The following is a 123,582-nucleotide window of genomic DNA, read 5'->3' on the forward strand; positions in this document are numbered from 1 at the left end:
CCCCGAGCTGGGATTTAACCCTCCCAGGCCTGGCCCAGGGATGCTTTGGGGTGGGAGTCACCAGGAGCAGCTCCGGGCCACCAGCTCCTCGTCCTGTCCCCACCAGGGCCACCGCGGCTCAGCTGCTGTCACTCGGGGCCACCACAGGGGAGGCTGGGCTGTCCACGGGGAATGAAAACCTCGGACCAAACCCTTCCATCAGGCAGGGTCCGGGTGTGGCTGGAGGTGGCACCTCACCCCAGCAGCCACAGCCAGCAGTTGTCCCCGGGGAGAAGCTCCCAGAGGGACCCCTGAGCATCCCAGACTCCACAGCAGCCACCTGGGCTGTGCCAGGGGCTGCCAGCTCCAACCCCTGGGGCACCCAAGGAGGGTTGCCTAGGATTCTCCACACCTTAGAGTTGAGTAAAGTGACCCCAGGCTTTCCTGTCCCCCAGGAATATTTCTCAGCTTCTCTCTGAAGCCCAGAGTCCCTCCCTTGGGCACCCCATGGGGATTCCAGACCCTGCTTGGCTCCAGCCTGGCAGGACGGGCTGCCAGGGCTCCTGTCCCAGCTCCTGGGCATGCACAGGGCATCTGTGCCCTGCAGGGCTCCTGTCAGGCACAGCTCTGCACAGCAGAGATGTGCCACCAGCCAGCAGATCAGTCACTCTGGAGACAAGGAAAATGGCCTTGCCATTTCCTGCTGCAAAATGGGACAGCAGAGAAGGCAAAACCTGCTCAAAAGAAGCTCTTCCCAGAAAAGGCATTGGCTGCTCTCTGCCAGCCGTTCCTGGAAGAAGAGTGCAGACACCTCTGGTGACATTCCAGAGGGTGTTTCTTGTTAGATCACTGAATTTTTGATAAAAGCATCTGTAAGGATGACACAGGGAAGTGTAAAGCCTGCCCAGGCAGCTGAGTGGGATGTGACCCAGGGTGCTGGAGTGTCCCAGGGCTGGCCCCACCCTCCTCTGCACCTCATCTTTGTCCCCTGCCAACAGCCACAGGGACAGAAATCAGCCCCTCAGCAGGGGACAGCTCCAGCCCCACCCCTGTCCCCGTGGTGCCTCATTTTGGGACGCCCACCCCTGCCGTGGGCTGGGTGGTGACAGTGGGGACAGAGGCTGGGTGACAGTGGGGACAGTGGGGACAGAGGCACTGGGGTGACAGTGGGGACAGAGGCTGAGCCCCCCAGGCACTGCCAAAGCTGCGGGCACAGAAACCCCCCTGTTCTGCAATGCCAGGAGAGGAGCCTGCCCAGGGCCATGGACTGGGCAGGGGAGAGGGTAGGCAGTGGAGGGGGGAGATCTTGGCTGCATACCCCAGGGATGGGGACAGCCAGGTCAGTGTCACCTCCTGTCCATGTCCCCTGCTGGCCCAGCCCATCTCCAGCCCATCCCCTGCCCAGACCCAGCCCAGCCTAGCCCCACCTCCCGCTCAGTCCCATCCCATCCCATCCCATCCCATCCCATCCCATCCCATCCCATCCCCTTCTCCCCCGGCTCTCCGGGCTGGCTGCAGGGCTGGAGCTCAGAGGAGCCTGCTGTTCAATAATTCATGGCCAGCTCTGGCTGATGGAGCTGGGGCTCTCTGGGGCCGCTCCCTAATGGAGCCTGCAGCCCTGCCTGCCCAGCCAGCACTCCTGGGCTGCACAATTCCCACTCCTGCCATCCCCGTGCCATCAAAGTGCCACCTCCTGATGCTAATGATGCATGACGCAGCCTTTGCTGGGGCTCGCAGCCTGCTGCCATCCTGCAGAGAGCAGGGCAGGGCCGTGGCACACGCTGGCACCTGCCGGGAGGGTGATGGAGCAGCCACAGCCCAGCTGAGATCAGCCCGGGAGGAGCAGGGCACAGCTGGCACAGCTGTGGCACAGCTGGGGCACAGCTGGGGCACAGCACGGGCTGCACAGAGCCCAGCTCCAGGCAGAGGAGGGGCAGGAGGTGGCAGGGGACACCTGGGGACGTCCCAGCCCCAGTTGGAGCCCCAGCCCAGGGAGCAGGGTGAGCTCTCTGCCTGCAGGGAGTGTTCCTGCCCCTGCCAGTGCCATTAGCTGAGATCTGTGTGCACAGCCCTGGCCTTCCCCAGCTGCAGCAGAGTGCTGGCTCCCTCCCCACACTCACATTAGGCAATAATCGACAATAATTGACAGGCAATAATTGCCCTAATGGGCTCTGCGGGTCACCTGGCCATGCACACACTGGTCACAGCCTTGGGTGACCCCTGGCTGCTGCTGACCGAGCCTGGACACTGGGCAGGGACAGGGACAGGGACAGGGCCCCTGTGACACAGGGGATGGCACACCCCAGCCCCTTCCAGCCTGGGAGGGGAGAGGGGAGCAGGGCTGGGCCAGCTCAGCACAGAGGGGACTCTGATGGGAGGCACAGGGAGGGCTGGCAGCCAAGGGGACATTTGGGATGCAGTGACACAGAGAGGCACGGTGGGGCCAGGGCCCCCAGGCACCCAGGGCCCCCAGGACACCCAGGGCACCCAGGCCAGGGGCCTCCAGCAGCTCCAGGTGAAATGCAAGCAGAGCTGTGTGTGCAGAGCCTGGGCTGCACAGAAGCAGGGGTCAGTCAGATGTGAGGATGAAATCCTGCCCTGGCAGGGTGGGGCCCTGGCACAGGTGCCCAGAGCAGCTGTGGCTGCCCCTGGATCCCTGGAATGTCCCAGGCCAGGCTGGACAGGGCTTGGAGCAGCCTGGGACAGTGGGAGGTGTCCCAGGGGTGGCACTGGATGGGGTTCAAGGTCCCTCCCAGCCCAACCCATTCTGGGATTATTCCATGGATTCCCTGTCCCAGAGCTGCAGGCCTGAGCTGTCCTTGGGTGCCCATGGCAAGCCAGGCAGTGAGACCCCCAGCACTGAGCTGGAAATGGCCCCAGAGCCCCCTGGGGGAGCTGGGCAGCACTGGGGGCTGGGGACCCAAACATCCCTCAGGGACATCAGCACCAAAGGCTCAGAAAGGCCTGGCTCTGCTCTAGCAGCTCCCCAGCAGGTGCAGGGCAGCTTTTCCATCTGCCCAGGAAGGATCTGGGAGCAGCTCCCCCACATCCAGGCGGATTCCAGCCTCAAAGAGCCGGAACAGCCCTGGGGAGCGCTGACCGTGAGCCACAGGGCTGGGGACAGCGAGGACACGGGGACAGCCAGGGTGTGGGGACAGCGAGGAGAGGACATGGGGACAGCGAGGATATGGGGACAGCAAGGACATGGGGACAGCGAGGACATGGGGACAGCGAGGATGTGGGGACAGCAAGGATGTGGGGACAGCGAGGACGTGGGGACAGCAAGGACGTGGGGACAGCAAGGATGTGGGGACAGCGAGGACATGGGGACAGTGAGGACATGGGGACAGCGAGGGCACAGGCACAGTGTCCCTGGGCACCAGGCAGCACTGCACAGCACAGCAGCTGCCGCAGGCACAGGAGCTGCCATCCCTGCATGCCTGGCACAGCATTTCCCGGGTTCTCCAGCTCCTGTTCCCTCGCCCACCAGGGCAGGGGCTGGGGGCTCTGCGCTGCCTCTGCCAGCCCTGCCCGCCATCCCTGGCCAAGCAGTGCCACCCTGTGGAAAACAGCCTCCTGTCCTCCCTGCGTGTCCCCCTCCCCTGTGCCTGTGCCTGGCCCTGGCTGCCCCTCCCGGAGCTCCACTGCAGCTCTCCCCATTCCCACTGCCCTCCCAAACATCTCCAGGGCTGCAGCCACCCTGTGCCACCTCCCCCATCGGGGGCTGCTGCCCTGGCACCCTGCACTGATTGCCAGACACATTAATAACAGGGTTTATTGTTGAGTAACGAGGCAGGGACACGTCACAACCAGGTCACCTTTTCTGATGAAACAGGGTTTCCATTCCAGTGCGGTGTCTCAGGCACTTCTCACACGGGGTCGGGGTCGTGGCACCCCAGGTTTGGGTGGGGACACTGGGACAGGGCTGGGGCAGTGCAGGAACATCACAGGGAGCAGCAGGCCAGCAGGGCAGTGTCCCCAGCTGTGACCCCAGGGATGGCAGGGGACACCATCAGGACTCCCCTGCCCCACACTGCTCTCCCTCCCCAGCCCCATGTTGTCCTGATTTGTTACCCTGAAAAGTCCTGTCCGGTCCCAAAGCCACCCTGGTGGCACTGCTGGCCATGTTTGTCCCTCCCTCAGGAGCATGGGAACCCTGGGCCAGCCCTGTGCCCCACTGCCACCTCCCGTGGGGGACAGCAGGGACATCCTGCTCATGTTGGGGGGACAGTGAGGGACATCCTGCTCACCCTGGGGTGCCCACAAAGTGACACATTCCCAGAGTGAGGGCAGCACCCACGGGGCCAGGGACTGGGTCAGGAGGACAAAGGTGCCAAAGGTGCAGACTGGGCTGGGGACAAGTGCCATGAGTGGCCCCAGCACCAGCAGGGGTGTCCAGCAATGCCCTTCTCCCTCCCCTGAGAGCAGGCTCGGAGCTTCCCAAACCCCAGCTGTGCCCCCCTGCTGCCCACTGCCCTCCCCCGGCTGGGGGCTGACACTGGGGTCCCCTCAGGTGACACCAGTCCCAAAGAGGGCAAAGCCAGGAGGATTTTGGGGCTGAGCAGTGCCCAGACTGTTTGCACAGGTGAAAATGAGCCCCTGGTTGTGAGACCTCAGCAGTGGGGTACAGGGGCAGGGAAATGTCACTCTGCCACAGGGCTCTAGCAAGGAGAGCAGGGTGGGATCCCAGATCTGCCCCGCTGTGATGGCCAGAACTTGGGTTTACCCCCAAACCCTGTACCTGTGTCCCCCTGTTTGGAGGGAAGCTGTGACAACGGGAGGATGGGCATGACCCTGTGGAGCTCAGAGAGGGAGGGCACGGCTGGGCCTGCCTGTGGGGTGAGCTGGGCTCCCCTGCCACCCCACGGCCCTGCAGGGAGGCTGGCAGAGGGGAAGGTGAGCTCACAGGGCCAGCATTCTCTCTCCGTCTTCTGGTATCCCTGCCCTCATGCCTGCCAGCTGCAGCTCTGGTTTCTCCATCCCGGACTGGAAGCTGTGAGTTTCTGCTCCAGAGAAGCTTCTGCTTCTGTGTTGCTGCTCCAGGCTGGCTGCATCACGGTGATCCCGATGTCCTGGGGACCTGCAGAGCCCCACAGCCTGGCAGGCCTGACCCCCTGAGCCCTCGGCTGTGCCCGGTGCCACGGTGCCAGCCCGCCCAGGGCTGGGCAGGAGCAGCACAGCCCCCCCAGCCCTCACACCCCCCAGGTGCTGCCAGAGGGTGCAGGGGGATGCCCTCCACAGACCCTGCAGGAAGCCACAGCAGGCTTTCCCTGCCATATCTTAACCAGAAGGGACAGAAAATGCCAGCAGTGACACTGTGAGCAGCTGGAGCTCTGCAGGAAGGTCTGAGACTCCGCTCAGTCCCTGGCCAGGTGAGAGAGCTTCACCCGGAGCCGCTGCTGGGCTTCCTCTCAGAGAGAGGCTCCAGCCCGGCCGTGTCCCCAGTGACACCACCGCGGTGTCCCAGCCGTGCTACAAGTCCCTCCTGACCAGCAGCAGCCACGGCAGCACGGCGGCCAGCATGGCCACGGTCAGCACGAGCATCACGGCCAGCGCCATGGGCGACTGGCAGCACTGCAGCCCCAGCGCCGGGCCGGACGACACCGACAGCGACACCGAGCTCCTCCTGGGCGAGCCGCAGTCCTGCGCGGCCACCAGCGGCACGCCGTGCTCGCTGATGACAAAGATGTGAGCCTCCCGTGCCAGCCCCGCCGGGCAGCGCTCCGGGCTCCGCTCGGGCAGCACGAAGTGGCTGGGCACCACCAGCGTGTTGCTGGCCTCGCTCTTGGCCAGCTGCGACAGCGAGGATGGCGACAGGGGCACCTCCAGCGAGCGGGGGTCGGTGGCCCTGGGCGGCCACAGAGCCTTCTTCCTGCTGAGGAAGGTGACGAAGCGGCACACGGGGCACACGATGCTGCTCTGGACGTGCCCGTCCAGCTTGGCAGACAGCAGGCACTTCACCAGGCAGTCGTGGCAGAAGGTGTGGCCGCAGCTGAGCCGCCGGTGCGTGGCCTCCAGGGGATGGAACCTCTCGTAGCACACCGGGCACTCGGCCGGGGCAGCATCCTTGCTCGGGGGGGTCTCGGACATCCCTGCTGCGGTAAATGTTAGTGTGAATTCGTGCTCATAGAGAGATATATATGTAAAATAAATCATACTTGTAGAATATCTGTTATGAAAAGCACCAAGGTTTAGAAATCTTACACAGGGGTCGGGAAAGAGATTACCTCACTGGGTTGCAGAAACACAGGTGGTCACTGAATAGGGGTCCTAGTTTGCAAGTGAAGGAGCTAGCTCCTGCAGAAACCCAAACAACCATCGGCCAGTAACGACCCCAGATAACCAAGGACAGTCCTGGACTCATATTTGAACAACTAGTTCCCATAACTTGGAATTTACATGTATCTGCTCCCGGGTTGTTTTTCCAAAGACAGCTTTGTCCGATTGGAGACAGGATTCTTCCAATACCGGACAGGAGATAGAAAACTACATGAATATTCAGGAAAAAGAATAAAACAAAAGAAACTTCGCTCCGGGCAAGAAAAGCAGTATATAGCCAAGGCTCAGACTGTGCCATCCCAGGCTCACACTGTGCCAATCCAGGCTCACACTGTGCCATCCCAGGCTCACACTGTGTCACCAGTGCCTCTGTGCTCAGCTGCTGGGCATTCCCATCCCAGGATGGAACCTGCCAAGGACAGGGAGCTGCTCCCATCCCAGAGATCTCCAAGGGGCCCAGGGGAGTCTTGAGCAGCCAGGCTGGTGGAGCAGGGAGGTGACACGGCCAGGGAGGTGACACGGCCAGGGCAGGCAGCAGACAACCACACTGGGCTCCTTCCAGGCTGCTGGGGGATGGCCTGGGCTGGTGGCCAGTCCGTGCTGGTGGCCAGACCATGGCATCTCCAGGCCATGGCATCTCCAGGCTGTGGGCACGCTTAGGCTGGAGCTGGGTGCAGCAAGCCCGTGCCAGGGTTAGTCAGAGAGGAGGGAAGGCAGAGCCAGCCCAGCCCAGCCCCAGAGCAGTGTGGGGTGCTCTGAGCCCCCGATGGAGCTGAAGATCTGCCCTGCCTCTCCCCGGGCACAAAGGGAGAGGGCAGAGAGGAGAAGGGAGAGGGGAGAAGCTCAGCTCAGCCCTCCCAGACCAGCTCAGCAGCCTGACCTTCCCAAAGCTGCAGGTTTTTCCAGACCTGGTGGCATTTTCAGCCCCCGCCCAGCCTGCTCCCCTTTTCTCACACAACACCCTCCCAGCCGGCCTGGCCTTTTGCCACCCCCGGCCGGGCTGCCCTCCTCCTGCAGGGCTGTCACCCCCGGCCACAGGGACAGCAGGACCCCCTCCCGGGCACGGAACAGATCCAGGCTCCCGCCCCGTTCAGGAGGGATCAGGGATGGCCGCTCCCTCCCTCACCCCGTGCCCCAAAGTCCCCTTACCTGCTGTAGGGCCCCAGGGCAGCGGCCCCTCCATGCACGGCTGTCCCCAGACACGGGGGACAGCTCCGGGACACCTTGGGGACACCGCGACACCCTTGGGACAGCGGGTGCCGGCTGCGTCTGAGGAGGGCGCGTTGCGCAAAGGCTGGAGCGGGGACAGGGCAGGGACAGGGCAGGGACAGGCAGGGACAGGCAGGGGCAGCTCCCAGAGAGTGAATGCGGAGGAACCCGTTCGCCTTTAAAGGGCTCCGCTGGCCCGCTTGGCCAGGGAGTGGGCGAGGAGCCGGCGTCAGGCGCGGGGACAGGGACAGGAGGCGGTGCTGCCCGCCGCCGTGTCCCGAGTGATGCTCCGGGGTCACTGCAAGGAATCCGGCACTGGAGGGGTGCCCGGAGCCTCCGGGGCTGCAGGGCAGGGTGAGCTGCACAGCCTGCAGCGGCTCCTGCAGCGGGGCTGGGCTCTCACACCTGCTGCCCGTCCCTCACCCTGCCTTCATCATCCTCACCCACTCTGTCCGTCCCTCACCCTGCCTTCATCATCCTCACCCACTCTGCCCGTCCCTCACCCTGCCTTCATCATCCTCACCCCAGTGCCCGTCCCTCACCCTGCCTTCATCCTCCTCCATCCTCACCCCCTCTGCCCATCTCTCACCCTGCCTTCATCCTCCTCCATCCTCATCCTCTCTGCCCGTCCCTCACTCTGCCCTCGTCATCCTCACCCCAGTACCCATCCCTCACCCTGCCTTCATTCCCTCACCCTGCCTTCATCATCCTCACCCCAGTGCCCGTCCCTCACCATGCCTTCACCTTCCTCCATCCTCTCCCTCTCTGCCCATCCCACACCCTGCCCTCATCATCCTCCCCTCCTCACCCCAGTGCCCGTCCCTCACCCTGCCCTCATCCTCCTCCCTGTCCAGGGCCAGGAGTGCTCCATGAAAGGGTGGCTTGGTGTCCCTGTCCCAGCGTGTCCCCAGCAGGGCAGGGCTGCCTGCAGAGGGGAAGGGAGGCTGCCCCTCCTCTCTCTCCTCCATCCTCCCCCGCTGGATCCAGCACACCTTTCCACCCCTCTGGGGGTGCCCCATCCGTCCCAGCTCACACCCAGCCCTCCCAAACCCCCTCAGCTTTCCCCAGCCGTGTTCAGCCTGCACACTTGAGTTTTTATAGGAGTTTCTGCCTAGCTCATTCTCCTCACACCCTTCCCAGCCCCAGCTGAAACACAGCATTGCTGGGAATGAGGTGAAGGCAGGAAAGAGTAAATCCATGTCTGATCCCAGCCCAGGGGGATATTTCCAGCTGAAGAAGAAGCTCTGTAAAGCAAAATTAATTTTCCAGGGCTGCACAGGTGGAGGGTCCAAGAGTCCTGGGCCCTGGGTAATATCCATTTCCATGTTGTCAAAATAAACTCAAACAGCTGGAAAAGTTGGACAGCTTCAAGGGAATCCAAGCTTTTAAAAGGAGCACAAGCTCATCCACTTTCCCCATGCTTGCTTTGAATTAGAGCGGGAAAATCAGCGTTTTTTCGTTCTGGGGTGTCCATTCTGCTCCTCAGGCACCTGGCAGGATGGACCCCACCACGAGGACACCACTTCAGCCAAGGCAGCCCAAAATGCACAAGGAAAGCTCCTCGTTCAGCTTCTCCCCGATGGTTTCCGTGGTGCCCAGGAGATGGTGCTCTCGGATGTGCTTCGGCAGCAGAAAAACCCTGCCGGCAGCTCTGAAGGCAAGCTCGGGGTGCCAGGGTGAGGGGGTGACAGTCCCCACCAGCTGGGGTGCTGCCCCTTCCCACGGGATTGAGCTCTTCCCCCTGCCATTCCATGGGTGGACGCTTGTCCCACACAAGGATGTGAGCCCAAGCCTGCTCTGGTCTCTGCTCCCCTGCCAGAGGCTGCAGAGGGACCTGTGTGCTGGCACAGCCCTGCCCTGGCCCTGCCTCCCTCTGCTGCCACCAAATCCCCCGGGGAATGACCCCGAGCCTTATTCGGACACCAGATGCGGGGGATTGGTCCCTTCCCTCCTGTGCAGAGCCACCCAGCCCCTCTCCATGCCTGGGAGGGCAGCTCCAGGCTCCAGGGGCTCCTTCACCAGTTACTCCTCACCAAAGGTGTTTTCTTCCCTCACCAAAGGTGTTCCCTCACCAAAGTCACCCCAGAGTGAGTCTGGGGGCAGCCCAAGCGCAGCCCCCTGGCAGGCTGAGGGGCTCCACGGTCCCCTGGATGTGACAGTGGCACTATGTGTCCCCCTCCCCTGACCCCAGGCTGTCCCCCCGGTGCTCCCCCAGCTCTCCAGCTCCCATCCCTCCAGGATCCCAGCAGGATGGAGCAGCCAAGGTGGGAATCCCATGGTGGGAATCCTGCAGTGGGAATCCTGCGGTGGGAATCCCACGGTGGGAATCCCACAGTGGGGATCCTGTGGTGGGAATCCCACAGTGGGAATCCTGTGGTGGGAATCCCATGGTGGGAATCCCACAGTGGGAATCCCGTGGTGGGAATCCCGTGGTGAGAATCCTGTGGTGGGAGTCCTGTGGTGGGAATCCCATGGTGGGAATCCCATGGTGGGAATTCTGTGGTGGGAATCCCACGGTGGGAATCCCGTGAGCCTCACACCTCCCCTGGCCCCAGGCTGTCCCCCCGGTGCTCCCCCAGCTCTCCAGCTGCCATCCCTCCAGGATCCCAGCAGGATGGAGCAGCCAAGGTGGGAATCCCGCAGTGGGAATCCTGCAGTGGGAATCCCGCGGTGGGAATCCCGCGGTGGGAATCCCACAGTGGGGATCCTGTGGTGGGAATCCCACAGTGGGAATCCTGTGGTGGGAATCCCATGGTGGGAATCCCGTGGTGGGAATTCTGCAGTGGGAATCCCGCGGTGGGAATCCCGTGAGCCTCACGGGGAACAATGCAGCTTTGAGGGCCACGGGCAGATGCTCGGGGACAAGAAGGGACTGTTCAGCAGTGGCAGCTGGGGCTGGCAGCTCCCCCTTGTCGCCTTGACTTTTTAAGATTTTTTTAAGCCTTCTGATGTTTATATTTTTCTAACCAACTTTTTCACACGCTTTATGTAAATAACTTGGATTTGATGGCCTTGGACAACCCTCCAAGACAGGGATTAGCAAGGAAATCCCTGCTCTTCTCCAAAGACCAGCCCAGTTCTCCCTGCTGAACCTTCCCTGCTGCCTTCCCAAGGTAATTCCCAGGTGTGCCTGCACCTTGAAGGGCCCCAGCTCTGGATCCACAATTCCCAGCCCATAACCGATCCCCCAGGGCCCCACACCCCCCTGTCTCCCCTTGGGTCTCCCTGCACCAGGACAAAGCCCCCCTGCCCTGCAAACCCTCCCACCTTTACAAGGGCACCTCAAGGGTCTTGCATGTGGGGTGGGATCCTCACAGTAAGGTTGCCAGCAATTTGTCTATTGCTATAATTAATTTCTCTGTGGCTATTATTAATTTCAGAATTTAACACAGCTGTACAGATCATCTCCATCCCTATAGGCCAGCCTACCTTTGCTATGACTCTGGGGGCTCATGAATGAGGCCATAGATTATCATCATCATCATCATCATCATCATCATCATCATCATCATCAATCAATGTTTTGGAAGGTAAGAGCAACAGTATCTCTGTGAATAAAAACTTTCCAAACATTTTTATCACCTCATTGTACCCAAAGGGACACAACTCCTTTTCCCTTCAACAAGTCAGCGGCTTTGTGGGGTGAATGTCCTGGCTGAGGGACGGTGGAGATGATTTGAAGGTGTGGGACCCCCCAGCTCATCCCCCAGCCCGTTTTGCTGCAGTCCGTGTCTGTGCCCGTTCCGGGAGGGGTTGGTGGGGCGGCGGGTGCAGCATTGTGTGCCCGCTAATGCTGAGTGACTGCTCCTTTGTGCTGCCCGCACATGGGAACAGCCCCGCACAATGCGGGACAGCGGGGCCCCTCTCGTAGCAAACAGCCCCTTAAAGCCGCGCTTAACCAGGCGGGCACCCCTGGGAACGCAGCCCCGCCAGCGCCCAGCCTTTGTCACCAGCCGGCTCCGGAAGGTGGCCTTGGTGGCACTGCTGGCATCCGTGCCTGCTGCTGGGAAAGAGGCACGAGGAGCACAGGCTGGGGTTAAAGGATCCCGCTGGAGAGAAACCAGGGGTGAGCTGCTCCATGGCTCGGTGGCAGATTAATTCCCTGGGGAATTCATTTAGGGTTGAATAGACACAGCCTTGGCTTTTCTGTAAAGGAGAGCCCCTCGCTCACAGAGCTCGTTCCCAGCCGCCTCCCAAGCCAGGATCTGTGTTCTGATTGCAGATCCAGCGTGGGGCATTATCCAGCACAGCGAGGCACCCCAAAGCTCCTGGTGTGGAGCAGCACTGACCCCTTGTTCCCACGGACAGATAGCCAGGGGTGCAGACAGATGTGCAGAGAGAGCCCTCTGACCCCCACAGCTCCCCAGTGACACCTCAGCTTGGCTCATTCCCCCCACGGGGACACTTCTGTCCCCTCGGAGGGGCTGCTGTGCCATTGAAGAGTGAGGAAAAGGCTACACCAAGAATATGTGGGACACTCCCTGCAGACAGTGCATGACATTTCCTTCTGGTTTTTGAAGTGCAGTGGGAAAACCGGGCAGCCAGCCTGCTCCAGGCTGCAGTGTGGCCACCTCGGAGCACCAGCACGGCTGCCCAGCCTGCCCCAGGGCTCAGCACCTCCAGCTCGGGCTCTTCCCACCTCGGAGCAGCTCAGGATCCTGGGAAAGGAGGTATTCTCCCAGATGGGCCTCCAGGTTCTGCACAGCCACCTCGATGTCCCTCCCTGCCCTCCAGAGAAGGTGTCAGCGAGCCAAGGGCATGGTCAGTGGAAGGGAGAAGGTGACAGCCAGGTGGGTTGGTCCAGGCTGTGGCAGCACCAGCATCAGCTCTGGGAGCAGAGAGCCCAGGGAAGGTGCCCTGGGAACAAGGCTGTGCTCCCAGGAGGGATGAGGTGGCTCCAAGGGCAGTTTGTCACCAAGGGATGACAGCTCCCAGGACGCTGTGGCTTCCCCTCCTGGCACAGCTCTGATTCAGGTGTCCCGGGGCATGCTGTGCTGCACGTCCTGCCCGGCGCTCTGACGTGGCTCAGCAGCATTTGTGGCCTTGTGCAACACCCAGGTGACACGGGGTGACCCAGAAAGGCCAGTGCAGGGGTCAGGGGACAGCCAGGCTGGCTGGACACTCGGCTGGGGAGAGGTGTGTGCTCTCCATCCTCAGGCTGTCTGCAGCAATCCGTGGGAAATGCAGGAACAGCGTGGATAACCCCATGTACGAATGGATGGGACGCGGCTGTGGGGACAGAGGTGGCCGTGGTGGCAGCGTGCCCACGGAGGGCACCGGCTGTCCCAGAGCGCTTTGGGACACGGCCTCTGCCGGCAGCACCGGCCCGCGGCATCCCGGCTGCCCCGCCCGCCGCTAATGACAGCCCGGCAGCTAATTACAGGGCAGGAAATTAAACAGCAAAGGCAGCTGGAGTATCGGGGCAGTGCCAGGGAGCTGCGGGGCACGGCCCGCCCGGGGAGCCCTGCAGAGGAACCCGAGCAGCCCGGGGACGGCGGGACACACCGGGCACCGGGGCAGCCCCGCCGCAGGGCACGCCGTGCCCAGAAAACGGGAGTGAGACAGGAACGGTCGTGGAGAATGTCAGCCCTCCTCAGCTCAGCTCAGCTCAGCTCGGGGCCAGCGGGGGTCCCTGTGGAGTTCCAGAAACCTCTGTTCACGGAGTTCCCTGCTCCGGGGGCAGAGAGGCTGCGCGGGGAGCGAGGCAGCGAGAGCAGCGTGCGGAGGAAGGAGGAGGAACTGCCCCTGCTCCGGAGCTCCCCCGGAGGGAAGGAGGGCCTGGGCCCCGAGGGATGGATGTCCAGGGATCCCGAGGGATGGATGTCCAGGGATCCCGAGGGATGGATGTTCTGAACCCTGAGGGATGGATGTCCTGAGCCCCGAGGGATGGATGTCCAGGGATCCCGAGGGATGGATGTCCTTGACCCCGAGGGATGGATGTCCAGGGATCCCGAGGGATGGATGTCCAGGGATCCCGAGGGATGGATGTCCAGGGATCTCGAGGGATGGATGTCCTGCACCCCGAGGCAGGGACCGTGTCCGTGCCCGTGCCTGGGTGAGCCCCTGCCGGGGTCACCGGCACGGAGCGGCGGAGGGCGGGCAGGGAGCGGCTCCCGAAGGACGCAAAGGGAGAAGGGCGGGACCACCTCACCCCGGGGACTGCGGTGGGCTGGGGGCGAGCGGGGAGGGATCCCCTCTCCGTGCGGGACGGGGGCTGGGGGCGAACGGGACACGAACCAGCGGCGGCACCGGGGACAGACACCGGGGAGCGGCACCGGGGACAGACACCGGAGACAGGCAGCGGGGAGCGACACCGGGGACAGGCACCGGGGACAGACACCGGGGAGAGGCCGGGAGCGGGGCCGGCCCGGCCGCACCGGGGCTCGGAGCTGCCCCGGGCGCTGCCGCCGCTCTGCCGGCCTCGGCCCCCGGCGGGGGCGTTTTCTTGTCACTGGTAGCGAGCTGGACTCGTGGTTTGCCTCTGTTGTCGTAAAATCCCCGATCGATCGTACGCCCGGGGCAGCGTCATATGCCCAGCGTCTTTTTCGGAAGAAATTCCTCCGGGAATTGGTGCTTGGATGCTGGAGGGGGCAGGGAGGAGGCGGTGGAGTCATCACCCCTGGGGTGCTGAGGGACGGGCCGGTGGAGCTCGGTGCCCTGCTGGGCTCGGGTCCTTCCCTGTCATTCTGCGCTCCCCGCTGGCTGTTTGTCCGTCGTTCCGTCCGTAATTCCGCGAGGGTTTCTCTCCGGGGGTGTTGCCCTCCCTGAGAGCCCCGTGGGCTGTGTCTGAACGTGCCCTCACGGGTGATGAGCGTGACCCGAATTGCAGCAGACGTGCTGGAAGGATGCGCTGGGAGGAGAGCAGCGACATCCCCGAGCCAGCCCCGTGCTCCCACCGGCACATCCCTGTCCTTCCCGGGGACTCTGCTCCCACCGGCACATCCCTGCCCTTCCCGGGGACTCTGCTCCCACCGGCACATCCCTGCCCTTCCCGGGACCTCTGCTCCCACCGGCACATCCCTGCCCTTCCCGGGGAGTCTGCTCCCACTGGCACATCCCTGTCCTTCCCAGGAGCAGAGCCCTGCTCTCCCCCGGCACATTTCCACCCCTGTCCTTCCCAGGAGCAGAGCTGAGCTCTCCCACCCACAGCCTGCTCTGAGCTGAGTGACTCAGGGCTTCTCTCTTCCCCCTGCCTTGACTCGCTCACGAGTGCAGGGGTTTGGGTGCCTGTGGCGTTTGTTGCCTGAGAGGTGGTTAAATACAAGAAACTGCTGTTGAAGGGTTCCCTGGATACTTCAGAATTTTTTTTTTATTCCTTTACATTTTTTTCCAACCCTCTCACCCTCCCCCAGAAACAATTCCTTGCTCAGGAAGGAATTGTTCCTGCTAAGAGCTGGTGGCCTTTCCAAGGTCAGTGTTTTGTTAGAGATATCAGCAACTGTAAGAGGAAGAAGCTATCCCAAGGCAGAAAAGGGACTGGGAAGATTTTAGATATTTTGGAAGAGGCTGCCCAGGAAGGTGGTGTGTAGCTATGATATTTTATGAAAAATCCTGTGCTAGGATTTTCTCCTGAGGAGCTGAGAAGCCTCAGAAAAGAAATGCAAACAATAACTGTCTGATGGCCGTGGAATGTGCTCTGGACATTGTTTACCAACAGGTGCATCTGTGGTTGGTCCATGTGAGTTATTTCTGCTTAATAACCAATCAAAGATCCAGCTGTGTGGACTCTGAGAGTCACAAGTTTTTGTTATCATTGCTTTTTTGTTCTTTTTAGCTTTCTGATGGATTTTTCTCTCTATTCTTTTAGTATAGTTTTAATATAGCATTATAATATAATATAATTAATATAATATAATACAATATAATATATCAGCCTTCTGAAACATGGAGTCAAGACTCTCATCTCTTCTCTCATCCTGGCACCCTGGAACACCACCATGGTGCTGGAGTCCCCATCCATCCCTGGAGGTGTTCAAGGAGCTCCTGGATGGGGCACTCAGTGCTCTCCTCTGGTTGACAAGGTGGTGATTAGTCAGAGGTTGACTTGATGATCTCAGAGGTCTTTTCCAACCTGAATGATTCTGTGCTTCTACATTTGTCTCTTTAAATGTCAGTTTGATGTGTTTGCAGTGTGGCTGCACAGACAGGCTGGTTGGTGGTGCCAGTTGACTGTGGCTGCCCGGGATGTGGCAGAGGTGGGCAACGAGTGTGGATCTGGGATAAACAGTGGCAGGTCTGCCCTGGAGGAGATGCCCTGGCCTGTTTCCTGGCTGGGTTTGCATTTCTGTGTTGTTGTATATGTAGAGGCAGAGCCCTGGTGGGAAGATTCAATAATTTAATTAAACTTGTCACTGGGAGTCCCAGAAGTGAAGGAAGAGTTCAGAGGCAGTGTTTGAGTCAGTGTTTGAGTCACCTTCCTTGCTCTTCAGGGGAAAACCCTCCCTTTTTTCTCTGACTCTTTAGTGTTGCAGATACGTAAGATAATTCCTCATTTGGTGGAGAAGGACAGAGAAGAGAAAGGAAAACAAGAAAGTGGAGAGAAAGCACGAGACTGACCTTGGTGTCACAAGGAATCTTGTCTCTGGAGACGCTGCTGGCAGCAGACTGCCGAGAAGTGCAGCAACAAAGCACAGTTTATGCCCTCAGTCCATTACATTGGTTTTTTGAGGTGCCAGGAAAGTCAGACTGCAGGAAGGAAATGGTATTTTTGCAGCCCTTGATGTTTGTGACACCGCAAACCTAATCAAGATAAACGGGGGGCTGTGTTCACAAGCTGCCTGCACTGCTGTGCTGCCCTGACCCCGGGCAAACCAGACCCATCAGAGCAGATTTTTCATGGTGTGCACCCATCAGAGCAGATTTTTCATGGTGTGCTTTTGTCCCTCCAGGGCTCTTCTGTCCCCACAGCTCAGTGGAAGGTTGTGCTGGTTCCTTCTCCTGATCAACACAGAGTTTGGGGGGTTACTTTTAATATTCTGTTTAATTTTCTGTTAATATTCTGTTCAGAGTCCCTCTCTGCTGGGGGCTGCTCTGGGACCCATTTTAGGGGGCATTTTTCAAATCCATTTTACCTCCCCAGCACTGGTAGAACTTCAGAGCTGTAAAAGCAACAGAATTCAGTCCTTTTGGCAGAAATCCTGCCGAGTGCTTTTCCCCTGGAATTCCTTGGTCACTGTGTCATGTCACCCTCTGGCCACCGCCCTCCCAGGAGGTGTCATCGGGGTGGTTTGGCTTGCTGGGGTGGCAGGGAGGCCCAGGGGACACGGAGCTGTCCCTGGTGCAGGCTGTGTGCCACAACCTCCCAGGTAAGCCATTGCTGCTGCCTGGGGTGCCCTGGCATTCCTCAAGGCTTAACCTGAGAGCAGCAGAGCTGGGGAAGGTGGAGGTGGCTGGGTGGTCTCCAGAGGGGTGTGGAGAAGGTGGACGTGGGCTGGGTGGTCTCCAGAGGGGTGTGGAGAAGGGGGAGGTGGCTGGGTGGTCTCCAGAGGGGTGTGGAGAATAGGGAGGTGGCTGGGTGGTCTCCAGAGGGGTGTGGAGAAGGGGGAGGTGGCTGGGTGGTCTCCAGAGGGGTGCAGGTCCTCCCAGCCCGGTGTGGGTGAGGATCAGAGCTCCTGCTGCCCACCACACCTCAGCAGCCTGCCCAGGAGGGAGCAGAGGCTGGGGCAGGGACAAGCAAATCCTTCCCACAGGCTGAATTTCCTTCTCAGTTTGCTGTTTGCTCCTGCCCGTGTGGATTCATCCCTCTGGAGTTCCTGGGTGCAGAGCTGGGAGCAAATTGTCCCCGTGCTCAGGCCAGGGTGTTCTGGGACATCTCCAGGAGCCTTTCCTGAACCTCTGCAGGTGCTGAACCTGCAGCAGGAGCACCAGCCTCTCCTTTTTTAGTCATTTCAGTGAGGTTACCTGGGAAGGAGCAGAGGTCAAATGTCTGAAACTTCCCATGTTTGTGAAAGCAAGAAATCTTTTTAAATAGAAAATTCTGATACTTTTGGTAGTCATAGGTTGATTTCTGAGAAGAGATGTTTTGCATCAGTGCCTTTCTTCTGGTTTCAAGGCTTCTAACCCAGTGCTGGCTCACTCTTCAAGGGTTTTCCTGTGACTGGATATCAAATATTCAGCAGACAGATGAGTCTTGTGGTGTAGAGCAGACATGTTTTTCAAGGGTTTTCCTGTGACTGGATATCAAATATTCAGCAGACAGATGAGTCTTGGCCATGTGGTGTAGAGCAGACATGTTCTATTTGATTAATGAGGCTGTTGAGATAACAAGGCTTTGCTGTGTGATGTTTGGTTTATCTTAAAGGCTTTCCTGAATTTGGCACCAAGTTCTGCAGGTAGGATTGGTTATCTCCTGCCTCCTGTGCTGCCCAAATTGGAAATGCAGGATTTATTATTGCAGCAGAGCGAGGAGCATTGTGCTGACGCTGTGCTCGGTGACTTTCTCCTTTTCCTGAAAGCTCCCGTGCTGCTGTTGTGAGAGAGAAGGAGGCATTTGTTGTGGTTCACTCGAGAACATTCAGTTCAAAAATAGAACTGCAGGAGAAGGTTCACTTCCCAGAGGTTCAGTTTCATCCCAGCAATGGATGCAGGCACACGTCCAAGCGCGGATGGAAATCCGCCGGCTCCTGTTCCAGCACGGGCAGAACAAGCCCAAATTGATTGGTGAAATCTGATCTGGGGCTTCTGCTTGTTTGTTTTCCATCTTCCAATAAGACAGTGCACGTTTGCTCTGAGTTTTGGCTGAAGTGCTGGGGTTACCTTGCTGTGAGTCTTGGTTGGGTTTGCGAGGAGAAAATCAAGAGCTTCAGGAGCTGGAAGTTACCTGTTGGTCCTCGTGCTTTGAGAAGGTGAAAAATGATGGAAACAAGATTTCTTCTGCTTTTCTGCCCATGAATCAGCAAAAAGGGGGAAGAGGAAGAAGAGCTGGCTGTGGACAGTCCTTGCTGCTGTGCTGGCAGCTCTGGATGGTGCCAGCATTGGTGACGGTGTCATTGCCTCCGAGAAGGGGGGACTGGCAGCCAGCAGGCACTTGGACATTTTGTGATAGCCAGAGTGGCTGTTATCTCGAGAGCTGAAGGCCAGATGTGAGCTTGGCAGAGCTTCTTGATCAAGTCCGTGTGATGTTTGGTTTATCTTAAAGGCTTTCCTGAATTTGGCACCAAGTTCTGCAGGTAGGATTGGTTATCTCCTGCCTCCTGTGCTGCCCAAATTGGAAATGCAGGATTTATTATTGCAGCAGAGCGAGGAGCGTTGTGCTGACGCCGTGCTCGGTGACTTTCTCCTCTTCCTGAAAGCTCCCGTGCTGCTGTTGTGAGAGAGAAGGAGGCATTTGTTGTGGTTCACTCGAGAACATTCAGTTCAAAAATAGAACTGCAGGAGAAGGTTCACTTCCCAGAGGTTCAGTTTCATCCCAGCAATGGATGCAGGCACACGTCCAAGCGCGGATGGAAATCCGCCGGCTCCTGTTCCAGCACGGGCAGAACAAGCCCAAATTGATTGGTGAAATCTGATCTGGGGCTTCTGCTTGTTTGTTTTCCATCTTCCAATAAGACAGTGCACGTTTGCTCTGAGTTTTGGCTGAAGTGCTGGGGTTACCTTGCTGTGAGTCTTGGTTGGGTTTGCGAGGAGAAAATCAAGAGCTTCAGGAGCTGGAAGTTACCTGTTGGTCCTCGTGCTTTGAGAAGGTTTGAATGATGGAAAGAAGATTTCTTCTGCTTTTGTGCCCATGAATCAGCAAAAAGGGGGAAGAGGAAGAAGAGCTGGCTGTGGACAGTCCTTGCTGCTGTGCTGGCAGCTCTGGATGGTGCCAGCATTGGTGACGGTGTCATTGCCTCCGAGAAGGGGGGACTGGCAGCCAGCAGGCACTTGGACATTTTGTGATAGCCAGAGTGGCTGTTATCTCGAGAGCTGAAGGCCAGATGTGAGCTTGGCAGAGCTTCTTGATCAAGTCCTGTTTTGAGCTGGTTGCTTGTTAATTCCAAAGGTCAGTGGGCATTTGTGGTGCCTTGAAGGGAGGGGGATCAGCCAAGCGTGGCTGGGGGAGGTCAGCCCTGTGGTTGGTCCTGTTTGAGTGGCCTTGCTTTGCTTCTGCTTAATTTTTCATGTTTGGTGTCTGAAAATCTTGGACAAATAGGGTTGCGAGGAAGAAAGCAGAAAAATTTACAGAAAAACAACCTGTTCACGAAGATCAAATAATACTCTTTATATGGCAGTATTTATGAGCTGGTTTTAAATGGGGGAGTGAGAGGCGATTAAAATGAGGAGGAATTCTTTCTGCAGCCACTTGAGATGCTGCAGGTACATCTGGGGTGAATTGCAGTGCTCAGAGTCATCCCTGCCGTGACGTGTGAGGGACTGAGTGACTCTGAGAGCAGGGAGGAGTGGATTCCCCACTGTGGGAAGGGGTGGGTCCCAGCTGAGAGTCGTGCTGGATTTCAGGCTGTGTTTTGGTCTTAGATTTCACCCCAAACTTTGCTGCAGTCTCCCGTCACATGGAGAGCCTGGGGAGCTTGTTTAAGGTACTGTGTTACACTTCAAGCTGTGGTTGTGTTTTCATGGCTTAGCTGGAGGGTGGCTCCAGAGAGGTTTGGGGTTGGCCTTGAATGCAGGTTGCTTAAATTGCTTGAAAAATCCTGTCTGCGTGTTACTTTGGTTGTTTCTGGTGCATTCTTGAGCCTCTGGCTCTCGTGATCTCTGCAGGATACTGCTCCTCTTGTTTTAAGGATGCTTTTGAGGTGGGAAAACAGATTTGTCCTGTACAAACCCCCCTGGATTTAGACAAGTTCTTAACCTCCACAGTGTGTTTTTTTAGAGTCATTGCAGCGTGGAGAAGTTCTTTCCTTTTCACAGTGGAGAGTTGCTGGGTCCTGCTGGCTTTGTCGGGGGGGCTTGAAAGGAGCCCCGGTGTTTTGAAGGTAGTCCTTGTCTGGGAGCAGCTTTGGAGCTGGAGCTGTGCCCACGGAGCTGTGTTTTCCCAGGGCACTGTGTGAATGCTAAGCTGTGTTGGAATGAATTTGAGTGGGCAGCAGCATAAGCCTGCTCTCATTTTCCCTGGAAGACGCTGCTGCATTGTCTTGTCTGCTCCCTGAAAGCCTCAGTGTTGTTTGTCAAAGGCTGGATTCTGCAAGTGCCACGTATGCAAAGAAGCCCTGAATAGGAAGGACTGGCCGTGCTGGTTCTCAGCTCCTGACAGAATTCCTGGGGCCAGGACAACAGGCAGCAGGCTGAGGCAAAGCAGGTTTTGTTAAACTCTTGGTATTCCGTGGGCATCCGCTCTCCCACACATGAGATGTGTGGAGTTGTCTGGCTGTGCTCTGATAACTCCTGGGATTTGCTCTCAGCTTGCACAGTCCATGTTTTTGTGGATCATTCTGAGGGAATGGGCAGAGCTTGGCAGAGTGAAGGATTTTCCCATGGCCACGTGTGTGCTGGGAGCAGGTCTGGAAGTGTCAGCATCTCCCCGCTCCCAGGTTGAGATTTTGGCCGTGTTTGCAGGGTGGCTGTGTGCTCTGGTCCCTTTGTCCTGCCCCTCGTGGGAATACAAGTGACAAAAAGCAGGATGTGGGTGCTGGAGCTCAGCAGTGCACGCTGGCACTGGCATCTGCAGCAGGGCTTTGTGCAGAGCAGTCAGCAGATCCCAAATCCCTGCTGATGCCATTAGGGATGGTGGGACACATGGAGCAGGGGCAATCATGACCTAGCACCCCCTCACCAAGCAGGAGGAGAGAGCTGGGGAAGATCTGGGTGGGTTGGGAAGGAAGAATTCCTGCCCAGAATTCCTGAGGCAGCGCTGGGCTGAATCTCCTCCCTCCAGTGTGTGTAAGGAAAAGGTGCTGGACAAGGAGTGGGGGGCAAACACACCTCCTGTCCTTGGGAGCCCCAGGCAGCCCTTCCTGTCTTGCACAGGCTGCTGTGCTTGCAGGGATCCCTCAGATGTTGATGTCCAAGGGTGTGCCCCGTGTGAGCAGACAGGAAGGAGTCTTGTGCCTTATCTCAGCTACTTCTAGGAAATGATGTAAGACACTTCCCTGTACGAGCTTTTTCCTAGCCACATCCTGAATTTTACTGACAGCCCGCTTGGCTGCTCACCTTTTGAGCCCAGCTCCTGTGGGGCTGTGGGAGCTGAGCCTTGTGCTTTATCTGGTTTATTCTGGGGTGGATGTGCTCCCTGCTGCTCTGAGCCTCTCCGGTGTGCCAGTTTAGAGCTGGTCAGGGATTTGTGGAAGGGCTGGTTCAGTGCTTGACAAGTGCAAGGGACAGCACCAGCCCTGCTTTGTCCTGGCAGTGGGAATCACTGTCCAGGAGCTGCTGGGCACACCTGAGCTGTGTCAGGTGTCTGCTCCGTGCTCCCACCGTGGAACTGCAGCAGTTGAGGCAGCAATACTGAGCTCCACATCCACAGGTTCTGCACAGAGCTTGGGATTTGTCCCTGTGGAGTGACTGAGCTGCCTTGGTAACGGCTGATGCAAGTACTCCCAAAGAAAACCCTGCCTGAAATTTGTGATGGGAACGGCTCCACAGGTACTTGTCATTTTCTCAGTGCAGGAGAGGAAACACCGTCGTTCTCCTGAGCCGTGACGTGTTTGCTTCTGCAGTAAAGCTGTGCAGTTAAATAAACACAGAGATTTGAGGTGGTTTCGAGGTGCTTGGCTGTCTCTGGATCAGTTTGCTCTTGGCTTGTGGCAGCTGCAGGCTCAGCTGGAGAGCCAATGTGCCAGTTCTGCCTCGCTGTGTTTGGCCTGGCTGCCCTCTGACGAAAGCATGGGACTGTTCTGGCCCACTTTGAGGTGTCAAAAATGTGGGTCACTGAGATATAGAACACATCAACGTGACAATTTTAGCCTGAAGGGACAGAGTTGGCTGGGAACTGATGGCTGTTAGAGCCAGGACTTGTAGGTCAGCTCTTCTGATCAATGGGCGTGGTGCAGGCGTTGTTCACAGCCTCTGCTTGGAGCTCGGGTTCACCCCCTTCTTTTTTGGGGTGGAAAGGATAGAATTTGAGGCTTGACTTTTTTGAGGAAAGAAAAAAAAAAAAACCTTAAGGAGCTGTGGGATTGCCTGGGGAGGGCTCAGCAATGGTGTATCTCCTGGCTGGGGTCTGAGCATTCTCCTGGTCCTGCTGTGCATTTTATCTCCTTTATCACCCTTGAGACCTGGCCTGTGCTGAGGCCCCTAATGTCTTGTGTCCCTCAGATCATATAAAACCATACCAAAGGTGTGTTGGGTTGTGTTTCTGGTGCTGGCTGATAGCCTGGGGAGGTCCAAGAAAGCAGGATCCTGATGGAGAGGAGATCTCCAGTGCCTTGGTATGGGAAACTTCTCTGAACACCTCCAGGCTGAGAACCCTCCTCTGTGAGGTGACCATGTCATTTCTGGGAGAGGCTGATCTTCCTTCTGCCTGTCTGAGGCAGCAGGGCTGCGTGGGTAATTCCTGTGACCTGCATGGGACACAAGTGGGAATTAGCCAGGACTTGCTGCAGGAGGAACAAGTTGAGTTTTGATGTGCACACAGAGCTGTTTGTGGTTATCTCACTTGGAGTGTCCATCTCGCCTTTGCAGCTCGGAAAGCAGCTGTAGTGCAGTCCTGTGTGGTGGCAGGAGGCAAAATCTCTTCAAAACACTTCACAAAGTAAAGTGGACACTGACAGCTGTAAATTTGAGTGTGTGACCAGCTGTGGGCCTGAGAGGGCTTGTGGCACTGCTGGAGTTTTGGTGGCAGCTACAAAATACAACCAGAGCTTCTGCTCTCGTTTCAGGCTGCTCCACAAGCCCTTGCAGAGGCTGGGTAAAATCCTGGGGCTGGCTGGGGCAGGTCTGTGTGCTGGATGAGCCCTGGGAGGGACTCCTGGCATCCTGGGCGTGGGTGCCAAGTCCTGGTGCCTGAAAAGCCCAGGATTGAGCAGAGGTTTTGGGGTGGTCTGCCCAGGTTTGTGCTGAGTGTATCCCTGTGCTTGTGTCCTGCAGGTCGTGTTGATCATGGACAGTGAAGAAATCCCTACTTTTTCGAGTCCAAAGGAGGAAACTGCCTACTGGAAAGAGCTTTCCTTGAAGTACAAGCAAAGGTATTGTGGATTTGCAAGCTGAATGTGGTTCTTAATGAGCAGGATTTGGATCTTAATGATGGCTGTTTAATCTGTTCCTCTACAAGGCCACACCAAGATGGTTATTAGATACTTTAGAGAAAACCTGTGAGAAGAGAATTCTCTGGAAAGGATTTCCAGCTTTAAAATTTCCATCTCTGTGGGAGCTGAGTGTTTCTTGCCCAGTGTCACCATGCCAAGAACTGCAGGCTATGTTTTGAGCATGTTTGAGCAAGAGCAGAGCTTTTTATGATCATGTGCACCTTTGTGTAATTAAAGTGCTGCCTTGAGTGGTATCTTGATGTTTTATCATCAGAAGGCGCCTTTGGGCTTGCCTTGTATCATTCCTGTTCCCTCAAGCTTCTTCTAGTGGAGTGACTGGTATGAAAAGTGCCTGATTTGGTGTCTGCTGCACTTTATTCAGGTGTTTCACAGCTCCTGGTCCTGCCTGTACTCATGGTTTGCATCTCTTAGGGGACACAGGGCTTTGGCACCAAGAGAAGCTGCAGCTGCTGTCTGGAGCAATGCTGTGCATCTGGGGGGTGGGCTGAGGTTTTTTTGGAGTTAAATCCCTCTCAAGCCCAAAGAGCCCAAGGTGCTGGTGGCTTTTTTTGTTTGGTTTGGGGTTTTTTTTTTGGGAGTGACGTGTTGGGAATGTGGAGGGGCCTGTCCTTGTGGAGAACCCTAAGCTGTTCCTGCGTGTCAGAAATTCCATCTGAGGCACCACTGGATGTGTTGTTGCCCAAAGCCTCAGTGGTTTTCTCTGCTGCTTGCTCAGGGCTCAGCTATTACGTGTGGTAAAGATGCAAATTTAATAAGCAAAGTATGTGGGGTGGCTACTTCTGGTATTTAATAACTCACAGTGGTATGAGGTAGGCATGTCCTGCCTTCCTGACTCTGCATGATTTTTACAAACTTGAATTTTCCAGCTAGTGCAGAGATGCAGAAACTCTTGTTCTCTCTTCAGCTGCTGACCAAAATCTGGTTAAATGTTTGCTTAATTCATTGTCTGTTCCATCAAGTCTGCCAGCAGTGAAAGCTAATGGAGCACAAAGTGCTTCTCAGGCTCCCTTGAATCCTGTAAATAGCTTTGGTTCCACACAGGCATTCAAGGTGGCTGCTGGGTTTGATGTAAGAGAATTAATTTCCTTCAATCGCTTCGCTTAATGCAATTTCTCTATTTTCCCATTTTTCTTTTTCCCCTTAGAGGTCTATGGATGACACTAAAGTGCTTTAAAACTCCCGTTTTTCAGCTTTTTCCTTTAGGAGAGCTGCAGGTTTTGTTTTAACTTGGTTTTCCCACTGATGCAATCCTCTCCTTGCAGCTTCCAGGAGGCTCGTGAAGAGCTGGCTGAATTCCAGGAGGGAAGCAGGGAATTAGAAGCTGAGTTGGAGGCACAGCTAGTGCAAGCTGAGCAGAGGAACAGAGATTTGCAAGCAGATAACCAAAGACTGAAATATGAAGTGGAAACATTAAAGGTAGGTTTTTTTCTGTGGCAGTGCTGCTTTTCCTTTCAGCTGCGTCTGGGATCTCTTCTTGGATTGTCTGGGCTGCTCTTGAGCACTGAATATCCAAATAAAAAAAGGAGTTGTCTGGTTAAGATCCACACTGAAGCATGGCATGTACCCCAAATAAGGCCAGAGACGTTTCTGGCAGAATTTTTCTTGTTCACGTCATGAAACTTGGTCCTGGAGTTTGTGCTGCTTTGAATTCCCCAGGCTGTGCCAAGGAGGAGCTTTATTTGTTCCACAGGCAACATCAGCATAGCAACAGGGCACCTCACAAGGGCTTTTGTCAGGCCACTGCCTTGTCACCTTCCTTTGCAAACCAGTCTTGTTGCCCTCAGGGTCTCCCTGCTTTCATGAGACCCCAAAGAAAGCAGAAAATTGATGATTTGTGCACATCTCCCAGGGAGCCTCCAGGTCCATTCACAGCTGCATCTGTGGAGCCAGGAACTGCTGGAGGATCTGCATGTGCACAAGGTGGCTCTCAGTCGATCCCTCTGTGCTAACAATCTTGAACAAGCATCATCTTGGGCAGCCTTGGCTTATTTAGTGAAGCCAGAGGTTAGAAATTCACTCAGTGCAAGGAGGGTTTATGGGATTGCTCTGTGTCTCCAGTCCCAGCTGTACTTGCAGGGTCAGGATGTGTTTTATGAGCTCAGTGGTTTTTGTGTTTAATGAGCTCGGTGGTTTTTCCACAGCCCCTCAGAGGGTTTTTGGCAGTGGTTTCCTCAGTCTGTTGAGGGTGACTCTGTGGGCCTGGAGCTTTTGTGACGGATTTCAGCGGTCCATGTTTGCCAGTCAGAATTTCTGCTCTCGGGTGGGTGCTGTCAGGGCAGGAGCACAGAGGGGAGGGTTGCAGTTGGGTTTCTCCCTGCCTTCCTGGAGCAGCTGTCGGTGCAGGCTGGGGGCAGCAGATGCAGGGGTGCATCCCTGAGAGGCAGCTGTGCCACGGGGACACGGCTGGCTGCCACTCTGGGCTGTGGCTCAGCGTGTTCCTTCTCCCTCTCCACTTTCTGCTCTCGATTACCAGCAGTCCCAAACCAGCATTCTGCACACAGAGTGACACTTTTTGTCCCCTTCTCGTGCCGATGGCTTGGCCAGTGCCAGCGGCTGATGTTTATCTCCCTGTCCTTTGTTTCAGGAGAAACTGGAGCACCAGTATGCCCAGAGTTACAAGCAGGTGTCGTTGTTGGAGGATGACCTGAGCCAGACAAGGGCCATCAAAGATCAGCTGCACAAATATGTGAGGGAGCTGGAGCAGGCCAACGATGACCTGGAACGTGCCAAGAGGTGAAGGCTGCAAACCTCCTCTTCCCTTCAAGATTGCACCACAAAGATTTTTTTCTTTGCTACTCAGCTCGAGCATTTCATTGTTCCTTAAGGGGAAAATATCAGAAAAGCCCCAAACACCCCCAAGGCTTTGGATTGCTTGAGCAGTGCAGTTGCCCCTCATCAGCAGCTGGTTCCTGTTGCAGCAGGAGGGGCAGTGTGGTTTGTGCTCCTGTGAGGAGCAAGCCCAGAGCCAGCCAGGCCACTGCACTGCCCGTGGGGTCCCCAGCCAAGTGATTGATACTTGTGGTCCTGCTGCCTCAGAGCCCCTTTGAAGTCAGAGTCTCCTGCTTTCCACAGTCCTGTTCAATCAGCCAGGCCACAGGAGTGTCCTGGTGCCTTGCAGAGCAGCTGGAGGGAGCAGCCCTGCCCTTTCCAAGTGCTGGAATGAGCAGGCTGCTGCTGGGAACACCCAGTCTGGGAGGAGGTCATGCTTCCCTTCTGCTGAGTGGGAATTCTGCCATTGATTCAGGGAGAGCAGGAATGAGCCTCTGGCCATCTGGAAAAAAGGTCTGAGAGCTGAGCCCTGTTTGCACAAGGCTCTTAAGCTCATGGCTAACTGTTACTCTGGTTTTGGGAGGAATTGGGTGTTAGGTCATGTCCCAGTGCTCTGCTGCCCACCTTGCAGAGCCTGAGAGCTGAGCTGGGGCACTGATTAATGCTCAGCTTGGGAGCAGGGCTGGGGGAAAGAGGAGCTGGCTCTTTCCCACATCCTTGGTACATCTGAGAGCCAGGTGCTGTCGTGTTCTTCTCATCTTTTTCTCCTGTTTCTTTGATGACTCCTTTCTAAGAAGCATTTCCATGGCTTTCAGGTGCTTACCTTGAACATAGCCCTGCTAACATTTTCCTTCTGTTATGCTTTTGAATAAGCTTTTATGCTGGCTGAGCTGAAGAACCTAATATTCTGGATTTTGTTTCTAGGGCAACAATAGTTTCATTGGAAGACTTTGAACAAAGGCTGAACCAAGCTATTGAGAGAAATGCATTTTTAGAAAGTGAACTGGATGACAAGGAGTCATTGCTGGTCTCTGTACAGAGATTAAAGGATGAAGCAAGAGGTATGGCTGGTCTGGTTGGTTCTGGCTCCTGGTGCAGGGTTGGTTTGCTAAAAGAGATGTGCAGCAAGCCAAGCTCATGTTTCTGGAAAGGCTCACATGATGAGACTTGAACTACATGCTTTAGGTTTTACTAACAGTGTGTTGTTCTTTGTGTGTCCAGTGTAGCCAAAAAGAAAAACTTCCTCATTTAGGGCAGAATTAATAATTGATGGATTCAGGATTTTTAATACAAAAACACTCTGTTCCACAGATATCAGAGAATGGAGGAAGTTGCTTCACAAGTTCCTCTTGCTGTGGGTTTATAGGAAGGGAAAGCACAGGGAATGACAGGGAAATACAGGAAAAATTATCAAGTAACTCTTAAAAGAAATCTCCTGTGCTCCTTCTAAGCCCCTTGCAAATTGCCTTAAATATATTATTTAATATGTTGTGGCAAAGGCTGTGTTTAGACCTGTGGGAGGTGTTTGGGGTGGTGTTCTGGGATGAGATCAGGAGCTGGACATTCCCCAGGGCAATCACACTGAGGATGCTGGGGAAGCTTTTTTAATGGTGCTAGAAACTGATTCCTCTAACAGTGGAGCTGATCTGCTCATAGCCTGTGCCAGCCAATAATGGCTGTAGAGACTGGTGCTTTGCAGCTTTGTTCCCTAAATGAAGCTTTCTAAAATATTTCCTCATTTAAGGCCTGCAGCTCAGTGTAAGAACACACCTGACAGCAGGCTGAGATTTTTTGTTGTTTTTCTCCTTTGTGAACCTTTTTGAAGCAAGTTTGTGCCCCAGAAATTGAGAGCTTTATTGGAAGCACAGGGATTTTGAAATAAATATGAAGAAAGACATTTTCTGAGGAAGTATATGTATTGTAGTGTGAGATTAGGGCAATAAAACTGGGAAAACCAGCAAAAGCCAGGGGACTGTTTTCCAGAACACTGGAACAATCAGCAAAACAGGTATCTTGTTTCTTAGATGAGTCATTTGGACATTTTTAGCATTTGTGAGTTATTCCCCCTGGCAGCAAGCAGGAGCAGTAGCCTCTAAAAGAACTGGTACTGTCCAACTCAAATCTGACATTTCTGACTGAGCAGCCTCAGATCCTCTTCTGGGAGCCCAGACACATTTTCACTTCAGCTCTGCTGTTTTACCTAAAATCAGCTCTAAGCATTTGCTACAGCTGAAAAGCTGTGATGTGCAGGTAATTTTGCTTTTGTACCAGATTGGGGCAAGGAATAGGAGGTCTGTGAAAGTGAAGCTGCTCTGCCCAAAAAGGAACAATTCACTTGTAATGTTTGTTTGCGTCTTTCTGAGGGTTTGAGAGATCCCTTGCTGGGCTGTGCTGGGTGTTCTTTGTAGCAAAAAGCTGTGCAAAGGGAAGGGATAAGCTGCAATCTGGGGAGCAGATGGGAATAAAGCCAGGCTTTTCTAAGGCCCAGTCCTTTGGACTGCCCTCCAGTCTGCCCTGTTACTTGTCAGGGCATCAAGGAGCTGGGTGCAACCCTTGGACTGCCTTTGGCTTGTGTGATTATTAACTGGGGGGGATGTAGGGAATGGGAAGCACAGGAGCAGGGCACTGCTGTGTTTGAGCAGGAGCTGGGCTCAGCAGCAGCAGCAGCTCTTTGTGTCCAGCTGCAGTTCTGGTAATGTGGAGCTCACACTGCAAATGGGGAGAAATCCTGAGGCAAATCAGCTGCCCCATCCCAGGGACAGGGAGCTGTGTGGGGCAGGCAGGGCTGTTTGCTCTGGGATGGTGGAGCAAAACAGGTATCTTGTTTCTTAGATGAGTCATTTGGACATTTTTAGCATTTGTGAGTTATTCCCCCTGGCAGCAAGCAGGAGCAGTAGCCTCTAAAAGAACTGGTACTGTCCAACTCAAATCTGACATTTCTGACTGAGCAGCCTCAGATCCTCTTCTGGGAGCCCAGACACATTTTCACTTCAGCTCTGCTGTTTTACCTAAAATCAGCTCTAAACATTTGTTACAGCTGAAAAGCTGTGATGTGCAGGTAATTTTGCTTTTGTACCAGATTGGGGCAAGGAATAGGAGGTCTGTGACAGTGAAGCTGCTCTGCCCAAAAAGGAACAATTCAACAATTCACTTGTTTACAATTTATTGTAAAAATTACAATTCACTTGTAATGTTTGTTTGCATCTTTCTGAGGGTTTGAGAGATCCCTTGCTGGGCTGTGCTGGGTGTTCTTTGTAGCAAAAAGCTGTGCAAAGGGAAGGGATAAGCTGCAATCTGGGGAGCAGATGGGAATAAAGCCAGGCTTTTCTAAGGCCCAGTCCTTTGGACTGCCCTCCAGTCTGCCCTGTTACTTGTCAGGGCATCAAGGAGCTGGGTGCAACCCTTGGACTGCCTTTGGCTTGTGTGATTATTAACTGGGGGGGATGTAGGGAATGGGAAGCACAGGAGCAGGGCACTGCTGTGTTTGAGCAGGAGCTGGGCTCAGCAGCAGCAGCAGCTCTTTGTGTCCAGCTGCAGTTCTGGTAATGTGGAGCTCACACTGCAAATGGGGAGAAATCCTGAGGCAAATCAGCTGCCCCATCCCAGGGACAGGGAGCTGTGTGGGGCAGGCAGGGCTGTTTGCTCTGGGATGGTGGGGTGGGATCATGGGATGGGAAAATGGGGTGGGATAATGGGGTGGGATAATGGGATGGGAAAATGGGATGGGATAATGGGGTGGGATAATGGGATGGGAAAATGGGGTGGGATCATGGGATGGAAAATGGGGTGGGATCATGGGATGGGGCTGCTCTGAGGGCTGTCCCCACTGCTGGAGGAGGCACTAACCCAGGATTGGTGGGAAGTGTCTGCTGCTGCCCCTCCCAAATGAACAGAGACAGTGTTTGTGAGAGAATCAGTCACTAATAGGGGATTTTATGGGTTTTTTTCCTGCTCTCCACCCTCAGACCTGCGGCAGGAGCTGGCTGTGAGGGAAAGGCAGCAGGAGGTGACAAGGAAATCAGCACCCAGCTCCCCCACTCTGGACTGTGAGAAGATGGATTCAGCTGTCCAGGCCTCTCTCTCCTTGCCAGCTACACCCGTTGGAAAAGGATCAGAAAATAGTTTTCCTTCCCCAAAAGGTACCACCCATAGGAACGGGGTCTGGCTGTGCTCCTCGAGGAGCCAGAGGTGGATGGGGTGTGGATCTCCCACACTTCCAGCTGTGTGCTTGAATCCAGGGCAGCAGCAGCTGCATTTCAGGAGTGAGAGCATGGCAGAGGACAGTGAAGCTTAGGCACTGCCTTTGGGGGCAGGCAGGGTTTGCACTCTGCACCGGGGCCCTGAAGTTATTTGGGAATGCAGGGGAGTGCAGGGACTGGGAATTGTGCTCAAATGTGCAGCAGCAGTGGTGGGTGAGCACGGTCAGGAGCGTGGAGTCTGTCACCACACTGCCTTCTCGGGGGTCCTGTGGGATCTCAGTGCAGCCCCTCTGCCCATCTGGAGGGCTCTGGGCAGTCACAGGGATTAGCAGTGGATGTTTCAGAGGAGGAAGGGGGATTGCAGAGGGAGCTCTGCCTGCTGGGATGGATTGCAGTCAGTAGCCTTGCAGATGGAGAGTGCATGAACTCTGCCTGGGGGGGCTGATTGCAGCCAGGGCAGTGAGCAGGAATTAAGCTTTATCATTCTCCCTGCCTGGTGATCCTGCAGTTACTGTGGGTAATTGTATGAAATGTCTGCAGCAAGATTCTAGATATGTTTGGGGTTTTTTTTTTTTTCATCTAGAAGCTGATTTATTTAAATTTTTGAAAAACCTGAGCTGTGGAGGAGTGAAGTAATGAGAGGTGTCTGTGTTTGCAGCTATACCAAATGGGTTTGGTACCAGCCCACTCACTCCCTCAGCTCGAATATCTGCACTCAACATCGTGGGAGATCTGCTACGCAAAGTGGGGGTGAGTGCTCTGAGCTCTGGCTCTCCCTGGGGCTCCTGGCCCTGTGCTCCATCCCAGACAGCCTGGGCTGTGCTGGGTGCTTCTGGAGCTGCCAAATCATCCACTCGCTGCTCAGTATTTGATAATGCTTCATTTTTTGAAATTATTTTGATTTTTAAAGCCTGATCCTATGGTTCTGAGTCCAGTCTGTGGTGACAAAATTCATGTTTGGAAGAAAAATTTTTCAAGTGTTGGGTTAGACACTGCCAACTTGTTTCTTACCTTAACTGGGCCTGCAGCTTCCTCTGCCTGGGCTGCAGGGCTGGAGCTCAGGCCCTGGGTGAGGAGGAGCTGGGGTCACCCTGCCAGGGTGGGACAGCTCCTCTCCCACTGAGATCTGCCACAGAAAGAAAAACCAGCCTGGAAGCCTTTGGTAAGAAAGTGAGAAAATAAATGAGGAGAAAGCCAAATAAATGAGGAGAAAGCCAAATGCTCCCATCTGTGGCTGGTGGGGAAGTGAAGTGCATGAGCCTTTAAAGGGATTACACTGTCAGCAGAGAAAACTGCTCTGAACATCTGCTGCAGTGCTGTTCAGGACCCAGGCTCTCCCCTTGGAAGAAGAAATGAGTTTTGAGCTGCCAGGAGCTTCTCTGAGCCGTGGAGGTTGAGTGTGAGTGGAGCTCAGGGCAGCTGGGGCTGGCTCTGCCCTGTGCCAGCCTGTGCAGCCACGCTGAGCCTCCAGGAGCTGCACTGCAGACTGTTGTTTTAGCAGGCTTGGGCATGAAAAATGCCTGGCTGCTCTCCTTTGGGCTCAGCCCTGCTTTGAAAGGGCAGCAGGACAGCTCGGGGTTAGCAGTGCCACGTTTCAAAGGGGATCATTGTGAGGAAGAGGCTGCAGGGGATTTGGGGAGCTTAGTGCCAATCCCGTGTGATTGCTGTGCCAGGACAGGAAATGCCAAATAAGCAAGCAGCTCTCCAGGCTGCCCTGAGCCAGGGCTCCAGCTCAGGCACTGCTCTGGGAGCAGTCAGAGGGTGCTCAGCTTCTTTGGGGTTTGGCTGTGCCCCATCCCAAGCTTTGCACTCCCTGTCTCTGCAGGATTTCCCTCTGCTCTCCTGCCTGCAGCTGAGGCAGGGCTCAGGTCACACTGCCCATGGCCAGGGGACAGCCTGTGACATCCAGTTACCTACAGCTGCCTGCATAGTCCATAACCCCTAAATAAACTTCCATGGGTTCCTAGGGCTCACCTGTGGCAGCATGTCAGTGCCCTCTTGATGGAATATTCTGTGCAGAAAGGACCAAACCCCACACTGGGGAGATGAATTTCAGTCTTCAGAATGCACAGAGGGCTGTAACGAGTGAGGACTGTCTGTTACACCACGTGGATCTTCAGGATAAGGTGGATATTCAGCCTCTGATGGGGGCAGAAAGGGCAGGTGATGCTCTGGACTAAAGGGAGAATCAGGATGTTGCTCTTCCTTCCTTCACTGGCACTTTACATGGGGGAAAAGCCTCACCAGGCCTGTTTGGAAGGGTGGCAGTGAAACTTCAGAAATTTACTTTATTTTGCAAGCCAAGATTAAGAAAGAAATTCCAGGAGGCATTGTCCTGGTGAAAAAAAAAACAACTTTCCACGTGCATAGTCCCTCTCAAAGCTTAGGATTCTGCTTTAGGCTCTCAGTGTTCTGATCAGCTCAGGGCAGCTGCTGAAGCAAGAAATTTGGGTAACTTCTGCTGGGATTTGGCTTCCTTGTCTTGGGTAATTATTTCAGAGTTCATCTGTTCTAGAATCTGAGCCCTCGTGGAGCTGAGTAATGTCTGGCAGTCTGCATCAGCATCTGTGTGTTTCCTTTGTGGTGGGGTGACGAGGAAATGACAGCTTTGTTCCCATTTTCTTGCCAAGGGTGATCACACTGCAGTCCTGACCGTGGCAGTCTCAGGCTCACGAGCAGCAAAATACTTCCTCCTCATGGTATCACTTTTTTAACACTGTTCTTTCCTCCCCTTTCACAGGCCTTAGAATCCAAACTAGCTGCTTGCAGGAATTTTGCGAAGGACCAGGCATCACGGAAATCCTACATTTCAGGGAACGTCGGCAGCGCCGTGCTGAGCAGCAACGGCACAAAGTACCCAGGGCACACGTCCTTCTTTGACAAGGGGTGAGTGGGGCACGGCTGTGCCCTCGGGCAGGGCTCTGGAGCCCTGCTCGTGCCTGCTCCTCACTGCTCTGCTGTGGGAGAAGCAGCTCGTGGAGCAAGGGCTGGTGCGGGGGTTTGGGTGAAGCAGAGAGAAAAGCGGTGTGGGGATGGCAGTGCCACCCCTGCCTCGTGTCCTGGTGGCTGTGCCAACCCCAGGCAGCGAGGAGTGAGCCCTCTGGGGCATCTCAGGGGCACAGGAGGGGCTGCCAGGCTGCAGGTGTGCTCTGGAGAGCCACAACTGGAGATTCCCTGCAGAGCTGAGGGCAGGCAGGGATGTTCCCTGCGAGGGATGGAGGGATGGAGGGAGTCCTGGTGCTCACACCCCTCCGGGAGGGGAGGGATGAACCATTGCTGGTGGAATTGTGGCTCCTCCCTGCTGTGAGCCAGCCTGGGAGGCAGGGATTGCTTTCCTGGGAACGAGGAGCCCGTGTCTGCCGTGCTCAGAGCTCCCTCTGGGATGCTGGCAGTGCTTCTGCAGGAGAGATTTCGGGTTCCTCACAGCACAGGGCCCTGAACAGAGGTGGAAAGCACAGTTCAACGGTGGTGCTGAGGGCAAACAGCCTCCGTGCTCCCTGTCTTCACGTCAAACCTCAGTGCTGCTATCAGCCCTCCCTCAATCCTGCATTTATTTCAGAGAATGAAAGCAGCTGGTTCCAGCCTGGAAGTGCCAGAGCAGCCAGCTGAGCTCCCCACATCCATCCTCAGTGGGGCTGTGTGGGGAGCAGGGCAAGCTGCACCTTCAAAACTGGCACTGGGAGCTTCTGGAGCCACTGGTGATTGCTGCTTTTGGGAAGGAAGGAAGGATTCAGAGCCTTGAAGCCCTGTGCAGATCAGCCTTTTGGGCTGGGTGTGCTGCAGGGCTGGGGGTGTGCCTCCCCCAGCAGGGCTCCTGCAGTGCTGGGGAGGGATTATGGCAGCGTGGCTATATTGAGGTGTGCTGTGACAAATAAGCTGATTGCTCTCTGGGGTGGGGGTCACTTCTAATTATGCAGATTGTCATCACACTCCTTAGCCGGGCTGGCTGCCTGGAGGGGGGAGCAGGCTGGGGCTGAGGGAGGCTGAGACAGCCTGGAAGGAGGTGCTGCAGCAGAGCTGGGGGTGGTGGTGGACAGGGACAGGGCTGGCAGTGGTTCATGTGCCCATCTGCAAGGTGCCAGAGGTGCTGCAGGGCCCCACTGTGCTGTCCTTGTCCCCTGCAGCCCGTGTGCTGCTCCCAGGCTGTCCCTTCAGGCCCTCTGTGCCAGCAGGGGCTGGCAGTGCCCGTGCTGAGCCCCAGGGCTGCTCTGCAAAGCCTGGCTTGGCCCTGGCAGCTGGACTGGGGGAGCAGCCCTGACCCAGCTGTGAGTGTGACTCTGCTCCAGGTGTAACCCTGACCCAGGTGTAACCCTGACCCAGCTGTGAATGCAGCCCTGCTCCAGGTGTGAATCTGCTCCAGCTGTGAGAATAACCCTGACCCAGCTGTGAGTGTGACTCTGCTCCAGGTGTAACCCTGACTCAGGTGTGAGAGTAACCCTGCCCCAGGTGTGAATGACACAGCTGTGAGTGCAGCCCTGCTCCAGGTGTGAATCTGCCCCAGCTGTGAGTGCAGCCCTGCTCCAGTCTGCAGCCCTGCCCCAGCAGCAGCTGGTGCCTGAGTGCTGGCTTGGGCAGAGATAACTCAGCCACACCATTGTAGCTCGGTTTGTTTTCCTCCTCCTTCCATTTCATTGAAATATTTGAGGTGTCTCCAGCTCTTGTCAAGCCCCTGTTTTAGGGGAGGCCTGGAGCACAGCAGGGCTTGCACCAAAGCTTGGCTGCAGAGCTGGGGGAGTCAGGGTTTATCTGCTTCTCTAAAACTCAGCAGTGTCTAGTGTAAGATCAGTTTCCTGCAGATTTGTCCCTTCAGGAACAGGCAGGTTCTGTCCAGATGCCAGGGAATGGCACAACAGCACCTGAGGATGGTCTCAGGATGGATGCTTGTATCTTGCTGTTGTAATCATTGTTAATTGGTTGTTACTGTCAGTCCAGTTTTGTTCAGGAAACAGAAGTGCTCTGGGTTCTGCAGGGCCCTGGCACTGCACAGCCAGCCTTGTTCCCCTGCCTGCAGCCCAGGGTCCTCACAGCTGCTGTTTATTCTTGGCTTTCTTGTCAATCCCTTGGGCTTTGTTTTAATGACAGGAGCTGCAGTTTAAGGTGAGAAGTGCCTGTGCTCACATACAGCAGTCACAGGTGGCTCTGCACTGTTACCCACAGCCCTGACCAGAACTCCAGGCTGGGAAAGCTGGGTCTTCTCCAGCCCCTGACCCAGCTCGTGGAAAGGTTTCCCTGGGAGGGGGAGCTGTGGTGGCTCAGCTGCCACAGAAGGGCTGTGCTGTGCTGTGCCCACTGTGCAGAGCTCACAGCACAGCTTTGCTGAGCCTTGGCTGAGCACCTGTGCTTGGCCCCAGCTGCTGCCTCCAGGGCTGTGCTCAGCAATGTCATTTTTGTGTGCATAAACTTTCCCTTTCTCTCCACTAGGCGTGAGGAGGTGATATTCCCCACCCTGGTCATGGGTAAATGAATTCATTTGCACTGATTGGCTGCATGTGGTGTAACCTGGGGCTTGGGGCAGATCTGGGGCTCTGCTAACTGCACGAGGTAGTTGGTAGTGCCACACTAATGGGCCCTGATCAAAGCCTGAGGCTGCTCTTTCTCCTGACTTGAAATAAACCTCTCTGCTGCTGTGACCTGTTGCAGACATAAGCCTGAGTGCTGCTTGCTTTCTTCATCTGTTTAACACTTCAATGAGTGCATGTTTCTGATGGAACTGGTCACAGCAGGGGTGCAGGGCAAGCTTCATGGATGGAGTTCGTGTGCAAGGTTTGCCCTCTGGCTGGGATTTTCCTTCAGCATTTTGTGGTTCTTGACCTGCTGATTGCAGTGGTGTGGTTGTGGCTGGCAGGAAAGCAAAGAAGGGCACAGGTGCCTGGGAGCAGGGAGGGGACAGTGTGGGTAGGGACAGCAGTGTCCCTGCTCTGTGTCACTGTCCCTGCCCAGCTGTGGCAGCACCTGGGGCAGTTCCAGAGCTCCTGTGCAGTTCCAGGTCTCCAGGTGTGCTTTACCAGCTCCATCTCCCCTTCAGGCCAGGCTGCTCAGCTCCAGAAAAATCTTCCACCGAGGATTTGTTGGATACTTAGAGCTGAGGGAGTCTTGGGCATGAGGTGCTAAGTACAAAATACAGCTTGAAATGCAGATTAACGAGTCCAAATTAGTAATCAGGGCAGAGAGTGGTTGGCCATGGACACAAAGTCCATGGCACTGCAGGGACAGGCAGTCAGAACCATCCCTGAGGAACCACTGCAGGGACATTTCCAGCAGGAATGCTGCTCCTGGCTGGCTGGAGATGTGTCAGGGCACAGTGGAAAAGCTGCTGGAGCCACAGGCTCCTGTGCCACCCCCAGGGAGGGCAGGTGCTGCACAGCTCCCGAGGACACTGGGGAAGGGGAGCCTCTGGATCCTGGGGTTCAGCACTGGGAGCCTCCCCTGCAGCCCAGGGGGGACTGGGGGGACACAGAGCCAGCTCTGCTGGGCTGTGACACTGCTGAGTGTGAGTGTGTGACCTCCTGGGCACAGGGACACGGGGCTGTGCCACAGGGACATGGGGCTGTGCCATGGCTGTGCCACAGGGACACAGAGCTGTGCCATGGCTGTGCCATAGGGACACAGGGCTGTGCCATGGCTGTGCCACAGGGACACAGGGCTGTGCCACAGGGACACGGGGCTGTGCCACAGGGACACAGAGCTGTGCCATGGCTGTGCCACAGGGACACAGGGCTGTGCCATGGCTGTGCCACAGGGACACAGAGCTGTGCCATGGCTGTGCCACAGGGACACAGAGCTGTGCCATGGCTCCAGCACAGGGCACTCATGCTGGGGCAGGGACAGGTGGGGCCAGCCCTGAGGGATGCCCTGACCCTGCCCAGCCCCTCGGTGACCCCCAGCAGGCTCAGGCTCTGCAGCCACTCATCCTCCTGGGACAGTCACCTCGGCCAGGCCGTGCCAGCTCCAGCCCTGGCGTGGCACCGAGCTGGCAGCAGAGCTGGGGCCCGTGCTGCCCTGCTCCCAGAACAGAGGAGGGAGGAGCAGGGTCAGTTCCAGTGCCTGTCCTGGCTGCTGCTCCCCTAACAGGCTGTCTCTTGTCCCCAGGGCAGTGAACGGCTTTGACCAAGGGCCCCCCGGCCTGGGGGGCTCCCGACCGTCCTCGGCGCCGGGAATGCTCCCCCTGAGCGTATGAGCCCGCAGGGGCTTGGACTCGGATGCTTTTCTCAGCCCAGCTCGAGAAGAACTGCTCCTGATTCCTCCCCCTTCCCACTGGAACATGACCCCGAGAGGAGACCCCGAGCCCACGGCCCTCCATGTCCTGTCAATACAGTTTGTTTTCTGCTGTCGCTGTAGTGGACGTTCTCTGCCCCGGCCCCACCAGCTGCCACCCTCTGCTGTGCTTGGGGACACCGAGTCCTGCTCTGCTTGGGGACACCGAGTCCTGCTGTGCTTGGGGACAGGCAAGTTTGGGGACACAGAGTCCTGCTCTATTTGGGGACAGGCAGGTCTGGGGACACCGAGTCCTGCTCTGTCTGGGGGACAGGCAAGTCTGGGGACACCAAGTCCTACTGTGCTTGGGACACAGAGTCCTGCTCTGTTTGGGGACAGGCAAGTCTGGGGACACCGAGTCCTGCTCTGTTTGGGGGACAGACAAGTTTGGGGACACCAAGTCCTGCTGTGCCTGGGGACAGGCCCAGCCTCGCCCCCTTGGCTTTCCCTCTCCTCTCAGTGTGACAGAGCCTTGGCTGCTCCTCTGACAGCTCCCCTGTCCCTGTCCCTGTCCCTGCCAGGCCCTGCAGCTGCTGCTCTCAGACCTCTGGAAGTGCCCTGGGCTGGCCAGCGGTGGCCCTGGGGCCGTTGGCACTCGGGAGCCAGCCCCAGGTGCTGTCTCAGGGGCAGCTGCACCCGGGGCACTCAGAGCAGGGCTGGGTGAGCAGCTCCAGCCTGGCCAGGCCGGCTCCATCCCCGCTGGACAGCTGGACACACACACAGAGCCAGGCTCTGTGCCCATCCCAGCCCCCAAATGCCTTGGCAGGGCCTGGCATGGCTGAGATGCTCTCCCTGGGGCCCTGCCCTGGTGCAGGATGGCAGTGCTGTGTCCAGGGGCTCAGGTGTCCCCAGGGCTGCCCCTCAGCTCCCTGGCCTCTGTCCCTCACCCCACACACAGCGACCCCATGGGAGCTTTAGGAAGCTGCTGCTCCCCCTGGCCCCAGGAGCCCCCTGCCCATCACCCCTGTGCTGTAGGACTGGACTGTGCAGCCTCACCTGCTGCCTGCTGTGACAGTTTGGGGCCACTGAACCTTGTGGGTCTTTCAAGCGACACATTTGTGTGGTTTCTCTGTCCATGTGCCTCAGAGTCAGTGGATTTTTATTCTGAACCAGCAAATGGAGCCAGGGTTGGAGCTGAGGGTTCAGCAGTTGTTGGTCAGGGGCTCTGCAGTTCCCAGGTGGTTGAGTTACAGATGCTGAGAAAAAAACCCCACTGGCCCAGCAGTGGAGGTGGGATTGTCCCTTTGCCATTAGGGTTTGTATGGTCCTTCCTTCCTGTGCATCCTCTGCTGCATTTGACTGTTTACATTTGTTTTATTGTACATAGATTTGTAAACATAATACCTTTGCCTGAGGTCTTTGTACATAACTTGGGCTTTGTAGCTTTATTTATTCAGCCTCTCTCTGGCATGTTTCCATAGGATGTACCGTTCCACCCTGGTGCCACTGACATGATGTGGTTTCGAAAGAATGAAAACAAATGAGAGTAATCTTCCAAAAATAAAGTTCTTTTAATGTGGAATCAGTGGATTTTGCAGAACCAGTGGCCGTGGCTCTTCCTTTGTCCAGCAGGGTTTCCTGCCAAGCCCCGGGGAGGGGGGTGGCAGTGTTCAGGCAGTGCCACATATCCCACACCCCTTCCCTTGGGAATGTGGCTCAGTTTGGGCACAGGGGAAGGCACTGCTGGGGCCATCCCAGCCTCTGCTGCTGGCACTGAGGCGGGGACACGATATTTCACTTGGGGACGTGTTGGAAGCCTCCAGCTGAGCCTTCTGGGGGATTTTTGCTTCCTTAGAGCAGCTGGAAGGAGTTTCCTGTGCACAGGAGCCGGGCTGGGGCCCTTCCAGGGCTGCTCCATCCCCTCCCGGGCTGCTCCATCCCTTCCAGGGCTGCTCCATCCATTCCCGAGCTGCTCCATCCCCTCCCGAGCTGTTCCATCCCCTCCCGAGCTGTTCCATCCCCTCCCGGGCTGCTCCATCCCTTTCCCGGGCTGTTCCATCCCTTTCCCGAGCTGCTCCATCCCCTCCCGGGCTGCTCCATCCCTTTCCCGGGCGGTTCCATCCCTTCCCGGGCTGCTCCATCCCTTTCCCGAGCTGCTCCATCCCTTTCCCGGACTGCTCCATCCCTTTCCCGAGCTGCTGCATCCCTTTCCCGGGCTGCTCCATCCCTTCCCGGGCTGTTCCATCCCCTCCCGGGCTGTTCCATCCCTTTCCCGGGCTGCTCCATCCCCTCCCGTGCCCGGGGCTGTGCCTGTGCCGCTGCTGCCGCTCTCCGGCCGCGCTCGGCTCCGTCCCGGGTCCCGCTGTCCATTCCCGGGGCTGTGCCCGTGTCCTGCCCGGGGCTGTGCCCCTCTCCTGTCCCTGTCCATCCCCGGGGCTGTGCCCCTCTCCTGTCCCTGTCCTGGGGGCCCTGGCCCTGCAGGGACACCCCAGGCAGGTTCCACCCTGCTCCTCTGGAGCTGCCAGCTCCTGCCAGAGCCTCAGACCCCCAGTCCAGCGGGGTCACCCTCCCCATGGCCACCCCTTCTCCCCGTTACTGCCCTCCCCTCTCCCTCCTCCCCTCCCACCCATCCGGGGGCCCACCCTGGTCCCAGACCCAGCCAAAGTTCCCACCCTGGGCTCCAGCTCCTGCAGCTCCCAGGCCTTTCCTGCCCAGCTCCAGGGCAGGTTCTGCACCTCAAGACCCCAAAATAAGGGATGTGACTGCTCAGGCAGGAGCCCAGAGCCTGTGCCACAGCACTGAGTGGCAGCAGCAGAGCTCAGAGTCTCTTTGTGCTCCAGCTGGGCCCTGCCAGCAGCATTCAGAGGCAAAGGCTCAGCTCGGACCAAGCCATTGATGCTGTATTTAGGTCAAAATAAAAGGGAAAAAAAAACCCAGCAAGCAAACAAAACAGGAAGAAGGGAAAAGGCAGCTTCCAGTCATATCTCGTTTATTAAGGTCTATGCCAGCCTCGGGAGAGCTCTTCCAGTAAGTAAACAGAGCAGGCGGCCGCATCTATAATGAATAAATTTATTGTCTTACAAAAATCATTGTCTAGAAATATGGGTATACAAGAAAACAAGATATTTGCAGTCAGACGCCTGGTGGTCAACAGCCAGTTTGATTAAAAATATCCAAACACACACAACAAAACCTTTGCGACAGATGTTAAAGCTTTTAACCAAAAAGGGAAATCCATGGGTTTTGAGCATGTGGCAGAGGAAGTTTCCTAGTTAACACTGATTCATTGTCACTAATATCAATAATACCACTTGGACTAGAGAGGTACATGATATGAAGCACAGTCAAAATTAATACATTAAATCATTGTTATATAGGCAAATTATATATGTAACGTTGTCTTAGTACTGTAGTGTCTAAGGCACTTTCTGTAATGTCAGTTTTCAGCTATTTAAACAAAAAGAACGCTAACTACTCACTGTAATACTGCTCAAAATAAAAAAAAAAACAACAACAAAACAACAACAAAAAAAAAAAAGGATTCACATCCACTGGCATGTTAACTGTAGGCAGGCAACATCCATCCATCCAGGGCAGGAGCTCCGAGCCCCGGCCCCACAGGACCAGGGCCCCAGAGCCTCCCACGGCCTCACATTAATAAATTATTGTGCCTGTGCTGTGTGTTTGTTTCCCAGCGCTGTTCACACGAGCCAGCCCGGGTGCCTGCAGGGGGCTCTGGCACCGCGGGCCGAGCGGGGACGGGACCCACCTCGGTGTGCCTGGACTGCATGGACACGAACGGATGGAGCGGGTGCTGAGAACACTTCAAATGGGATTGCAGGATAAAAACGACACTACCACTCATCCCTACACTTCCCTCTAACACTTCCCAAGGCCGTTTTTCACAGTTCACTCAGGGGGGTGTGTGCGGATCACAACAATTGGGAGAAAAGAAAGAAACGGGAGCGGTTTGGTCTTCACTGATCCGAGAGGCTGCGGCCAGCCCGGAGCCTGAAGGATGCTGCTGGACACAAGGCATGCACAGCCACGGCAAGGGGTCTGTCCTGGCCCCCCACCCGCTGGGAATGACGCTTCTGGATTGATAAAAAAAAGTTTCATCCTTCACATGATGCTTTATAAAATGGCTTTACAATGAGTATCTGGAAAAGAGATGCACTGAACAGAGACGATCCCGGTTGTTTACTATATATAAAAAAGCAGTTGTACCTATATCTGAAGCAGGGTACAGTGTGGTGAGGCTGGAGAGCCTTAAGACATGGTTGACCTATGATAAGGAACCTTGTAGCACATGCCGAGGGTCGTAAGGCAGCTTTCCGGCCACAAGGCAGTTCCGAGGGCAGGCAGGGCGCCCGGGGCGCTCCCGCGGGGCTGGAAAGGTCTCTGCATGCAGGCGGGGCCGGCCGCTACTCGGCGGGGGCGGGAGGAGCCTCGTTCACGTCGCTGCCTTTGCTCTCCGCGTCGTCGTCCGACAGCTCCAGCGAGGCGCCCTCGATGTGCAGCTGCCGCCGGCCCGAGCGGCTCGAGGAGAAGGTGATGGGGCCCCCCCTCCTGCGAACGGAGAGCAGCGCTGGGAGAGGCTCCGGCACCGCCCGGGCCAGCCCGGGAGCACGGCAGTGCCCACCCTCCCAGGGAAGGACTCCTTCCCAATATCCCATCCATCCCTGCACTGTCAGGAATATCCCTGTGGAATATCTGGCAGCTTCCTTGCTCTCACCACCAGGCTCCAGTTTGAGCCATCCCCTAATCCCAGCAGCTCCCCAGCTGGATGTTCCCCAGGGGGGTCTGTGGGCTCGGAAGGGCTCAGGTCAATCCCAGTCCCAGTGTTCCAGGGGCACTGACCTTAGCCTGTTCTTGAGGGTGCTGACCTCCCTGCTCAGCCCCTCGTTGGCCTCCGTGGCATCGTCCAGCTCTCGCTGCAGCTTGCGCCGCGACGCGTTGGCGCGCGTGGCCTCCTCCTCTGCCTCCTCCAGCTGCCGCTTCAGCTGCTTCATCCTGGCGTTGGCCTTCTCCATCTGCAACCAAGCCAGCACTGGGGGTCACCCCGCAGCTGCAGCCCTGCCCTGGGATGCAGCACAGCCCTGCCCAGGGATGCAGCACAGCCCTGACCAGGGATGCAGCACAGCCCTGCCCAGGGATGCAGCACAGCCCTGCCCAGGGATGCAGCACAGCCCCGACTGGGGATGCAGCACAGCCCGGACCAGGGATGCAGCACAGCCCGGACCAGGGATGCAGCACAGCCCTGCCCAGGGATGCAGCACAGCCCTGCCCAGGGATGCAGCACACTCATGCAGGCTCCAGCCTGGACCCCAGAACACCACGGAGCTCCCGGCCCTGGGAGAGCAGGGTGGGAACAGCCCATCCCAGCAAAGCTCACACACACAGGGAGAGTCCCTGCTGGGCTTTCCCTGCTGGTTTCATCACCACTCTAATTCCCTTTCCACTACAGTTGCTCTTCACAAGCCCTTCCCACCCCAGGAGGTTTTTCTGAGCCCCCACCCACCTGCTCCTTGTACTGGTCCGCGTGGCGCCGCTCGTCCTCCACCTGCATGAAAACCTCCTTCAGCTTCTTCTCCGTGCGCCGCACCAGCTTGTTGGCAGCTGCTCTTTCCCTGCAACAGCCCAAAGGCATCGCTGCTCCCACTGCTCAGGGCTGGCAGCACGAGATCTGCCCCCCCGAGGTGCAACTGGCACAGCTCTGAACGTGCCAGGCACAGCAATGCAACTGATGCATGTGCCAGGGGCTGGCTGGGAGGAGGGGATGGAGGGATGGAGTGATGCAGGGATGTAGGGATGTAAGGGTGCAGGGATGCAGGGATACAGGGATGTAGGGATGCAAGGATGCAGGGATGTAAGGATGCAGGGATGCAGGGATGCAGCTCTCAGAGCACAAAGCCTTAGCCCTGGGGCAGTGTGAGCATGGCACAAAGAGGACTCAGAGGGTGCCTTCACAAAGAGATTGGACAGAGCAGCTTTACAGATGCTGCTCAACCAGTAACACAATCCTGCTGCAGAGCTCAGAGCAGAAAAAGGAGAGAGGTGGTGGCAGGACAAGCCCCACCTGCAAACAGGGGGAGGAACCAGCTAAAGAAGTGAATTTTAAGAATAGGATTCAAGGAGAGATGGATAATTCACGCAGAAAGACTTCTGGAGAGCACAGGATTCATCTCAGGCTGTCCCACACAAGCTGTTCCTCTAAGCAAGCACCCAGGGGACATTTCATCTTGTCCCAGGAAACTCTTGCAGCACCCTGTGGCTCTGGGACATCAACACCTTGCAGAGTTCATGCAGCTGGTAGGAAGCAAATCCATTCTGGAACTCCCAGCCCCAGTTACTCTACAGCTGCCTTGTTAAAGTGTACCCCCTAAACAGGAGTGTCCAGACCATACACCCCAATACACCCCAGGCCCTTCAGAAACATCCAGCACGGAACTTGCAGCCGTTCAACCCACACAGGCAACCAGGTCTTTCCCCCTTACTTGGCTTCCTGCTCCAGCTGTTCTTCAAGCTGTGCAATCTTGGCTTCTAGAGTAGAAATTGTTGCCTTGAATTTGGACTTGACAGAGCCCTCCAGCTCCTGCAGCTTGGCCTTGAGCTCCTTGTTCTGCCTCTCCAGCTGCTGCCGCGCGTTCTCGCTCTTCTGGGCCGCGCTGCGCTCGCCGGCCAGCTCCGAGTTGAGCGTGTCCACCTGGCAGGGAGGGGACAGGGGTCACTCGGTGCCACCAGAGCCCCTGTGCACGTCACAGCCACAGCAGCTGGCCCGGGCTCACCTGCAGCGTGGTCTTTCGGAAGCGCTCGTTGAGCAGCTCCATGTTGCTCTGCTCCTCCTCCAGCTCCTCCTCCAGCTGGGCAATCCGAGCCTCCAGCCGGCGCTTCTCGTCCAGCAGCGCTGACCTGCACAGGGCAAGGGGTCAGGGCGTGTCCAGAGCCAACAGAGCTCCTGGGGAGGTCACTTAGCATCAGGGCATCTCCTGAGCTGCAAGGGACCCTCAAGGATCCAGCTCCTGTCCCCGCACAGACAGCCCAACCCTCCCACCCTGGCAGCGCTGTCCAAACTCTCCTGGAGCTCTGGCAGCGCCAGGGCTGATCCCTGGGGAGCCTGGGCAGTGCCCAGCACCCTCTGGGGGAAGAACCTTTCCCTGATCTCCATCCTGCCCCTCCCTGGCCCAGCCTGACTCACTTCCCAGAGGCGCTGTTGGCGATCTCGTCTGCCAGCTCGTCGCGCTCCTGCTCCGCGTGCCGCCGCGCGCGCTCCGACGCCGCGAACTCCTGCCAGGGTGGGAACAGTCAGGGCAGCCCCAGGAATCCCACACCCTCTGCAGACACAGCCCCAGGAATCCCACAGCCCCTGCAGACACAGCCCCAGGAATCCCACAGCCCCTGCAGACACAGCCCCCAACAGCCTCTGGGAGAAGCTGTGAACTGGGATATCCCAGGGGTTTTATGGATAAGGCAGCAGGACACATGAGCTGGATGTTCCCTCACTGCCCAGTGCAGTTACTTCTCCCTGTCCCTGAAGCCTTCCCCACCCAAAGCAAAGGGAAAAAAATCTGTGAAGATCAGTAACTCCCAAGCCCTCAGCAGCAGGAGAAACCACTGTGCCCCACGCTCTGATAGACACAGTCAGTGTAAAGTAGGTGCTAAATTAAGCAAATGTTTTAGGTTCTCACAGAGTTCTCAGCATGAAGACAAGGAGAAAATAAAAATTAAAAAGCTCCAGCACAACAGCACACACAGCACTGAACCTCAGATTATACATCTGCATTAAGTGGCAGAAGCACTCAAGCATTTCCTAAGGACAATGAAATGCTCTACAAGTGCCACACTGAGCTCTGAAGGCCACCCAAGGCCACCTGGAGGAGCCCCAGGCAGTGCCAGGTTATCTGTGAAGGCAGCAAGGGAAGTGTGCTGAGTGTGGGCAACTGCTGCAAGCCTTGCAGCTGAAGCAGACAGGAGAGGCACAGGGACAAGAAAAACACATCTCTTGGATTTCCATCTCACCTCTTGCAGCTGGAGTATTTCTGCTTCGAGACTTTTGAGCTTCTTCTCACTCTCTTTGGACTGGGCAAAGATCTCATCCCTGGATGCTCGGGCCTCTTCCAGCTCCCGCTGGTAGTCCTTCATCTGAGCCTGCAGGTGGAGAGCAGGGTGAGACACAGCCAGGCTGCATCAGGACATTCACAAGATCCACTCCAGCTCTGAAGCATTTCAGCCCCTTTGTTCTCCCAAAGTGGCTTCATTCCTCTTAAAGGCATTTCCAGTTCTTCTGTATTCTAAAATTTCATTTCCTCATCTTTCCACCCCTCAATGCCTGGTCAGAAATATCACATTCCAAGACTTCAAGCATTCCACAGAATTATAGAGTGGAATCTTAGAATGACCTGAGCTGGAAGGGTCCTTAGTTATCATCAGTGCCACCCCTGCCACGGCAGGGACACCTTCCATTGTCCCAGGCTGCTCCAACCTGGCCTTGGACACTGCCAGCGATGTGGAAGGTGGCTTGGTGGCAGGGGAGTTTGGAACAAGATTAGCTTCAGGATCCCTTCCAACCCAAAGCATCCTGTGATTCTATAAAAGGATGAGTTTTGCCTAGAGGATAATTCCAGGCTGGACAATGTCAGAACCACCAGTGGAGTCTGACTCTCCTCCTGCCCCCAGCTGCACTTGAAGGGAAGCAGCCCCTGGGCAGGACAGAACCCAGCTGTGCCTACCTGGAGCTTCCTCAGCTGTTTGATGGCTTCGTCCCGAGCCTTGTTGGCAGCCTCTATCTGCCCCTCCAGGTCCTTCAGGTCCATCTCCAGTTTCTTCTTGGCTGCCACAGCCAGCGCGCGCTGCTTGCGCTCGTCCTCCAGCTCGGCCTCCAGCTCCCGCACCTGGCACGAGGGCAGCATCAGCCCCTGCCAGGCAGGGCAGGGCAGGGCAGGGCAGGGCAGGGCCAGCCTGGCACCCCGGGCACGAGGGCAGGGCCAGCCTGGCACCCAGGGGCTGCCCAGGGCACGGGGACACCTCCCCATGGCAAAGGCAGCCAGGGGGAAGGCACAGGGCAGGGCCAGGTCCCACATGGATCAGAGATCTCTGCACTGAGCACAAGGGAAAGGCCAGGAAAGGACTCAGCTCTGGAGCATTTGCATTTCAGCCTCCTGCCCACCACTGCCACCCACCCCAGGGGATGGCTCCAGGGCAGATGGAGCTAACTCTGATGGGAAATAAGAAGTAGAATCACCTCATTGTCTCAAGAAAACAATGAAACCATTCCCTTTGAACAGCCTGTTACTGGCACTTATACACCAACAACTTCTTTTCCCAAAATAAAACAAAACAAGAGTGTGTGAACAGCCAGGCAACATGGACTGAGCCAAACCTATGCAAAACAAACTGAGCCAGAAATGCCACAGCTTACAACATGAAAGAATATTCTGTTTTGAAGCAAATCTCCCTCCCAGTGCAAGGTCAGGAGCTCTTGTTCAGTTCAGATAACAGCAACTTTGTCCTGCAGTGACCTTCAAACCCTGCAGGCCAGGTTTATTCCTAGGATAGCTCTACACTGGTGATTCTCAGTTTTTGTTTTCTTGGGAAAAATATTGAAATATTGGCTGGTTTATTCCTGAACACTTAATGTTGATTTAGAACTAAGCATGATCCTCTAAAGGCATTTCTTGAGGCTCTTCTGATCTCTGTGTTCCCAGAATTCTCAAGTCTGGAAATCTGAAAGCTCTGCCACGATTTCCATTTAGGAAACTGTTCACATTTAAAAGTCTATCTCAGCATCCATGGATTTGTTCCTGGACATCAAACAGGATGGGCTTGAAAATGCAACTGAGGTGTCCCTGTGCTGGGAATAGAGCCAGGCAGCAACAGCCAGACTCGTGGGGTGGCTTTGGAGGCCACCAGCACCACCTGACCCTGCCTGGGGACAGTGGGCAGCCCCCAGCCAGAACTACTGTATGGTTTGTAAAAGTGCTCTGGTTTGGGGTTTCCACTGGATGGAATCTTTAAGCAAAGGTGTTTATTTTTCTGGCAGCACAGAGGCTCAGAATTCTGGCCAAAGCCCTTCCTCCCCTCCTGACTGCAACACGAAGTAAAACACACGTACTTGTTTCACCAGCATCCTCTTCTTCTCCTCGTTCTGTTCATCTCTGGCTTGCAGGTCTCTGTCAAACTGGGCCTTCATGGCCTGCATGTTCACCTCCAGGCGGAGTTTGGCATCTTCTGTGGCCTGCAGCTCATCCTCCAGCTCCTCCAGCTGAGTCCTCATCTCCTCCACCTGCTGCTCCAGGGTTCTCTTGGACTTCTCCAGCTCGTGGACCTACAGCCCAAACTCTGCTCAGAGCCTGTCCTGGGGGGGCCTCCCAGCAGCAGAGCAGCTCAGGGAGGGCACAGGGAGCCACAGCAGAGCTGGGGCTGGAGCAGAGCCCCACGGTGCCAGGGCACACCCACCCCCTGACCCAGGCTGGCCAAGGGGAAATCTGGCTCTTGGGTAAAGATGTGGGGCTGGGCACAGTGACTCAGTGCCCATCAGGGAAGGGCAGGGGCCTTTGCCTCAGCTGGGTGATGGAGAGGACACTGAAGGATCACAGTTCTGCTCTGCCTTTGGTTCAGCCATGTCCTGCAACTCAGCTTGACCAAAGGTAACAGAAATCCTCATTATCCCTCATTTATACACAGAAAATATACCCAGGAGCAAAAATGGGGAGGTGGCTGCCCTGGTCTGTCACAGCTGCAACACATGACCAGCTCTGTCTGACTGCAGTCCCACCTGCACTGACCCAAACGTACCAAACTGGTATCTGGGATCTCCATGAGGGGGAGAACACAGCTTTGAAGATGTTAATTATGCTGGGCATTAATTCCTCCAGCATTCTGGGTGAGCTTCAGAGCTTCTGAGCTTCTGCTCTGGTGCACAGCCCCTTGTGCAGCCAGGGAGTTTTCCCTGCTGTTCCCAGTCTGTAACAAACAGCCTGTGGAACCATACTCACATTTTTGCCCACATCATCTTTGGAGCTCATCAAGTCTTCCATATCTGCACGCAGCTGCTTGTTCTGCCTTTCAAATTCCTCCTTGGCTTCCAGGGCCTCCTCCAGGGCCCGGGCCAGGGACAGGGCTTTGGTTTCCTTCTCCCTGGCCTCTGCCTCAGCACGGTCTCGCTCCTCTGCATACCTGGCAGAAATGTTCTTTTCTTCTGCCAGCATCTGGACATGAGAAACAACGAATGCATCTCCCAAGCTCCACAATCAGGTCCTTCCTGCCTCAGTGCTTTACTCAGGAAGTGGTTCATGCTCTGAGTTTAACTGGCCTTCAGGAGCTGCCTGGTCCCTCAGCTGTGATCAAAGTGCCAGTAAGAGAACAGCTACAGCTCCTCTGGGATGAGAGGAGGAAAGCAAGCTACTCATCAACACTCAAGTTTCATATCATTCCCAACTTTCAGATCCTTTTTTAGTCTACCTTGAGGGACTGCAATAAAACTCTAAAGTTTTTGTTCCAGCATAATTCTCTTTTTCTGCATGAAGAGCTGATCCCTTGCTCTGACAAGCCCCAGAGATGGCATTTGGCTCACAGAGCTGGGAGTGACACACTGCTCCTAACAAAGGCTGCTCACAGACTCATCAATAACCACAGCACAGCCAGACCCTCTGCACACAAAGCTCAGCAACAATAACCAGGTGCCATTTAGAATCCCTAAAAAACCAGAAGGTGACAGCAGACTGCAGTACCTGATCAAACTTCTTCTGCTTCTTCTCCAGGTTGGAGACGATCTGGCGCTGGTGGTCCAGGTCCACCATCAGGTCATCCAGCTCCTGCTGCAGGCGGTTCTTGGTCTTCTCCAGCTTGTCATAAGCCAGAGCCTTCTCCTCCAGGCGCTGGCTCAGGGACTCCATGTCCTTCAGCAGCTTCTTCTTGGTCTCCTCCAGCCCTTCAATGGTTCCCAAGTCATCGTCCACCTTCTTCTTGGCCTCAGCCAGCTGAAATTCAACAAGAGCAAGTGCAGCCCCTCAGAGCATCAGGAGAGGGGGGTGAGGGGCTGCGGCAAAGTGCAAAGTGCAAAGTGCAAAGCTAAGGGAACACAGAACCTGGCAGTTCTCAGGCTCCCAGAGGCCCAAGCCCTGCCCATCACAGTTCAGGGGACACAGCACTACTGCAATGGAAGCTTCGCTCCAAAATCTGCTCCAGCACCCGTGGAAGTTCATGATGTGCTCCCCAAAGCTCTGGGACACCACTTTGGGACAGCTCCTCACACAAATTCTGCCTCTCACAGCAGCCTACCTGGGCCTGCAGGGCCAGCATCTGCTTCTCCAGGTTCTTCCTGGCCTCCTCCTCCTCCTCCTGCTGCTCCTGCAGGTTGTTCTTCTCCTCTTCCAGCTGCCTTATCCTGCTGCTGAGGTTGAGCTTCTGGCGGGTTTCCTCCTGGAGCAGCTCCTGGGACACAGCATGGGCAGGGCTGAGTGTGCTCTGAGCCCCCACAGCTCCACATGGAGACTTCCAGCTTCATTTTCCCTCAGATTTTGGGACAAGGACATGCTTTATGAAGGTATCTGTTATTTGGGTTCTGAAAAAGCCACTGACCATTCATTTTGGGCACATTTAAACCTTCATAAAGCAGATCTCTGGTCAGGGAACCCATGCCAGAGTCTGTTCTAGAAATTAAGGGATGATACTTTCCCATCTTTCAAGGGACTAGCCCAGAAATCACCTTCAAAATGTATTTTTTCTTTTTTCAGACAAACACAGAGCACCTATTAAAAACCACCTGGGAAGAATGTGGAGCAGCAAATCCTGCAATGGCAGCATGCTTCCAGGTTTTCTGCACTGTTTAAACATAAAGGTCACCTTAAAGGTGGAAACTTCTGTCATAACAAAGTAATGGAAGGTGTAATCCCCATCCCACCCCCTCTCCCCCATCCTGCTCCCTACAAACCCCTCCAGCTGTCATTAACATTATTCAGAGTTAACTGGCCACCATTAGAACTTTAATACAAGCAAGATAAAATATATATTGAAGTGATGCTTATCTGCAGAAAGCTGCATTTTCTTAATTAAGAACCAAAACCTGACAGTTTGAACTTCAGCTGTAAGAATCTGAAGCCGTCAGCAGAAGACTGTTGTTCCTCACATATCCCAAGGATATTGACATTAAACTCTGCCTGGAAAGGATTTTTTTTTTTTGATTCTTATCTCCCTCAGAGACAAAGACACAAAACAGAACGACCAAGTATCAGGAAGTGAAGCTCAGAGAATGAAAACTCGGTTCCCCATGTGGCTGAGCCATCCCCATCCATCCCATGTCACTGGGCTGAACAGGAAATGCAGCTTCTGCCCAGGGGGCTTTGCAAAGCATGAATGAAAATGTGTTTTCTGTTAGCAGTCAGCACTTCCCTGAGGAGCAGAGCTCCAGTGCCAAGCTCAGCTCTGCTGCACACACACCTGTGTATCCTGAAGCTGGGATTCCAGGCTGGCTGCATCCTTGGCAAACTTGATGCCTTTCTTCTCTGCCTCCTCCAGCAGACTGGAGACATTGTCCAGCTCATTCTGCAAAGCAAGCAGCCCAAGGTGAGAGCACAGCCCAAATCCCACTGGGGCTGGAACTGCAGAGCACAGAACCTCAGCAAACTCCAGGTACAGAGCCCAACAGAGGGAGACAACAAGCTAAAACCACTGAAGTTTGGCTACAAAAAGGGAAATTGCATGTCAGTGCTGAAGTGCAGTAACAAAACCAGAGCTAATCTGATATTTAGCACGTTGCTCTGATCCCTGCCTTCACACTTTAATGCTATTTTTAATTCCAGGACCATCTATTTCATGCATGCATTAATTCAGGGATCATCAGGGTGGCAGCTGGGTCTGAAGCATCACTGTAAGAGGAAAGGTTACTGCCAGGTGCCAGCTTATTATTTTGGGCTACACTACTTTTATATACCCTGAGAGACAGCCTGAAAGCTTCCCCCCCAGAGAGCTGGGCCATTCCCTTCTGGGAGAGCTTTACCTGGGTTTACCTGCAGCCCTCATTGCTGTGGTTCAAAGTCAGCCATGGCTGCATTTTGCCTGTTTGCTCCATTTCCCACAAAAATGGGCCTGTGCTTGCAACCCCTCCCTGCCAGGCTCCCAGCCTGGAGCACCAAACCAAACCTGTGGCCACCATCAGTTTTTGCTCATCCCTAAGGAAAAGCTCAGCCCAATGCACTCAGTTCCCAGCCAAGCCAACCCCTGGTTCAGCTGGCCTGGGCAGAGCTCCCTGCAGGATCTGCTCTCCAGGGTGGAAGCACATCCTTCCAAGCCACTGCAGCTCTCACACAGCCCAGACATTCAGGATTGATGTCACAGCACCACTTTGAGGTCTCCCAGGTCCACGAGAGCCCTTGCTGAGGTGAGGTCACCTCCCACATCAGCCACAGGCCATTTCTGCACATGGTTTTCCAGGATTTTAGGATTTCCAGAGCCTTACCTGCAGCTTGTTTGCCTTCTCAGCCAGCTCCACCCTCAGCCTCTCCCCTTCTGACACCTTTGCAGTCAGCTCCTGCACCTGAGCATCGAGTTTCTTCCTCTTGTGCTCAGACTCTGCCTTGACCTGCTGCAGCACCTTCACCTCACAGGCCAGCTCCTTGTTGTCAGACTCCAAGCCTTGCTTGTTCTTTTCAAGGTTTGCTTTGAACTAGGGAAGACAAAAGGGAAGAGGTTCAAGCCTGTGTTGCAGGTGAATGTTTCCTGGGACAGATGATTGTGCAGCTCAGGTTTCCATGCTCAGAGAGAAGCCAAGGGCTCAGCAGGGTGTGAAATGCTGCTGTGGAGCACTGAGTGTGCCAGCAAAGGCTGAGGGAAGCCAGGCTGCTCTCCCCAGGTCAGGGAGGAGCAGCAGGGCAGGGTCTGGGATGGCAGCACTGGGAATGACTGTTTTGGTAGCACTGCAAGCAGCAAGGAATGTGCCCATGAAGAGATCAGCATGGCTCATCTCACAGAAACAAAAGGGAAGATAGGAACCAAAGCTGCCCTGATTTGAGTGGGCAGAGCAGCCTGGAAGTGCAGAACAAAGCAATGCTCAGCACTGCACTGACATTTGCAAGAAGCCTTTCAAAAAGCAATCACTGGCACCAGGGATGTTTAAGTGTCACTTGTGCTGTATCACAGAGCTGACACCCCCTTGTCACAGGAGCTTTGTTTCAGATTGCAGGGTATTTTTCCATCTTTTCATGCTCCTATTGAGAATATTTACTGAATAAGGAGCAGAAGACATGCAGAAGATTTTCAGGTGAATAAAATAAAGCTGGTGAAAATCATAGTTTAACTACATTTCTCACCTAATTTAGAATACTAAGGAAGCTTGTGCAGTATTCACAATACACAAAAACATCACCACAGGACAGGAACTGTCCACACACACATTTGTGAATGACTCCAGGTGTAATTTCAAAAACCAGACACTTCTTTTTTTGGAATAATTCTCCCTGTGAAAAAGAGCAGGAGCTGCTGGTGACCAGAGGACACAGCACAGATGTGCTGCTGAACAGCTGCAAACTGTCAAACCAACACGAGAAATCTCAACAATTGGGATGGATTTTCAGAGGACATCTTAGCTCTGTGACCATGGGAAGCCTCAGCCCAGGTCTCCTGCAAGGAACCATGCTGCCTATGGTACTTAGAAAAAACCTGGAGCACAAAGTTCATTTTCCTCTCACCCTTTTGGCCTGCTCAAGCTGTTCAGAGAGCTCCTCCAGGGCAGTGGCATGCCTCTGCCTGATCTCCTGGATCTGGGCTTCGTGGTTTTTGGTTTCCTCCTCAATTGCTTTCTTCAGCTCAGCCACCTCCTGCTCTCGCTTTGTCCTGGAGGGGTCATCAAAAAAAATCAGCATTTCAGTTTTTTATAAATCACAGATGAATTTCAGTGGTGCTTTCTTACACAGACCATGACCCTACCTCAGCTCTTGCTGTGCTGCAGTGGTATCCAAAGTATCTTCCAGTTCAGTTTTCAAAGCCTCCAGCTCTTCACTCAGATCCCTTTTCTGCTTTTCTGCCTTGTTCCTTGATGCCTTCTCAGACTCCAGATCCTCCTGGAGCTCTGCAATCTGAGCCTGCAGCTCCCTGATCACCTTCAGTGCATTGTTCTTCTGCACTGCCTCCTCATCCCCCCTGTCAAAGAGGCACCACAGTTACTGGGACTGCACCTCCCCTCAGAACCCCCTGCTTCAATGAGCTACAAACCCAGCTGAACTTCTCTGCAATCAAATAAATATCAACATTTATAGAATGGATGGGTTGGAACCTTAAACATCATCAAAGCCCCTTCATGGGCTGGGACACCTTCCACTACCCCAGGTTGCTCCAAGGCCTGTCCAGCCTGGACTCCTCCAGGGATGGATGAAAGGAACCACAGATAAAACCAAGGTGCACTATCAGAGTTATCAAGCTTTAGTTTACAGTCAGATATTCCAATTTTGTAGATCTCAACACTGCCCCACAGATGTTCCATCTGTAGAATTTTCTCTTCCTGCAAAATTCTATTTAAAAAATACAGGTGGTGTTCAGCATAACATGGAGTATCACACAAACCAGGATAAAGTCTGTCCTGCCCAACACTTTAAGAGAAATACACATTTTTCCCTCCTGAGGCCGAATTTTGGGAGACTAAAAAAGCTTCCAGAGCCCAAACACTGTTACACCACGTGAAACTTCTTCTCTGTGCAGGTTTGTAGGGGCAGGACGCTGGGGGATCCCTGAATTCCTGTGAATTTGCCCTGCCTGTGCACAGCACAGGGCTCCAGAGCTGGCTGGACTGCAGCACGCCAGCCCTGACTGCAGGCACTGAAATTCACTTTTTGGGAGCAGCTTTGTCCCACTCTGACCTGGCCACAGCAGCCTGCAGCTCCTCCTCCTTCTTGGCCAGCTGGATCTTCAGCTCCTCAATCTGGGCTTGCAGCTCAGCTATTTGGTCCTGCAGGTCTGTAGTTTCCCCATCCAGTTTTCTTTTAGCTTTTTCTAACTCCTGGCGGGTCTTCTCCTCCTTTTTCAGGCGTTCTGAAGGAAGCAAAGAATTAAATTCCTATGGAATTGTCCTTCTTGTCACCCTCACGGACTCGGGGGTGGCAGGAAGGGTGGGAAGTTTAATTTATGCTGCCTCAATTCTTTCTCTAGCCTGCAGAAAAACGAAATAGCAAAGGAGAGCTGCATGACTTCACCAGGAAGTCAGGGAAAAGTCTCTGACAACTGTGAATAGCTTGAGATGAAACAACAGAAACATCTTGGTAGAAAATAAGGAGTGGGATCTGACAGAGCAGCTTGAGCTGTTAGGCCAGATAATCACAGACATCAACACCCAAAAAAGAAGATAAACTGTGGACTGGAACAATTACATGGCTTTGGAAGGGCCAGGCCAGACTCCAAAAATCTGCTGGAAAATGGCACAGCTTAAAGTAAACTTGAATAAACAATTTTACAAGAATCTGTGCTGTTTAATCACATCCCATCAATGTTTATTGTGCAGCTGGGACATCCAGCCCTGAGGAGCTCTCTGGGACAAGCACCCCATCAGCAGGGCCACAGCAAGCCCAGCCCCTGCTCTGGGCACAGCCTGGCAGGGCTGCACAGCTCAGCTGGGCTCAGCTTTGCTGGGCACAGCCTGGCAGGGCTGCACAGCTCAGCTGGGCTCAGCTTTGCTGGGCACAGCCTGGCAGGGCTGCACAGCTCAGCTGGGCTGCAGCAGGTCCCAGCTTTGTTTGGCACAGCCTGGCAGGGCTGAGCAGGTCCCAGCTTTGCTGGGCACAGCCTGGCAGGGCTGAGCAGGTCCCATCTTTGTTGGGCACAGCCTGGCAGGGCTGAGCAGTGCTGCAGCAGGTCCCAGCCTTGCTGAGCAGAGCCTGGCAGTGCTGCAGCAGGTCCCAGCCTTGCTGGGCACAGTCTGGCAGTGCTGCAGCAGGTCCCAGCCTTGCTGGGCACAGTCTGGCAGTGCTGCAGCAGGTCCCAGCCTTGCTGGGCACAGTCTGGCAGTGCTGCAGCAGGTCCCAGCCCCAGCAGGCTCTGCTGAGCTCAGCCCCAGCCCAGTTCTAAGGGCAGTGGCACAAATGTACAGCTCAGGTGACAGCAGGTTCATTCCCTTGTTCAATCCTTTGTGTCTCCTCCGTGCAGGGATTTCCCTCACAGCCTTCCCAAAGCTCCTTCTGGACTAGATGGAAAGGGAGCCATGGTCAGGAACCACCTCAGAGCCACCCTGGGCTATCTGGGGTTTTCCAGACAACCTAAGGTAACACTGCTTTTCTCCAAGCAGTTTCACATTCCAAAGGATTTGTACTTTCCCCTCTGTTTTCACGTGAGGTTCCTGGTGAGTGACACTTACAGCAGAGTCACAAGACACAATTTTGTAATTGAGAGAGTTCACAGCAAATTGAATTAATTTTTTTTCCCCAAATATCTATGTCTAGACTCTAGCAGAGAGACCTTAATGGCTTCTTGAGTCATCTCCAAGAGTAAATATCATTTTACTCTGCTTTCCTAGCCAAGAAATTGCATGCCTTAAATATAAGCTTTAATTTCCACTTCTAAGGCCATCAGTCTTGGAATGGCTCTGTAACCAAACCCATCTGTCAAGCTGTGCCCTGAGTTAAGCACAGAGCTACTCCAGCATTATTTTCCAGTGAGCAAAGCTTGCTTAGACCCACCTTAAAGTCTCTGAATGCAACTGTGAAAGACAAGGCTCATCAATCACTGCTACCCCTGTTAGCTCAACACCTGCCTACACAGATAAGGTAAAACTCTGATACCCTTCCAGAAGCACATCAGCCTTAAAAAATGCACCAGGACAGGCCCCAGCACACCAAGTGCAAGAAGCATTCCCAAATTAGGGCTCAGAGAACAACTTTCTATGTTATTTTGCAACTTTGACTTGGCAGCTCGTTGATGTTGCACAGTATCTATAGTAATTAAAATAAAACAACACAAAATCAAGAAGGGTTGCACATGGGGCAGGTTTCACTTGTGACAACACTGGCAAAACAATCAGAAATAAATGGCTAAAGGAATGGAACCACTGTAGATGGAATCATGGAATGGTTTGGGTTGGAAGAGACCTTAAAGCTCAGCTCATTCCCACCCCTGCCTTGGGCAGGACACCTTCCACCAGAGCAGGCTGCTCAATAAAAAAAGCACTACAAAATAAAATATACCTGTAAATATAATGAAGATAAATATTAAGAAAAGCAAAACAAATTAGATTTGCTTATTGAAAAACAGTCCTGGAAGCCTAAAGAATGCCTGCTGCCATTCCTGCAGGAATACACTGCTCTGTGTTAGAGGAAAGTGGGAGAAGCTTCCAGGAGCCAGGATGTTCTCCCTTGGTGCTGATGGATACAGGCAAGAGCAGGAACTTCTGAATGTGTCTACAGAGGACATGGATTCTCAAAAATGAAAACCTGACAAGTTCAAGAGGAGACAGACTGAGCAGCCAGATGCAACAAGGCAGAGGCACAGCTTTCCTGGAGCAGCAGCTCTGGGTCTGCACAGCTGAGCCTGGGCAGCCTCCTCAGCCCTGCCCCAAGGATCCATCCCCTCCTGGGCTGCTCCCAGGCCATTCCAGGCACAACAAACCTTCCAAATCAGTGATCATCATTTCCTGCTTGTTCTTCAGTTTGGCCAAGTTTTTGGCTTTTTCTTCTTCTTCAGCCAGCTGAGAAGAGCATTCAGCAATCCTATCCTCCATCAGCTTCTTTTCCTGGGGAGGAACAAGGGGAGGGAAAACAACGTCAAAATAACTTTCAACACAACTTCCAGAGTCCCTAAGCAGTGCAAATAAAGGAATGTACAGAACCCACAGAGGGCTGTCAGAGAGCACAAGACTCTATTACAGATTTTGTTTCTATGACAGATTTCATTTCAAGTGATTGTCAATATCAAGGACCAGCTGGAATTGTTTGGAACCATGAACACTTATTTTCCAGGAGAGACCTGGAATTCAGCACACAGCAGGCCTGGCTTTAGACAGCACTGGAAATCTGTCTGCAGAGAACAATGGCAGCTATAAACCATTTTTCCAGCTCTAAGATTTGGGAGAGTCATGAAACTGGGAAGAGTGTGTGACAAACTCCCTCTGGAATGTCAGCCCAAAGTCATCTCCAGTGTCTCAGCTTTGCCCTGGTCACCCCCAAAGTGTCCAGGTGTCCCAGACCCTGTGACAGCAGCTTTGGGAGCTGTCCCTCAGCACCTCCACCCCACACACTGCTCCCACCTTCAGAAATTTGGAATTTTGGTCCTCCAACAGCAGGATCTCCTCCTCCATCTTCTTGATCTTTGCTTCAGCTGTCACTTTTTCAAGCTGCAGCTTCTGCCGAGCTCCCTCCTCCTCATCAAGCTGTTCCTCCAGGTCCTGGCAAGAGACACAACTGCATCTGTGCATCTTCCAGGTTATCCATTGAGGTTTTTTAACTTAGTGACAGAGATGTGTTATTTGAAAAGCCTCTTGCCCTAACACACACCAAACCCACATTTGCATTGTTAGATTCATGTACAGGATCAATGATCTGGTGAGGAATGAAGGAAGGGCCATGGGATGCACACGGAATTTTTGATGCTTTGTGTTATTTGAAAAGCCTCTTGCCCTAACACACACCAAACCCACATTTACTTTGTTAGATTCATGTACAGAATCAATGATCTGGTGAGGAATGAAGGGCCATGGGATGCACATGGAATTTTTGATGCTCTGGATTCCAGCTTTGGGTGAAATGTGTTCTCTAGGAAACACTCACTGCCAGTCTTCACCTTCCTAATTCCAACTATAAAATAAAAAATCTCTAATTAATGACAACCAACCAGGTCAGGCTTTATGGCAGAGGCTTCCCAGCACACTGCACCTGAACAGGGCACCTGGTGGAAAAACACCAGGATCTGGGGAGAGATTCCACAGGAAACAGCTCTCCTTATTTCAGTGTCACAGCTGACACAGAGTTAAAAAGCAATAATGCCCTGTGCTTCTGAGGGTTTAAACATGATTCATTTAAATATGATTAACAGACATTTTTAAACTGCATCAAAAGCTGTGAGAAGTGGAGTTTATTTCCTCTTCAACTCTACTTTTAATATTTTTAAAGACAGGTAAGTTCTCAGCTACTCCCTTTTTCAGGGCCACCGTCATTTAAAAGGAAGCATCTAAATAATCTGATTTTCAAAAACACCTCAATCAAGTAACTTGGAGGGAATTATATTGTCTTGATGAAGTCAAATGAGTAAAATCCTTCATGTTGTTCCTTGGATTTCAGTCCAAAAGGAACGTTTCTCTCACAAGTGACACCATCCCATCAGTCTGTCCCTGAGCCCTGTGCAGCCCTGCCCTCTCAGAGCACTTTGCTGCCTTTAATAATCCCTCAGCACACACTGCCAGGGCATCCTGGCTGTCCTTTACCCTGCCAGGACATCCTGGCTGTCCCTTACCCTGCCAGGGCATCCTGACACCTTCCTTTACCCTGCCAGGACATCCTGGTTTTGCTTTCTCTCCTCACCTGCCTGAGACCACACAGCTCATCACACTCAACACAGGAGAGGAGAGGAGAGGAGAGGAGAGGAGAGGAGAGGAGAAGAAGAGAAGAGAAGAGAAGAGAAGAGAAGAGAAGAGAAGAGAAGAGAAGAGATCATTCCACTCAGGAGCCAAATTCCTCTGTCCTGTAGGGATGCTGAGGAGCTTCCCCATCCTACTTCTCCACCTCCAGTCACTGAGAACCATACCTGGATATGGCCCTGCATCTTCTTCTTCTCATTCTGCAATATTTGGTTTCTTTCCTCCTCCTCCTCAACCCTGGACTCCAAATCATGGAGAATTTCTTCCAACTCTTGCTTTTTGGCAGCCAAGCGAGCCCTCATCTCCTCAGCCTCTGCAAAGAGCTCTGTCTCAGCCTGGAGCTGCTCTGCAAGGATGTTCTTCTCCTCCAGCACCTGCAAATACAAAAGGCAGTGAAGCTTTAAAAATGACACTTCAGAGACTCTCATGAGAGATCACACCTGTGACAGCCACAAAGGTACTCAAAGGCCACGTTCTGCCCCAGTTCCTGCCTCCCACATCCACATCCCAAACCAAGGACTTCCAGAAGAGGCTTTAGCAGCAGTCCAGAGGACAGCAGCTCTGGCTCCAGCAGCATTTCCTGCACTGCTCCCTGCAGAGTGCCACAGCAGGGCCATGGGCTGATCCTGGCACTTCTGGCCAGTCCCAGTCCCCATCCCTGAGGATGCCACTTGTCACTGGACATGGAGGCACTGGCCTGCCACCCCTGGAGTGCCCCCACCCACTGAGGGCCCATCCATGAGCTCCTTGTCTCTCCAGCTTAGAGATCAGGGTGCCACATGGGACACTGCCAAAGGCACAAGGGACATTGCCAAAGGTGACACTGAAACTGCTCTTCCTTTAGCCAGCACAGGAAGCCACCAGATCTGTGGAGCTGTCCCAGGTGCCTGCCCACAGCCTGGCCAGCCCAGGCACAGAATGACACTGGCACTGAATTTCTCCTGTAAACCAGGGAAGGCCACAAAATCAGGGTTTGTTTTGGTAACCTGTTTCTGCAGCCCTGGAGGAGCAGCTCGTGCTGCATCTTCCACTCCACACTCCAGCAGAGTGGGAATCAGCTCACCTGATCCTCCTTGGCTCCCTCCCACAGGACAGAGCACAATCCATGCCCTGCATAGCAAAAGCTGATCTTGGACACAAACCTGTTGATGTTTCCTTTCCATTTCCTCAAGCTCTGCCTCCACTTTTGTCTGCTTTTCTTTCACCTTCATCAACTCCTCATCCTTGGCTTGGAGCTCTTCTTCCTGACGAGTGACCTGCAGAAGAGGCTTCACCTGCAAAGGAGTGAAATGGAGATGTGAGAGCCTGCACTCAGCTATTTACAGGAGAATGAAACAGAAAAGGACAGAACATAAGGAACCTTGGTGAACACTCTCCACCACTGCCAGTGCCTCAGCTTCAAATATGCAGCACAATTTCTCTGCAGGATTTTCAGTGCACTCAGCTGCTGCTGCTTCTTTGCAAAGGCCCTGAAAACAGCAAGAAGTTAAATAAATAAATAAATGTGTTAAATACAGATAACCAACATTTAATTTTTAGGTTACCCAACCCTACAACACTTACAGACCTTAAGCAGGCTTATATATAAGTTTCAGTAACTACACTGAATTTATGAGTTCTTGCTCCTACAGAGTCAGAGCAAGAGCTGCATTCACCATTTCCAATAATTAAAAATTATGCTTGCTCTTAATCTCAGCAGGTTTTTTTCTTAAAAAGACAAAATCAGGATGGATTAGCTACTTTAATTTTTAAAAAGCAGCTTTCCAAAGAACTTCCAGGAACCTCCTGTGGGACAAGAGGAGATACAAAGGAATTTGCACACTGTAAAGGGCTGTGTGTGCCACAAAGGCAAGAGCAGGGAGAGGAGACATTGCCAAGGAATGAAGGTGAAAATTCTCCCCAGGCAAAAATCCTCTTAACACCCAGGATACAATTACAGTTCCTCAGGCAACACACTGAGAAAATGTGTCCTGAAATTCAAGTTTTAAAGCACAGCTCCCTGTCAGAGAGGCTTGAGAGACCCAAGGGAAGATCCAGCCCCAAGAGCACACTCACTTCCTGGCCAGGTAGCCCCTGCACACTGCCTGGAAGAAGATGATGATGTCTGTGATCTTCAGGTCCCGCTCCTCCTCCAGGTGTGCCAGGACTCCAGCTCGGAAGAAGATCTTGCTCTGTCCAATTCTGTACAAGTTGGGGTCCAGCTCCAAGGCTCTGATCTGAACAGACAGGCAAGGGCATTGTTGTTACACCAAGAAAAGGACAATTTAGGGGAATTTTTCAATGCTTAGACAATATTTAGCTATGAACACTTACCATACGCTCACAGGCTTGCTTACCATCCATGAAACCTTTGGGAATTGCATTGGGAGTCAGGATCTCATACCTGGAAGGCAAATGAAAAAACACCTTTACACTCAGCAATAAGCAATGTGATTTATAACACAAACTTATGGCATAAATGAAAAAACCACCTTTACACTCAGCAATAAGCAGTGTGATTTATAACACAAACTTATGGCATAAATGAAAAAACACCTTTACATTCAGCAATAAGCAGTGTGATTTATAATATAAACTTATGGCATAAATGAAGAAAACACCTTTACATTTAGCAATAAGCAGTGTGATTTATAGTATAAACTTATTGCACAAACTACAGTGACCAAGTGCACAGTTAGGGAATTCCTCCAGGAAGTTTTCCAGCAGCCAGTTTTGGATTGTTTCCCCTTGTCTACTGCCTTCAGAATAAACTGCACTAGTTAAACACATGAAGTTCAAGGCCTCACAATCAGGTTTTGATTTTCTTTGAGCTGGGCTAGGGGAGAAGGGAGGACTGTGGGGTTTTCAATTATTTAATAAGGCACTTTAGCTCCCAAGAACTCGAAAGGCTGTTGCTGCTGCTGTTACCTCTGCCTGAATTCCTGGAACACGATCCTGTTTGGGAATCCCTGCCGACAAATCCTTATTCCTTCCAGAACCCCGTTGCACCGGAGCTGATCTAGAACCAGGTGTGGGTCCAGTTTTCCAGCCTGGACAAAACAAAACACGGGTTATTTTAATTGGTATTACTGTACTTTCAGTGTTTCAGGCCAGAAGCCAAGTGAGTGAGTCAGGGGAGGTGCAGGGAATTCTAAGAGGACACTGCTCAGTGTGACAGCCGTGCCAATCAAACCCTGAGTGGAGAAGTGTGGTTGTGTTTAAGGGCCCCAGGATGAGGAAGAGATGAGTCTTGATTCTATGTTTCAGAAGGCTGATATTATATTACATTACATTATATTATGTTATATTATATTGTATTATAATCATATTATATTGTATTATATTACGATCATATTATGTTGTATTATATTATAAATGCTATACTAAAAGGAATAGAGAAAAGATACAGACAGAAAGCTAGAAAGGGCAGGAATGGAATGGAATGATAACAAAAGCTCCTGACTCTCAGAGAGCCCAAGACAACTGGACCATGGCTGGTCATTAAGTAGAAACAATTTACATGGACTAATCAAAGATGCACCTGTTGCATTCCACAGCAGCAAATAATTATTGCTTTTCTTTTCCTCTGCGGCTTCTCAGCTTCTCAAGAGAAAAAACCCTAGCAAAAGATTTTTGATAAAAATATCACAGCAACAGAGGAGGAAAGCGCAGAGAGGACGCAGGGCTCAGCGAGGTGAGAACGATGAGGAGAAGAAGGAGGAGCGGCCTGCAGCCCCTACCTACCCTCTTCTCGTGGTTGGGGATGATGCAGCGCACGAAGTTGGGGTTGGTGTTGCGCAGCGTGGCCATCAGCTTGGTCAGGGACTCCTTGTAGAGCTGGCCCACGGTGCGGAACATGCCCTTCTTGGTCTTGTAGGCAGAGCCAAAGGCCGTCTCCGTGATGCCGGTCACCTGGTCCAGCCCCACGATGCGATCCACTGCGGGTGACAAGGGGGAAGGGCTCAGTGACCCCCTGAGGGGCCGGCAGGGTGGCCCTGGTGGCCCTGGTGGCCGTGGTGGCACGGGAGCAGCAGCGGAAGCTTGGGGACAGCGCCGGGAGCGGCAGCGCAGCGGGACCGCGACACCGGGCACAAGCTCGGGGACCAAAGCCACAGACTCATCCAGCACAAGAGTGTAGCTTCAGGAGGTACAGGCTGAAATATCCAGCTCTTTACTTGCAGTTCTACATGACCAGGAAAGCTGTTTGCTGCGTTTAAATCAGCTTTGTGGAGAGGTAAATGCCAGCTCTCTGTCTGAGCTCTGACAGTGCACAGCGTTTCAGTGTAGCTTCAGGAGGTACAGGCTGAAATATCCAGCTCTTTACTTGCAGTTCTACATGACCAGGAAAGCTGTTTGCTGCGTTTAAATCAGCTTTGTGGAGAGGTAAATGCCAGCTCTCTGAGCTCTGACAGTGCACAGCGTTTTGGGTTGGACATTTGGAATTACACATCTGTGCATGAAAGTCACTTATGACAATGAGATATGAATTAAACTCAGGTTTAACCTATTTTAATAGAACTTACAGAAGAGTTGGAAATAGTGTTATTTCAGTGAAAAGAGGGGGAAAAAGTATCTGCCAGACTTGTGCTCAGCTGCTATTTGGAAGAGTTCTTCCCATTTTTAAAATACACCTGCAAAGATCTCCCTGCCCAAAAGACAAGTTTCAAACCAGGAAAACTCCACACCAAAGCACTTCCAAGCTGCCATAAAGCACCACAATAGAGATTTGTCTTTGATTTTTTGGAACATTTTGGGTAAGGATCTCAAGGGTTTGTTTTTCAGAAGCACAATTAGAAATGTGAGTGCCACTATTAAAACCTTGAAGGCGATTCTATGTGCATGTCAAGAATTGTGCAAACATTTGACTAAAAGATACACAGGTGGTTTAACACCTCAATAATTACAGCTGGTGCTTTTTAGGACTGAGCAAACCCCAGCATTTGTGGGTTCTCCATGAAATCCAAGCTGGGCAGCCAGAAACAAGAAACTATTTGTAGGCTACAGCTTCAATTTTGTCACGTTATCTTCAAATTCATTTAAACCAAAGCAGAGGGAATTATGCTTTGCTACCAGAATTATCTGACAAATAAGGAACACTATTTAACTTCTTCCTAATATTCAACTGGTCAAAGGTCTATTAAAAGAAAAAAAAAAAAGAAAGAAAATTCAAAGCAGAGAAACACAGGGCAGCAAATTTGAATAATCATTTGTAGGTCTTGTGTGTAGAGCAGAGCCTAGATCCTCCACAGGGTTTTGAACACAAGAATTCAACTTCTTAAAGTTGGAAAAATAAGTAGGTGGAAAGGTGTTCCTAAGGTCATATCCCAAATATTTCTAATATTTTTATTATATTGTTTTGAAGCAGAATTCAGTCCCAAATCAGACATGGGATAGAGACCACAGGGAGTCAGTTTTCTAGAGAATTAAATGATTGTCAGTATGAGAAACCTGCACCCAGCAGGCCCCACTAAGGACTGCAACCACTCAGCTTTTTTTTCGCCTTGCACTTCCTACAATTTGGCAAACAGATCTGATCCTGCACAGTTTTGTGCTGCTCCCCTCTGTGCTCCAGCTCTGGGAGGGCGATTTGTATTTCAAACAGGATGGCTGGAGTTAAATGCAAGCACTGTCTGTAGGTTTAAAGCATGAACTGCATGACTGGGCCATCACCCCTGGCTGGAGCCCCTGGCTCAAAGCTCTGCAGGAATTCCTTTAGGAGCAGCCCATTCCTCAGGGATGGGATGTATCAGGAGTGGTGAGACATAAACCCAAAATCTGAAGGCACAACCCTCACATCCATGTGTTTCTAAACTCGGGGAGAGGAATCCAAGAAGGATGAGGAGGTTGAATTAAATATCTAAAGTGTCTTCAAAGACATTCCAAGTGCATTTCTTGATTTCTCAATACCCCAAAAAACATCTGCAGCTTATACAAATATTAAAATTAATAGGGTTTTAAATAAAAGAACAATTCCAACAAGGCTGAAAGAAGTTTATTTCACTTTCTACCCCCACTAAAACTGCAGCACTCATCCTGATACTTCAAAACATTCTCAAGCTCTCCTCCCAAAAGGACACAGCCACGTCCTAAAACATCCCAGAGTTTTGTCAATGTTGGACTGCAGAAAGAAGCTTGATAATTGTTCCAAAGCTTTTGCATTCTCTCAAATGCTTGCAGCTACCAGAATTGTCACTTAGAGGCAATTCTACATCTCCTCATGGAACCAGGAAGCAACAAACCTTTTCATCTGCAATGCAAAACTGGAGATGCTTTGTGTGTGTGCAGCAGCAGCTGGACAGGAATGCACTGGGGGCCCCAGGGGGCTGGGGGGATTTTACCTAAATTCAGCATGAAATGAGAAGTTCATGCAAGCCTACGAGCAAGAATGGTTCTCCTGGAGGTACAACAGCCCTGCCTTTAGTAGGCCTAGTGTTTTATATCCATTCACCTGGTGGCTCATGAAGACCAGAAATATTGTCATAGAAACAGGCTCTCTGAATATTCTGAATCTCTAAGGCAGAGAAACAGCAGAAACACAAAGACAGAAGAGCAGATACACAAGACACTTGAGTTAGTAAAAACAACAGGTTCATCAATTGCAAACACACTTCACTGTGCTACAAAAGCAGTCAGGCCACAACATATTCCATGCACATTTCAGTGGTCTGTGGGAATGGGGTTTGAGGATTTGGACCAAAGAACAATTGCTCTGGGTGTGTCCTCCAAGGGAAAGGGGCAGATCCCCAACCAAAAAGTTCTTTACAGATTCATTAAAGCTGCTCTCTCTGGCTGCCCAAAGAGGGAAACTCAGCATTAAGCTCCAGCACCACCTAAATCACAAGCTGCATTTCCTCCTCGAGTAACAAACTGCAGGGTTTGTATCCTGGGACATGTAAATACACTCTAATCAGTAGACTGTGATGTTAAAAAGCAGAATAGAAAAGTCCCTGCTAAGTACTTATGTGGCTGTTTCTGCTTTTTGGAGTCATTTGGTGCAAGTACTGATAAATACTTTATTGGTGATGGGCAGGTAACCTGGCTGAGCAGCAGGGTGCAGTTAAAATTGCATTTAAATGTGCAGTATCTCAGCACTGCTACAGCTGTTACTGCAATGAATTTCAGGAGATGTGGATTTCCAGAGTACCACCCACCACTGCACAGGAAATAACTGTGCTGTGCTCACAGTGTTTACAATGGTTTACCAACAGCAAGAAGCACCCCAGCTGTTCACACTCAGGACTCCACTGCTGAACCCAACCAACAGTTCTGGACAAGATTCCACGTGAAATTGGACACAGATAAACAAGAAATAAGTGAATACCAGTTCCAGTAATGAACATGAGAAGCAGCTACTCAGAAATGGTACATGTGCAAGGGACCAGAGGTGCAACTCAGCTTCCTTGGTGTACTGTGGGCACTAAGAGAGAAAATGCTGTAGGGATTTACAATGGAGAAGTGGAGGGTGAGGAAGGAACAGGCATAAAAAACCCCCCAAACAACTCATCCAGCAAAGTGAAATCACCAACAATCTGTGCTCAGAGCTCTCTTACCATCCTTCCAAAGCTCAGCCACGAATTTGTCAGAGGACTGGTGCAGCAGCGTGGCCACGTTGTCGTTCAGGGGGTCCATGTTCTTCATCAGCCACTCATCTGCCTTGTAGTCCACCTGCAGGGCAGCCCAGGCACAGGCTCAGAGCAAAACCAGCTCCAGCTTTCTGTTTCTCAGCATCAAACATCAGAGGTGTTTTCCCCTCACTCAGAATCACCAAGGCTGGCAAAGACCTCCAAGCTCAGACCCAGCCCTGGGTGCTCACATTTGCTGGCTGAGCCTCCTTAGGACAGCTCAAAGTGCCACGAGTTTGTTATGCTTTTGAAAGAGTAAATGGGAGTTTTCTTTAAAATTCAGCCATCTGACTTCTTTCTCACTGACAGCTGGGTGTTTATTTGCTGCTCAGTTTATTAAAATAAGTTTCATTGAGAAGATGTAAAACCAGCTCCAGGATAGACACCAATTACTTTATCTAAATTACTGGAGAGTAAATTAAGGATGTGCTGCAGCATGATTTTTTAGAATTTCTCTAGAGTATCTACATTTAAACACTTGGTTCTATACAGAAAACAAAATTCTTATCTTTAAAGGACCAAACCTGTGGTTTCCAAATAAACCCCAGCTCAGCAGCTAAAAAATCACTGATACCAGCCTGGGCTTCATCCCAGCCCAGGGAGCCCTAAAATCCCTTAATTCTCTATAGAGATTCCCTAAAATCCCTACAGACCAGCAGGGTTCTGCTTCAACCAAGGCAAAAGTTGTCTATTTTTGCATCCAGGCTTTGGCAGGAAAGCAGAGTACTTTCCCCAAACCAACCTTCCCCCACAAGAATTTAGTGTTGAGCCCTTACCTTCCCTGCATAGTGAATAATGCAGAAGTCTGCTTTGTCCTTTAGTTGTCTTGGCTTTTGGAACTTGGAATGAGTTCCTTGCTCTTGGACCAATTTCTCCACAAATGTCTTGTCAGTAGCTTTAGGGAACCAGCATTCTTCATCCAGCAATGCCAACACACCAGGAGGATTTGCCTGAAAAGCAGTTTGAGAATGTGTTCACATTTCATACATGCATATATATAATTTTTAATTGTTTTTTTCAAAGTTTAGTATTTCCAGTGCACCACTGAACATCACAATAAAGGCAGTCCAAAATGCTCCAAGCACAATTTCAGTTAAACAAGCTGTGGGGGAGTCCAGGTCAAGAAGGATGTCATGGCTGATTCAAACATTCCCATGTCCATGGGGACACCACTGAGCTGGTCTAGTGCTGACCAGAGCCTTGCTTTGCAAAGCTTTATACTTAAAAGGTTCTGAGGGAATGCAAAGTTCACCCTTTTGGTGAGAGATGGTTCCATGTACCTGGCATCACACTTACAGAACAACTGGGAGGGGACTGAGGTTTCCTGCTAAATTAATAAATAACTTGAGGTGTTTTAGGGTATTCACCTAAACATGTGCACACTGAGGGCAGCCACACTTGTCCTCTGAGGCTTTTTGGAGGAGATTTTACCTTCCAAGGAGGCAGAACTTCCTCGGTTCCACACACCAAGTGCAGACCTTTGATAACTGAAACAAGATTTCCCTTTTCCCACAGGGAAAGAGGAATGCAGCTTTTGTGCTGGTCAGGATGCACAGCAGCACTGGGAGCTCACTGCACCCCAGGACACACAGAGACAGGCAGGAGCAGAACTTGCACTGGCCCAGGTTTCATTTAAAAGGTTCTGAGATGGAAAGAACAAACTTTCAGGAGTCTCTGTTCCCCCCATCTGCTCCTCCTGCTCCTCAGTTTCCATGGATGGAGCAGCCAGAGGAGGATGTTAAAAACCACAGTCACTAAAACCACTTTTAAGATCCTGCTTTCCTATTTGCAAGGCAATTTTCTGAGGGGAAACTCTACTCTACACCAAGTTTCAGGAATTTTGCTATTGATTTCCAATGAAGAAAGTCTACCACAAGTCTTGGAAAAACTTTCTACCTAAGTCCCAAAGCTCCTACACCACAATGGCACAATTTAATGACACTGACAGGATTAATGACTTCATTACTACCAGGGGAAAAGGTATAAAAATAGCAGCTTCATATCTTGAGCTCAGTGTTTTACACTGACATAAGGGCAAAATCCCCTCTGGATAAATCCTTTTATTAACAATACACGATATTTTAGATTTGAACTTCAGCATTGCAGTTAATTCCCTTTTAATGACAGCTCCACAAAGAAATGTCTCATTTGCAGGCAGCAAAAGACACAGTCAGCACTCCAAGCTCTCCTCCTCAGAGCATTATTCATGTGCAAACTTACAGGTCTCTCAATTAAGTCAATGCAAGGCTGCAGGTCCAGGCCAAAGTCAATGAAGTTCCACTCGATCCCCTCTCGCTGATATTCCTCTTGCTCCAGGATAAACATGGTGTGGTTGAATAACTGCTGCAGCTTCTCGTTGGTGTAGTTAATGCAGAGCTGCTCAAAGGAGTTCAGCTACAAAATAACGTCAGTGTTCAAGAATGAGTCAGTGACAAGACACCACAGATCTGGGAGTCAAAAATTTGACTTTATAAGGAAATTCTCCAAAACTTTGCAAAGTTCGAACGTAACGTAAAGAAAACTGGAAAGCAATTCTACCAATTTCCACTACATAAATTATAGTAGGAACAACTACCACACACAAAGAAGGCTTCAAGATTAAATTATCATTTTCTGGCACTGTAATTTTGGGCTGTCACAGCCTCTGTACACCCAAACCAGCCCCTCGTGTAACCACGCTGCTTTCGGTGCCTCTCAGCGTGTCCTGACCCCCCAGAAACAGGGAAAAGGAAAGGCTGAGCAGGGATATTTCCCTGTACCTCGAAGATCTCGAAGCCAGCAATGTCCAGGATGCCAATGAAGGAGGCTCCCTGGCGTTTGGTCCTGTCCAAGGCTTTGTTGATGCGGTGCACGAGCCAGCGGAAGAGGCGCTCGTAGGTGGCCTTTGCCAGGGCTTCCACTGCAAAGTCCGCCTGCAAACCCAAACAGGAACATTTATTTACCCTGGAAAAGCCATCAAAAGGACACAGAGATGGATGTTATCACAAATAACTCAGTAAAGGAAGAAGTTGGAGGGAGTTAATACTAGTGAGGAATGAAAACAAGCGGTAGGAACAGTTTGGAGTTTGATCAATGTTAAGAAAAATTTCTTTCTAAACTGTTCCATAAAAACAAAAGGTCTCCCAAGTATTTGATAATGTCACAACATGAAAGGATGAAACCAGGAGGAAGTCAAGGAAATGGAAGGGTTTCTTCTATTCTACAAATGGTTTTTACCATATAAGAACATTTCACACAGACAGCAAAGCTTTAACAGAGCAGCGAACACTCAAAGCCGATTTTCTGTTAGCAGCTCCTGAGGACGAGGCCGCTTCCCCGGCTCCTCAGAGCCCCTCTGACAGCTCACCTGCTCTTTGGTCTGCGCTTTCTGCACGTAGTCCCTGCCCACTTTGATGCGGGGGGTGAGGATGGCGCGGGTGAACTCCATGACGTTCATTCCCAGCAGGTGGCAGAGCTTCTGTGCGACTGCGGGGGACACGGGGACATGGGGACAGAGGGACAGGGACACAGGGACAGAGGGACACGGGGACACGGGGACAGAGGGACAGAGGGACAGGGGGACATGGGGACACGGGGACAGGGACACAGGGACACAGGGACACGGGGACACGGGGACACGGGGACAGAGTTGGGGTTCTTGGATTTCTTTGGGGATTTCTTCTGGGATTTGGGGACAGGGACACAGGGACACAGGGACAGAGGGACACAGGGACAGAGGGACATAGGGACAGAGGGACAGAGGGACAGAGGGAGCACTGAGACCCTGCCCTGACACCGGGAGCAGCTCTCACCAGGAGCTGCACCCCAGGAGCCAGCCCAGGTACCCAGGCCAGTGCCCAGCCTCGGGGGCTGTGTGCCAGGGTGGCACAGCTCTCCAGGGGACACGGCTGGGTGTGCCTGGGGAGCGGGAAAGGCTGGAACCCAGCGGGTGCCAGCTCATTAACAGCTCAGGTACCAGTGCTCCTTTAAAAGGGAACACATCCCTGTTCTGATCCCCAGGAAAAAAGGGCAGTGTGGGGACATCACACATCAAATCCATCATTAAAGGTGCCTTAACATCTGGCTCAGATTTTGTTTGTTTGTTTGTTTGTTTGTGCCAGCCCAAAGCAGGGGTGTGCCACCTTGCCCAGGGAGCTGAGGACTCCCCAGGCCAGGGAAGGGATTGGAGCACCTGGCACAGTGGGAGGTGTCCCTGCCATGGCAGGGGCTTGGAACGGGACAACCTTTAACCCAAACCACTCTGGGATTCCAGTATTTTACACAGAACACCAGCACAGGCAGCAGTGCACTTCAACAGCAGACCCTTCCTGATGCCATGTCATGATTTCAATAGTGCATTGCCCACAGCAGCCCTGCAGACTCCTGCTGCACCAGTCCCTGCCCTGAACACGAGGCCCAGCAGCCTGGGTGGCTGTGATTCCACACTTCTAAAAATGACAGTGACACTGAAGGTATTTTTAGGTCCAGGGAAGTGTTGCCCTTTAGCAGGAAGCTCTCCACACCACCCAGTAAGAACTTGGCCCCTTATCTTTATCATCTGATAGCTTCTTTTACTGTCAAAATGAAAATAAAAAGCTGGTTTTTCAAATCAGCATTGGAAAACAGATGTTCATGCTAATATATGAGAGTCTCTGCTGCATTATTTTTTTTCTTTAGTATTAAGAAAGCGATTATTGCTCCTGAATGTTGAGATTCTCTGTCTGTCCAGATGTTCACTAGAGGGGCTCATGACCTGACACACAACCAGTGAAACCTGGGGAGTGTCACAAACTGAGCACTCCTTCACCTGAGCTGCAAACAGGAGCATTTCTGGGCTCTGAGTGTACAAATATGCACCAGCACACCTGATAAAACTCACAACCTCAGGGGCCAAGCAGGAAGTGCTCTCAGGATCTTTAAATCAAACAAATAAAACAAGAACTTGAAAATATTAAGTAGCCATGGGATATTTAAGGAAGGAGGGTCCAGAGCACCCCAAACACCACATTCAGCTCCTTGCACAACCCAGGGACATGGAATTTATTGTCCAGCCTTTCCAGTCAGTCCTAAACTGTGCTTCAGGTGAGAATAATCCCAATAAAGCACAGCAGGTGTGATCCCAACCATCACACAGCACCTCTGAGGAAAATGCTCCCACTTCCAAGTGCAAACTGTCACATCTGAGGGCAGGACTGGGTCATGCTGCCTCTGCTGGATCCATCCTGCACTTTAAAATAAGCACCACTCATCTGAGGATCACAGGATGGTTTGTGGTGGGAGGGACCTTAAATATCACCCAGTGGCACCCCCTGCCACAGGCAGGGCCACCTCCTTGTTTGTTTGGAATGAAAAAGGACAATTTAAAAGGTGGGACTGGAGAAAACCCTGACTGTCCTGACCCCTGTTTTATTACTGCTGGGGTTTGGACAGAAAATTCTGAATTAATTATAAAGCCAAGATAGTGAGGAGCTCCCATCAGAGTGAACATGAACTTCATGAGGTTCCTTTGAGCTCCTGCCCTCCCAGCTGAAAGGTCCCTTCCCAACCTGGTGAGCATGAAATGACTCCAAGCACAGCTTCTCCATCCTCCTAAGCCACAGAGGCTCTGTGGCTGCTCTGACACCTGTACCTGAACCCAGGATCTGTTTATCTACCTTTACCATCTCCAGGGGAGAATTTGCTTCCCAGGTTCTTTGAATGGGTTCCCATCTCCTCCCACCCACAGAGCCAGGACCTGCCCTGGATCACACCCAGCCTCTGAGCAAGGGGAGGCCCTGCCAGGACACTCGGATTTCTCCAGAGCATGCAGGGAAACCCCTCACAACGAGATGTGACAAGAAATGAGAGATCAATTACACTCCATTTCTTCAGAAAGATGCAGTAACTTAGGCCATGTACCAAATTCTTAAATACAAGAGGGCAAAAATATGCTTTAATTGTGATCTGAGCTTCTCATGCTTTTGGCTTTAGAAGTCAGAATTTTGTATCCAGGACTATAAATATCCAAAAGTATCAATATATTTATCAATATCAATTTATAGCCAGTGTTGTAATTCAGAATTGATGTCTAAAAACCAATGGTAATGCAACTGAAGTCAAGACAGCCAAGAAGCATCTCTGTCTTTCCACATGGACAATGACCCAGGTGGGTCCTCTAAACCAGCAGGAAAAGCCCAAAAACTGAACCCCTCACCCATCTTTTCTCCCATTGCAACACAGAAAGTGCCAAAAGCCAGGTCAGGAACTACTGACCTTCAACCCCCAGCTGGGCAGCAGCCACTGCCCTCAGCAAGGACAATTCTGGGCTTTGCAAGTGACCCAGAGGCTCAGGAATTTGGGCCAGCTACAGGAGGAAACAAGAACCTGAGCTGTCCTGTGCAGCCCCTCCTGGGAATGGGGGTTCCCCCTGCCCTTCCACTGATAGCAGCTCTCTACTGCCTTCCATGAGAACATTTCAAAGGCTGGCACTGCATCCTTCAATAAAAACCTCTAATGTGCCTCTCAGCAGCTTGCTATTTTTTTTTTTTTTTTTTTGGTGGGGGAAGAAATCTATCCTTCAAAATGCTGATTGCATTGCAGGCACTGATAAATTCAGTGTCAGCCATGCTGCCAGGCCACTCCAGAAACAAGCCTGCTCTAAAAGCAGCATTCCTGTCTTCAGCCACTGCACCATGGAAGTTGTGCTTGGCTCCAGGGCTCTTATCATTGGCAACAAAGCTGCTCTCAGCAACCAAAGAAAACAAACTGATTTAAGCATGAACTTCTTCCTAGGACTTAAGTCTTTGGAGAGAGCAATAAGCAAGATTACAACCAAAATACTTGTTCCAAGCTTAGCAGCAATGCACACAGCATCAACTGCCCTGATGGACACTTGCATTTGTCTGCAGCAGATGGAAGGGAGAGCTTTAGGAATTGCCTGCTGGTGCCATCAGCCCTGGCCTGGCCTCCCTTTGAGCACTCCCAGGGATGCTCAGCACTGCTCTGTGCTTGGCAAGATTGCACTGGACACAGGGCAGGCAGAGAGCCCAGCACAAGCCCAAGGACACCCTCCAGACATGGGAACTCACCAGTGTTCTCTGGCATGGAGGCCTGATCTGTGTTCCTCTCCTTCTTAAAGGAAATGTTTCCAAACTGCAGCACTGAGGACACCACTTTCAGCATTGCTGTGATAACAAGAGACATGTGCATCAGTTTCGTGGCAGAGGGCTCAGCTGAACACATTTTTCTCCTGTTTCTTGTGTCACTTTCCTTCCAGATTCCAAGGAGAAGTTCAGGGAGGAAATACAGTTTGTTCTGTGCTTTTTGGGCAAATGGCTTGAATTCAACTCCAGTTGGAGTTAAGCAAACATTTTCTTCAGGCTGTCAGAGACACTGAAGCAACATTAAATTTGGTGACACTAAATTAGCAGAGTGTGTGTGTGAGAGAGAGAGGGAAAAGGACCCTGAAAATTCCAGAGGCTCCATGACTTACACAAGATCTCATCGTGTGAAAAGCCCATGATATGCATGGCTTCCATTGTCTCCTGGAAGTTATCCTTGTCTTGTTGCCCAGGGATGGGGATGTAGCCATTAGATAAAAATCTGTAATTGTTAAATCCTTCGAGCAGCAGGTCAGCTGTGTTGGGGGAAGGGGAAGAGACAGAAAAATAAGCTCAGCAATGCTGTTCACACCCACCCGTGCTCTGTTCTCACTCAATTCCCCAGCTCTGCTTTAGGAAACCAGTCCCCCAGAAATGGCTACAAGCCAGGAGAGCAGCTTCTGAAACCCTAAAAATACAAGTGCACCTCCCAAGCTGAGGCCAGACTCAGACTCTCCATGCAGCAACCTCCACGAGCTCTTCAATGCATTAAACCAGCCACAGAACATTACCCAGCACCATCTCAAATCCTCATCTGGAATACCCCAAAAGGAAATCTCTACTGAAAAGTAACAGAGCCAGGCAGAAATGGAGCTGGGACTGATGATCCCATCAAGGATGCTGAGCACCAGCTTATCTCCTACAGCAGGAGGGGACCAGTTCTCTGAAGTCTGTATCTTTATGAGCTTCACTTATCACAACCCACCAGGAGGGGGAAAAATCCCCAAAGAGAGTTGAGATTACCACCCCAGCACTGCAATGGCTTGAAGAGGGGGAAAAATCTCCAAAGAGAGTTGAGATTACCACCCCAGCACTGCAATGGCTTGAAGAGGGGGAAAAATCTCCAAAGAGAGTTGAGATTACCACCCCAGCACTGCAATGGCTTGAAGAAACCCCAGGGTTTCCTTAGGTTTGGGTTAAATTTCTCTGTAGGCTGGAGGAGATGGGGCTGCCTGTTTCCAGCTGGGAACTTTGCAGCTCCAATCCAGGGATTCCCAGGCAGAGCCTGCCCAAATTGGGCTTTGGCAGGGAGGAGACACTGGCTTGGAATGGCAGAGTGGCTCCCAGCACATCTGATAAAACCCAGCAGTGATTTCAGGGCAAAGCTACCCAGCCTCTCCTCTTAAAACTCACCATTCACGACCACAGAATAACCCAAACCCACCCTGTACCCCTGAAACAACCAGTGCAGCACCCCAGAGGTGTCAAATGCACATTCCCAGCTTACACTTGAGGTGCTCCCCTGCCCCAGCCAGGAGCTGGTAGAAGATGTGGAACGTGCGCTCGTCCTTGGCCTGACGGACGGCTCGAGACTTCTCCAGCAAGTCTGGGAGCACCTGGAGTCAAGGGCCACCTGCAATCCCTGCTTCAAAACACACAGAGAGCCCCGAGGCACGCCATGGAGTCAGTCTGAGACCAAAGAGAATGTCAGGAGTAATGTCCAGGGCAGCTGGGGCTGCCCCTGGATCCCTGGCAGTGCCCAAGGCCAGGCTGGACACTGGGGCTGGGAACAGCTGGGACAGTGAGAGGTGTCCCTGCCATGGCAGGATGGGCATTGAGGTCCCTTCCACCCCAAACCAGGCTGGGGTTCTGTCACTGGACTAGGTCCAACATGAACTTCAGTGACTAAGTAAGAGATTTCCAGCTGGTAGAAACCCACTGTTCATCTCAGCCAACTCCTGGCATTTCTACACTCCCATCCCTGCATCTCCTCATCTCCTGCATCCCCCTGCATCCCCTGCATTCCCTGCATCCCCCTGCATTCCCTGCCCGTGCAGCCACCACTGTCTGCCATGGACCAGCTGCACTTTTGGTGAGGGGGAGCTCCCATCCTTCTCCATCATCACTTCCATTGAGGTCCTAGCTGAACTCCTAATCCCAAAACAGCAGCAGCTGCTGAACTCAGAGGTCCTTTATTATTCAAAGTGCATTTGTCATTCCCTCCAAGCATTGCATTTTTCCATCACAATCCACACTGCCTTTCAACAGCTCCCAAATTCCATTTCTGCAGCAGGTAGTGCCTGATTAGCTGCCCTGAGCTGTAATCTTATTTAGTTTTTTTATTTATCCATATCCCATATTGTAAAGCAAATGCAGGACAGGGATTTGAAATGACAGTGCCAAGAATGGGTTCCTGTGATGAAGAAGAAATTCCCCAAGAGTTAAATCCTCCTGTTTTCACAAAGCTCTGGGCAAAACAATTCATCTGGACTTTCCTAAAGGCTGCCTTCATTCCTGTGCTGTGGTGAATGAAAAAAAACCCACTTATCACTGCAGCATATTTTGAATAACTATAGATCTTTCCCAGCCTTATTGGGAAATCACATTTTCTGACAATTCCAAACATTTAATGTTCTGATCAAGCGGTTTCAAAACACAGGAACCAAATGGAAACTTAACTACAGCATTGTTTATGATCAATATTCACTTCATGTTGTTTAGCAAGACTCTCAACTCCATCCTTTTATGACCACTCCACTGCTATTCTCCCAGAAAACTCAAAATTACACAATACATTTTTAGCACAGAGAAAACAACTTCAGGGAAGGGCTTTCAGTGCCAGTATTTTTACTTGGTTTTACACTCATAAATAAAAACGAATCTTAGAGCTAAAACTGAATTCACTGTGGTATTAATTACAATTAATTAAGTATAATAGAAGGCCTTGTGTTACTGAGCCCTCATGGTAGCCAGAAGAGCTGGGCCCTGTCCTGGAGCAGGAGCTCCTCTCCTGGCAGGGCTGCTCCTGGCACCACAGAGGCTCAGCTCCTCCTCTTGGATTTGGGGATTTTCAGGAATGTTCCCAGGGCAAGCACATTTCACACGGTTTCCCTTTCTAACACAGCCTGGGTTTAAGGCCAGCCTGAAAACCCTGCAGCTTCCAGGGTGTGGAATTTGGGAGTTTAGGGTTTCTGAGCAGATGGAAGCTGCTGAATGTGTGATATTTGATCAGTTATTTTGAAACAAAGGGAGAGAGGGATGCTGTCAAAGGAATGTCCAAGTGTGGCAACCTTTCACTGCATTCCAGGGAATTCTAGGGTTAAAAGCAAAACAAAGCAGGGCAGCTGCACTTTGCAAGGATGTGGCAGGAAAAAGGATACAGGTCTCAATGTTGGCCCCAACAATGTAACCAGTGACATCAAAGTTAATCCTGATGAATTTGCCCTGCAAAGAAAACAAGATTTTTTCATAAATACTTTTTTTTAAATTTTAATTACGACAACGCTGTCCATACCAAAGATAACCCAATCCATGGATCAAGGCTTTCCCAGGCTCAGAGGGAACCTTTCCCCTCCCATGGGCTCAGCCATCACTCCAGTGGAGCACGCTGCTCACAAACACACTCCAGGGGCTGGGGAACTCCTCGGGCAGATTTATTTGGGATGCAAACTCCTCTGAAGGTCAGGCTCCATCCGCCCTGAGCACACACTCTGGCTGAGCTGGGGGGCAGTGCTGAGATTCCAGGTGTGCCCCTTTCTGTGCCATTTTCTGGTGCCTGAAGGGGCTTCAGCTGCTCCATCTCAGGTGCTGCCTGGCCCAAAGATTTCCCCCTCCTTTTCCAAAGGCCTCCATGGCCCCTCTGCAGCTCATCCAAGGGCTGCATTCTGCTGGCACCACCACAGCACTGAGCCCAGGGCTTTGGAAAAGCTCTGTCAGAGGGAAGCATTCAGTGCTGCCCCATAAATCCAGCCAGCCCCTTCTCCTGGCCAATACAAACCAGAGATTTATCCCCTGGAACACGAGAGAACTGCCTTTGGTAGAAGAAAAAATAAAATCCACTGGCCACTGGGCTCCTTTGAGTCCTCCTGGGTCAGCAGGAGCAGGGCAAGGCTGTCAGACCTGCATGGCTCAACACCACCACCTCTCACTTCGTGGGAGGACAGGGATTTTTTCAATCAGATTTTTTCAATCAGGTTTGAAAATGGCTGTTAAAGATGACTTTTTTCCTGCATGAGATGAGACCATCTGGAATGAATTATACTTGCTCCTTTATGAAAACAGAGCTGGAGCCATCGGAGTGATTATGTTCATGATGGCAATGCAGAGCTCAAAATAACACAAACCAGATGCTGACATCTTTTAGGGGAAGAAGTATTCTCATTAAATTAGTACAGCCTCTGATGGATTCAAGACAGGTAACAGAGTGGAGTCATTGTGCAGTGAAACCTGTTGATGTTATAAATCCTTTACCCAGCTCCTATAAGCATCAGGAAACATTATAAATAACAGGGCTGTAAAATGAAAAAAGCTGAATTTCCACAAAACTGTGCTCTCCCTTCTCAGCTGAAAGGGCTGATGGATTTAGTCATACAGTTTTCCAGAGTTCTTATCATGGAGTTGAGTTCATGCATTATAAATCCAAGCAACTGTTGAAATGTCAAAGGCAGACAAGAAATCTTTCATTTGTTCTGTAAATTTTAGTGCTGTTCTCACAAGCAAAAAGATTTAATACCTCCTGTACACTTTTGAAGTTGTATTAAAAACATCTTCCCCCTGAAATAAGAGATGGCTTTCTTTTTTTTTTTTCCTTCAAAGGAAAGGAAGTTCTAAGAAGTGGTAAAAAGCTATTTATTCATCCTGAGTTCCACCACAATTTTTAAAACAATGGAACCCATCAGAAGTGGTTATCAGCCACCAAAACACTGTGAACAGCAGGCAGGGACCCAACAAAAACATGGAGCAGCTACAGCAGGGCCTGACACCTGGGCTAGCTCACACAGTGGCTTCTTGACTTTCCTGCAGTAAATCAGCACATTTAGATGGGGTTTGATGTGCAAGGTCTGCGTTTCTGCAGCAGTTCAGGACTCAGTTCTCCCCAGTCCCATCACTGGATGAAGTCACAGCTCTGCACGAGGAGGCTGCAGGCTGTGCCAGTGTCACAGGGGTGCCACAGTCCCTGCCACCTGACAGCAACCCAGCCCCAGCACAGCTCTGCCTGTTGGATTATGAACTGCTGTCAGCTCAGGGATGGCTGGAGCTAGAATAAAATCACTTTGCCAAGAGCCAGTGAGGAGGTGCCTTCAGTGAGCCCGAAAAGCAGAAGGCAGAGAACCTGGACTCATGGGGGAAGAGAAGAGAGCAATCTCCTGGAAGCAGCTAGAGGAACAGCTAGCAAAGGGGGTGGATTTCTCCAGCAGCAGCAGCAGCAGGGATGAGGTGCACAGGCCCTGCAGGGCAGGGCAGGGGCACTCACAAAGCGGGAGGAGTTGTCGTTCTTCACCGTCTTGGCGTTGCCGAAGGACTCCAGGATGGGGTTGGCCTGAAGCAGCTGCCTCTCCAGCTCCCCCTGCAAACCACAGAGACACAAACACAACCAGATTTATCCAGAGCACGGGGCTCAGGTGCTCCTGCCACCTCCCCTGGCTGTGGCAGTGCCACCACCTCCAGAAGGGGATTCTCATCTTCCCCTCGCTCCCAAAGCTGCAGCTTCCTCCATCCGGGGTGAACGTGCCTGGGTTTTGGGTGGTGCTCTTCTGGTGGGGTTTGTTTATCAAAACACACACACAGACACACACAGACAGAGCAGGGACCAGATAGGACTTGATGGATGTTGAGAATGACTGAATATGGGAAAGAAAACACATTTAAAATTCACATTTAGGGCTAATGAAATCAGGCACAGACCTTTGAGTGCTTAAGGGAAGAAACCAATTTAAGTGATTTAAGGTTTTTAGGTTTAAACTTTGTGCTGACAACACAGCTATCTCAGAACACCTATTTTCAAACCCAGAAATACCTATTTTCAAACTTACTTTCAGGTGAGTGAAACTCCCTTTCAGTTAGGCAGACTGAAACTCATCTCATTGCATCACCCCTGACCTGGCCACACCAGCACAGCAGAACTGAGCAACAGCAGCTACAAACACTGCTTTCAAATTGCTCAATCCAGCCAGCATTGCTCAGGGTGTTTAATGCATTTGTTAAATGTTTCTGTCAGCTCTGGCCAATGAGTTTAGAATTTGAAGTGCTTATCTCAAGGAAATTGCACAACAGCTTTTACAAGTTCTGTCCATGAGGAGGTCTGGTAACAAAAAAAGTCTGTGCTGCTTCCAAGAGCCCAGGAGGCACAAATGTACACAGGAAAATACATTGTCTTCTTGCTCTGAAGGATGGTTTGGGGGAAAAAAAAAAAATAAGTGAAGCTGTCTGGAATGTAGTCTCCAATCTGACATTTGTGTTCATGAACCTGCTTTTTCCAATTATTTATAGCCTTGGTGAATAAAGGCCCAGACAAAGCATCAAAGAACAGGAAGCATTAAGTCTCTTAAGGCTTCCACACGGGGTCAATTCTTAGACAGAAATTTTTAAAATTCACTACTTAACACCTAAAAGAGTTTTATTTGTATATTGAAATATATTTCAAGCTCTCCTGGAAATAAATGGCTGCTCCTTCTTTTATGTGACCTCAAGTTATCTGCTCAGAAGCTGCTTACTTCCAAATGTGCTCCCTTTGGGACTACACATTCCCTAAATTAGATGGCTTTCTAAGAAGGAATAAATGCAGAAGGAATAAATGTGAGTCTCAGCCCAGAGCAGAGGCAGCAGTGCCATGGCAGGGCCGCCAAGGTGACAGCTTAAAGACACCTTTAAACTGACAAAAAACTGCAATTGGAGAGAAACTGGATGTCTGTTATAGTGCTGTTGATATTCTCCAAAATTCCCAAGTAAGAGCCTCAGACCCTGGAATGCTCCCACCTTCCCTCCCCTCTCCTGTGGGCACGCCAAGATCCAGGGCAGCATTCCCTGAGCACTGCTCCTGGGATAAACCCCAGCGTGCCCAGCCAGGGCAGGGAGTGTGGCACAGCTGGCACATCCAGTTTCTTTTATTTTGGAAAAGAAATGCCCTGACTGCCCAGTGAGTGCCCGTGGCATGGCTGTGTGCCACCAGCACTGCACAGTCAGTGCCCATGGCATGGCTGTGTGCCACCAGCACTGCACACTGAGTGCCCATGGCATGGCTGTGTGCCACCAGCACTGCACAGTCAGTGCCCATGGCATGGCTGTGTGCCACCAGCATTGCCTGGGCTGGGCAGTGCCCAGCAGGGCTGCAATAAACCTGCAATAAACCTGGAATAAACCAGCAGGGAAGGTGGATAAACACATTGACCCAGATCTCTGGCTGAGGCAGGCAGGGCTCAGCAGCTCCCCGTGCCATCCCCCCTGGGAGCTGCAGGGAGCAGCTGGATGCTCGGCTGTGGGTGAAAACCATGGGAACGAGCAGAGCTCGGTGCTGCACACACAGAATTGTCACAGCTGTCACCAAGGAAAGCACACCCCTCACTGTGCAAAGGCTCCTGCTTTGGGGGGTTTCCTCTCTCCAGGGACTGCTTTCAGCCAAAACCAATCCTCTTTGGGAAGAGCTCAGGGTTTTGCAGAGACACTGAACTCCAGCTTGGCCTCTGGGCACAGCTCCTGCACAGGCATCTCCCAGAACTTCTTGGAAAAAGCAGAATGGGAACTGTGGGAGAAGAGAGGTCATGCAACAGCTCATGCAGGCACCACAGGACAAGGCCAGGTGACTGCCTCAGTTTCAGAAAGAGCAGCAGCCCAGTGTGTGGCTCTGGGGAGGCCTGGGGCAGGCAGGGGAAACTCCATGCTACTCACATACAACAGGGATCCACTCTGCAGTTCCACAAGACATTGAAACACAGATGTTAATGATTCCATGCCTTATGCAGTATCAACAGCTTGGGATTAGCATTTTCCACAGCCACAGTTAAAATGTTCACCAAGAAACGTTTTATGTCAACCCTGGCAGGCCAGCTCTAAGCAAGAGAAGGGTTCAACCAAACAGCACTCCATCTATTTTTGGACTTGACAAATATTTCAGTAAGAACCCTTAGAAGTGACTGATGTGTGCAAGGAGGGAGGATTAAGTTGCTCACTAGGAATGTCTGCAGCTTCTGCAAATGAGAGCAGGGGCTCAGACACAGCTGGGCTGCAGAGCTCTAAGGGGTACCACACCCTCCCAGAGGCATCACAGCTGCCCAGGGATTGCTTTTTGCTTCAACAGATCCCACTGGAAGGTTCCTTTACTATTTCCCTTTGCACTAGAGTTACACTGCACTCACCAGCTCCAGAGAAATGCAAGGGGGAATCCACCCAGCTAGACTAAGCCTTCAGTTTCTGTGCTTGGTCACACCCTGGGGAGCTGGGACAAAGCTCTTGCTTCATTTAAAAGCTGTACCCAGCACAGAGCATCACTCACCAGCTGGGGTTAGAGCCGGGCATTTCTCTTGTGGCAGCAATTGTTTATCCCTGCCCACAGTCCTGCCCTCAACTTCCACTAAGCCTCCTGCAGGTGAGCTCCACCTGGAGTCCTGCAATTCCTCCTGTGCCCCTGGGATCAAACAGAGCAGGGCCAGGGGACCAGGAGCGTGGCATGGGCAGGGTGATGTGCCCAGCAGCCCCTGCCAGCCTGGGCACTGGGGCAGCTGGAGCTCACATCAGCCAACTCCATTCACATCCCACTCTGCTCACACCACTTGTCCTAGAAAGTCTGGGGAAATTCTTCACCTCACAAGGCTTTTGGTTATGCCAGGCCTTTCACACTTGAGATCAAAGTCTTCATTGGTAATTGATAAAAATATTCAGACAAAGCACTTAATCAAAAGAATTTTGTAGCTTCCATTAATCAAATCTTTTATTTAGTGCATTGTTTAATATTTTAAAAGTGTTCTGCACTCTCTCAGCAGCACATTACCCAATGTACACAAAGTATTTTGGAGGAGGGTGGCTGGAGAGAGGGCAAACCTTTCATTTCAGAGCTTAAAATGTTAAAATCCTTTGCAATGCTGAGAAACTCATGAGCTGCTCACTCTTCCCTCTCTCAAAACCAGTTAAATATTTCCAAAATTCTCTATTAGCTGTGCACTCCTTCAAGGTTTCCCACATTATCAGCACAAAGAGAAGAATATACATCAGTTCTCCTACATCACTTGAAAAGCATTAAAAAAAACCACTTGCCTGGTGTTTCACGGGTTTGGGAGATTCGGGCTGTTCATTGCAAACAAACAAATGATAAGTTAGCAAGCAGGCATTCCAGCTGCATGTCACATCCCACACCAGCACGTCAGCACCTGGAACCACACACTCACTTACAGGGCTCCAGAGAGTGCCCACATGCACTGAGAGCAGCAGCTTTGGCATGTGCCACGCTGCACCCTGTGTTCATTGGCATGTGCCACACTGCACCCTGTGTTTGTGCAGGGGCTAATGAAGCCCAGGATGGCAGATGGCATGGATTAGCATTTTCCACAGCCACAGTTAAAATGTTCACCAAGAAACGTTTTATGTCAACCCTGGCAGGCCAGCTCTAAGCAAGAGAAGGGTTCAACCAAACAGGGGTGGCACTGGATAATCTTTATCATCCCCTCCAACCCAAACCATCCTGGGATTCTGTGATCTGCACTTCATTCAAAGGTTTCTCCTGATGGAGACTGGGCACCCTGCATTAATTTCAGCCCACCTTCAGCCTCAGAGGAGCCCTGCTCACAGCCCTGCCCTGCAGAGCCCAGCCTCTAGCCCCCCTTTAGGGCCCTGCAGCCTCAGCTGGCTCTGCCAAACCCCAGAAACTGGAGTTTCTCTGCCAGCACTCCTCCTCCCCACACCGAGTGCAGGACAACACCTTGGGATCACCCAGGAGATGAGACACTGGGGGCACAGATTCCCACACTCAGGAATCCTCACTGAAATTCAGGCTGAAACTGCAGCCCCCGTGTCACTGACTCCATGTCCAAGGCCCGTGTGCTCAGGGCTGTGCAGGACTCTGTCAGCTCTAAGGAAAGAAGGAATTTGGGACAGAAAAGCCTCACGGACCAGCAGCTGGATGCCAGCCATGCCAGGCTGTGCAGGGCATGGGCAGAGCTCCTCACAGAGGATGAACATTTCCCCTTCACCCCAGCTGGAGGAGGCACCTGGTGAGCCCCTGTGCTGCTCTCAGGTGTCACTCTGGGGCTCCTCTGCTTTGTTCTGTTTTTACAGCAACTCTGTCAGGCAAATCACAGTTAACCCTAGGCTTAGCATACAAATTGCTTTGTTTAAAAAAATAATCAATGAGGCATTCAAACAGGCTCAGAAATACACATGTCACTGATAACTATCTGCAGCAGGATGGGTACAGACAGACTGCAAGCCATGGATTAATTTAACAAGCCTATTTAGCATCTTCTTGTGCACAGGGTAATGCACAGCCTGCACAGACTGTGGATCACCAGCAGCCCTCTACAGCTTCCTAATGAATATGCAAATAGGGTCAATTAGGGCTGCTTCTCTAACACCCATTCTGCCCCTTCCTACCCTTCCAGTGGCACCTGTGAGGGTAAGACATTCTTTGTTCCCAATAGATAAACACAAACTGTTTCACAACAAGGGAGACTAATTTATATTTTCAAAATGAGTTTGGTGACAAACATTCTGCATTTTCATGGACACATGGCAAATCCAGTGCCCACTGTGGCACTGCATTGAATAAAGGGCACAATCCAAGACTTTTATTCAGGACACTCCCTGTTCTTTTTGCTCACATCCCAGCTTTCCCCTTTCTTTCCTGGGCTTTCACAGGCTCCCTGAGAAGTTGCATCATCTCCATCCCTCAAGATTTTGAAAACTCAGCTTTTGTTGGGATTGGGCAATGCACTCTCACTTTGAAGGGAGGCACATTTTGAAAGGTGTCTGGACAGGAGGTTTCCAGAAGTGTCTGAGGCATTCCAAGCTGTCAACAGTATATTTAGAAATACTTGGTGCAAACCCTGCACAACTCCCTTCTCTCCAAAAACCTGCTGGCAATTTTGCTTCTGTAGAAATTGAAAAAAAAAAAAACACTGGGTTTGTCCAAGACTGCACAGTGGTAAAGCCAAGAACATGCACAACTCCAAACCTCCCAGAAGATCACTGGTGCTGGATGATGATGATGTCCCAGACAGTGTCACCACAGTCACAGCCTGCCAACACACGTGGCAGAGCCATGAACACTGCCCTGACACTGCTGGCACTCCAGTGTCACAGAGGGGACAGAATCCTCCCCCTGAGGCCTGCAGCACTCTCAGCCTGCTCAGTAAACACTTACAAAGACTGATCTTCATCTTTTCTGAGTGAAAAACCAGCACCAATTTGAGTGAGTCCCAGTGCACAGGCTCACATTATTTCCTCTTGACCCAAGCAAGGACTGAAGTTTCCCCATACACTTCAGGGGATTTCTCCAAATCTGCCTGCAATCTTTCCTTCTCTCCCACTTCAATCCTCACTATTTTTTCCACCCCAGAGTGGTCCAAAGGCACCTGGTGCTGCTGCAGGAGCCCTGGCACGGTCAGGGATGTGCCAGGGAGAAGTGCCCTGCACTGAGCTGCCAGAAGTGGGGCTGCTGCAGGGGCACACAGCCTCAGGCTGTGGCACAGGGGCAGGCTGGCTAGCAGGACAGATTTCTCCCCTGGCACAGTGGGAAAACGCTGCACAGGGACATGGTGCCACCAGCACCCCTGCAGGGCTCAGGACATGAGTGGAGTGACACTTGGTGGGATGGCTCAGTGGGACTGGGGGGCTGGGAAAAGGCTGGGCTTCACCCCAGAGGTTTTTGCTGTAATTCTGTAAGTCTCTAACTCTGTAATTCCATAAGATAATGCCATAGTAATCCTGGTGTCTGTGGTGGCTGAAACCTTGCCACCACAGACACCAGGATTACCACTGGAAAACCATTTGTGATTGCAGCAAGACACTGTTTGGAGCAAAGCTCAATTAAAACTTCACTGCAAACATATCTGAGTGCTCCTAGCAGTGAATATTCAAACCCATTCCTGGTTTCTAGAAGCAAAGATTCACTCAAAATTCAGTGCAAACGTTGAAGCCTGGCAGGAAATCTGAAGGAAGTTCTATATAAATCAGAGCTGGTTTCAAGCTACCCAAAAAAGCCAATATTCTCTGATATAGAAGTATATACTCACTTGTTTATAGTGTAATAAAATCTGAGCTTTTAATTGGATGCTGGCTTCTAGATATAGCAACTCTACAGCAGTTTTTAAGCTGGATGATTTTTCCCATCTACAAGTTAATTTTTGAAAGCACAGAAAGCTTGTTCACAAATATAGTACCAAAAACTACATCCAGTGGGAACTAAACTCAGTTAGAATTGCCTGGGTTTATTGAATCTTTGTGGAAAATGGGGTTTATTGCACAAGAAAGCTTTGCTTTTTTTTTTGTACTTGTATAAAGCCTTTAATTTCACAACAGAAATTAGGCAGTTGACATGGACTAGAAATTTTGATGTAACTGCTCGTTTCAGCCACTGCTAAAGAGAAAATAATGGTTGAGACAAAACTGCACAGATTATATTACAGTTTAATTTTTAAAAAGTCATTTTTTTAAACGCAAAGATGGTAATTTGCAAAAAGAGCAATGAAGAAATGAGAAAATACCCCAACTTACAGGAATATTATGGTCCTTTCTTCCTTTATGGGAGGAAGCAACATGAGCAAGGTACTGAATAACCTTCTTGGTGTTCTCAGTCTTCCCAGCACCAGATTCACCTCTGCAAAACAGGGCAGACATTTCCTTCAAAATTCACCTTCAACAACTCAGCAATCCTTTGTTTACAGACCAAAAGCCAAAAGCAGGGATGCTGCAGGGAGCTACGAGGTATTTGTGTAAAATCCCTCCTTCATCCTAAAGATCTCCTGAGCTTCAGGATGTTGATACAAGGTGTGACATCAGTTTGATTAAGAGCTTTTGGCTTCATGCCTGAACTCCTCTGCCAGCCAAGGTGACAGCAAACACTTGTCCCCTGTCTGGATCACTGCAGACAGGAGTTTTTGGGGTGCAGATACATTTTTATTTTTAAATCATGAGATATACTCACACACACACTTTTACACTTAGCACAATTTGCTTATGGGAATTACCAAGTTAAGGGAAACACTCAGTACCTTTAGGAGCCAGAAACAGAAGGCAGTAAAACACCCCTTAAACAAGAGATTCTTGTCTTTCCACTGCTCACCTCAGAATCTTTGCTAGGTTAAAAATACATTTAAGGCCACAGGACTACATGAAACCATGAAGACATGAATTTTTATCAGTGCAGAGTGGCAGAGTTCACAGATCAATAAAGATAGCAAATGCACATTTCATTTTTAAGCCAGAGGTGGATTTAAAGCAGACCATGTTTAGACAGAATTTATGGAGAGGTTTACAGGAGATATTCAAGGCAGGAAATGTGACCAAGTTCATGCAATCACAAATGAGGTTACTACAGCTCTAGAAATCACAGTTTGGGTTTTTTTTTCCCTAACCTAGGTCTGATCTTCAGACAAATCCAGCCCCAGAGGGATTCAGGGGTGCCTTAGGCAGGGCTCAAACAGTGCAAGCCACTGAAAGAAGATTTCCAGGGAGACAGAGACTGCTGTGAGCAGCTCTGAAGTGTGGGAAGCTAAAAAGGGTTTTATTACAGGGATTTGCATGGAAAGAGTGGAAGCACTACTGTCATTCAACAGTTGTTCAAAAGTTAACAGTTTGGAAGCCAGCTCCTTTGTAAAAATGACAAGCACACATTTTCCCTGCCCGTTTATTTCTCCTCTAAGCTACTTACAATGGAAATGTTCATTTAGCAGGGGAATTTAAGCACATTCTTGTGCAGCCTTTTTCATCACACACCCCAGTTTTGTAGCTGATCTGCATTTGCTGAGGGATTCAGCGCCTCCAGACCTGCACCTGTGGATCAGGGAAGAGCTGAGGAGCATTCCCATCCTCACACTGCTCTCAGCAGAGTGAGGAGCCCAGAGAGCACCTGGAATTTCAATTCTGCACATACAGGAAGGATACTGACACTAGCCCAGATTTTCAAGACTCAAACACTCTCACTGCTCCCCACCTTCCAACACTGTAAAATCCCAGCAACCCCACGGGGTTTCTGCCCTAAGAGAGGGGAATCTCTGCTGGAGGGTGGCGGGATGGGCATTTCTGCACCCAGGAGCAAGAGCCTTCATTCACTGCAGCTCGTGGCACTCCTCACAGGAGTTCCAGGTGGAACAGCTTCTGTTTGACCTGAGAGAACAGCAGCAACCCCAGGTTTGGCTGGAAAACCCTGGGTGAAATGGAGATGAGCTGTGGGATGCTGCTGCACAGCCTCAGTGACCAGCTGTGGCCTGCAGCTCCAGATGTGCTTAACCTCACCCAGGGTCCCTGGCTCACTGATGGCATCTGCTTCTGCCTGAAACCACCTGGCTTCCGTTCCTCCCCAAGGTCAGAAAACAGCACAGAAGATGGAAGGTAAGAAAGCCCTGCACTGCATTAACCCAGAGCTCTCCAGGGAGACAGGGCAGCTCTCTGCAGACTCACTGACTGGGCTGGCTTTGCTCAGTGCAGGCAAAAACCTGGAAGGTGCTACCTGAAAAGCTGGTTGCAAAGGAGATTACTCTGAGAACTGGCTAATGGATAACTGGGTTTCCTTTTTGCCGAGATAGCATCACTATGAAACCCAGAAAGTGGGTGCACTTTGGGACAAGTGGACAAGTGGAACGACACCCTCTGACTTAATGAAAAATCCCATTTCCACCCAGCCCAGAGTCCCCACAAACAAGGCAAATGTGAATGCTGATAAGCAGAAAAAAAAGCCCCAAACCATCAGGTGCCAATTCTTGCTTCTCAGGTCTTTATTTCTCATTTCCCTTTCACTGCAGTGTTTACATTAACATAATTCATGACCATGAGCAATAATAAAAGCAGCTTTGCCTGTTTCTGGATGTGTATTAAAAAATGCTAATGCTAAAACTATTCCAGCAGGTAAGAGAAGTAAGAAGCACAGCAAAATATACATTTACATTTTAAAACAATACAATTTGTTCTTATTGTCAGCAGAGCTTGGGAATGCACTATTAGCCGTGCCTCTAAAGCTAGAGAAATAATCTTTTCTGTCAAATCACAAGAAAAAGGTTTATTACATTTTAGAGGAGGCAAATCTCCTGTAACACATGCAGTGCAGAGAAGCTGCTACAATAAATACAGCTCAGATGTCAGCTCTGGAAAAGGGCAGCACAGGGCTGGAGGAGTCAGACACAGCAGCAAAGCTGCACAGGCACAGGAAAGGCAGCAGCTTGAAACACATTCCTTGTGTTAAAAACCCTCTAAATCTATCAGAGTGGTATTTTAGAGAGAGGCTTTGTGCAAGACCTCATTCAAAAGCAGCCCCAGCGGATGTTATCATCCCAGTCCTGCTCTCCCTGGAGCTTACAAGAATGCCAAATATTTCCTGCAGCATCGTGGCAAATAGCTCTGCTGCCACATACTATGAAAGAATTAGAAGATTTAGGATAAAGTCCTTTGCATTTACAGGAATAATGACATCTGCATACTTTGGTTCTTTCCCAGGAGTGCAAACACATGGATTACAAAAATAAATTAAAATCTTCTACCTCTATCAACCTGCCCAAAAAAGGTAAACTCTGAGTAACACCACGCACAGTATTTATGGAATGGGGATGGAATCACAAAGCTAAAGCCTAACTTTTTCTAAACTTTGTTTTAATACAACTCGATCTGTTGCCATAAATTAAACAACTAAAGCCCTGTGCTGAGTAGCAGCCTCACCTCAGCCAGTGGCAGCTCTGCTGAGTGATTTCACCTCCTTCATTCCAGGCTCAGCTCCACTGGCAGAATCAAAAGCTCAGCTCCAGCCATGGGCTATGCCAAACTGTGCTCCCAAGGAAGCAAGCCCTCCTTAGCTCCAGCTGGCAGTACAAGGTTATTCCACCCACTGACTGAGGGATCTCTCCCTTGGAAGCCACCTTCCAGGGACAGGTCAAACAAAATCTGCCAGAGCCTGGTGAATTCATGCAGGATCCCATGTCCAAGTGCTCTGCCCTGGAGCAGCAGAGCTCCTGCTTCAATTTGAAGCAGCTTCATGCACATTTAAAAGAGGAAAAGTTTAGCCAGCATGAGCACTTTAAAGTTGAACATGGTTTTGAATTCATTGCATGTAAAGCTGGAGTGTCATTTTCAGCAAAGCCCAGAACTCTCCAGGCAAATTCATCCCAGCTCCAATTTGGTTAGGAAAATCCAGGCAGTGACTCAACCAGCTGCAGCTCTTTCCCTGAGCAGCCTGAGCCCAAATCTTGCACAAGAAGCACTTCCACCACTGAATGGCTCTCAGTGGAGAACAGGCAGGTCACAGAGGAGAGGAGTCACAGCACAGAGCAGGGGTGGGAGCTGCTCTCCCCACAGCACACCCCCAGTGGCAGGTATTATCCCAGGAACAGCTCAGTGCCCTTCCAAGGGGTCTATTCCAGGAGGAAACACCATTTCTGAAGGAAAAGAGTGGAACAGCTGCTTTTCTTACTGCCAGGCTGCCAGGTGGGTTTGAAGCGTTCACACACCTTGTGACAGTGACAGCACTGGCGTGGCAGGGCCACCACCCCTCCCTGACCTGGGAAATGCCTTGTGGACTGCAGGGAAATCAGATGAGGTTCAAGTTGTTTACTGAAGGCCACTGGCCCCTCTCCAGCTGCCTTCCCCAGAGAGCCATTAATTCCATCCCACAAGGCACCAAGTGCCACGAGCAGCACAGGACACAGGGACACAAAGCCACACATCCAAAGAAAGCTTTGCAATTCCAAGGCAGCCTGTGCTTTATCTTGCTGCCTGGGCACAGTCTGCAGACTGACAGTATTCCTGAAGATGTGGAATGTGGTAGGATGGCCAGATGCAGCTGGAGATCATCTCTGCGATTTAAATTCCTGAAAAACTAACCCAAACAAAGTCAGGATTTGACATTTTGGATGGCTGGGTCACTCAAACCCTTTCTCTGCCCCAGGAATTTCAGTCATGAGATGATCAGGAAAAGCCCTGGGATGAGAAGTTGATGTGGCAGCACAGGGTCCCCTGTGAAGAAGTGGCACCAAGGCAAGGTCCCAGCACACAGAACCCCCTGCTGCTCACAGCTCCCTGGCCAGCAACGCCTCCTCCCATGGAAGCAGCCACTCACAGAAGGCCCCAAACCATGGAAATATGGAAATATGCACTTAAATTGTTTGGAGGAGAAAGTAACTGCCTATGTAAGAGCCCCAACAATGGCCTTTTGTCCTTGCCACAACAGCAGTTGCAAAGAACAGAGGAGACACTTATTCTCAGGCACAACTGAGCAGATCATCTGCCAGTTACAAATTAACAGATATTTACAGACAAGACCTGTAATTAAAGGGTGTCTTCATCACCTGCCTTATTTTCTGCAAGAGGTAAAATTGATAGTTTGGAAAAGAGTCATTAATTGGCTTTACTATGGACGTGGCTGCTCTGGAGCTGCTCCCTTTCCCTCCTGATGCTCCCCATCATCTCCACACCACTTGCCATGGGAATGTTACCAGCTGGACTCCAGCCAGGGGTTGTATACAAAAATGTTTGGTATTTGCTGCTGTTGGCCTTTAATAAGCAGCCTCTCTTCCCTCCACACCCCATCACTCCCACGGAAGCCAGCCCAGATTAGATATCCTTGTAGGGCTGCAAGCATCTGCTGAACACCTCTTTATCAGGCCCAGGCCCAGCTCTGGGAATGCCAGAGGTCTGTGCTAAGTCTCTCCACTTCAGAACACACTGCTTTTAAAAGTGCAGTGCAGCACATTTTCTGAGCTTTCTTCAGTATTTCCCAAATTCCTAATTGCCACAACACAAATTTCTTCATCTTGGTCATCAGCCTGGCATGCTCAGTGAGCAGAGGAACACCAAAACTACACAAAATAGCGGCTGAAGCTTCTCCAAGGGAAAAATAGTTAAAAAAAAAAACAGCCTGAAAAGCTCTTCAGCCCAGCTTCACATCCCACAGAAACAGGAAAATGTGCAGGAAGGTCTGGGAATGCTGCAGTGTTGGCATCACATCTCTGCACAAACCACTGACAGATGCTGAGTCAACACAGGCTGAAAGCCACTGCTTCTGGATACAAATATATTACTTATATTATATTTATATATTACTTATAAGCTAGAAGGAACATGAAGTTTGTGGAACTACACATATTTTCCTTTCTTTTCAACAAACTAAGAATTTACAGAGAGAGGTTCCAAAATAAACTTTCATTTTTGGTCCCATCACAGGGGAATGATGAGGTGGAAGTTGGTTGAGTCCAGCTTCCCAGGAAAGTGCTGGTTGTGAGGGCTGCTCATTTGCCTTTTGTTGCAAAGCTGGATGAACTAAACTGCAAAGCAGAGCTCCAGCAGCCTTTCTCACCATCTGTTAGTGGTTAGCAGCCCAAGATTAAACCGTCCAACTTCAAAGCTAAAAAGAAATTCTCACCATTGCTGTTTGTTCAGCTCCTCCCATCCCATCTTCAGCCAGGCAATAATCTGGCTTTCACCCATGGATTGTCAATGGATTTGGGAGCTGTAGCTGTTCCTGTGTCTAAAACCCGTATTTGGGTTTTTCAGTTGGTGAAAGGCCAAAGGGCACGGAAGAAATCCCATCACTGCTCCTGAGGAAATCAGGGGGTGCCATGGAGCAGCAGAGGCTGCTGGATATGGGAAGAGGACTTTTGGTTCACTGTGAGAAAAGCCCATCCATAATAAATAATTTCATCAAGAAGTTCCTTCTACACATTTCGTCCCTGGGCTCACACAAGCAGATGGGGAAGGGGATAAAAATGCCATGTGTGCCACATTCAAACCAGCATCCAGTTGTCTGTTGAGCTCAGAAGACCAAAAGCTGATGGTCACCTTGCAGGTGAGGTGACAACAAAACTGAAGAGCAGAGTGTTCAAAGGTTCCCAAGTACAAATGGATCAGACACTCCCTAGGCCAGAACCCAAGGGAGGCATCTGGAAAACTGCAGAGACAAGTTTGAAGAACAAGAACCCAAGGGCTTGTCACAGCACCAGCCCCAACCCAGGAATTCCCCCAAAAGCAGCACTCCTGGCTGCCAAGAAGAAAAGGGGCTGGATCCAGAGACCCTCTAAATATCATTGCTGGAGAAGTGACTGCCCCTCCTCTAAAGGCCACGGAAGGCAAAAAACCAGGAAACTTCAGCAGTAGAGGCAGGGGGAGAGAGGTGAAGGTCAAAGCAGGCAGACCCTCAGCAAGCAGTGGGACAGCTCTGTCACAGACAATGCCTGCCCAGGCAGGGAAATGACAGGCCCACCACAACTGTCCACCCAGCTCAGGGCACCTCTCAGGAGGTGGTTTGTTCCCCATTAGCTACCCTGAACCACTCCTACTGGAGAAATGAGAAAGGATTCTGAGGGCTCCCAGCCTTAGTAAACACCAGGGTCAATCAGGTGACCCAGGTCCTGAGACAGCAAGTTTGGCATGAGAAGATGAGTCTTATGAACTGCCACAGGAGTTTCTGAAACCACCTCCGGTGTGCTTAGCACTCTCCTTGCACTTTATTTACTCCTGCCTTAGTCCAGGACCTGCAAAACCAGTGCCATGAAGGGAACACACAATTTACCTCATCACCAGGAGCAGCAGTGCAAGGGGAGGCCTGGACCCTTCCCACTCCTGAGCAAAGCAGGGGATCTCTCCCCAGCGTGCTAGCCAAGGGAGCTCCCCATGGCCCTGGCCCCCTCCCCAGGAGGATTTTACACCCCAGAATGCCAGTTTATCATGCAGAGCTACAAAAGAACAAGGCTCTCCCAAGCAGCATGGTGGCACTCTCCCAAGGTCTGGCTGTCAGGATGTGTGTCCTTCCCCAACTGAGCTCCAGCCAAGGGGGAACCCAGCACGAGATGCACAAACTCCACCCTCTGCACCAGATACAAACAGGGATCAATTGTCCACTCAGTGCAGGTGGATCAAAAGCTCAGGGGAACCTTAGAGGTGAGGTAATGACAAAGTTGAAGGGAGGAGAGCTTAGAGGCTTTCCAGTTTGTAAATGATCAGATTGGACACTCACCAAATCCTGCAGCACTGCCATTCCAGCCTTGTGGGCTTGGCTGACCATGCAAAGGAGAGTAAAGTTCATGGGCAGACACAAAACATGAAGCTACTTCAAAACATTCACCTGGGGCAAGCCCACACTGCCAAGGCATCCACACACACACGGGAACAAAGCCTTTCTTCTCACTCTGGGATCCCATCCCTGCTTTGAGGGCTGCTTTGTGCATTGCACATGGAATAGTCATCACACAAAACACAAGTCCTGCTAGCAGCAGGAACCACAGACCTAGCCAAGCCTGAGTTAACCAGATCAACTTTTATCTGAAGCACAGAACTCTTTTTGACTCTGTGTCCTTAGGCCCTGAGAATATTGTATTCACGGGACACAAGAATCTTGTATGCATGGCTCGAAAAGACATGGCTTGAAAGGATCCAGCCTCAGTCTTGTACCGACTCTGAGAGTTAAGGCAGGGAGCACAAGATGGAGATTGGAATCCCTCCATGACAGGAAGGAAACTGAAGCCAGGCCCCCTTGCAGCAGCCAGTGTCCCCAGTGAGCTGCTCCAGGCAGCAGGGTCCTCCCAGAGCCTGTCCCCAACACAGGGCACCCAGGGCTGGGCACCAAGCACGGACCCACCCCTGTCCCTCAGCCACCCAACCCTGCTGTGCTCCACACACAGGACAGAGCCACGGGGGGGTCTCCAGCCCAGAGGAGCCATCCTGCCCCCAGGCTGCTCCCAGCAGGGACAGCTTCCCTCCTGCACCTCGTCCCTTCGCGCTGGCACACGGCGTGCTGGCCCAGGGACTGGGCAGGAACAGCAGCACTCTGTGCAGCTGGGGCTGGGCCAGCCTGGCTCCCTGGGCACCAGGGAATCCTTATCTCCCCGGCTGACACTCCCAGCAGCAGCACAGGAAGCTGCAGGAACACACAGTCCACGGGGGAGAGGGCAGGAAGCTGGGTCACCCCTGCAGCTGCGCTGCGAGCACAGAGCAGCTCAGGAGGGTCAAACCTCAAATGCCACTTGTGCTCTGCCTTCCCAAGCACATCCCAGGAAACCTCAGCTGCAGCAAGAGGTTTGCTCCGGTAAAAAGGGAGCCTTGGTGTCAGACCCAGAGCTGAGCTGGGCTCAGTGTCTCCAGACCCACTTTTGGATCTTGTCTTCCCCAGGCCTTTCCCACTGAGCAGTCACAGCACAGCATTACAGAAATGAACTTCTTAAAGCTTTTGGGTCGGATGCAGAGCTCTTCAGTGATGTTTTTAAATCACATTTCTTAAGTAGAACATGCCTAGGAAACTCAATAATGTGAATTACAGTATTAAACACTATATCCCCATATTAAATATCACTTCATGCTACATCTTTTCCCACTGCCTGTCAAGAATGAAGACCAAGCTTTGCCTCCCACAGCTGTATCAAAGCCCCTCTCACAATACAGACTCCCCAAAGTGCCAAATGAAAAATGATCACTCACGTGCAGAGAATTGATTGGTCCTCACGGTCTGCAAAACAAGAACAAACACGGTTATAGGGGTTTGTTACACTGCTCTGTAATCTGCAAAACAGTTCCTTTTAACTGAGCACTTCTAACGTTCATCTTTTCAGTTTAACAATTCAAAGGACACTCTGAAACAATTTTAATAATGTCCCCATTTCACATGCACACACCCCTCAAACAGCTTAGAATTTCCTAAAAGTCCTGACATTTCAGATAAGGAAGTCAAAATTCTGGTTAAATTTAATAATCATCCGCTGTAAGGCTTTTAACTATATTTTCAGATAAAGCAGCCCTAACACTTCTTATTCTGAATGCATGAAGTATATAAAACCTTACATGAAGGGAAAAGCAGTTTCAAGCACACAGCACTGACAACCACACACTTGGAAAGAGCCCTGTCATCTCCAGCAAACAAGTGCTTTCCTCCCCAGCTTTGTTCTCTTTTTTAAATGAACATGCAGGCCTGAAGAGCTCCCACAATTCAGCTTATTCATGAAAGCCTTGTCTAAAGGACACCCAGGGAAACAAAAGTGCTGCAGCATTTGCTCAGCACTTTGTGCCACGCTCACGACCTTTGGGAAGAACTCCTGAAGGTCAGGTGCAGCCTGCAAGGGCTATTTCATTATGCCAAGAGCTTCACAGAATGTATTTCAGCACCATTTTAAAAATGATATCATCAAAACATGGGAATATACCTGCAGCAAGCACAACACTTCAGCCCAAGCCTTCCAGAGCAGGCAGGTGCTGCTGCACCCTGCCAGCACAGCCGGAGCCACAGATGCCTCCCCTGGCAAGTTCTAGACTGCATTAACACCAAGGATGACAAAAAATGGAGCTGCTTTCTGACTGAAAAATGTTAAAAACATGCAGTCAGTTGCACTTGGAGCGTGTTGTTCAAAAATCCCAAGGACTGGGAGTGCTGGCCTGGCCTCTGTGCAGAGCAGCTGCACTGAAGCCTGCAGCCTGGCTGTGTCCTGCAAGCAGATGTGAGCTCCAAAAACCCCTCCTAAGGGCAACAAACAGCAGAATGAGTGCAGGACAACTGAAGAATATTAGTTCAGATGGTTAAAAGTGGGAGGGAAAAATTCCAAGTGTTGGTGACCCTCCTGCCAAGGCTGCAGGGATGCTCCTGGATCATTCCCTACAGCTGCATGACCAAAAACAGGAATGGGAAGCCTGGGACTGCAAGAAATGAAAGATGAGAGGGGGCAAAAGCAGTGGCAGTATGACAAGAGAAACATCAGGGAAACACTTATTTTTGTTCTTCTGGGTTTGGTATCAGGCAGCAGGTCTTGCAAGACCTATCCAAGAAAAGTTTTTGGAGGCAGGAGCAGGGCCAGGGCAGGGCTCAGGTGCAGCTGGGGGTCCTGCAGAGCCAGGAGGGCAGCTCTGATCCTGGGCTGCTCCCAGGGCAGCCAGCAGTGATTTGTGCCCTGAAGCAGCTCTGGCCAGCCCGAGCTCAAGGTGATGCAGGACAGCACAGGTCATTTGTTCTTGCAGATGAAACAGTTGAATGAAAGCCAAGCTGGTACCCTGAGCAGAGCTGAAAGTCAGTGCTTCTTAGCTTTAGTATTTACTGAGGCATTTCTTTACAGTGACAACTTGATTTTCCCCTTTCTTGCTTCCCAGGAATAACCTCACCCTAATTTTGGCACTGTAGCTGGGCCATTACCTCAAAAAACACAGTCTCCTCTAAACTAGACCTCTTCAGTTTAGCACTTCAAAAAAGTTAGCACAGCTAGATTTGCCTTGAAGTTTAATTTACTTAAAGACAGTGTGAGTTTGTCAATGCTTTGTGTCATGACATTTGTTACCTGTGCATTTACCATGCAATGCTACTGTGCCACAACACACAAGGCACACTATAAATGAATCTTCTTACCCAATTAAATTTAGAGAAAATCTACAAGTCCAGAAAGTTGTATTTACTTGCCACTGCCAGAAGCTCCAGCAAGTGCAGCCAAGCTTTTTAACTTTCTCTGTCCAGGTGCCTGAACTGACACAGCCCTTATAAAGTCAATTATGTGCACTCAAGCAGGTCCCTCCAAACCCATTTCTCTGTGTCCATCTGGACTCTGAACCTCCCAGGCCAGGAAGGTGGAATAAGGCAGCAGCAAGCTCTGAGTCCTGCCGTGTGATGCCTCCCTTCTGCTGACGGTCAGCTCCAGCAGGCAGCCCTGAGCTGACACCCAAACCCAGCACGGAGGCTGGGGGTGATGCCTCAGGCAGTGCCAGGTGCCCTGTGGCCCAGGGAGGAGCTGATCTGCCAGGGGCACTCTGACAAATGACTGATGTGGAAGGGTTATTCACGGCTGGTTTCTTTAGCTCCCCCAGAGAACACAGCGTGCCTGCAGCCCTGATTTCAGAGCAGGTGCTTCCCCTGGCCAGGACTGCAGCTGCATGTCCCCAGCCTTCTGCAGGGACAGCACAGGAGCTGTCTCCCAGAACAGGATTTCCAGGCACACAGACACCCAGCCTCTGCAGCTGGCTCTGCTCCATTCACCCTTCACTACACTGATATTTTAAATATTGCAGATGTCCAGATCCCCCTCACCATTTGACTGGGAATGAATGGGAGAAGGCATTTGGAGCTTCCCTGAGTGAAGTGCCCAGCCAGAAAGGCATTTTTGGAATTAGCACTCATTGTCAGACCTAAGAAAACAATTCCACAGGTGCCTTACCTGTTTTGGGCTTTAACCTCTCTCTGATTACAATTCTTATCAAAGAGTGACTTTTACACAGACACTGACTGTCTCACAATCCCTTGTTTAAGGTGAGAACATGAAACAAGTTTGCCAAGGTGAAAAAAGTTAAATCTGCTTTCCCAGCTCAGGCTGGAGAGAAAGCAATGGGCTACCACACATCCAGCCAGCAGAACAGCATGCAGAGGAAAATGGTTCTTATGTGCAGGTTATTACTGGTACTTCCTCAAACCCAAGCACAAAATTCTTGTGGATCATTCACTGTGGCATAGCCTTTCCTCTTCCCTGTCTAGAGCAGTGATCAAATGCCAGCCCCATTTCTGGAGCAGAGATAAAAAAAATTCCTGCTTCTTTGGGAGGTGGAGGAGGCAAGTTCTGTGATATTGCTCAAACAGGAGAAATCTGGCTTTCTAAAAAGAGGCCTGTGCAGGGAGGGGAGGGCTCTTGTTTATTTGTAGGTGCTGTTTCATGCTCAGGTGCCACGCAGCACACCCCAGGACATCCCTGGCTCCCTGTTTGTTGTGGCTGCAGGCTCCAAGGAGCTGCTGTGTATGTGCCCTGTGCTGTAGGTGAACAGGCTCAGATGTCAATCTAGCCAAGGTCATTTAAAAATTGCATTCCTGACAAGTTCTGTGGAAACAGGTCAGTGCCTGGGGGAGAGGGGCCTTCCCAGCAGCACAGATTCTGCTGCTGCCAGGGCTCTCCCAGGGCTGGTCCATGGATGCCACAGGACAAGGAGAGCACACAGGTGTCCCTCAGCCTGCCACTCCTCAAGGCCAAGCTTCCAATTCTTTTATTTTTCCTACTTTCCTGCTGGGCTGATAAACATGGGAAGAGATCTGGTTACAGAGATGAAGCACGCCTTTTTAATTTGTGTTTGCCTTTGAAATGTTGCCTGGTTACTCCCCAAACTATCATCAAACACTTAGCACTGTGAGAGTGACTTGCAGCAAACACCTCTGCCCAGAGCCAGCAGGAAGAGTGACAGGCACAAGTTTGCTAGCTGGGCACCTAGCAGGCCAAATGTGCCCTGACACACTTCTGGGCACCACGAGAGCTCTGGTTATCCTACACTGCACCTCCAAGGCAGCTCACTGCCCCTCAGTGCAGCTCTGCAGCTCCCCAAGGCCAGGGCAGCCTGCAGGAATAAATCAGCACCGTGCCCCCAGCGACCCACCCAGCACTCCAGGGAGCTCTGCAGGATGCAGGACATTTGCTAATAACACAAAGGTGATATTTCAAGTTTTAACACCTAAATTTCACCAAGTTCAAAGTGTTTAAAGTTTTAAAGAAGCTGAACCTGCACATGCCCAAGGTATCTGATGTGACAGATCCAGCAGTGCTCCGGAGCTGGGCAGTGTCACTGTCACCCTCCTCGGGAGGGCTCAGGTGACTGAAGGATGGAAACACACAGGTATCTCCAAGAAAGGTGAGCAGGATCATTGCACTATCCTTCCAGCAGCTGAAAGGAACCTCTGGAAGTGAGAAATTCTCAAGGACACTTCAGGAGAAGCCATCTCCCTTGGTTCACCTTCAGACTGCATTTATTTTTTTTTCTTCTTGCCTTGTCATCGCCAGCTCATTCATATATTGGTCAGGTTTTACATCCAGCCCTTATTTTTTTGAAACTGCAAGCAATGGACTCACAGAAATTCTCTTCTTTCTCCTTTAAGGTGCAACATTAATTTATACCAGAGGAAAGATCAAATTCAGATGCAGCCCACTCCTCGTGGGCATCCAGCGGTTTTAAGTCCTAAAATAATAAGGTTTATCAGCTTTGCTCCATCAGTGCTCAGACACTTTTCCCTGAGAAGACTGAAAGTGCTCAGACACCACTCCATGGAGAATTACATCAAGCCTGTCCCTGCAGCCCAGCTTCAAAGGCCAGCCCAAGAGGGCTGCTCTCCATCACTCAGCAGTTGCCAGCCCCGGTGTTCACCTGGCGTTTCCCACACAGCCTGATACACCCCAGACACAGCCAGTGTCTCCTGCACTTCCTCTGCGCCTGAGAACTGCCAGCTCCAGCTGCCACAAGCCCTTCCAACAACCAGCATGGCACTGCTGCCCCTGCTGCAGGGCAGCTCCAGGGCTGCAGGGAAGGGTCAGTAAAACACCTCCGCACTGTGGGGTGGAGCACTGATGTAAACACTCCAGGTGTCCCTGCTATTTGAATTAAAATAACAACAGCTTTTATTAAAAAGGAAAAAAAAAAATAAAGTGGTTCTGTCCCTTCCTGTGGAAGGTTTGAGATAAATCACAAGAGCCACGCTCCAGGTTGCTGCTGCCTGAGCACATGAAGTTAATAATTAGCAGTGCTACATAGCAGAGGTCACCAAAGCCCAGTCCTGGCTTGCCCTGCACTTGTTGCAGTGACCCACAGCACTGCAGACAGGGATGTTTTGCGTGTGCACAGCACTGCACACAGGGATGTTTTGTGTGCCCACAGCACTGCACACAGGGATGTTTTGTGTGTGCACAGCACTGCACACAGGGATGTTTTGCATGCCCACAGCACTGCACACAGGGATGTTTTGCGTGTCCGCAGCACACGAGGTGGCCACGCTCGTTATTCCTCACCCAGCACAGCCCCAGCCTGGGAGGGCTCGGCCGAGCTGGGAATTGAGACTGTTTTAGAAATCACGAGTGAGGCATTTGCAACATTAGCTTGAAATTCCCCAAATTCCTGAGGAGAGAAGTGTGACGTGCTCAGCCTGGCAGCCAGGGCTGAGTCAGCAGCAGAGGACAAAACAAACAGGACTCTGTCCTGCCCACTGCAGCAGCTTCCCCACCACACACCAGCCACAACTGGCACTTGATTTGGCTTTTTAGCCCTAATGAAGTTGGAAGAACCTTAAATATGGTTTAGTTTTCACCGTCAGCCTTTCACTCCCTTTATTAACGGTCATTAAGAGAAGCTTTAGTAAAATTAACTCAGAAATGATAGCAGAGCTGCTGCATTTGTGAACAGCAGTTCGTGGGTAAGGTGCTGCTGCCCGAACAAATTCGAGCAGGTCTGGGGTGACTGACCTAGCCCTCTCAAACACAGGCTGCTGTAATTTGGGAGATGAGCAGAGCACACAAGGCAGCTCCAGCGCAGAAAATCAGGGGAAGCTCCCTGGGCAGGGCGAGTGCTCCTGGTGCCCACCTGCCAAGCTCGGGGCCAGGCACAGCTGCTGGGCCAGCTCAGTGCCCAGGGGCTCACAGGGGGTTCAGCAGCCCAGCTGAAGGGCAGTGACAATCCAGAGGGAAAAACTGCCCTGGCCAGAGCAGCCAGGACCTGCCCCCTGACACACAGGGGAGCGGATCCCTGCCTCCCTCCAGCCCTTCATTCACCCAAGGAGCTCCCCAGGAGAAATGAAAACCCACACAGGCCATCTCTACACTTACATTTCAGCCCTTATTTGCATTCTGCTTAGCAGTAACCTAAGATTAGTAGGAGCTGGCAAGCCACAGGCTGGACAAGGTTTATTTGGACTGCAGAGCCTCAGCACAGCCGTGGTTTCCATTCTCCATCAATCCTGCTTAAGTTGTTCTGCTTCCCACGTAGAATAATTTTGTTTAGACAAAGATTACACTGTCCACTGAGACAATGATCCAAGGAGGCCCTTTAGTTTTAAGATCTGCCATGTAAGCTCACTCATTTAACTTTTGCTCTTCTCCTTTCCAAACAAACAATCAAGCACCAACACTCCACAAAAGGGGCTGGCAGCTTTCACTGCAGTGACCTCTTTCCCAAGCTTGATCCTGCCTGAATTGCAGGAGTCTGGAGAGACAGCAGGTGTGAGAGCAGTGCCACAGAAGGGACATGGTTTGGTGCCACACACAGGGCACAGATCACCCCCAGAGCAAGGCCAGCCACCAAATCCTCCTGCAGCTTCCTGATCCATGTATTCCTGTTCATATGTTCCTCACCCAGGCTTTAACCCCCAATATATTCTGAGGCACAGACTATCAGAGTTTAGCTCAGCTGTTAAAATATTTGCTTCTTTTTGCTGTTTTGGACATGTTATCTGCAAATTTCCAGTGATGACTCTGTTCCTGCATAGGAAGAGAAGGGTGGAGAAGGCTCCCTATTCCCTGTGCCACTTCAGATTCAGACTTCTGTTACATCTGACCTGAATTGTCATTTCCTTACTGAACAGTTTTGCTCATTCTGGCTGTTCTTTTAATGTCTCCTGTTCCATTTCCTCTCTGCTGTACAGAGTTCACATTAAATCACAGAATGGTTTGGGTTGGAAGGAACTTTAGAGATCATCCAGCTCCACCCCTGCCATGGCAGGGACACCTTCCACTGTCCTAGGCTGCTCCAAGCCCTCTCCAACTCGGCCTTGGACACTCCCAGCCCCAGCTGCTCTGGCCACCCTGTGCCAGGGCCTCCCCACCCTCCCAGGGAACAATTCCTTCCTAATCTCTAGTTTAAACTTCTGCTTTGTCAGTTGAAATCCATTCCCCCATGTCCTGTCACTCCATCCCTTGTCCCTCTCCGGCTTCCTTGGAGCCTCTTGAGGCACTGGAAGGGGCTCTGAGGTCTCCCCAGAGCTTTTTCTTCTCCAGGTTGAATAACTGCAGCTCTCAGAGCACCATCCTGGTGCCTCCCCTGGCCTGGCTCCAGCAGCTCCAGGCCCTTCCTGTGCTGGGCCCCCGAGCTGGAGCAGCCCTGCAGGTGGGCTCTCACCTGTGCTTGTGCTTGGCATGTACTCTAAGTCTATATATTCCAAAAGTATTACATTATTATCGATTGATTATTATGAAAATAGAAAATGTGTCGAGTCTATGGTAAAAATGTTTCTGAGATGGATCCCTTTTCCACTCACTCCTCACATTCCCTGCCTGATTTACCACAACTGCTGCATTCAGATGTCCCCAGACCCTTCAGCTCCTGCTTAAGCAGCAGCAGCTCCAGCATTTCCAAGGTAATTCATCTTTCCCAAGATGTTTCTGCACAAAAAGCACAAACAGAGGAAGGCAGGTTCCAGGGTCTGCAGCAGCAACTCCCAAACCATAAAAAGCACAAAACAATGGGCAAGATTGACCAATCTTTAACCAGTTCTTTGCCCATATGAAGGTCTTTCCTCACACAGCTTACAACCCCCCTTTGCTTAGGATTGTTGTCAAACTCCTTTTAAAAGCTGATCATGAGTACAGTGGTCTCCAGATTCCGAGCAGGACCCTCAGAGATGGCACCAGCAGCTCCCATCTGGCTGCTCTGCTGCCAAATGTTTCTGTGCAGCACAGTCCATCAGCTATTCCATCTCTGAGATTAAGGATTTGGTTCTTGCAGATGTTCTATTTTCAGCATTTTCTATTTACTAACCCTTCAGAGAATGATTTCCTGCTATTTTCCTCTAATTTTCCACAAGAAATTCCCTGAACAACTTCACAGCAGATATACATAAACAGGTAGACACCTGGTTTTTCCTGCTTTTTCTTTTGCATTTTCCTTCTCCACACCATCTGATGACTTTACCACCACTCTGAAAAAGCCCTAGAACAGCAAGAATTTGAATGCCCCAAGGTGATCAGAAAGCCATGAGCTTTTATTCACCTCCTTCTCCGAAACAGATGCACAACACCTTGCAACTCCGAGTCCTTGAGGAAGGCTCCCAAAGCCTGCCAGGAACACCTGAGAGCATCAAGCCTGGACAAGTGAGAGCAGGCTGGAGATACAGCAGGACAGAAATTGGCAATTGTGCTGCTGCTGTGAGCCTGGGCTCCCAGACGAGGAGCAGGACAGCAGCAGCCCTCACCTCTCCCACTGGCCAAGGGATAAACCCTGCTCTGCTGCTTCCTTGCCAAAGGACAACAAACCTAAGAGGAAGGGGGAGGAAAAAGAAGCTGCAGCAAGTGCTGGCAGTGGCAGTTGTGGCATAGCTGCACTCTTAGCTCAGCAGCCCAGAGGAATGCAGGCAGGGCTGACAAACCCCAGCTTTGTGCACAGCACGCAGCGCCCGGCCCCGCTCTCACGCTGCTCCCGAGATTAGAACACATTGGAGGTTTTGTTACATCAAGGCATTGCTGCTTGTGCCTGTCATCCCAGGCCTGGGCCAAGCAGCAGCAAATTAGCCATTTCACAACTACCTAGAAATAAAAGGAGTTTAATTTAAACCAAAGCTTCGGTGCAGGAGCAGGTGCTGACTGAGTAATCGCGCGGAGTGATTCATCTCATGAATGATTTCCCAAGTTGGATGCACTCAGTCTTGAATTCCTGTCTGTAGGCACAGTCACAATTCAATTATAAGGCCAGCTTGCATAGCAAGTTTTAAAATTAAAGTCATCTCTGCTTGCTCAGAATATCAACCAAAAAAGCCCATGAAGTGGCTCATCTGTTGCAGCACTGCACTTCAGAAGGAGGAAAAAAACCAAGGCGCTGAGGAAACTAAAAATTCCTTATGTAACAATTGTCACCCCTGTCTCATTTGTAATACAACAAAGTTACTGAAATTACATTAAAAAATACGTCAACTTCCAAGCAATTAAGCCTTCATTCAGAAGAGAGAGCTGTTCACTGAAAGTATCATCACTCCTAATTAAGTGCCCAACCTTGAGCTGAACAATAAACAGGGATGCAGCCACATTTTGACACAGAGAAGGACAAAGGTCAGAAAAGAACTACAGCTTCCCCAACAATAACAAAAGAAGTTTAAAATGAAGTTTCTAGAACCAGATTGTGTAAGCTCAGTAAGGACTTGCTACTGGTGCCATGCACAGCTGGCCAAGCAAGGTGCAGTGATTTCAACCACGACAACTCCCAGCCCCAGAATCACACACTTTAACACCAAGAGACAGAACACAAAAGTGAGGGGAAGGAGATGAAATACTGCAAAACAAGTTCAGCTGACAGAAATATTTATCATTTTACTTCAAATTAAAAAATAATGAGGCAGGAGACTTTCGGCATGATGGATTTCAGTTTTTCCTGCTTCGTTTCTTGCTTCAAGAATCTCCCTGCACTCAGCCACGAGGACCCTGCATGTGGCACTCCTGGAGGTGTGCAAGCAATCTGGATGGTAATGGTGTTGTGTTTATATTCCACACCTGCCTGAGCGGACAAGTGAAAGCCCAGAATTCTCAGTGTAACAGTAAAGGGACCTATAAATCCTTCACATGACAGTTACCAAGCAGCCAGGTCTGCTGGGATCATCATCCTGCACTTTGCAACTCCTTAAAAGGCCTTGGGGACCCTTTTGGGAAGTCAAGAGGTAATGAAAATACCAAGAACATTAATGGCACATCTATCAGGTTCCATCTGCTCCTCGCAACAGAGAACACCAACCATCACTCCCAACTTTTTCAGTCTCAGAGCAATTTTTCCCTCTTCCATTTGAAAATTTAAAAGACCTTTAAAAGAAAAAAATTGTCTTATTTTAGTTTCAATTATTTTCTTCTCTATCTGGGGGTGGATATGCCCCCAAGGGAGGACTTAAATCAAGATTAACTACAAATATAGATGGAGAAGATGTTCTGAAGAGAGAAGCATTGCACCTGTAGGCAGTTCTGGCTTCTCCAACACCAAGTGTTCCCTTCCCCTCTTAGGCTGTTTCCGATAAACCTTCTCTGCAACAGGATTAAAGGCAGGCCTAAAATATCAGTGCTAATTTGGTGCTCATCAAGATGTCCTCAGGGAAACAGGATAAAAAGGAGAGACTAAGCATAATTAAACAAGAGTAATATTAATAGGCAAGCTGGGCTTTAGCAACAAAAAGTCAACAAGTTTTCCTTAATATTTCTTCCGAAACACTTGCATGTCTCTGAATAAAGAGGCACAATAAAACAAAGCCACACTTCCTCTAGAAATCCAGTGGGAAAACTGGAAGGGAAGAGGGAAAAGACAAAGTTAACTGTGGAAAAAGCACTAGAGAAAAATTTGTGAGTGCTGCTTTTGCACAGTCAAATCTCCCACACTAGTGAAGTATTGTCACAGCCCTATCAGCCCTAGAAAATTCATTTTCTCAAAGAAAATCCTGCTCTGTGGCAAATTTTCATGGCCCATAACTTTGAGCAGGACCGAAGAACACTAGCAAGGCTTGCAAATTGTATAACCAAGCAGAATTAAGGTCAACATTGTCACAGGGATTAGGACAGCAATTCCTTATGGTCATGTCAGCAATGCTGTGTGGGGCCAGCACAGCCCTACCCCACTGCTGGGCTTCCCTCCAGCCCATCACCCCTGGATATGGCTACTGCCTGCTTCACCTTCTCCTCAGGGAAATGAAGGGAAAGTGCAGGAGAAATCCACTAAACCACCTGTGAAGTAACACCCTACTACCACAGCACTTTGAAAAATAATTACTGGGGGAAAGAGAGGGGAAATCCAGTCTGGAAAGCTGAATTGCAGGTTATTATCTTCTGCGGTCAGGCACTGGGTAATGAGTCTTTTCCTGAAGAGAAATCCTGACTGGCATAACTAGAATGCAGCCCAGGTCCTGGCTGCCTCAAACAAGAGCACCTTCAACTCAATCTTTAATGCAGCTGCTGCAGCAAAGGCAGCACCCAGCACTGCCTGGGTTGGCTTTTCCCTGCAGAACCTGCCCCAAATCCCTGTTCCCTCACAGCTGCCCCATTCATCTGCAACACTCAGCCGTGGAGAACAACTCTGCATCTCCCAGAACTCACTCTGTGTCCCTGGGAATCCATCCCCTCCAGAGTGGGGTCTGATCTGTTCTGTGTGTCAGAGCTCTTCCCCCAGCCTGTGCCCTCTGCCTTTGGCAGGCACTGACCCACGTTGGCAGCCCATTCTTCCCTCCCCAGAGGGCACAGGGAGGGCTGGCCTGGGCAGCCAGGGGGGCAGGAGGTCCCCCCAAACAGGAAATTCTTCAGGGGGCCAAGAACAGAGCGGGGTTTGATGGCTGGCAGGCAGCAGTGCTGACACACAGACTCTTCCCAGCACAGCACACGTGGAGATCTGCAGGGATTCGTTTGTATCCCCAGTTCAGGAACATTCAGAGTGTTCCAGCAATGTTTAAGACAAGGAATAACTATGGAGATGCACATACACCAGTTCTGCTGACCAGAAAACCCTTTGCTTCCATAATCTAAATAAAAATCTCCATTTTCTTATTTAAGCACAAATATTAAACATACAAAACCTCAGCAAAGCAGAAACTGGAAGCTGAGCTGTGACTGCCCATGCTCTGAATTAGAGGCATGAAAGCACTAAGAACCTGAGTAACACTTTACTCACTGTGCCCAATTCCCAGCACAGTAAAATTGTGGTTTCAGAAATCAGGTTGCTCAGAGTCCCAGCTCAGGTCCAGGTATCCTGTTAATCACATTAATCACAGTAAACAGCTCACAAACACCTGGAAATGAGTAGTTTGTGATTAGCTGCAAGGAAAATAAACATGATTATACTGCACAAAATACCACTGAACAGGCCAGGAAAATCCAGCCAACCACTTTCATTAATCTAGATTAGTGGCCAGGATATTTCTATTAGGGGAAGGTCATATTCTCCAAAGGAATTGCATTCCTATGGTTTCAATTTCAGGTTTGAATCCTAATAATTAAACTTCAGACATCAAACACTGGAAACACAGCAGCCATTCCTATCAAAAGGAGCCTGTGGATCTGCTGTAGCAGCAGAAGCATGGCTTGCACTAACACTGGAAAACTCCTCTCCCCAGCCCTTGTGTGCCACAGCAGCTACGTGCACAGCACAGCCAGGAACTGCACAACAACACTTTCACAAGCATGTGTCAGTAACTTATCAGCAAAAGCAGCCTGGCCAAGGATTCTGCTGCAAATAAAGGCTTGCAGACACCTCTGATGATTAATCTGAAGCGTTTTGATTAACCCAGCTAGTTCTTGGTCACAGACATATTTCTACCAGCCAAAACTTCCTGACACGTATTTTCTGTTTCATTGAAGACTGAATGCTGACTAAAACACAAGGCAGAGTTAGAAGATGAGAGACATTTTGCACATTGTGTTAAATACTTGATAGGGAAAACCTATCCTCACCAAACCCTGGGCACACTCAGTAGCTGACCTTGTGTTGCCACTGATAACCAGAAACAAACAGAATAATGTAATCATCTGCTACTGTTAAGACAAATATTATTTGGTGCTCTAATGACTACAAAACCTTGGTTGTTGTAACTGCAAGTTTTATTTACATGGAGACAAACTCAGCTCCCTGCAGTGTCTCTCTGCAGCAGTGCCAGAGCCCCCCACTCCCCCTGGCACAAACACTCCCTGCTCCCCCTCACCAGCACCCATGCCTGTGCTGGAGTTTTTATTTATCCCTGCAATGCCCTGTGCACACAAATCAGCAATGGGAAATTCACTAAGTCCTGCAAACGCTGCCTAAAATAACCAGGGAGTGGCTCCATGCAGGTGAAAGGCACTAGAAACACAGATTTAGTTACCCTTAAACAAGTTATTCCCTAAATAATGGATCCCATTGCATGGGTTTCATCTGCTCTTATTCCAAGCTACCCCTTCATTTGCTCAGATGAGAACTCAGACTATCAAAGCCAAAAAGAAAGCAAGCACAGAGAGATTTGATACAAAATATAAACCTCCATGCATCAGAAGGAAAGAAAAGAGGACTGTAACCAAACATACACCACCATGTGCATTTTTTTTTAATTCCATCTTCCAAAAATAGTAACATTTGTCCATGTAGCAGGATCTCCAGAGATACAAATGAGCACCAGCAGGGTATGTGAGCAAATATATGGAGCACCCGGAGCGTGGTAACTGCTGACATTGACTTACTTTATTAGAGGACATTTGTCTCAAGGACATTTCAGTGTATTCTTGAGACAATTTCAAGAAGTGCTTTCAGATTGGGAAGCACTTAATCACAATCCACTTGAGACTGCTACAATAAACTCCTTAAAATAAATCTTAAGGTTTGCTCTGCTATTATCCCACATGCACTTACTAGGGGTGCTCCGACCTGAGCTGCTAGAGGCTGTTGTTCTGGTCAAGAAGTCAGAGTTTCTTTCACAAAAACACATGAAAACAAAGCCCTGGGTATCCACTGGGAAGCAGAACAAGTCTTGGTGGCCCCAATTTGCTGCTCTCCCCCTGGCTGTCCCTGCATCACCCCACTCTGCTGGCACAGCTCTCCTGAGGTGAAAGGACACTCAGCAACCTGTAGTTGATTATTAAGCAGCCCTAAAGACAAAGTCACAATTCAAGAAACAAAGACTTGTGTGATGTATTTAAAGGTATCAAGTGCCTGAAAAACCAAAAGTTAACATTTAAATGGTTTAATCTGGTAGCAGAAAGAGCATTCCCTCAGTTTGGGTGAAGTGGGTCAAACAGCTCTTCCCCTCCCTCCATCCCAAATTCAGCCACAGCACAACACACAGCAAGGTGTGCAGAGCTGGCTCCTGCTGACACACACCTGGCTGCAGGCAACATGCTGCTGTCCCCACATCTTCAACAGCCCCCTAAACATGAGTCAGTATTGGAATGAGCTGTGCTTCCAAAATCCTGTGTCAGAAATGCAACTGGGTGAGTTCAACAGCACGTGCTCATTTCTGTCATGTCAGATTCAGTTTTCGTGTTTGTCCAGAACAGCCTTAAAGCCAAAATTCAAACCATGAGCCCCTCCATAAACTCACTCCATTCTACTGCAGACACACATCAGTTAGGAGAAAAAGAAAAATTCCTCCAGGTTAAGTATTTCCCTGACCTCTGTTTGAACTCAAACCCATCATTGTTCCATTGTCACCTCGGATTATTTGCCAGCTGCCAAACACCAACATTTTTATAGCATTGCCTTTTCAATCCTACTCTTTCACTCTTCCTTCATCCAGAGCTAGTGCACAACATCTTTGGACATGCAACTTAGCTCTTTTTTTTGAGGAACAAAGTATTTCTGACTCAACTCCCAGAGCAGCAATGGCCCAGCCCAGCTGTGTTGGTGTCACCTTGCCGCCTGCCATGCCTCAGCGAGTCACACAGACCTGGTTCTCTTCCCCCTCTTTAAAACCCTGACTGCACATGGCTGGGTAAGGAATCCCCAAGCTGCAGGAACACTGAGGAGTTGCCAGGAGCTGTCAAAGCCCAGAGCCTGCTCCTTACCTTGCAGCATGCACCTGTAGGCAGACTCGGATATGGCGTAAATGTGCGGTGGCATCTCGTGGCGCTTCTTCCCTCTGTACATCTCAATAATGTTCTCTGAATAGATTGGGAGGTTCTTGTAAGGATTTATGACTACACAGAACAGCCCTGAATAGGTCTGGGAAAAGAAAAAATAACAAACATTTCTGTTAGTAAACAGTATTGAAATAAAGTCGTAAAGAACAGAAAGCCTGTTCACAGATTCTAGAATATTTATCTTAAAACAAAATTGAGGTGCTTTTCGTAGAGCAACTCAAAGTACATGCTATATTCAAATTATTGGTTTCTAGTTCTCTTAAAAGGCTCTTTAATTACCTGCATAAAAAGTAATTTAAAGATAATAAGCGTAGGTAAATCTGAAGAGGAGTATCTGATCTCTTTCCCACAGACATTTAAATCTCTCTTCCGTTTGCCAAGTTCCAGCTCTATGGACACCTTTTGATGTTCAACTCCTTCAGTAAAATGTGCATTCCAAGTTACTTTCCTTTTGAAGGAACTGATAATACCCATTGCTCTGGTAAATAATCTAGATGAGGGAAGAGCCTATGTCAAACCACCCTCATTTCTGCTATCCTGTCCCTGTCCATCCTTCCTGCCCAGGAGCCCTTTTCATCCCACAGAGGGGTCATTCCTCCCTTCCCACCCAGCTGAGGGACAGCTTGGCAGCCAGCCCTGCAGATGTTTCACACCCTCCTTGCGGAGCTGACGCTCCACAGAAGTGGACTCCCAGAGTATCCAGGAACCAGCAGGAATGGGGCATTGCTGGTTCCACTGAGACTTTTCTGTCAAGTGCCACGGGACCGAGCCCACACTGCAGCAGTGCCCACGGGGCCACACTCCCCTGGGAGCCAAGCAGGAGCTCCATCCCTGAGGAATCGTGACAGAACAGCCCTGGCAGAAGGAGCACAGGCAGCCACGGGCTCCGGCTTACCAGGGAGGACAGATGAGCCTGGCCTGGGTCAGAGGCTGAGCTCTGACAGGCACTGCTCCCTGCACACACCACAGCTCTCCCTCCTGCATGTTCCCTTCCAAGGAATCTGCTCGGCCCCTTCCAGCAGCAACCACAAGTGACTGCTCTGAAGAAAGCAGGATATCTAATCTCTCCACTCACTGCTGTCTCCTCACATGCTTGGACAGCGTGTTCCTTTTGGTCACTGCTGAAATTCCCGTCTTTACCAGCTCAGGAAGGCAGCAAGAGAGACCAGGTTTGGCAGAAATAAAAAGTATCTTTCTGAATGTCAGGAAAACCACGTTTCTTACCTCTGCAGGCTAAGAGGAGAAAAAGGATGGGGAGAATAAGCAGAAGGCTTTGACAGATGTTGAGGGCCCACAGTACTGAGCAGGTCACTCAGGATATAACATTTGTCCATTTTAAAAGGTATTTCTGCTGCATTGGTATGAACACAGTAGCTGACAGTCCCAATCTGCCTCTTTTTTCTTTTGTAAGTGTAAAAGATTTTATCTGGAGGAAAAGGTGCCCCCTGTCCTTTCTACACCTCCACCAGCTTCTGGAAAGACAGGCAGAAGGTGTTCTCTGAACTGAGTCCAGGAGCACCATCAGCAAAGAAAAAGAACTTGGTTTTAAGCCAGATCTCCTGACATAGGGACATCTTATGTCCTTGCAGGAAAATACTCCCTCTGCTTTGGTCAGATCTGCTGGATGATACCTGCAGGGCCTTACCACCTCAACAAGGTATTTATTTCTCAAGAGAAAGGAAACACATCTTATCAGGGCAACTGAGCCAAGCATAAAAAACAACTTATCAGTCATTAACTCAACGTAACACGGGGCTCTTGGCAGGTGGGCAGCTCCTCCCCAGCCTCCTCTCCTGCCACTGTCCCTCCTGCCAGCATCAGCGCTCCTGCCCTTCCTGACTGACCTGGATGCTGCTGCAGACAAATGTCACACAGAGCTGGCTGCAAACAGAAGCATTTCCCTGCCCAAACTCACTCCTGGTGCCTGCTGAGACTGGGAGGGAGGGAAGGCAGGACAGTTATTTTAACAGCTTGCTACAACCACACAAGGAGTCAATTAACAGCTGAACAGGGGGCACCCCTTCCCAGCACCCTCCCTGTGCTCAGCCGAGGTCACCCACATCCCTCTGCCACCACCACCAGTGACACAGAGGCTCTGAGCACTGCCACAAGCCTGCCTGCCAGTCCAGGCTCCCAGTGAGGGTAACCAGAAGAAAGAACACATTTGCCAAGCCCAGCACAGAACCACAGCTCAGAGCCACGGAGCAGCACCTCCCCTGTGCTCCTGCAGTGCAGGCACAGCTCAGGAGGGAGCTGGTCACTGCTCAGTGCAGGCCAGAGGAATTCCCAGGGCCAGAGCCCACCCCAGAGCTGTCCCAGCACGGCTCTGAGCAGTGCCATGGCACCACAGCGGGCTGAGGCCAGCAGGGCTCTGCCCCAGGGAGGGCTCTGGACCCTCACCCTGCTCTGCCTCTCACCCACTCAGCCTCAGAGACTGGCACTTTCCCTCCCCTGAGCAAGGACAGAGCTCCCAGAGCAGAGGTGGCTAAGCTGTAAGGGAATCACTGCAAAACCCACCTGCACTGGTGACCAGAATCACTGCCCTTACCCAGACACAAATAAACTGATCTGGTAAATAATTAAAGAAAAAAAAAATCTTAAGTGCTGGGATAAAACAGCTCTTTGAAGATTATCCTTCTCTCCTCCCTCCAGTTGCTTTGGCACCTTTAGTTTATTTCCCCAGCACAGACAGGGAGTAAATGTTACTATTTTAGCCACATAAAGAATGAATAACCTAGAGAAACAAACTTAACAATCCTCTATTGATAACACCTAACCTGGAAGCCCTTCCTGGCTATCTCCTGAAGCAGCAGTTGATGAAGGAAGGAATGGAATAATGGAATAAGCAAAGCCCAACATAACCAAACCAGAGAAGGCCAACAAATACCCTGGGCAACTGAAAAGGGTTAACTGTTAATATAAAGAATCTTTCTATTGAACAGGGCTCAATTAGAAGTTATGAAGCACAAAATTCTACATTTTGGCAGTGCTGGCATTCATTTATTTGAAACTAAAGGAGAAGCTTTTATCCCAGGCCATTCCCTATGTGCCATGGCAGCTCTTTGCATGCAGCACCCTGAACTCCAACACCTTGATTTCCTGAATGTGTCACCCTGCTCCCTCTCCTGCTGTTTCCCTGCAGAATTTCAAAACGAGACCTTCCTCAAACCAGCACCACCCTGCACAGCCTTAATTTATTCACAGGAAGATGGAACTGAATTTTCCCAATTTCCTGACTGTCATCTATTGCAGAAAGCAATATATGAACATATTGGTGGGCTGGCTTCGTGGCTTGGCAGGCAGAGAAACACAGAAAGGATGCTTTTAATGAGCCAAATTTAATTGGGAGGGAGCAAATGGTACCAAAATCTTTCACAGCTGTTTTATAACTGCAAGTCTCACAGTGAATCACCGTGCCTAAAAAAGCAGGAAAGGGCTTTGTGCATGGAAACCAAACATATGAAAAGTAGAGACTGTTTAAAACCCCTCAAAAAAGCTTCTTGGTGAGGAGCCCCAGGAGGAATTATCAGGAATACACACACATCTGCTTAACAAATGGACAGCCCATTTAATGAACTCTATCCTGTGGCTCTGATGGAATTGTCAGGTGGGAATAAGAGCTGGGATCAGCTGGGTGAGCTCCAGTAACAGCCCAGGCTGGATGGAGAACCAGCCTTCATTCATTTTTCAGCTGACAGAGGTGGATGAGCACATTAAGAATTGAAAGGCAAGCAAAGATGCTGATTCACCTGGAGCTGATGGATCAGCTGTTTGAACACAATCCTGCTTTACCAGGAGGAGCCAGCACCAACCCACAGCCACAGGACACCCTGGAATGCACTCCCCAGGCAGGGCTCCAGACACAAACAGTAAGGGAGAGCTCTGACTGACAGGTTGGTTATACAAGCTCCCCTTCAGGACACTAAATGTGCAGTTTGAAGGTTTCCAGATGCTTCCAGCCTGCATCCAGTAGTTTATCATGCAGTAATTTGGGTTCTGGTAAGCTGTCCCGACCTGCAGAGCTCAGGATCCTGGCACTGGCCTGTTTCAAACCCCACTCCATCCCTGCATCCTGGCAGGGAGGTGGCTGTGAGTGAACAACTGGCCAACAGGGTGAGTTATTCCCAGGTGGAAAGCCCTGGGAGCTCAGGCTCCATCTGGAGGGTGGCCTCATGGCCTGTCCTCCCCCACAACCACAGCACCCCTGCTCTGTGCACACACACAGAGGAGCTCAGGTTAACAAAAGGCCTGGGGCTGTCCCCTGCACGAACAGCTCCTGTGGCCAGGGACCAGCTGCTGGGCTGGGCTGCTCTGCCATGCCATGCCATGCCATGCCAAGGCCTCCTCAAAGCACTGAGACACATCAACACCATGCAGGTCCAGCTGGGCATCTGTAACAACCAGCCTGGTGATCTAACAATCACCCCAAACACAGGCTCAACCTTGAGCTGCAATTCTTCAAATACAAAGTGACAGGTCCACTCTATTACTACATCAATAATTAAGCTGAAGTAAGCATTTAGACAGCTCTCATTATTAGCTGAAACAGAAACCAGCCATTCCCAGCCCAGCACTACATGCTTTAAGCACTATCCCATAACTAAGGGAGTGGAGCACACTCTCCAGTTGATAAATTGCCTCAACAGAGCATTTTCTTTGCCTGCTTTTCACTTCCTGAGGTTACAGAGTCACCTTTCCCACTCCAAGCTCAGTTCCCTGAGCCAGACATGGTTTTCTCACAGAGCACCTTTTGTCCCTGACATTATCCAAGCCAAGCCTTAAAGAAGGACAGGGACTGCTCAGCCCCAGAGGGGATGAAGGTGGGGCTGTGCCCTGGGCTGGGCACAACACTGGAATCAAAGGGTGCTCAACAAGGGCAAGGAACAGCCTGGGAAGCTCAGGTCAGAGAGGCTGGGGATCACAGCCACAGATTTACCCAGGGCAGCACAGCAGGAGAATGAGAAAGGGAAGGAGCCCAACACACACACCAGGAAGGAATGGAAAAGCTCAGCTCCCACTACAGCTGATCTGTCTGTGGATGTTCTGCACAGCTGGGGCTGAGCAGAGGCTCAGCAGAGAATTTCCACACTCACAGCCTTCAGGTGATGTGTTCAGAGAGAACCCCCAGCCCAGCAGTGCAGGCCATGCCCTGCCAGCTCCTCCTCTCACACAGACACACTCAGGGTCACAGCCTGGGCTCAAACTGCCTCAGAGCTAAAACATGAGCTGAGCTTGCACCAGGGCCACAGGAGTATTAATATCCTTCCAGCAGGCTCCTGGAGAGCTGCATGTCAGAGCCTGACTGCTCCCCAGACAGCTCCACACAGCTCTGACACGGGCTGCAGGGCTGTCCTGCAGCACAGTGCACCCCTGAGCACTGGCACAGGAGAGGACAGGGCAAACTGCTGATCCTTTTCACACTCTGAATCCACCCTCTTTTACAGAAACCCAGTTGGACAAGAACAAGCCGTTTTCCATACCTCTGCTTACCTGATTCACCTCCTTTCAGTCCCTCAGACATTTCTAACCCTGCACACATCTCCCTCAACTTGATCACATTTATGAGTATTCCAAAAATCAGAGTCGATATAAAAAAAGTTCTTGTGTCAAAGCAGTTCCACCAGTGTGAACCCCTGCATTTCTTCTGCCACATGCTGGGTATTAGATCCAGTGACTGACTTGTGGTAGGAAAAAGAATTAAGTAACAAACTCCTTTTCTTGCAGGTTTCTTTTAATACCAATCTTTGACACTCAGTAACATGAAACATTCCCAACTGGACCAGCAGGAAAATTAAAGCAATTAGAACACAGATGCTTATATAATACCACAGATTGTTCTAGGTTACACTCAGGCCTCACAGGAGGCAGCAGCTTAACAGAAGGAACAGCTTAAAGACAGTGCAGGGCTGTAAGAGCTGCCACCCACAGCAGGCTCTGGAACTGGGGACTGTGGCACAGCTCCCATTCCCTCCCTCTTCTATTCCAGTAAAATGGCAAGTACACTCAAAAGTGAAATAACAGGGCTGCAGGCCCATTACAGAGGTAACACTTGCAATTATCAACAAATACCTGCTGCAGTGTTTTACTTGCACTACAGTGAGCACGTTTTCTACTTCACTGGTGCAAAGAAAACCCAGCAGCCCTGTGCCAGGAGAGCAGAACCAGCAGGAGGCTTCCAGGAACTCAAAGCCTCACACAAACAGCTTCCAACGCTTTTTCAAAAGTCTTGGCTTAAAAAAAACCCACGGGGGAGTGGGCAGGGAAGATAATGCACAGCTCTCTGGGGTTTGGGGGACGCTGAAGCTGAAGCAAAATCCTTCCTCAGGATTTGCTGTCCTTCCTCAAGGACAGCAAAACTCATCACTCCACCCTGACTCAGCCCACAGCACACACAGCGTGGGTACCTGTCCCCAGCTGAGCCCCAAACGTAGCCCAGGGCTCCCCACATCCCCCACCAGGCACAAGGGGCCATCTGGACACTGCAGGGAGTCACAGGTGTGAGAAATTCTGTTCATTTTAATCCTCTGCCTGAATGGGGTCAGGAAGCAGGTAAGGAGAAGCTGCAATGATTTCTGGGGGTATCACAAAGCCACTCAGCCACCCGTGGGCAAGGCCTCCCTCCAGGAAAGCTGGGCCAACAACAGAAGTGGCAACACCAATGGTTTTAAAATAAATGACCATAAAGCACATAGAATTTGGGATACCTTGGTTTTACTGCAGCTTAATTACACCCTGTGTTTGAGTGAGCAATTCCTTCATCCCTTCCTACTACACTGGGAACTTCTGACTGCATAAGCCAGACTTGTGGCCCTGCCAGAGCATCAGAAAAGGCACTCAGACTCCAAAGTTTACAGACCCACGGAGTGGGAAATCTGCCATTTACCCCAGAACCGTTCAGTGTTCACCTGCACTCACCAGTCAGAGCAGTAAAACCCAGCCACCTGCAGCTCAGGTGTTGGAGTCCCTGCAAAATCAGAACCTTGAGGCAAACCTGCACAGCCATGAGAGACCCGCTGGCTTTGACAGGATATTTCTGTCCACAAGAGGTACATAAGGTGATGCTTCTAAATTTAAAATACATTTTAAAAGTGGGATTGAAGAGTCTCTTGCCATCAAAAGAGCTTTAAATTGGTGGGTGAAGTCACCTAATGTCTACCACAGCTTGTGACAAAGAATTAAGTGTGGTCTTTAAAGAGCAGCAAGCAGGGCTGAGGGACCCTCACCACCCACCCTTCCCAGTGGATTTCATTTCTCCATCTCATTCTCTGATTCAAAGGCTTCTTCCCCCCATAAAATCATATTTTCAGACACAACTTGAGCACAAACCAGGCTCTAGGGCTGATATCTAGAAGCCTCCACAGTGGCATTTTACACGCAGGTCTTACAAGAATAGAGAGGTTTCCTCACCCAGGGTACAGACCTCAGTGAGTCAAAACCTCTGACTAGAACTATTCCTTTCTTAAACCAACACCCCCAGAAAGTCACCTGGAACTCAGTTCATGGGATAAGGATATTCAGGAAGCACCATAAAACCAGTCTGAGCAAAACCATGTTTATTCCAAATCTTCAAAGGACCTCCTAAGCCTGTGGGTATTCCTCCTGGGTGCCCTCCCAGTGAACCACCTCCAGCTCCTGATCTGCAGCTGAAGGATGTCACTAATGCAGCCTGAAGCCAGGATTAAAGCTGGCTACTCCAAAGCAGGGCAGCCACAGCAGTTCAGTTCTGAACTGGAGAATCAGTGTTCACAAGCATTTACAGGAAGCAAAACCCACTCCAGCAGGATATGAAGATCAATTTAGAGCATGAGTGACTCAAATGATAGGTAAGAAACGTTGATATCCCTAGAAAAGCACAGGATTTGGGGAACTTCAGCCATGAAACACAAGGGAGAGTGAAAATTCCAAGCAAAGGCAGAAACAATGAAAGAACAACTAAACTGCCTGCTGTAGGTGGCTGCACCTTCACAGAACCAGCACTAACACTCCAAACAAACCTCGTGGCAACCAATGGAATAGATGATGTTAAAAGTGGAGCAAAAAATTAAAGTTATTTCATCTCCAAAGCAGAACTGGGATCACCATAACTGAAACTCCAACCACCCTTCCCAGCAGTTCTTGTACAAGTCCTGCTCCTTTCCATGTTCTGTGCTGCCACGGGCAGACCCCAGAGGGACAGGACCAAGCACTCACACCTTGCCTTTACAAGCCCTGACCTCCCAATTCTCCTCTTGTGTTCACCTCCCAGCTCAGCAGTGGTGCCCAGAGCCTGAGATCAGGACACTTGGCAGACAGCAGAGATGCTGCAAGTTCCAGAAACTGCTGGCCACCCCTACTTGGATGTTACATGAAACTCTTGGAGTGAGCATCAGTGCCCAGGTCAGTGTGGGCCTTAGTCAGCCTCCTGTTCCTGCAGCAGCGTCATCTGCACAGGGATCACAGCCAGATGACTGCACCCACCCCTCGCTCCTTTCCTTTCCAGGATTGAAAGGAAACATGTGTCTACTTCACTTGACATTCTTGCATCTTTCACTTCCTAGAAAGGCAACACTCCAGGCTGCCTGTTGGGAAATTCCAGGACACCTGCTCAGATTCACCACCTGCACCTCAACTGCTTGAGACCAACACCAAAATACACAATTTTCATTTGGTTATCATGGGAGCACTATCTGGAAATGCAACCAGAGCTTTACCCAGCCCCTGGCAGCATGGCCAAACCACCAGAACTCATTTCAGCTCAGCTCACTTTGGCTCTTTTCCTCGCACCAGGCAAACAGGAACTGTGGGCAATGGCTCTGGGCTGTGCCAGCAGCAGCAGTGCCACATTCATGAAGCTCAGGGATGTCCCACAGAGCCCCAAGAGCTCGAGCTCCTGCAGTGTCCCTCTGGCTGTGAACTCTGCAGCATTCAGTCCTGCACACATCCCACCACTGCTCCTCTGCACACCTTCACCAAGCAAGCCAGGCTTCCTTCCAGCCCAGAAGGCAATCCTTCCAGCTGCACTGAGCCAGTGCTCTTGGGAGGAGCAGCATCCTCCAGCCGTGTCCCTGTAACTCAGAACAGCCCAACAAATGCTGGAGTTTCTCAGCCCAAGCTCTCCCAGCTGGGGCAGGGAGGTCTGTCACAAAGGCCATGTGCACTGTCCCCCCTGAGTGGCAGCAGCAGCATACAGCCAAGGAACAAGCTCCAGTGTGCCCCAGCATGAAGGAATGAACCCCTTGGGAAGAGAACAAGCTCAGGCACCCCAGGACCTCACAAACTGCACATGCACGAGCAGCCAGTCTCACAAAGGGGGACTGTCACACCCAGAGTGTGCCAGGTCCTGACAGCACCCCAGAAACACCTGGGCCTGTGTCTGCAGTCCCTGCACTGCAGCTTGCTGTGACATTCAAGGCCTGCAGCTTTTTAACCTTCATAATGAAATGAGCTATAATAGTTGTAATGAATTTCCTAACAGCCATAATTAGGATTGATACACAGACTGGAAACTTTTGACCTATCAACCTGTTTACTTTTTGTTTTCAATCCATTAATTATGCAATTAGTTTCCTTCAGCAGGAATCATTCCAGAAGTATTTTTCACCCAGCTCTGCTATGAGCAGCACCTTGCTGTAAGGCCTTGGAGGAGGAAGCTGACAAAGACACACAAATACAAAAAAAACACTTTGTATTTGTACACCATTTTAATAAGTCCAAATATTATCAAGGGTCAAGCTAAAAATGTACCCCCTAATCCCCAGATGGAGGGGAAAATGGGCCAACTATCAGGACTAAATAAAGTGGATTTAAGCTTTAAGTGTTTATAAAAGCAAAGCAAGCATTTAAGCAGATGTTCCAGTGTCTTTTGAGACAGAAAGTCTCCTTGTAGCTGCTCCTGACTCCCTGATGCAACAAGTCACTGTGCAACCAGCCTGCCAAGAGAGCAGGAGCTGCTCCTGACTGCAGGCACAGACCTGGGACAGAGCCCAAGGGAGGAGCAGGGTCAGACACAGCACCAAGGGCGCTGTGATTCCCAACTCCAGAGCAAGATGCTGATAAGCCAGATGTTCAATCAGTGCTTCAAAACCACTGGAAAAAAACAAGCTTTATTTTATTGGTTTATTTTAAGCACTTGAACACATCCCTTCCTGGCCACTAGGCTAATATTCAGTTCCAAAAAGACATTTTGCACTCCCAGTACTCCCAAACTTCATATTTTAAATACCAGCAGAGCCTCTTATTGCCATTTTTAACATGCAGCAAGTTAAAACAAGAGATGTGCTCATTCACATGAGCAGTTAAACACAGCAACCCAGCAAAGTGAGGGCTTGTCACCTCCCTCAGCTCAAGGAAGCCACTTGCCACTGCTCACTGGATCAGTTCAGCAGGAGGCAAGTGCTCCAAGGAGCAGCAGCAGAGCTCCCCAAGCTGCCATGTCACACTTCTGTGAGCATCTTTCAGCCACAGAATGTATTATTTGTTTCATGACAGAGCTCTTGACCTGTACACAGCACGGAAAAAGACTTTGGACTCATGCAAATGCTGGGGATATGAAGTATTTAGGCTGTCAAAATCAAAGCCAAGACCTACTCTAACAGCAGGGATGGCAATCAGGTAAGGTCAGCTGAATTAGCACCCAGAATGGATCCCATAATTACTACTTACATAGATGAGCCCAGAGTAATAGCGATCCTTTAAATTATGCAATACAGAGGCTTCATTTAAACAGGTTAATTCTGCCATGTCTTCCACTTTAGAGAACTTGGGAGGATTCATCTTCTGAACATCATCTTTATTGACGAGCGCCTTCTTCCCGTTCTCCGCCAGTTCAACCAACACCTCGTCCCCTTTCTCCTCCTTGATGCTGGCTGCCTCGAAGCCATGGCGCTCCGAGGGGATCCACACCAGCTTCTTGGCAGTCCAGTCAGCCTGGGTGGCAGGGTTGTAGATGACAGCCCTGTCCACGAAGAGGTAGCGCTCCGGATCCTCCTGCCCCGACCTCTGCGCCATCCCGGGAAGAGAAGGGTCCACTCCCAGTCACCCTGCCAGCAGAGAGGGAAAAGCAAGGAGCACGTTACACACCAGCCTCACAGCTCAGTGATCCACCACTGGTTCCTTCTCCATCACCAGTTCTTTCTCACCACCAGTTCCTTCTCACCACCACTTCCTTCCCTGGGAGAAGCAGCACAGGCATCGCTCCCAGCCTGGAGAAGCTGCTGCACAGCCGAGGCCCTGCTCACACACCTCTGCCACACAAAAGCTCAGTCACCTGCCAAGTGTCACCCAAACCCAGTGCAGGACGGCCAGGGACTGGTTCCAGCTGTGCAGCAGCAAGACAGAGACATCACAGCAAGAGCTGCAAGCAGGAAAAACACGCATCTGTGTGCTGGGCTCAGATAAGGAACGAGAGCAAACAGAGCAGAAGCTTGGCAGTAAACTCAGCTGTGATGGGACAGTGAAAAACAAAAATACAGAGATAGATGCAAACCATAAATCTGCTCAGTGGATTCTGCTGCAAAAACCAGAAGGCGGCAAGGATGAGTTTTAAAAATGTGGATTTGCAACTACAGGCAAGAACTTGGGACACGTGGGGTTTCTGCAAGCCACCAAGGCAGCTAAACCTTGCTAAACATTCTTCCTGAAAAGCTTTGCATTTCTACAGCCTGCTCCGTTCTCAGTCCTGAGTGCTGACATCACCATATTCCAAAAAATGTCTCCAGATCTCAAGTTTACCGCCAGGCTCAAAACACTGCAAGGAATGATGCTGGATTTTCCAACAGCTCCATGGGTAATTTGAAGCAGAGAGAAAAACCACTGACTGACAAGAGCCCCTGCACACTCATTTTACCTGGCTGCCTCTACCCAAGAGAGGCCCCTGCCACCAGAGCCAGGATTCCTGGAGCTGGCAGATCCATCTGCAACTGCCCACAGAGCGCCAAGGTAAAGCCTGAGCCCTGCTCCTCAGGACTTTAAACGCCTTGGTTTGTAACACACACCACCTTCCCTGCTGGAGAACCTCAAGTTGGCTACGGAATCCTTTCCCAGCAGGTAACCCAAAGGCCAGCTTGGGAACAAAGCCAGGGAGGCTCCCAAACTGCATTTGTCACCTTTCCTACTATGGCACGCGCCCTGATGGAAGTTCTGCAACCCAACCCTCCCGAGAAGAACATATAATTAACCAGGAAAATTGTGTCTCCATCTAAGGCAGAGAGATTTGTTACATTGTCCAACTTCAGTGAAAAGCAAGCCTGAAGTCACTGAACCCTTCAGAGGTGTGAGGAGCAGATCCCTTAGCACAGATGGCTCAATTCAAATCAAGATATGATGACTCAACACATAAAGTATTTTAGAAGAGCCTCTCCGAGAAAATTTCCATGAACAAAGATGGAATCGTGGAAGGGACACCTCTAAGTGATAGCTGGACTCCTCTGCCAGGAAACCAAAGGTTCAGTCAATGAATGCCACATTTGGCTGGAGAAGCCCACAGATGAAATAAGCGAGCTTTGAAACCCACGTGAGAAAGGTGACTGTCCCCACCGCGCCAGGCTCCAACAAAGCCCTGGCACGGCAGTGGCAGTGCCCCTCGGTGCCAGGTCCCGAGTGCCCCGGGCAGGTGAGACACAGCCCGGGGCAGCAGCACCCCGCTGGAACACACCGAGGGGCACGGGAACCTGAAGGTCAAACAACGAAATGAACCATTACTGAGCCCCAGCGGAATGAAAGGGTGAAGACTGAGATGAAGGCGTTCACACACCGTGAACATTCACACACCAGCACACAGCAACGGTGTGACCGACGGAGAGCAGCCCCGGAGCTAAACCCAGACACCGGGCAGCACCAGCACCTCCAGGGTCATCCCCCCGCTCGGGCCTGCGACCCCACAAAACCCATGACAAAAGACCCTCCGCAGAAGCAAGGCAAGCTGCAGCTCACCCTACCCAGGGCTGCTCCGCTAACAATGGCATTCAAATGAAACACACAAATGAGCGCATTTATCATGCAGGAATCCAGCACTCCCAACAGACGACGTGCGAATAAAGGCAAAAAAAAAAAAAAAAAATCCCCAAAAAAAAGCCCTCATACACGTTCTGAACAAAAGCGGGGCGGGGGGCACGGCGGGGCAGGGCCTCCCCCGGGCCCGAGCAGCGCCCCGCGGCCGCCGCCGCGCTGCCCCTCGCCGGGCCCGAAGGACAAAGAGGCG

At 51.2% G+C, this 123,582-nt stretch overlaps 3 protein-coding genes across 6 annotated transcripts; 1 reads left to right on the forward strand and 2 right to left on the reverse strand.

The window, feature by feature from the left end:
* Positions 1–5,451: 5,451 nt before the first annotated feature.
* On the reverse strand, positions 5,452–7,516 carry RNF222 (ring finger protein 222). The gene is made up of 2 exons (XM_041468613.1): positions 7,408–7,516; positions 5,452–6,074 (listed from the first exon to the last, which is right to left on the reverse strand). The coding sequence occupies exons 1-2, from the start codon at positions 7,439–7,441 to the stop codon at positions 5,452–5,454; spliced, it is 657 nt and encodes a 218-aa protein (XP_041324547.1). The 5' UTR covers positions 7,442–7,516.
* Positions 7,517–19,167: 11,651 nt separating this feature from the next.
* NDEL1 (nudE neurodevelopment protein 1 like 1) lies at positions 19,168–39,350 on the forward strand. Of its 4 annotated transcripts, none has more exons than XM_041468610.1 (9): positions 19,168–19,447; positions 23,428–23,525; positions 24,869–25,022; positions 26,191–26,339; positions 27,300–27,436; positions 30,341–30,514; positions 31,233–31,324; positions 33,315–33,460; positions 37,664–39,350. In XM_041468610.1, the coding sequence occupies exons 2-9, from the start codon at positions 23,440–23,442 to the stop codon at positions 37,749–37,751; spliced, it is 1,026 nt and encodes a 341-aa protein (XP_041324544.1). In that variant the 5' UTR covers positions 19,168–19,447; positions 23,428–23,439; the 3' UTR covers positions 37,752–39,350. The 4 variants fall into 4 exon arrangements, with proteins under 4 accessions (XP_041324544.1, XP_041324542.1, XP_041324543.1 ...); XM_041468608.1 differs by lacking the exon at positions 19,168–19,447 and adding an exon at positions 19,841–19,982; XM_041468609.1 differs by lacking the exon at positions 19,168–19,447 and adding an exon at positions 21,962–21,984.
* Positions 39,351–40,740: 1,390 nt separating this feature from the next.
* On the reverse strand, positions 40,741–121,445 carry MYH10 (myosin heavy chain 10). The gene is made up of 40 exons (XM_041468612.1): positions 121,047–121,445; positions 110,331–110,487; positions 95,566–95,593; positions 86,671–86,773; positions 79,445–79,537; positions 77,352–77,415; positions 75,479–75,577; positions 74,364–74,507; positions 73,960–74,055; positions 70,260–70,378; positions 69,673–69,825; positions 69,134–69,307; positions 67,690–67,863; positions 66,842–66,956; positions 63,036–63,229; positions 62,220–62,341; positions 61,626–61,695; positions 61,368–61,528; positions 60,673–60,781; positions 60,455–60,586; positions 59,480–59,686; positions 57,987–58,124; positions 57,350–57,473; positions 54,616–54,787; positions 53,690–53,902; positions 53,452–53,596; positions 52,224–52,430; positions 51,206–51,310; positions 50,048–50,200; positions 49,498–49,746; positions 48,763–48,975; positions 47,880–48,092; positions 46,498–46,659; positions 45,788–45,916; positions 44,967–45,055; positions 44,557–44,680; positions 44,266–44,474; positions 43,290–43,398; positions 42,629–42,801; positions 40,741–42,337 (listed from the first exon to the last, which is right to left on the reverse strand). The coding sequence occupies exons 1-40, from the start codon at positions 121,389–121,391 to the stop codon at positions 42,193–42,195; spliced, it is 5,931 nt and encodes a 1,976-aa protein (XP_041324546.1). The 5' UTR covers positions 121,392–121,445; the 3' UTR covers positions 40,741–42,192.
* Between the last annotated feature and the right edge of the window lie 2,137 nt (positions 121,446–123,582).

This window comes from Pyrgilauda ruficollis, unplaced genomic scaffold (genome assembly GCF_017590135.1).
Source record: "Pyrgilauda ruficollis isolate IOZ18807 unplaced genomic scaffold, ASM1759013v1 scaffold221, whole genome shotgun sequence".
Taxonomy (NCBI): Eukaryota; Metazoa; Chordata; class Aves; order Passeriformes; family Passeridae; genus Pyrgilauda; species Pyrgilauda ruficollis.

Bases quoted from the DNA above. Each gene is read 5' to 3' on its own strand.
- NDEL1 (XM_041468608.1), top strand. From the start codon at position 19,956: ATGGAGAGCCTGGGGAGCTTGTTTAAG. The intron at 19,983-23,427 runs GTACTGTGTTAC...TGTGTCCTGCAG, and splicing joins GCCTGGGGAGCTTGTTTAAG to GTCGTGTTGATCATGGACAG. The intron at 33,461-37,663 runs GTGAGTGGGGCA...TCTTGTCCCCAG, and splicing joins ACGTCCTTCTTTGACAAGGG to GGCAGTGAACGGCTTTGACC.
- RNF222 (XM_041468613.1), bottom strand. From the start codon at position 7,441: ATGGAGGGGCCGCTGCCCTGGGGCCCTACAGCAG. The intron at 6,075-7,407 runs GTAAGGGGACTT...CATTTACCGCAG, and splicing joins GCCCTGGGGCCCTACAGCAG to CAGGGATGTCCGAGACCCCC.
- MYH10 (XM_041468612.1), bottom strand. From the start codon at position 121,391: ATGGCGCAGAGGTCGGGGCAGGAGGATCCGGAGCGCTACCTCTTCGTG. The intron at 79,538-86,670 runs GTAAGTTGGGGT...TGTGGTTTGCAG, and splicing joins GAAAGGACCATAATATTCCT to GGGGAGCTGGAGAGGCAGCT. The intron at 58,125-59,479 runs GTATGGTTCTCA...GTCTCTTGCCAG, and splicing joins AGATGCAGGGCCATATCCAG to GACCTGGAGGAACAGCTTGA.